At 38.9% G+C, this 143,051-nt stretch overlaps 9 protein-coding genes, 1 long non-coding RNA gene and 1 pseudogene across 18 annotated transcripts; 7 read left to right on the top strand and 4 right to left on the bottom strand.

Moving 5' to 3' along the window:
• Positions 1–3,756: 3,756 nt before the first annotated feature.
• Positions 3,757–6,872, bottom strand: LOC122974366 (E3 ubiquitin-protein ligase TRIM39-like). Its single transcript, XM_044342345.1, has 2 exons — positions 6,863–6,872; positions 3,757–5,993 (listed from the first exon to the last, which is right to left on the bottom strand). Exon 2 carries the CDS (start codon positions 5,989–5,991, stop codon positions 4,303–4,305), a length of 1,689 nt encoding a protein of 562 aa, XP_044198280.1. The 5' UTR covers positions 5,992–5,993; positions 6,863–6,872; the 3' UTR covers positions 3,757–4,302.
• Positions 6,873–11,881: 5,009 nt separating this feature from the next.
• LOC122974889 lies at positions 11,882–15,644 on the top strand. The gene is made up of 2 exons (XM_044342950.1): positions 11,882–12,082; positions 14,256–15,644. The coding sequence occupies exons 1-2, from the start codon at positions 12,028–12,030 to the stop codon at positions 14,996–14,998; spliced, it is 798 nt and encodes a 265-aa protein (XP_044198885.1). The 5' UTR covers positions 11,882–12,027; the 3' UTR covers positions 14,999–15,644.
• Positions 15,645–17,335: 1,691 nt separating this feature from the next.
• LOC122974792 (dynein regulatory complex subunit 4-like) lies at positions 17,336–24,268 on the top strand. Its single transcript, XM_044342744.1, has 11 exons — positions 17,336–17,493; positions 17,627–17,716; positions 18,937–19,134; positions 20,411–20,617; positions 20,726–20,780; positions 21,766–21,971; positions 22,305–22,472; positions 23,173–23,259; positions 23,348–23,554; positions 23,870–23,935; positions 24,015–24,268. Exons 1-11 carry the CDS (start codon positions 17,491–17,493, stop codon positions 24,144–24,146), a joined length of 1,419 nt encoding a protein of 472 aa, XP_044198679.1. The 5' UTR covers positions 17,336–17,490; the 3' UTR covers positions 24,147–24,268.
• A 9,858-nt stretch (positions 24,269–34,126) lies between these two features.
• On the top strand, positions 34,127–36,742 carry LOC122974874 (annotated as a pseudogene).
• Positions 36,743–40,371: 3,629 nt separating this feature from the next.
• On the top strand, positions 40,372–67,945 carry LOC122974272 (complement C3-like). 2 transcript variants are annotated; one of them, XM_044342300.1, is made up of 42 exons: positions 40,372–43,221; positions 44,060–44,255; positions 44,456–44,618; positions 45,182–45,276; positions 45,655–45,743; positions 46,580–46,662; positions 46,752–46,839; positions 47,009–47,111; positions 47,452–47,572; positions 47,864–47,979; positions 48,385–48,531; positions 49,227–49,326; positions 49,448–49,536; positions 49,698–49,889; positions 50,037–50,192; positions 50,487–50,616; positions 51,234–51,296; positions 51,395–51,515; positions 51,634–51,722; positions 51,887–52,026; positions 52,873–53,085; positions 53,342–53,393; positions 53,517–53,606; positions 53,782–53,988; positions 54,205–54,280; positions 54,424–54,583; positions 54,748–54,843; positions 56,663–56,813; positions 57,729–57,814; positions 58,230–58,307; positions 58,450–58,605; positions 58,729–58,791; positions 58,923–59,004; positions 59,140–59,188; positions 64,367–64,457; positions 64,590–64,679; positions 64,777–64,879; positions 65,074–65,163; positions 66,112–66,201; positions 66,292–66,375; positions 67,287–67,431; positions 67,679–67,945. In XM_044342300.1, exons 1-42 carry the CDS (start codon positions 43,145–43,147, stop codon positions 67,818–67,820), a joined length of 4,752 nt encoding a protein of 1,583 aa, XP_044198235.1. In that variant the 5' UTR covers positions 40,372–43,144; the 3' UTR covers positions 67,821–67,945. The 2 variants fall into 2 exon arrangements, with proteins under 2 accessions (XP_044198235.1, XP_044198232.1); XM_044342297.1 differs by having other exon boundaries at positions 58,450–58,791.
• On the bottom strand, positions 62,873–64,314 carry LOC122974999. The gene is made up of 2 exons (XR_006400532.1): positions 63,872–64,314; positions 62,873–63,238 (listed from the first exon to the last, which is right to left on the bottom strand). It is a non-coding gene; the product is annotated as an uncharacterized LOC122974999 (long non-coding RNA).
• A 4,678-nt stretch (positions 67,946–72,623) lies between the features above and the next one.
• On the top strand, positions 72,624–75,814 carry LOC122974391 (E3 ubiquitin-protein ligase TRIM39-like). 2 transcript variants are annotated; one of them, XM_044342425.1, is made up of 2 exons: positions 72,624–72,882; positions 73,762–75,814. In XM_044342425.1, exon 2 carries the CDS (start codon positions 73,764–73,766, stop codon positions 75,408–75,410), a length of 1,647 nt encoding a protein of 548 aa, XP_044198360.1. In that variant the 5' UTR covers positions 72,624–72,882; positions 73,762–73,763; the 3' UTR covers positions 75,411–75,814. The 2 variants fall into 2 exon arrangements, with proteins under 2 accessions (XP_044198360.1, XP_044198356.1); XM_044342421.1 differs by having other exon boundaries at positions 72,625–72,882; positions 73,755–75,814.
• Positions 75,815–83,945: 8,131 nt separating this feature from the next.
• On the bottom strand, positions 83,946–85,305 carry LOC122976679 (kinesin-like protein KIF16B). Its single transcript, XM_044345303.1, has 2 exons — positions 85,201–85,305; positions 83,946–85,070 (listed from the first exon to the last, which is right to left on the bottom strand). Exons 1-2 carry the CDS (start codon positions 85,303–85,305, stop codon positions 84,909–84,911), a joined length of 267 nt encoding a protein of 88 aa, XP_044201238.1. The 3' UTR covers positions 83,946–84,908.
• Positions 85,306–87,476: 2,171 nt separating this feature from the next.
• On the top strand, positions 87,477–89,718 carry LOC122974434 (E3 ubiquitin-protein ligase TRIM21-like). Its single transcript, XM_044342469.1, has one exon. It carries the CDS (start codon positions 87,477–87,479, stop codon positions 89,121–89,123), a length of 1,647 nt encoding a protein of 548 aa, XP_044198404.1. The 3' UTR covers positions 89,124–89,718.
• Positions 89,719–96,889: 7,171 nt separating this feature from the next.
• On the bottom strand, positions 96,890–129,253 carry kif16ba (kinesin family member 16Ba). 7 transcript variants are annotated; one of them, XM_044342282.1, is made up of 28 exons: positions 128,743–129,243; positions 125,370–125,439; positions 125,147–125,260; positions 121,888–122,004; positions 121,002–121,099; positions 118,328–118,437; positions 117,595–117,737; positions 116,034–116,202; positions 114,539–114,670; positions 114,253–114,428; positions 113,329–113,394; positions 112,829–112,888; positions 112,374–112,493; positions 111,761–111,812; positions 110,709–110,846; positions 110,256–110,338; positions 109,360–109,448; positions 108,207–108,239; positions 107,763–107,816; positions 105,904–107,253; positions 105,605–105,760; positions 105,359–105,464; positions 104,036–104,083; positions 103,645–103,692; positions 99,645–99,767; positions 99,443–99,532; positions 98,466–98,549; positions 96,890–98,338 (listed from the first exon to the last, which is right to left on the bottom strand). In XM_044342282.1, exons 1-28 carry the CDS (start codon positions 128,787–128,789, stop codon positions 98,177–98,179), a joined length of 4,038 nt encoding a protein of 1,345 aa, XP_044198217.1. In that variant the 5' UTR covers positions 128,790–129,243; the 3' UTR covers positions 96,890–98,176. The 7 variants fall into 7 exon arrangements, with proteins under 7 accessions (XP_044198217.1, XP_044198222.1, XP_044198226.1 ...); XM_044342287.1 differs by lacking the exon at positions 104,036–104,083 and having other exon boundaries at positions 128,743–129,242; XM_044342291.1 differs by lacking the exons at positions 104,036–104,083; positions 108,207–108,239 and having other exon boundaries at positions 128,743–129,242.
• A 1,013-nt stretch (positions 129,254–130,266) lies between these two features.
• On the top strand, positions 130,267–141,481 carry snrpb2 (small nuclear ribonucleoprotein polypeptide B2). The gene is made up of 7 exons (XM_044342996.1): positions 130,267–130,371; positions 132,102–132,173; positions 132,932–133,104; positions 133,220–133,354; positions 138,691–138,726; positions 140,266–140,354; positions 141,043–141,481. The coding sequence occupies exons 2-7, from the start codon at positions 132,110–132,112 to the stop codon at positions 141,200–141,202; spliced, it is 657 nt and encodes a 218-aa protein (XP_044198931.1). The 5' UTR covers positions 130,267–130,371; positions 132,102–132,109; the 3' UTR covers positions 141,203–141,481.
• The last annotated feature ends 1,570 nt before the right edge of the window (positions 141,482–143,051 follow it).

Raw genomic sequence — 143,051 nt, 5'->3', positions numbered from 1 at the left:
ACTGTCGCTGTTTTCTTGCAAGGTTACAAAATTCAGCCCCTTTATCTGTTGCACTTGGTAGTCTGATAGATAGATCACTGGTGTAGATACTATAGATACAAACAGTCTCAACTCTATTAAGATCTAAATACTGAAACCTGTACTCATTATTAAAGAAATGAATACAAAAAACAAAAAGCTCTAAATACTGTACAGTTGCACTGTTGGTACTTCTTTTGATCCTGGAGTCTGTTTCTTTCCACTGGCCATCAATATTTCTATCAATTATTTTGATTATCCTAGTGAGGGTTCAGGGTGAAACCATTACACCATTGTCAAATTAAAAGCAAAATTATTTGCATTCATGAGAAGACCATGAGATAAAATGTAGAGTCAGTGGTTACAGGGCTGAGTATGTATATTAGGGGTGTGCCCGAACACAAATACATTATTCGGCAAAGCACAAATAGTGGGTTTTATACGAATATTTGTTTCATACAAATATTTAAAAAATGTATTTGTTTTTGGGAAGAAAAAAAATACATGTCAAATACCAGTTTGCAGGTCGGTTACATCGTTATCTCAGTATCTCTCCTCTGCTCTGCTGTTGCATCTATCAGGGGTAAGTCCGAAGGGACTCTCCATAACCTGTTGCTCCCCTTTTCCTTTCCACAAAGTTAGGTTGTAAAAAATAGGCAATGAATGAAAAGTGCAAAGCAAGAATCGCTTTTGAAGTTCCTCTACATGTTACATGGTGTGCTGTCTCTGTGTTATGGATGTATAAATAGGTAGAGGTCTGCCTGCAATGAGTCAATGAGTAAAGTTTTAACTCAGTAGTCAGCTCAGTAATCTATGATCTGGGAGACTCCAGGTCAAGACCCAGTGTGCGGCCCTCCAACGTAAGATAGTTTAAACTCTAAAATTAAAAGCGTTATAAAAACAAAAACAGGATTTTTAAGCCTCTTTCCACTTTTATTCAAATACAAATAATTTTGCTGCCTCAACAAATACAGATACAAATACAAATACTGGACTCTCTGCACATCCCTAATATATATATATATATATATATATATATAGGGAATTAGAATTTAAAGGCCAGGGCAACACCTTGAACTGTTTGTCATGTTCCTCAAACCATGCCAGAACAATTTCGGCAGTGTAATGGTGGCCATTTTGGGACATTTTAGACAAGGCTTGTCAGGCAATCAATCAGTCTAAATCAGTCTATAATAGACCTTGTTCACAGCAGATATTTTGACTTATATATAGCAGGAATTGAACATATATATATATATAGGTGGAACTGATAACATTAATGATATCACAGTTCCATTAAGGTATCCAAGTAAGCTGTACTGGTGAAACATCATGAACTATACTATTGTAGTGCATTACAAAACTACATGGGATTCAGTCATAATCAGTGTTGTTAATTGCATCTGTGCTTTATCTGTCTTAACATGTCAAAATGTCTGCTGTAAAAAAGGTCAATTTTCCAGGCTGCAGGTACAGTAGGTGAACGTGCACAGAGGTCATTCAGTGTTACGTTGTATGTAGTCACAAAGGAAATTACCTCTGGTCCTCGGTTGGGGGCCCAGGGCTTAAGCCTGTTCATTACTATCAATATTTTATTCTCAAGACTTATATTTCTAAAAAGAGGACCACAAAATGTGAGTTAACTATTTTTCACCTGTGCAGGCTATTTGTTTCAGGGATTTTCAAGGAATCAGCTTCTGTCTAGAAACAAGACGGAGTATGACAGATCATTGCACTGAAGATGAGACATGGCTCCAGAATTTTCTTGAAACAAGTTGATTTAGATGGAGGAAATGGTGTCTCTCAGTAATAATGTTTCCTTGGTCAACATGAGTGGTTATCCTGTACATGACAGACAGTGTGTTCACTCGCATGTATCAACAGTGTTTGCTGCGTGGCAACAGTACAGTAACTTTGGGCTCATTGTTCCTTTGTGTTGTGCTCCATCTAGTGGTCGTTCTGTGTCATAAACAGTCAGTGGCCCACAGAGAAGCTTGTTGTTGTTACCGCAGTGCAACAGGAAGTGATGTAAAGGTGGTCAGACATGCAGAAGGCTGTTAGGTCTCTATGACAGACAGCTTTTCACTCCGTTGTACCCCAACTGAACATATAGTTTTCTGTTTTAAATAAGGAGATTGTTATGTTAAGGTATTAGAGATGTGACATGAAGACCTGGAGGGAGGAGCAGCCTGGTGTTTTAGCTACTCTTGTCTGTCATGTGACCTTCATCATATTTATCTCAGTTGTTTCTCCCAAACACAGTGTCTGAACCATGTTGGCCTGCCAAAGTGCATGATGGGAATGATTTAGGCCTTGTGTTTATGGAGAAACATTTTCGAAGAAGAAGAACTGCAGGGTGACCAAATCAAAATGACGCATATACAGAATATTGAGATATATGGGACAGGTCGCAACTGTTAAATGTTTAATGAAACAGAATAAAAATGTAGTAGTCATGATCTTAGGTGACATTAAGCACTGATGGATGTTTTAGTTGAAATACTGGTTACTGTACAGTTGGCATAAAGTTTAGCAATGTGCAACAATAAAAACATATGGATAATTTGCTTCTCTAGAAAACAAACCTCTCAATAGATTGTAGGTCAATTAAGTAAAAAAAAAAAAATCTGTGCAGAGAGAAAATGTTGAAACATGATGATACAAAGCTGCATATGTAGACTAATAAGTGTGTGGTAAAGAAAGCAGAAAAACATTTGTGATTGTTAATGAACTGTAACAGAAACACAAACACAGCTTCTCTGTAAACCAGCTTTTATTTTTTGTGTTTGGTGTTCAACAAGTCACTGCTTACTCAGGCCATGTTTTTAAAGCTTTACATTAAAACTACAGACATAGTTTAGTTTACAGGTTTTTACAATCACATATTTACAGATTTCTTGAAATCATAATCAATCTATTCAATATTCAAAGAAACAAATTGGCCAAAGTGGACAGAAACTAAACAAACGTAAGACAAAATAATATCGTGTCAGATCGATGGATGACAGTTGAAGAAAACACCAGATCAAAAAAACTGCTCTTTGATGATAAAAAGTCAGGAGTCAGAGGTCCAAGCAGCCAAGTGTTCTTTAATGCCGGTAAAAAAGGAGAGCAATTAGTGCATACAAGATGAACCAGGTTGCTCTGAAGGTTCTTGCCTTCAAGGCGTAGTTTTTATATCCTTGGGTCGGCATAGGTCACACCTATTGTCCATCCTCTTTTATCTTTGGCCAATTACACCATTATATTTTATCTTTGTCGCTCGTTGTTGGTCAAAACTCTCCAAGATAGGTTTTGAGCTGATGTGGATATGTACTGGCATATTCAGTTCTATCTAGTTATGTCCATTTTTTTAATATAATTATTGGGGATCATTTTCTCTCTCCACTCCTGGCCTTTATTTTTTTATAAGTTATTCTTGCCACTTTACACCCTTATTTCTTGATCTTCTCCAAAGTGTATTTTTAAAAAAGGTGAAGACTTTAATGCAGACCCAAGCAAAGTGTAATACAATCACACTCATATTTATCTAGTGTATGATTATGATTCTTTTACTGTGCTTCTATACTTTCATCGTGACTAAATGTGATTTATGAGATTACAGATACATCATCAATAAGATTTTAACACGCTATTTCTTATAAGGTTTATGAATCACCCTGCATAGTTTAATATTGTCTGTTAGCACACCATGACTTTCAATGAAAATACACCACAATAAGAAAATCCTTTATACACATATTCTATTAATCAACTGTAGAGCTGCAACTAATGATTATTTTCATTAACAATTAACCTTGTTTTAACCTGTTTTTGAATCATTATTTACTCTATAAAATGTCAGAAAATAGTGAAAATATTCATCACAGTTTCTAAGAGTTCAAGATGTCTTTGAATGTTTTGTCTGACCAACAGTCCAAAACCCAAAAATATTCCAGTTACCATCATATAGAGCAGAGAGTAGCAGCAAAACCTCACATTTAAAAAGATGGAGCCTGAGAATGTTTGTCTGACAAATAATTTAAATAATTATCAATCAATCAATTCATTTCTGTTGTTCTGTCATTAAGTGTTTCAGCACTTATTACAGCCTGTAACATACTGACACATATTCTGTGGAGTCATGGTCTCGGCCGAACTCTACAATGAAGCTTTATGACACTGTGAAATATTCACACTTTGTTTTCTGTGGTTTCACTTCAAACTGAAAGTTTTGGGGTTTTTTTGGAAACTTTGTGTTTTTGACTAGAAATGAAACTAAAGTTCTGTGGATTTGATCAGATCTTAAAATAGAGATTTAAATTTAAATAGAAATCCTAGTTTGTGTTTTCTCTTAGTTCCCTTAGTACAGATGATCAGAGGGGCAAAGTTTTTACCACCAAAATTAGGAGAGGGACTGAAGAATGGGTAGAGTTTCTCAGTGAAGGAGCAGCCAGTGAAGGAGTAGATAAGAGCTGCAGCATCTACGTCATAAAAGGAGACCAGACCCTCCTTATAATCCACAAACACCCCCACCTCCTGAGGCTGAGACTTCAGAGAGAGACTGACTGAAGGACCAGCACAAGCTTTGTGCTCATTTCCATTTCTCATCACTATAGTCCAGTAACCATCCTCAGGACTCAGTGTGATTTTTCCCTTCCTGTTGATGGACTCTCTGGCCACTCCTAAAGCCCAGTCAGTCTTCCCTTTAACCTGAACCTCAAAGTAAAATCTGCCTGAAGTGAAACTCTGCTTTCCTAAAACACAGGGACTTGGAGAAAATCTCTCTGGGTTGTCTGGGAGATTCTTCTTCACATCACGATGATTTACTTGTTTTCCATCATCAGACAGGATGAGTTTAGGATGTGCTGTATCAGGATCAAGAGTCACATCCACTGCATACCGCTGGACCCTCTTCAGCTCGACCTCAGCGAGCAGCTTCTTCGTCTCTTTACTGAGCGTCTTCTCCAGCTGAGTCACAGCTCTCACCACAGTCCCCTCATATGATGGTGGACGGACGCTGACCTCTGTCCAGTCTTTGGTGGGTGGAGCAGCTTTCAGGGACGGGAAGTTTTGGAGGAGGTGGAGGTGGTCTTCAGAGCGTGAGAGCTGCTTCACCTCAGAGCTTCTCTTCTTCAGCTCAGAGATTTCCTGTTCCAGCTCTTTGATGAAGTCTTCAGCCTGTTTCTCTGTCGTTCTTTGCTTATCTTCAGTCGTCTCAATGAGCTCATTCAGGCTTCTGTCAACAGACTCCTTCAGAGCGGTGAAGACCTGAACACCTTCTGCTTTCTCTCTGTTTGCATCTTTCTTACTGAGGTTGACTGAGTGTTTGATCTTTCGAATCTTCATTCGTCTCTTCTGGATCATCTGCTGAATTTCAGCCTCTGTCTTCCCCAGCTCTGCCTTCTTTCCTTCATATTCTTCTTCCAGAGGAACAACATCATGTGTCTTGTGGTCTAAAACAGAGCAGAGCACGCAGACACATGTCTGGTCGGTCTTACAGAACAGCTCCAGAGGTTTATCGTGCTTCATACACATCCTGTCTTCCAGGTTCTCCACAGGGTCCATCAGCTGATGTCTTTTCAGACGTGAAGCTGTCAGATGAGGCTCCAGGTGAGTCTCACAGTAGGAGGTCAGACACACCAGACAGGACTTCAGGGCCTTCAGTTTGGTTCCAGTACAGACGTCACAGGGAACTTCTCCTGGTTTGGCAGCTTGTTGCTCTGAGCTGCTGCTGCTGGCTTTCTGTTGAGCTTCCTGTCTGAACTGAGAAACCATCTCAGAGAATAAAGTATTCACCTTCAACTTAGGTCTTGTGTAGAAAACCTCTTTACACATGGGACACAGGTACTGGTCATTACTGTTCCAGTGTTCAGTGATGCAGTTTTTGCAGAAGTTGTGTCCACATGGTGTGGTGACTGGATCAGTCAACACATCCAGACAGATGGAGCACAGAAACTGATCTTCAGATCGCAGACAGCTGGCAGCAGACATATCTACACTGAGAAACAAAAGACACAATTTATTCAAAATAAATTTAAATTATTTGTTCAAAAAGAAATAAAGATAATTATTGTTGTATTAAGTATAACATGTGATATTAGGTGAAGTAATATTGAATTATATTTTCCCTGTTATTGATCGGGATGGGAACACGTGAACGGAGTCGTGAGCAACTGTGATCATTGAAGTTGTGCTGGCAGCTCAAACAGTTATCCACAAGGCTGCATGGTGAGTTTAAAGTTGTTGTTTACTTTGATGACGTGTTTTATGTGAGCTGGTTTACACAAACACAGTAAGAGACAGTCATCTGCAGCTCTTTATCTAACAGCTCATTGTGGCTGTTTCTGCTTGTACTATTCTTCCATACAATCTTTAAAATGAACCACTGACAACATAACACAGAATATGTCCATATCTTGTTGTGTAGACCAACTGTTATTGAAGAATAGCACTGCTAACAAAACTCTGCTAACTTGGTGACAAACACCTTCCAGCCAGCTGCTTCACAATAAAAGCTGCTGCTTGTTGGTAGAAAGCTTTTAATGTGAAACAGCTACACGAAATAGAATGCAGTGTGTCTGTAGGAAGTGATCAGTAAATAGTAATAAGACCAGGAAGGTTGGAGTGAAGCTGAACTCCAAACCACAGAGATTCAGTTACAAGTTACAAAAGTCCTGAGAACTGACACAGAGAGACTGTTTAAAAAACAATTAAAGTTGTTTCACTGAATCTGTGTAAAAACATCTTTAGTTATATTGTCACTAATTTCACAAGTGTCAGTATGAAATGAAAAGAGTGGAACTTCCTGTCTGCTGTGTTAAAGCTGGTTGTTGAAACATTAAATATGATCAGTTGTACTCACCAGTGTTTGGCAGAGACTCTGCTGTGTTGTTGAGAAAGACTTGATGAACTCAGTTTAATTTTTATTTGGACAGAAGTGGAGAGACTCGACTGCAGCTCTGCTGTCACTCTGACAAACTTATAGTTTTATTTCCGCAGAGTGACGTTGCAGCTCTCATCCTTCCGGTGTTGTTTGTTTCCTCCTTCTGACTTACATGATTATTGTGAAATATCATGCAGCAAAGATGAGACTGTAAATAACAGGCAGCCAGTTTTTATTGCTGAAGTTTTCATGTGACTATTAAGTTCTTTTTCTCTTAATCTTGAACTGAGTTCAACAAATGTCGTCTGGTCAACGTTGATGTTAAATCAACAGTTATTTCAAAAACACATTTTTTAACTTCTACTAACAGTTTCCAGTTTACTTCACAAAAAGAGATGAAAGACAGTTGACAACAAATAAAGGATGATTTTATTTTATTTCATACAGATATGATTTCTATATTTTGCTTCATGTTCTACCTTATTTGTTCCTTTGCTGTAAAGCCGATTAGTTGAGACTGTTTTGTGGTGAACCACCACAGTCCTGACAGGGATAAATGTAGAATCTATCATCTCTGTACTGAGTGATGCTTCACACTGCCAGCACTGTCCTTTGGGAGTTTGGGAGTTGTAGTGTGAACCCTGTTAGCCACAGAGCTAACGTCATGTCAGCAGCTCTGCTGTCAATCTGAGGTTTGGAACATTTAAAGAATTAAAAAGTGTTTGTTAGCAGGAGTTGGATGGTTTGAATCCTCAACCTGTTTTAGTAAATCTTGATGACTGTAATGATCTTCCCTGTTTAAGAAACTTTTATTGCAGTAACAGAAACCTTTTATTAGATAAGACTTTATTATTCATTGGTGGTAAATTCAAGTTACAGCAAGAAAATAGATGAAGTCCTATTTTAATTAAATAAACAAGACTGAAATAAGAAATTAAATTATTTAAATTATTCATTAAAATAATCTACATGCAATATATATTATAATACCTTAAACTGTGTAAGTGAACGTGCAAATATTTAAGTGAGAAGGATCCTGTAGTGTATAGATATATACAGCTGTATGCAAAAGTTTGGGCACCTTTAGTCAAATAACATATTTTAGTGATTTTCTTTAATTGAAAAGACGTAAACACAGTGTCTCTAGGATATGGAAAAAACAATATTTCCAGCAGACAAAGGTCAAGTTTACTCAACAGTTTTTAAAGGAGTTTTAAAAGTAGGAGAAGATTCTGTTTTATAAAGGATTACAAGTAAATATCAGCTAATAACTCAAAGCATATAAATTCTGATTGGACTGTCTTGAATGTTAATGGTGAGGGGTGTAACTTAAAGGACGGTTCACAATCTTTCAAGTCTATCTTACAACAGCAGTCAGGTGTCCATATGAACAGTGAAAGAGGTTTTCTTCGCTGTAATCATTCCTCCTGTTCATATTGGATATTAAAAGATCCTTCAAATGTGTTTTCAATGGAAGTGATGGAGGCCAAAATCCACAGTGTGTCCACACAGTCATTTAAAAGTCTCTGTGAAGCTTATATTCAGCTTCAGCAGTCTGAGTTAGTCATATCAAGTGGATATCTGACACATTTACAGTCTTTTTAGCATCAAATTCCCTCTTTGTGTTTCCTCGGACAGTGTTTCCCTGTTGAGCTGCAGGTGGAAGTATAGTAACAAAAAGAGGAACTTTGGCACTAAAAAGACTGTAACGTTGAAAGATATCTACTTGATTTGACTCATTTGGACGCTGAAGCTTCATATTAGCTTCAGATAAACCTTTACATACATTTTTGCACAGAAGGAGGACTGTGGATTTTGTCCTCCATCACTTCCATTGTAAGGTCATTATGAAGGGATCTTCTAATGGTCAGTATGAACAGGAGGAATGATTACAGCAAGAAAAACAGCTTTAATGTTCATTTGGGTTCCTGACTGTTGGTTTAAGACACTTGAAAAATATTGAACCCATCCTTTAAAAACTACAGAGGTCTGCTGTTTTATGAAATTATTGAGCCTTTAAATAAATAAATAAATATAAATATATATATACAGTCTTTTCATGGTGTTCATTGAAATGCATTTATATAAACTTGGTTTATTCCTTATCTTGGTGGGACAGTTGCCACTTCAGGCTTTATTTCAACACTTCTGTTTTCTAGCTCCTCATTTTTTCCGTTGTTGGCAGAGTTTCTTGTATCAAACCAGATCTGGTGCTTGTTGTTCATTATCACCCACACTGACACATCAGTCCAGCCTAAAATAGACGAATCTCTGTCCGTGTTTGGAGTCCTTTGTTTTCACTTCCTCTTTCTTAGGCACAGGCTGCAGTCCTTTACATGCAGACAAGGTTTCAGAACAGTGTGGACATCGTTGTCATTAGTGTGAGGGGAAAAGTGTTGACTGATTGTAAAAGCAACTTATTTCACAAAAATGAACATGTTATTTTACATATTTCCCAAAATGTTGAAGAGTTCCTTTAACTACTGCAGACTAAAGAGGGTGAAGTGCTTTCCATGTTTTGCTCAGTATAAAAGTGTCTGGTTGTTATATTATTGATCTTTCCCAGGTGCCATCGTGGCCCAAGAGTCTGCATTAGGCTGTAACTTTTCATTAGAGCTACATTTCAGTGGGCAACACTTTTAAACTGCAGAAGAACTTTCCTGTTACTGTCAGGACTCGATAGCACGTTCTGCAGGAGTTTGGTGTTATTGTTTTGTTAAACTATTTTTTTTTCAATTCAATTCAGTTTTATTTATACAGCTCAAGAAAGAAACCTCAAGCCGATTGTCTGGAAAAGCCTCATGACTCACAGGTGAGACAGATGTTCTGTTGCAACAAACTGAGAGTTGACTAGTTATGTGCAAACATGTGTTCATCAACGTCCTCTGAGCGGCTCTTATTTATTTAATTTTTTTCTCAATTTTTGCTGACAAGCATTAACTGTTGTAGTGTTTTTGCACTGCATTTCCCAGAGTTCACTTGTCTTTTAAACAGTCTGGGTAGGATTAATGTGTTGTTCCTTGAATTTTCTATTCAAAATGTTTGAGTTTCTGTTGATATTTTTACAGTTGCTTATACTAAATGCTCTTTTTGTTTGTTCCAAATAACCCAGGAACAGTAAAGAACTATCTAGTCAGCTTTTATCCATCAGATTCAGGAGTAGAGGTGACATTATTATATGTGTAACTGTTGTGAATTAATCCTTTAAGATGTTTTTTGTCTTCTTGATTAACCCTAACATAAATGTCTTTGATGGTGGGAGGAAACACAGGGAGATCATGCAAACTCCACACAGGAAGGACCTGGGACGGCGGCTGGAGAAAAATAAGGACATCATGACAGCTCCTCAAAGGTTGTTCCTGTGTTAGATTGGATGGGCCAGAAGGATGATTTGTGAAACTCTTGCAAGATTTGAACCCTAACCTTAACCTTCACCTCACTCAACCCAGTCACCAGAAGAAAACGTTGGCATTGAACGTTTCTGCAAACCACAGAAACGTTGAATATATAAGTTTCAACACGTGAACTACGTATCATATTAACATTTCCATCCGTTGAATAATGATGTTTTAAGGTGTGACAACGCTGTGGTTAAGGTCTGGTTAGGTTTAGGCACAAAGACCACTTGGTTAGGGTTAGGGAAAGATCATGGTTTAAAAAATAAAATAAAAATGGCCGATGTCAGTTTTCTCGCCAGAAAAACGGCTGCAAAAGTCCTGACGTCTCGCTAAAAACACCCGCTTTTGTCGGTTGAAACGGGAAGTGGACATCGGTTTCGGTTCCGAGGTGGTCTCGAACCATGTTCTCTGCTGATTTACAACTTGCTGCCAACAATAAACTTACTAACCGTCCACCTGCCCCTCCTCCTCCTATATAGGAAAGATCAGCTCATATAGATCACATGTGAACTGTGTCCCTTTAGAATTGTTGAGATGATACGTATTTTGGAAATGTTGATATAATGCGTTTTGTTGAAATGTTAATATGCTACGTATTTCATGTGTTGAAACGTAGATACAATGCCAACGTTTTATTCTGGCAAACAGGCTGCCTCACCCTAACCCTAACCACACTCGCAAGAGTTTGCCTCCGGCCCATCCAATCTAGCATTTACTCTCCCCAAAAGTGAAGCCAAAACATCTGGATTGCCCCCTGGTGGCCGGCTGCAGTATAATCATAAGTCCCGCCCCCTCCATGTTAGCAGATGGGACATGAGCCAAACTAAAAAATCAAAGTGCACGTCAAGTAAATTTTTCCCAAAGATGGTTTCTGTCATTTTAGGTAGCTCTTATCACGCTAATGTTTGTCGAAGTATTCATTTTTCTGATAAGTTTGCTTTTAATTAGTTATTTGATGATATAAAAAGGGGGTGTGACGTCATGATTGACAGCTGTGACAGCCACTCTCAAACGTTTTCTCAAGCGTTTGCCGTGGGCCGTCATTATCCCATCGTCCAACTCTACTGTGCAGACTCTGGCTCCAAATGACGTTACACAAGCAAGATGGCCGCTCCCGGAAAGGAGATATTTTGGCTTCATTTTTTCGTAGCGACAGGAAGCGGAGACGTGTCGTCCATATTTATACACAGTCAATGTGATAAACTATAAACTAAATCCTAATATTCCCAGTGGATGGAATATTAATTTACTTTTCTTTTGCAGATTTTCTGGAAATTTAGTTAAAATTTGCACCATAAATTTGGACCCAACTTGACCTTGTATGGTAGCTTCATCCCAAACCATCTGTTCCACAGTTAAAAAGTGCAAAAGAAATGGAGAAACTGGTCCAATCCATGCGAGCTATTGACTAAAACTTGACATGTAAATTAGCACAGATTTCAGCAGTAGAGAAAACCCCAAAGCTTTTTGTTGCCTGTTTAAAATCCCCCTGAGATGACAGATAAAAATGTTCAGTGAATGCCAGACTAAACAAAAAAAAACCAAAGCCTTCTTTTAAAATACATTTATTTGTAAAATATAAGTAATTGGATGTATGCACAGTAATATGTAGACACCAAAAGCCATTGGCACAAGTTTCATTTCTGCCAGTCACATTTATTAGTCACAAGTTCCTCTAAGATAAAAACAGTGTGTGTGTGTGTTTCATCCTGCATACATACATAACGAGGTTCACAGGTTGCAGAGATGTTTCTTTACCTCTACTGTGTCCTTGCTGGATTCCTCTGTCACAGCTTTTCTGGTAAGAAAATCTAGTTTGTTAGCCTTTTATTGACATCACATTTATAGAGCTTTGGTTTTTGCTTTAGGCCATTCATTTACCTTTTAATTATCTAGTCAGGTACATAAATCTTTTTATTATAAAGACATTTTTCTGATTACTTATCATATGTGTTTGGACATTTTTTGTCTTATTCGACGGTTCATAGTAGAGAAGCAGACAGGAAACAAAGGGAAGAGAGATGGCTATGTTTTGCAACAAACATTACCAGGCTGAGTCAAACCAGGGACGTTGCTGCTATGTAGAAATAGCTGCAACCATTGGGCTACTACAGCGTCTCTAGTTCTCTGATTATTTCCATAAACATATAAAAAAGACAAACAAAAATAATATGTGAGTAATAAAAGAGATTGATGTAGAAGTCCTTTTAAACCCATAACATCTACAATTGCTCAAATATTGACAATAATTTTCATAAGTAGAGGCTCCGTATATATGTTGATGTATTCAAAAAATTATTCTTCTGACAAAAGTCTGAATTAAGTCTGATCCACTACTTTGTATAATAGGTGTTTGTCGACAACATACTGTGATAAGTGGGTGTCTATATCTGTTGCCAAAGAGTTCATGTTCTGTAAATATAGAGACAGTTTCGCTTCATCCATTCAAGACTACTGCACTTTTTAAAATGACTAAATTTGAAGGAGTCATTTACATTAATATAATTACTTAATAGGCTCTCTGAACTCTGACCTGGAAGTTAAGGTATAATACTATAGCCCCCTTTCTTAGCAACTGTGTCCGAAAGACTGAGAGAAAAGCATAACAAATCAAATTGTCTAATATAATGAATACATGTAAATGTTTGATTTGTTGTTTATATAAGATGTGAGTATCATGTATGTTGAACAATTTACAAAAAATATGAGACCTGCTTATGTTTTTCTGCTTATTTCTGGGTGCTAAAAGGCAGTTGCTCAGATTTGTTGTTGTGGTTCTGTATGGCAGTTACTTTTTACCAAGTTGGTAAACAGCCCCTACCTTCATCATGCTATCTGTGCTATTCTGAGTATTTCATTGAGTGACTGACTGATTGGTTGATTGGTTGATTGATTGATTGATTGAGTGACACCACTCTCTGTCCTAAGTTAGCATAGAGCTATTTCTGAACAACAGTTTATCCATTCTTTCAGAACTTCTCAACAGCTTGCTAGTTTCCCCTACTTTACGTTAGCTAAATGGCTCACTGACCGGGCAATTTTAAGAATGCCTCCTCTAAGGGTACAAAGAAAACTACGTAATTCAAACAGGATTATAGACTTTTGAATTCAAAATTGGTTTAATTAATTGAACGTTTGAATAATTTTCAATAATATATGTGGCTGGAAGCGTGGAAACAGCTAGCCTGACTCTCTCTAAGGTTCAAAAATATGTCCACCATCAACTTTAAAGCTAATTAACAGCTTGTATCTTATTTGCTTGTTTGTGAACATAATTCAAAAATATCAGTTTGTGTTTTTTGGGGGCAACTTGTGTCACTGTTTCATGTTGAATCACAGCACTTTACAATTTTCATCTATTTTACGGTAGCAAAGAGAACAATAGCATGATACCAATATCGAATACTACAAATGCTAGACTGAAGATTTTGAATTTATTACAGTTTGAACATTACATTTTTTCCAGTCCCTCAGTTCAGCCTCTGTCTGAAACAGGCCGTTTTAGCTCCTGTCTCTTTAAGGCCCCGCCTCTTGATGAGCCCACTCTGTTCTGATTGGTCAGCTTCAGGAAGCTTCCTCTAGCTAGCTAGCTCCGGAGGCTACGTAAACAAACTATAGTAACAAGATTTCACTGCTTTTTCTCCTTCTTTACTCCAAATGTCAACTTCTCAAATCCATCTGTACATGTTGCATGTTGTGAAAAAAGACAAGTCGCAACTGAAGTGTTCAGAGCAGGTTGAAGCCCTGACTTTTGACTTGCAGGCAGCATTTCTGCATACCTCAAGTTTTGGAACTTTGAGCATGTTTAACATACACCATCATAACAGGATATAAACAACAGAAAACCAGCATAATAAAAGCATAATATGCTAGGTGCTAGTATGAAAGTAAAGAACATATAACATATAGATAATTGGGAGAAAAGTTGACCAAAAGCTAAATGTGTTACTAATTTCTGCCTTTTTACTTTACAGCGACTCCTGTGGAACGGTTTGTGCTGCAGAACACAACGGCTACACTGCCCTGTCCTCATCCTGAGGGAGATGTGACATGGAGCCGCTACATAAATGGCAAGAAGGTGACCCTTGTCACAATCAAAAATGGCCGAGAGATCATCACAGACAAACGTTATGGCTCCCTTGCAGATCATTCGCTGGTTATAACTAACGTCAAAAGCTACGATTCTGCAATGTATTACTGTAATCGCAAAGAGATATATCTGCACGTGATCACAGATTCCAACATGGTGGTTCCCAATGCTCAGCCGGAAGGTGGAAATGTACCAGTCACACCAATAAATGACATACAGGGTTTTGGTCTTGCACCAGACCAGAGGGGAAAAGCTGCAGACACAGAATCCTCAGACATTTGGAAAGTACCTGTTGGTGCAGTCATAGGTGCTGCACTGATGCTTCTGGCCATGTTAACCCTGAGATTCTGCACAAAAAAGAGAGCAGAGAGAAGCACCAACTTGGACAAAACTGTCACCGAGGTGATTTATGAGGAGATCGAAAACGACAACATGCAGCCAAGGAGGGAATCTGATGTTGAATATCCGCACTACTGGACAAGCATCATTGAAACTCCAAGCACCTCCACAACACCGACTGATAATCTGTACACGGCTGTTAACAAGCTGAAAACTAACGGATGCGGTGATGAGTGTGTGTATTCTCTTGCCCAATATCCAGTGCAGAAAGGAAGTTCTCAGTATTAGTGCTGACTGTCCCTGTTCTCTTGCAACATTACGAAATTCAGCCCCTTTATCTGTAACACTTGGTAGACTGATAGATAAAAATAGACCCTGTTTACACTCCAAGTGCTGAGCTGTACAAATTCCCTTTTTTAGGTTTTTTCTTCTTTATTGCTCATTTTGGTTGTTTTTTTCATCAAAGGTCACGAGTGTAGATACTGCAGATACAAATAGTCTCAACTCCACTAAGATCTAAATACTGTACTACTACGATCCTGGACTCTGTTTCCTTCCATTGGCTCTGTTGTGCATTTTATTTTTGATGATTAACATTTTTTATGCCAATAACAACAATATTAAACATATATTTTGTGTTGAGGCAAAGTGGCTTTACTAGCATCAAGCTGTCTCCAATTATCCACATTAACAATTATCACGCTAACAACAAAAAGAAACAGAAACGTGTGCCACCAGTGTTACGCCATGCATGAACTTATTAATATTAATTATCTGCCTACAGGTGTTTCTCTTAAAGTGGCGGTACCTGGTTTCCAGAGTGAATTAGATGCACGATATGTCATTTCTGCCGCTAATCAAAGCAACAACAAAAGACAGAGTTTGATGACGTCGTGAAGTAGCATGGGATCATGGGAGTTGTTGTCTTCATTGTTGATTGTTCAGGATGTTTTTACCGGGAGCCGAATTATCTGCAGAGGTCTCCTCCTCTCCAGAACATACAGACCTGGTGATTAAAACCGGTAAAAACACTGAATAAAGCAGTTTCACGTTAGAAATTAGTGTTTCCCTGCCGGGCGGGCACAGGACATCTGGTAGGGGCTGTTAGCTGAGCTGCTTCTAACGTTTGCTTGTTTCTCTGATAACTTGAGACATGTGATGACTAAATTCCTTCATCCGGTTAATAGTTAAAAACAACCAAGATCTGAAAAGTGAATCCTAAAAATGTGGCTTAAGACTGGATAAAAAGTCAATTTATGACAGTGTCTGGTGGACAGTCACAATGCTGACGCAAAGAAGGTATGACGCCATTGACAGGCGACCAAATGAAACAGACCATTACCTTGATTAAAATGATTGTGACAACAAAAATCAGTTTTTGTCAGGATGTGATATATTGAGTCCAGTATTCCTAAAATGGATCATGTTTTGGAAAGTTATACTGAAGCAGTTGAAAAAAAGAAAATGTAAGTTTGTGGTAAAAGGTACATTTTATGTGTGTAGTAAAACATCAGTGTTGTTTTTGTTTTTATCAGATTAGTTTTGTTGATTTTATTAGATCTGCTTTAAATGTTAAGGTTTTTTCATCATGGGTCTCATTTTCATTTTGTGTTATTGTGACAATTCTCCCTTAAATGTAGAGTTTTAGGAGGGTAGTTCTCAGTAAATTCATTCATTCATTTATCGTAACTGTGAGGTTTATTCAATGTCTTTGCTGTTAGAGAATTTATGACCGATGATGATTACCAACAAAATTGTCGGTCCAATCACAGTGTAAATATGGATCCAGACAAGATTGTACTGCTCTACATGTGTTTTGATCTACACAAATAAAAGTACTATATGTGTGCAATGAAATGTGTGACTTTTTCATGATATAGCCTCTACTTTGTTTTTTGTACACTTTGTGTCCGTGATATCATAGACACAAAATGGATTTCTCTCTTATGAAAAATGGTTTTAAATATCAAGTTAATAAAGTTACTGCACTTGACATCACAAAACAAGAAAGCTGCTGGGTAGAAAATGTGACATTTATGTGATTTTAAAAAGTTGAATTAGATAATATAATACAAACAATATTTTTTTAAATTTATATTTGTGTGTAACAATATTTTCTTTACTGGTTTTTCCCCAGTTCATAGTTGTCCCCCTGGCTGTGTTGAGCTTTTGTTATGTTTAGTTTCATATAAATATCACTTTACCAATGAATAATGCACTAATTTGAAGTACTTTTTAAATATCTTAATTGATTTTAAAACTTGATTAGATATAGTATTTAATTATTTATTTATGTATTTAAAAAAAATAATCTGTCTGTCAACTATTTTCTCGATTTGTTGTTTGGTCTATAAAATGTCGATTAATGTTTCCTAAAGTCCGAGATGACGTCTTCAAATGTCTTGTTTTGTCCACAACCCAAAGATATTCAGTTTAGAGACTGAAGAAACCAGAAAATATTCACATTTGCTGGAACCAGATAATTTGGACTTTTTTTCTTAGAAAACGACTCGTATATTAATGAATAATGGAGATTCATTTAATGTGAGTAATAATTTAATTTACTGTGTCAATGTCAATGATGCAAAATTTCATTCAATAAAGATTCACTTGAAGAAAAAAAAACTGTCAGGCGTCACGTGATCGTGTTGCCATGACAGCGCCTCTTGTTTACATTAGCCATGTAGCAGTGGATCTGTGTGTAGCCAGATTAGCTAAAAGTTTTACATTCACAGCTCATCGTCGCTACAGACGTGTTTGAATCCCCGCAGTGTTTCACGATGGTGAGTAAACTGTAGTTTTAATCATAATAACGGTGCACGGTGCTGTTAGCATGTGGTAGCTTAGCATCAGAGAGACACCAGCTGACGGTAAAACTGTTAAAATCTTCTAAATGTTTATTTCCTTTCTGTCCAGCCTCCGAAGACTAAAAGCAAGAAGGCTGTGAAGGGGAAGTCCTCCGCGGTGGTGGACGGTCTTTCAACGGATGAGATGTCAAAGGATCAGGTCAGAGCTGCTGGAGGATAACAGCTAACAGCTAGCAGCTAACAGCTAGCAGCTAACAGCTAGCAGCTAACAGCTAGCAGCTAACAGCTAGCCTCAGTTAGCCTCAAAACAATCACACTGTTCAATGAGCTACGACGCAGAAGTTAAGGGGAAAGATAGCATTAATATAAAATAAATAAAGATGTAAAAAAAAATGTTAGGCATCGTAGCAGAAAGCCTTAACGCTGTTTAAGCCCACTTTCACATTTGTGAAACCTTTATTTTGCCTATGAAAACAGCAAAAAAGGGCGATTTCACTGCTTTTTCCCTTTCTGTGGGAGTCAGTCAGTCCTCCCTGTCTCACCTGCAGCAGTGAGACCACATCACCCTGCTGGTGTACTGGCCTCCCTCCACTGGTTACCAGAGAACTGATTTTAAGATAACATCTACATCTCTTTCAAGTATATTTTATTATATATAGTCAACATAAAATCACAAATATGGTGCCATTACTCACACTCCTCCACACAGCCCCCTTCCCACTACAAAACACAAAAAGGTGCAGATATACGTACACACATCCAAACCCTTTATACATACACACGCAATAAATACAATAAATACCATAAATAAGATTGAGTAGGAGCCTACATTTAGAAACATTAACTACCTCCCAAAAAACCAAAAGAACCCTAAATTTATATAGCAAGTTTATCTTTTACAACATGCCTTATCCTTTCAGTGTGTAGTATGTCAGTATGTTCATTCATCTGATTAACACACATCTACATCTCTGATCTCCTCAGTCCATATTCCACATCCAGACCCCTCAGATCCTCTAAATCAGTCACTTCTCTCTGTTTAACGTCAAAATCAAAAGGTGACTGAGCTTTTTCCATCATCGCTGCTCCTAGACTGGAGCAGTTTGTCAGAACAGTCACCGTCAGATCCTCCTTTATAGAATCACCTTTGAGTCTGTCTCATTTTTAACAGCATGATGAAATTGTTAACTTTGTCTATTACAGTTACTTATCAATTTATTTAGTTCTGTTTTAATTATTTAACTGTATTTTACATTTTCCTGTAAAGCTCTTTGGTCACATCCTGTTGTTTTTAAATGTGCTCTATAAATACATTTTGACTGGACTTGTTCAGTAGATAAAATGCAGAAATAAAGTGTGACTGATTCCTCGGCTCAGCTGAGCTGCACGCCGCTGACGTTACGTGTCTGTGACCCGCAGCTGGAGGAGCACATCGTGCGTCTGAGGGAGGAGCTGGACAGGGAGCGCGAGGAGAGGAGCTACTTCCAGCTGGAGAGGGACAAGATCCAGGCATTCTGGGAAATCTCCAAGAGGAACCTGGAGGAGACGAAGGCCGAGCTGAGGAACAGACGCAGGGAGAGAGAGGAGGCCGAGGAGCGCCACCGAGTGGAGATCACTGTGAGCTACACACACACACACACACACTTCAGAGGTTTATTCATTTTAGAAAGCCACAAATTATCCGTTGACAAATTTATTCATTTGTATTATTTTTTTTAATTATAATCGTTTTGTCAATAAAATGTCAATATTGAAAAATTATAATAATTTCTCACAGCCCAAATGCTACTAATGTCTTGTTTTTGTCTGACCAACAGTCCAAAACCCAAAGAAAGACATTCAGTTCACTATCATGTATCACGTGTGACAAAAGATTCAAACATTTGAGAAGCTGCAACCAACAAACCACAAAGACTGAAATGATTTTTGATCATCAAAATAGTTGCCGATTCATTTTCTGTCGATGGACTAATTGATTTATCGACTGATCGTTTCAGTTCTAACCAAAAATGATACACTATAAAAATCCTAAAAAGTAAAAAAATTGTACATCTTCAATCAACAGACGGTTTTGTTACCATGGAGACATGTGTTAACCTGTGGGTCCGGTGGCTATCTTTAGTGTCTAACTTGCATCAGAGTACCTGGAGATTTCTCTTTTGTTGTCACTTTTCACAGTTTTGAAGCTGAATTTTTTCGGTTCTGACACAAAGATACAAACAAAGTTACCACAAAGTTATTTTTAGAGGGACGGGTCAATGATCCGGAGGAGCAACAAGCGAACAAAACTAAAAGATTAAGCAGTGAAAGTGGAAAAAAAGTGACAACAAAAGAGAAATCCTGAATAGTGAAAGAAAAGTGAACAATATTGAAGAACTTTTGTATAGTTTTATTGAAGTTTTTTTTTTTTTTTTGGCTTCAAATTATTTTTATTCACTTTCTTTTTTTTTGTTTGTTTCAGTTATTATGAAACAAATCTAATCCCATAATTTCAGGCCTCTGAAAATATTTCAAATGAAAAATCAGCTCAAGACCGAAAACAGACACTGATTTGTTTTAAGAGGTCAGAAGCTGAAAAGGAGGCAAATATTGTCATTCAAAGCTGGATGATTTGGTTAAAATTAATATATTATTCTCATTAATATCAACACATTTTATTTATCTTAAGGATTTTAATATATTTATTGCATGCAATATGCTGTAATCCTTGTAATCAATATATGAAACTGTTCAACTTTTGTTAAATAACATCACAGAATTCTTCATGTGTTCAGTTCAGTTTCTTAGTTTTGTTGTCGTTAAGTTAGAAAAGGTTCAATCACGTCCTCGTTGTATAATTTCCACCTGAAGTTGAATGAATTTCTAATCACAACATTTGATGGTCGGAGTTCAGGTGTACAAGCAGAAGCTGAAGCACGTCCTGTCCGAACACCACGACATCGTCTCCGAGCTGAAGATGAACGGCGTCGCCTCGACCGCGCTGACCCGCAACCGGCAAACCCAGTCGGAGCTCAAGCTGCGCAGAGACGTTCACGGCCTGCAGGCGGACGTCAGGGAGAAGGAGCGCCACAACGAAAACTGCGTCAAGGAGCTCGAGCTGGTGAGTTTTGTTTGTTTGTGTGTTTCGTTTTTTTACACTTTTGTTTCTGCAGTTTTTCTCCTGTTTTATTTCTGTAGCAGAAACGTTTCATCATCTGATTCTCAACAGAAACATCAGGTGGAGTTAATGGAGCTGACAAACGACTACGACACGAGAGTCAGAGGTGAATAAACCAGATTTACATTTCTGAGTTGAATTACTCTAAACCAGAAGAAGTACTCAGATCCTTTACTGCAGTAAAAGTTCTAATACAGCAATATAAAAATACTCCATTACAAGTAAAAGTCCTGCATGACAATCCTACTAAAGTAAAAGTACATAAGTATTATGAGCTTGATGTAGTTAAAGTATTGCAGTAAAAGTACATAAGTATTATGAGCTTGATGTAGTTAAAGTATTGCAGTAAAAGTAGTGGTTTGGTCCCTCTGACTGATATATTATTATATATGACATCATTAGATTATTAATAGTGAAGCATCAGTGTTAGAGCAGCATGTTACTGTTGTAGCTGCTGGAGGTGGAGCTAGTTTACACTACTTTATATACAGTTAGCTAGTTTAGTCCAGTGGTTCCCAACCTAGGGGTCGGGCCCCTCCAAAGGGTCAGCAGATAAATCTGAGGGGTGGTGAGATGATTAATGGGAGAGGAAAGAAGAAAAAACAAAGTTCTGATACACAAATCTGTTTTCAGTTTTTGGACTTTTTCTCTAATCTTTGATTTTTGCTGAAATATTGGATCATTTGAACATTTATTGAAATGAAAGCATGTAAGAAGTTTAGAGGGAAAAATCACTATTTGGTGGAGCTGTTAACAACTCATAGACATGTGAAATGTGACCCCGACTACACACTGCTTTTTGTAAGACGTCAAAAGACAAAAAGGTTGGAAACCACTGGTTTCATCTTTAACAATGTGTTGTATTTTAAAAGCTTGTTATATTATCCATTGTGTCAAATCTTCATCTGAAAAGTAACTAAAGCTGTCAAATAAATGTAGTGGAGTAGAAAGTACAATATTTCCCTCTGAAATGTAGAAAGTAGCATCACATGGAAATACTCAAGTAAAGTACAAGTACCTCAAAACTGTACTTGAGTAAATGTACTTAGTTACTTTCCATAAACATGTTCCACCTGTTCTTATTCAAATAGAAATCGAGATCAAATATCACAAGAAAATGCAGACGATGGCCGAGGCGGAGAACAAAAAGAGACGAGCTGAGGTCGTCGAGATCGAGGAGCAAATGAGAGAACGCATCGTGACTCTGATGGAGGACCACGACAAGAAGTACAGGAGCGCTGAGGAGTATTACTCTTCTCTTCAAAACAAACTGCTGGTAGACCAGAAGGAGCTGAGGGTGAGAGACGTTACAGACTCAGCGCAGGCTGCGTAATCTTTAGCCTCCGTCTGACTGTTTCTTGCTGAAATGCACCTTGGGAGTCGTAGTTTTTACGTACACAGGCTTCGACTTTTGATCAAAGAATCAGATATTTTCCAACAAGTCTCAAAGTTCCTCCAGAGACACAGAAGACATTATACATTATATTTCCATGATGAATAAAAAGACTTTGTCAAATTGGTGGCGTGTCCCTTTAAATCCCACTGAAAGTATTGGAGATGCTCATTAAAACTGAAAGATTTCCCAGCAGGCTCTCGTCTGACGTGTTCTGGGTGTTCTGTCGTTTGGCAGGAGGAATTCGCAGAGGTGAAGCAGCAGCAGGTGCAAACGGACAGACAGCTGTCGGCAGCTCGGCGGGAGAACAAACGTCTGCAAGAGTGTCTGCGGGAAGCCGAGCAGAAGCTGCCGAAGCTCCGCAAACAGCTGGAGGAACACAACCAGGCCAGAACCGAGCGAGCGGTGAGTCCACTGCACAGCTGCTGCTTCTCTGTACAAGATCACAGGTTCAGCCGTTTATTTCAGAAGCAGAAACAGGTTCACTGCTGATGTTGTGGTGCAGATCAATCAAAAAATAGAAGGTAAGAGAAAACACAAGTGCCACAAACGACAGGTGATGAATATAAATAACGTTTAACAATAAAAACAAGTAAAAATATTCTCAGTGAAAAGAGCTGTTATACAATTTTACCACAAATTTGTGTTTTCTTTTCTGTTGTGAAGTAATTAAGTGTGACAGCTGAAAGTTGATCTAGTGAACGTTTATAAAGGACAGTTTAGATAAATATATTAAAACTTAAAATTTTTTTTTAAAAAAAATCAGGTCCCACACACTGTCAATACATGCACATCTGTGTGTTTCAGTCAATATCTCAATATAACTTCATATTTTTTGGAATTGACCAAAATGTATCTGTTGTGTCAAAAACTGTTAAATACTCGCTCAGATTTGTGCTGTTCTTTACCTCGTTAATCAGTTTTTACCAGTTTTTTATTGTATTTTATTTAGACAAAGTTCTCATGTATCTGCTTGTGTTTTAACAACATTTGTGAACTTTGACTTTTTTTGGTTAATTGACAAAACAAACATCTTCATTTCTCAAAGTCAGGCGTTGTAAAAGATGTGGTTTCAGTATTGACAGCTGCTGCTGTGTCTTGACAGATAAGCAGAGCTCGTATGAGGGTTGTGGAGCAGGAGCTGAGAGATCTGTCCATTCAGCACGAGCTGCTGCTTCAGGCTTTCGAAAAGGTAACTAGAGTCTCTCCTCGGTGCGTACAGCTGTCGGAGCAGAACGCCGTCTGCCGTGCTGTTGATGTGAATGTTTTTTTTCCGGCAGGTTCAGCGGGAGCGTGACGAGCTGCTGCAGAAGCAGACGCAGCTCATTCTGGACGTTCAGCAGAAGAGCGGGCTGAAGGAGCTGCTGCTGGAGAGGAAGCTGGCCGCTCTGACAGAAACTCTGGAGAAGAAGGAGGCTCAGCTCTACGCCGCGCTCTCTGCCTCCAACGTCGACCAAACAGCCGGCAGCGCCGCAATCAAACTGGAGGTACGATTTTATATTCATGTTTCCATCAGAGTCCAACAGTTTAAAGAACCAAACAGTCAACCACCAGCCTCTTAGTTTCAAGGACTCTGAGCTTTTCTCCAACGCAACATCAGGACAAAATCATCACATGTACACAACAAATATTACAATCTTTATTGATCACATTGCTGCTCCAGAGGATGAACTTTCCTCTAGTGTCATTTTTAACCACAATACTTCCACATTTCTAAAGAAGTGTTGAGACTAAATGTAAGGCCGATTTTCTCTACTCGTGTTCGAAATGAACAAATCTCTGAAAATGTTTTTAATTTGTAGGAAATACTGGAGTCAAAAAGAGTCGCCATCAAGGCCTTACAGGACGACTTGGCCCGAGACAGTCAGGTCAGTCATCATTCACTCAGAGTGTTTTCATGTGTTTGTGTTTCAGTTTTATATGTTGGGTTAAACGTGTGATCTACAGGAGTACGACAACCTGCTGCACACCTGTAAGGAGAGGCTGAAGGATCTTGGCGTCCCGCTGTATGACTTCCCCTTCAGTCCTGCAGAGCAGATCCTGAACGGACAGAAACCTGCAGGATCCTCCAAACACTGAACTCATACTCACCTGGATACCTGGATACCTCTCTACCTCCATCTCATTTGATTTCTGATTGTTTGTAAAGAAAAGTTGCATCATGCTGCTAAACAACAATAAACAATATCTTTGTCATACTACTTCTGAACGAGGCATTCACATGACATTTGTTACTTCTTCAGGACTGCGAATTGAGTCATACTGACCGACTTACAATGGAAGTGATGGAGGACAAAATCCACAGTCCTTCTGTGTAAAAATGTATTTCAAAGTTTATCTGAAGCTAATATGAAGCTTCAGCGTCCAAATGAGTCAAATCAAGTAGATATCTTTCAACGTTACAGTCTTTTTAGTGCCAAAGTCCCTCTTTTTGTTACTATACTTCCACCTGCAGCTCAACAGGGAAACACTGTCTGAGGAAACACAAAGAGGGAATTTCATGCTAAAAAGACTGTAAATGTGTCAGATATCCACTTGATATGACTAACTCAGACTGCTGAAGACTCATATAAGCTTCACAGAGACTTTTAAATGACTGTGTGGACACACTGTGGATTTTGGCCTCCATCACTTCCATTGAAAGCACATTTGAAGGATCTTTTAATATCCAGTATAAACAGGAGGAATGATTACAGCGAGGAAAACCTCTTTCACTGCTCATATGGACACATGACTGTTGACACACTGGAAAGATTGTGAATCTGTCCTTTAAGTTACCAGTCACCATTAAAATTTAGGAAAGCAGAATCTGCCTTACTCTGTCCAAAACACTTATGACAAAAATAAATTACGTTGTGAAAAACCTCAAACTTTCAACACACTAATTAAGCAAAGCAACAACTTTTCATGTCTAACTCCTCCACCTGTCAGGTACATTAAGGTAAGGAAAGTTTATTTGTATATCACATTTCAACAACAATGCAATTCAAAGTGCTTTACATAGAGTGATAAAGGAAATAGAAGCAAGACAAGGCAATATGAAAAAAACATTTGAATACAATAAAAAAGTTAAATTTGGAAATAAAAAGCTGAAATAGAATATGACATAAAACAGGAGAATAAAAGTTACAGTACAGTGTAAGATAGTAACTTTCAAATTTGGTTTAATAAAAGGGAAACAGAAGAGTCTTCAGCTGTAATCTGCAAAAGGGTACCACATTTGCTCCATGATATTTCACAATAATCCTGTAAATCAGAAGGAGGAAACAAACTCACAGTCAGAGCTGCAGTAAGAGGAGGAGAAACACCAGAAGGATGAGAGCTGCAACGTCACTCTGCAGAAATGAAACTATAAGTTTGTCAGAGCGACAGCAGAGCTGCAGTCGAGTCTCTCCACTTCTGTCCAAATAAAAATTACACTGAGTTCATCAAGTCTTTCTCAACAACACAGCAGAGTCTCTGCCAAACACTGGTGAGTACAACTGATCATATTTAATGTTTCAACAACCAGCTTCAACACAGCAGACAGGAAGTTCCACTCTTTTCATTTCATACTGACACTTGTGAAATTAGTGACAATATAACTAAAGATGTTTTTACACAGATTCAGTGAAACAACTTTAATTGTTTTTTAAACAGTCTCTCTGTGTCAGTTCTCAGGACTTTTGTAACTTGTAACTGAATCTCTGTGGTTTGGAGTTCAGCTTCACTCCAACCTTCCTGGTCTTATTACTATTTACTGATCACTTCCTACAGACACACTGCATTCTATTTCCTGTAGCTGTTTCACATTAAAAGCTTTCTACCAACAAGCAGCAGCTTTTATTGTGAAGCAGCTGCAGGTAATAAAAGGTGTTTGTCATCAAGTTAGCAGAGCTTTGTTAGCAGTGCTATTCTTCTACAGTTTGCATCGCTGATGGAATATTTTCATGTATACGTGTTCAGGCCGGGAGTCTTATCAAACATGTAAAGTTTGATGCAAACTGGAGCATTTACAATAAAGTTATAGCAACTTCAACTGTCATGGCGAAACATTAAATCTCAACTGTGTGAGGATGAAAATTTTCTGCAGGGTGAGACATGTCTGCCTTGCTCACACCTGTGTCAAAAAAGTTTTGGGCCCATTCACTTGAATTTCAATTAGTAAATTGAAAGCTCTTGATGAGTTTGTGTGTAAAACAAATTAATTTTCTAATTGTCATCAACTCTATTTTTAGAAAAGTAAAAAAAGTTTATCACTAAACTGTCACTCTCACTCCATTTTTTCCCTTCCCCTCATAGGTCATCCCCACTTCTGAATTATAAATATAAGACCTATAATTATTGTAAAATAAATGATAATAACACCAAACTTCATACAAAGTTTGTATATAATGTACTGTATGTATATAGACCTTTCTGCTGTATCCTACAAAAATGAGCTGCATTCAACCCCCACACCAGTGGCAGCTGGTGACTCAACAGAACAGGAGGGAAACCAACATGGAATCTTACAACAAACCTCATCAAACTATATCATTGTTCCCCACCTGATGAAATCGGAGGGGTGGGGGGCAATTTTATATGCCAGTAAAACAATTTGCTTTTAAAAACAAAAACCCCTGACTGGTGTAACGGCTGCTTCTTTAAAGACATTTAGCATATACATATTGTTTCTAAACAAAGAAGAGTTCATTTTAGCCATGGACTGGTTCAGATGTGTGATTTTACCAACAAAATGAAATTCTAATTTATAGTATTGTTCTATTGTGACAACAGATTTATGTTCTTATCAAAAGCAGACAAGATATCACGTAATTTGCATGTGTTTCCCATGTATTTTCTTAGTATACAGAAATATATTAAGTACCACAAAGCTTATAATGTGATACAGGAACAGATCAGTGCTGAATACTAGAAAGACTGAACACTAAAAACATTCACAGATCTAAAAGTGTAGGTTCACATCAGAAAGTATTAATGCATGTATCAAATACATGACTTATACACTCTTCTCTATGTGCATGACATACAAAATATAGTCTACAAAGCTGACATGTTAATACTAGGGGTGCAACGGATCACAAAACTCACGGTTCGGATCATATTACGAATTTGAGTCACGGATCGGATGATTTTTAGGATCAGCAAAAAAAGGGGAGACAAATAAAACTTTGTTTTCTATTTATTCTGTAACACACTTACAGCACGAAACACCAATGAACTTTTGCCCATGGTCTTAAATGAAAACATTCAAGACAAACAACATTTAAGATGTCCAATGTTTAAATAAAATAAAATATATGAAATATTGAATGCTCAATTATTGCAATATGAGGCATTATACCTTCCTCTTTAAACACAGTAGTGAATGAAACAGCTTCTGTCCACATCATCAAAACTTGATGATAACTTAGAAACATGAACACACATCTTGTCCTGCAGCTTGTTGAACAAGCCACCAAACCACCGCTAACGTCAGTTAGCAGCTAGATGCTAATTAGCTGCTCAGCTGCAGCTCATCAAACAGCGTGTAAACATACCTACAGATGTCACTTTGGACCCATTAGATGCTGGTTCGATCGTTACCCTTCAAAATCCCTGTTAGTGACATGCTGTCTGCCCATGACCTGTACCTACAGCAGTTGGTTTACTTTGTCTTAAATGAGACATTAAATTTTGCAATTAATCTGCAGTTCATATTCCTGCTGAACCATGGGAGGCGATCCGTACGGGTCACGGATCAACTACAAGCAGTTACACCACTAGTTAACACTTGTTATTCTAGTTACTTTAAGCTTATTACTCAATATACGGCTCAGCTTAAAAATGAACTAAAGAAACTGTCAGAAGCAAGCAGCCAGACCTCCTGCACACTAATCATATGACATCAACAGGTGACTGAACAACCACTCAATTAAAAACGGGATCAATTCCACATGAATGAGTGAGTCCAGACAGCTCACTGTAACTTCAACAAGCAAACTACCCACAACACATTATATATATATATCTCTGCTGCATTCTTGTTAAGGAGATAAATTCACACTACAGCCACACAGAGAGACATTTAACCATCAGAGATGAAATTAGCGACCAAAGAGACAGAGAGAGAGAAGCTGTAACTTGTCTGACTCACGTTATCTGATGTCTTCTTCTTTCTATCATGGAGATGAAGTATTCATGTCACAACATCCATTTGTTGCTGTTGGTCATCTTGTTTGTTAGTTAACAGAACTTTATGGCTGCTGCTTAACCAATCTATTATCATTAGCAACAATGACAAACAAGCTAACTCTCCTGGTAGTTTTTCCGGTTGCTTCTCTCTACAGCCGCTCCCTGGCAGTGTCCTGCTGCTGCTGCGCTGCACAGTCCAGATTGTTTTTCCCATTAGCTTAACAACAGTCCTTAATAGTCCTTCCGTGGATGTATAAAGAGTCCTTCAGGCTGCTGCAACAAGCTAACTGTTGCTCAGGCCCTTATTACTTTACCTAATATCACGTTATACTTAATACAACAGTAATTAGGGCCTGAGCCCAAAGGGCGAAGACCCTATTGTTTTTCGTGTGTTTGTTTCTTTATTATTATTCTTTATTAATACGCCACTTTAACTCTAAATTTGACCCCCTAAACATGCTCAAAAACTCACCAAATTTGGCACGCACATCAGGTCTGGTGAAAAATTTGATAAAATGTAAAAATTAACCCCCGAAGTGCCAAAATGTGCTCGAGAGCGCCACCTATGTATCTAAAACGGCCGCCACGGCCCGTAGGAATGTCGTAGAGAGATTGAACCAAAACTCAATTATTCGTCTCATCAAGACCTACAAATCATACACTGACAGCCCTGACCTAAATCCAACAGGAAGTCCGCAATCTCAATTTCAAAGTATGATTTTTGGCCAATTTTGGACCTTGAATAAACACTATCCCCTCCTAGGGCGTTAATGGTATCGGCTTCAAACTTTAATACATAACTTCACACTGTGTTGAGCAAAAGTTATTAAAAACTTTGTAATAACTCGAACAGTTTAGATTTAGTAAGCCCTGAAAGTTGGAGTGCGACATTACACCTTACAATGTAAACCAATGGGGAGGCAATCTCTGGGCATGGACTTTGTGCCAAACTGGGGCATCTGGCGTCTAAACTATAAGTCCGACCACTTTCAAACCTGTATCAATGGATTCGCGACGAAAATTCCTACAAAAAATGTGATTTTTATGTAGGATTTGGCCAAAGTTATGGGATTTATGAGGATATTTCACAAGAAGATCACTTTGAAATCCTTCCTTCCAACTGAGAGGGAGAGAGAGAATGGGAGGGGGGGGATGGGTAAAGTAAACATCTACTGCCTGTGACAGAAGCCCTTAGACTGTGCCACACTCCACTTACTTAGTGTTTCTACACATCTGACAGCAGTGTTCAATCCTTACTTTTTTTCAAGGAGTACATGTGCTCCTAAATGAAAGAAATTAGGAGCATACATACAACTTTAGGAGCACACTGAAAAATGTTCAAGTAACAGTTTCGTACAGAAAACAATTCATTACATACATATTTACAATTTATCACATACATATTTAAACTGTGTGTGTGTGTGTGTGTGTGTGTGTGTGTGTGTGTGTGTGTATGTAAATCACAATTTGCTGATTTTAAGGGTTCCTTGATTATGGCAAAAATTATAATCACGATCATTTTTGTTCAATATTGAGATCATGATTATTTAACATGATTACTTTTTGACTGTCATCTTCTCCAATTGCTGTTGTTCATACATGCAGATATTTTTTCTAACTTGGCTGAGGGGACTATTACACATGTGATCATATATTGCACTAATGATCAAGAAAGACTATAGCTGATATGAGGGAAAAACTCAGGAAGAGGGTGGCAGTAATGCACCTAATATGCTGGTTGCCAACTGTTGTTAAAAACCAAAAAGGGGAGGGTAAAATATTTTTCCTCACAGAGTGGTACATCCTGTCAGCCGAGGGATTTCCTATCTGTGCAGCTGAACACAGTAGTTCTCTACGGACTGTTTTACCGTGATGGTCACAGTGTTTTTTCCGCAGGTTTCACTTCACTCAGCTGGCCGACAGACCCGCTGATTCTCTCCTCTTTAACCTAAATAACAAATCGGGACTTGGTGCTCCGTTTGGATCTAAACAGAGAGCCGGGGTTAGCTGAGAGGCTAGCAGAGGCTAACTGGTTGTGCTTCTTTCGGTTATGCTGCAGTTAACGCTCCGCTGCTGCCTGTTTGCTGCCTGTTAGTTGTGTTCACCACGCTAGACTATTTTGTGTTTGTCCCGCTCGGGACTACTGCTGTGTTTGTGCTGCCGTGAGTGAGAAAGTAAACTGATTTGTCGATCTGAAACCAGACAACGTGCGTTACAGACTGCCGTCCGTACGTGCGCTCTCTGTGGAAAAAGAACCGCTTCTCTCTCTCTCACAATCGCTTTCCCTCCTCCCTCTCTTGTGACTAACACCACACTCGCGCGCACAGATACACGCACCGACATCGTTTTGCACATCTGATGGTCAGATAACGTCGGACAAAAGTGTCCAACCCTGTGCAAAGCTGTTTGTGTTTTGTTTGGTAGAATTAGATTTTAGAATAGCTATTTATTGAATGAAGCATTTGTTAACTTTGTTAATTTTGTTAAGTTTAATAAACACTGTTATATCTTTAAAGAGAAGTTCTTTTGTCATTATTGGTAACATATTGTGAAAAGTGGCTGATTGAAGGAGTCAGAGCTTGAATTCAACCGTTCTTTGTTCACCCTTGAATGTTTATCTCTCAGATATTAACATTCTAGGTGAACTCCCATTTATGAGATTACCTTGTTCGGTTATTAGTCCCGGTTTCCGGGTGGTGCTCCGTATTTGCTAGTTCATATTAATAATTCTATTAATTGTTATAATTAATCATTATTGATAATTGATAATTATAGCAAATACTCAACTGTGTTCCTCACAGATCCTACAGTTGGTGCCTGAATTATTGATTAAGGTTAACAATATTTTGATTTCATAATCCATAATTGTCTGTGAACAGAGGGGTGGGCTCACAGAGAGACACTGGTTAGTATTGTGTGTCAAAAGACACTCACAATGATCATCTCCAAATGTTTTCTTGGTTCCCAGAAGCTTAGGTGACTGCGCCGCGGCCCCCTGTGCGCAAGGGTGCGAAGGCCCGTTCAACGCTGCTTGCAGCTTTAATTATCCTTAATCCTTTTTGAAAAAGTAATGGAAATTTAATTTTAAACAAAATGTGTCCTTTTTCACACTACATATGTAGATATGTCTGCTGCCAGCTGTCTGCGATCTGAAGATCAGTTTCTGTGCTCCATCTGTCTGGATGTGTTCACTGATCCAGTCACCACACCATGTGGACACTACTCTCTCTCTCCCTCTCAGTTGGAGAGGAAAACTTCAGAGCAGTCTTCTTGTGAAATCTCCTCATAAATCCCATTACTTTGGCCAAATCTTACATTAAAAATCATATTTTTTGGGCCTGAGCCCCAAAGGGGCAAAGATCCTCTTGTGTTTGTTCTGTTTGTTTCTTTCTTCTTTCTTCTTCATTACTACACTTAAACCCTAAATCTGACCCCCTAAACATGCTCAAAAACTCACCAAATTTGGCATGCACATCTGGTCTGGTGAAAAATTTGATAAAATGTAAAAAATAACCCCCAAGTGCCAAAATGTGCTCTCTAGCGCCACCTATGTCACTAATATGGCCGCCACAGCCCATAGGAATGTCGTAGAGAGATCGAACCAAAACTCAATTATTCATCTCATCAAGACCTACAAATCATACACTGACAGCCCTGACCTAAATCCAACAGGAAGTCCACAATAAGCCCATCAAAGTACGACTTTGCACCAATTTTGGACCCTGAACAAATGCTATCTCCTCCGAGGGTGTTAATGGTATTGGTTTCAAACTTTGATCCATGACTTATGACACTGTGCTGAACAAAAGTTGTTAAAAACTTTGTAATAACTCAAGCGATTTAGATTTTATAAGTCCTGAAAGTTGCAGTGCCATATCACACCATACAATGTAAAATGTAAATCTATGGGCATGGACTTTGTGTCAAACTGAGGCTTCTGATGTCTGAACTATAAGTCTGACCACTTTCAAACCTATATCAATGGATTCGTGATGAAATTTCCTACAAGGAAATTTGATTTTTAATGTAAGATTTGGCCAAAGTCATGGGATTTATGAAGGGATTTCACAAGAAGAGTGACATTCTCCTCTCCACTGAGAGGGAGAGAGAGAGAATAGGAGGGGGGGCATGGGTGTGGGGGTTGAATGAGTATTTTTCTGTGTCCAGCTGCAGTTACTTATTGTCTCTACACACCTGACAGTACACATTTCAATCAAACTTTGACCAGGTCATCAGGGTTAAAAGTCTTTACTTTTCTAAAAATAGATTTGATGAAAATTAGGAAAGTAATTTGTTTTACACAGAAACTCATCAAGAGTTTTCAGTTTACTAATTGAAATTCAAGTGAATGGGCCCAAAACTTGCATAATGTTGATGCCACAGGTGTGAGCAAGACAGACATGTCTCACCCTGCAGAAAATTCTCATCCTCGCACCATTGAGATTTGATGCTTTGCCATGACAGAGGAAGTTGCTATAACTTTATTGTAAATGCTCCAGTCTGCACCAAACTTTACATGTTTGATAAGAGTCCCAGCCTGAACACGTCTACATGACAATATTCCATCAATGATGCAAACTAGCTGAATAGCGCCTCTTACGAAATGTCAGGGAAGCAGCCCCAGCAGCAGGCAAAACAGTGGACAAAGGAAATGATGTTTATCTCCTTCTTGCACTGTCTGAAAACAGCCCGGGTCTGAAGACATCTATATGCCGTGACAGAAGCCCTTCGATTGCACCGCTGCCTGACATGCAAGGAGGCATGAGGGCCCGTTCAATGCTGCTTGCAGCTTTGATTAGGGCCTGAGCACCGAAGGTGCAAAGGCACTATTATATTTTGTGTTTGTTTCTTTCTTTCTTATTATTCCGCCACTTCGGACCTAAATTTGACCCCCTAAACATGCTCAAAAACTCACCAAATTTGGCACGCAAATCAGGTCTGGTAAAAAATTTGATAAAAGCTCTCTAGCGCTACCTATGTAACTAAAATGACTGCCATGACCCGTCGTAGAGAGATCTAACGAAAACTGACTTATTCGTCTTATCAAGATCTACACTGACACCCCTGACCTAAATCCAACAGGAAGTCCGCAATTAGCCTGTAAATATAAGGCTTTGCCTCAATTTTGGCCCCCGAACAAACGCTATCTCCTCCAAGAGCGTTAATGGTATTGATTTCAAACTTTGATACATGGCTTGTGACACTGTGCTGAAAAAAACTGTTAAAAACTTGAACGGTTTGGATTTTATATAAGCCCCGAAAGTTGCAGTACCACATCACCCTTACAATGTAAAGCAATGGAGAGGCATGACCTTTGTGTCAAACAGAGGCTTCTGACATCTAAACTATAAGTCTGACCACTTTCAAACCTGTATCAGTGGATTCGCAACCAAATTTCCTACAAAAAAATATGATCTTTAGCACAGTGTCATAAGTCATGTATCAAAGTTTGAAATCGATACCATTAACGCCCTCGGAGGAGATAGCGTTTGTTCGGGGGCCAAAATTGAGGCAAAGTCTTATATTGACAGGCTAATTGCGGACTTCCTGTTGGATTTAGGTCAGGGGTGTCAGCATATGATTTGTTGGTCTTGCCAAATTTGGTGAGTTTTTGAGCATGTTTAGGGGGTCAAATTTAGGTCTGAAGTGGCGGAATAATAAGAAAGAAACAAACAAACACAAAATATAATAGTGCCTTTGCACCTTCGGTGCTCAGGCCCTAATCAAAGCTAATTACTTTACCTAATATCACGTTATACTTAATACAACAGTAATTATCCTTAATCCTTTTTGAAAAAGTAATGGAAATTTAATTTTAAACAAAATGTGTCCTTTTTCACACTACATATGTAGATGTGTCTGCTGCCAGCTGTCTGCGATCTGAAGATCAGTTTCTGTGCTCCATCTGTCTGGATGTGTTCACTGATCCAGTCACCACACCATGTGGACACAACTTCTGCAAAAACTGCATCACTGAACACTGGAACAGTAATGTCCAGTACCTGTGTCCCATGTGTAATAAGGTTTTCTACACAAAACCTGAGCTTCACATCAACACATTGCTCACTGAGATGGTTTCTCGGTTCAGACAGGAAGCTCAACAAAAAGCCAGCAGCAGCAGCTCAGAGCAACAAGCTGCCAAACCAGGAGAAGTTCCCTGTGACGTCTGTACTGGAACCAAACTGAAGGCCCTGAAGTCCTGTCTGGTGTGTCTGACCTCCTACTGTGAGACTCACCTGGAGCCTCATCTGACAGCTTCATGTCTGAAAAGACATCAGCTGATGGACCCTGTGGAGAACCTGGAAGACAGGATGTGTATGAAGCACAATAAACCTCTGGAGCTGTTCTGTAAGACTGACCAGACATGTGTCTGTGTTCTCTGCTCCGTTTTAGACCACAAGACACATGAGTTTGTTCCTCTGAAAGAAGAATATGAAGGAAAGAAGGCAGAGCTGGGGAAGACAGAGGCTGAAATTCAGCAGATGATCCAGAAGAGACGACTGAATATTCCAGAGATCAAACATGCAGTTGACCTCAGTAAGGAAGATGCAGACAGAGAGAAAGCAGAAGGTGTTCAGGTCTTCACCGCTCTGATGGAGTCTGTTGAGAGAAGCCTGAATGAGCTCATTGAGATGATTGAAGAGAAGCAAAGAACGACAGAGAAACAGGCTGAAGACTTCATCAAAGAGCTGGAACAGGAAATCTCTGAGCTGATGAAGAGAAGCTCTGAGGTGAAGCAGCTCTCACGCTCTGAAGACCACCTCCACCTCCTCCAAAACTTCCCGTCCCTGAAAGCTGCTCCACCCACCAAAGACTGGACAGAAGTCAGCGTCCGTCCACCATCATGTGAGGGGACTGTGGTGAGAGCTGTGGCTCAGCTGGAGGAGACGCTCAGTAAAGAGATGAAGAAGCTGCTCGCTGAGGTCGAGCTGAAGAGGGTCCAGCAGTATGAAATGGATGTGACTCTTGATCCTGATACAGCACATCCTGATCTCATCCTGTCTGATGATGAGAAACAAGTAAATGATAGTGATGTGAGGAAGAATCTGCCAAACAACTCAGAGAGATTTACTCGTTATGTAAATGTTTTAGGAAAGCAGAGTTTCTCTTCAGGCAGATTTTACTTTGAGAATCAGGTTAAAATGAAGACTGAATGGGCTTTAGGAGTGGCCAGAGAGTCGATCAACAGAAAGGGACAAATCACAGCTAGACCTCAGGATGGTTACTGGACTATATGTTTGATAAATGGAAATGAGTACAAAGCTTTTTGCTGGCCCTTCAGTCCGTCTCTCTCTGAAGTCTCAGCCTCAGAAGGTGGGGGTGTTTGTGGATTATGAGGAGGGTCTGGTCTCCTTTTATGACGTAGATGCTGCAGTTCTTATCTACGCCTTTACTGGCTGCTCCTTCACTGAGAAACTCTACCCATTCTTCTGTCCCTGTCCTAATGATGGTGGTAAAAACTCCGCCCCTCTGATCATCTGTCCTGTCAATCAAACTGAGTAGAGTAATCACCTGTTTTATGTCATAAATGTGTCTTTGTTTTTGAAGAGAGTAAATATACAAACACATTCTTGTTTATTATGAGAAAAAACACAAACTAGGATTTCTATCTAAAATTAAATCTCTATTTAAACATCTGATCAAATCCACAGAACTTTAGTTTCATTTCTAGTGAAAAACACAGTTTCCAAGAAAACAAAACTTTCAGTTTGAAGTGAAACCACAGAAAACAAAGTGTGAATATTTCAGTGTCATAAAGCTTCATTGTAGAGTTCGGCCGAGACCATGACTCCACAGAATATGTGTCAATATTTTACAGGCTGTAATAAGTGCTGAAACACTTAATGACAATGGAACAACAAGAGATTAATTGATTGATTGATAATCGTTTAAATTATTTGTCAGACAAACATTCTCAGGCTCCATCTTTTTAAATGTGAGGTTTTGCTGCTACTCTCTGCTCTATATGATGGTAACTGGAATATTTTTGGGTTTTGGACTGTTGGTCAGACAAAACATTCAAAGACACCTTGAGCTCTTAGAAACTGTGATGAATATTTTCACTATTTTCTGACATTTTATAGATTAAATAATGATTCTAAATCAGGTTTAAACAAGTTTAATTGTTAATGAAAATAATCATTAGTTGCAGCTCTGCAGTTGATTAATAGAATATATGTATAATGTATATAATGGATCTTCTTATTTTAAGGTTTGTTTAGTTTCTGTCCACTTTGGCCAATTTGTTTGAATACTGATTTGATTGATATTTTTCTGCTTTCTTTACCAAAAACTTATTAGTCTACATATGCAGCTTTGTATCATCATGTTTCAATATTTTCTCTCTGCACTGATAATTGTTTTTTTACTTGTTTGACCTACAATCTATTGAGAGGTTTGTTTTCTACTGAGGTAAATTATCCAAATGTTTTTTATTGTTGCACATTGTTAAACTTTATGTCAATTGTACAATAACCAATATTTAAATTAAAAACATCCATCAGTGCTTTATATCACCTTAAAATGTGGTTCATTTCATTTCATTAAATATTTTTAACCGTTGCGACCAACGACTACATGACAATATTCCATCAGTGATGCAAACTGGCTGAATAGCGCCCCTTACGAAATTTCAGCGAAGCAGCCCCAGCAGTAGGCAAAACAGTGAACAGAGGAAGTGATGTTTATCTCCTTCTTGCACTGTTTGAAAACAGCCCGGATCTGAAGATATCTACATGCCCCTGACAGAGGACCTTCGATTGCGTCGTGGTGCAACATGCATGGAGGCGTGAGGGCCCGTTCATCGCTGCTTGCAGCTTTAATTTTTCTTTCTTTTTCTCTCTTGCCTCCTTCTCCACCGCCCACTGACACCTGTAGGCACTCAACTAATTGCGGCCCGGTGTTGGGATTAAATCACTGCACTGTCATTCCCTTGCTGTCTTTGTGTGACGAGCTGCTGGCTGAACTAGGGCCATCAGTGTTTGCAGCGGGGCTGTGCTGGACTTGGCCTCCCTCCGGTGTCTGTAAGTGGAGCCTGCCTTTTGGCCTGCTGGAAGCTCACAGCGTGGGCAATTTATCTCTGCTGTCAGTGTGTTTGGGCTGCGGCAGTCACAGAAACTCTCCTCCTGGTACCTGGGAGGCTGCACCTCTGCTTGCTGGCTGCATCCCGCGGCATCCTGCTGCCCTCCAGCCTGGGCTGCTGTCCTGGTGTTGCTGCTGTTCTCCTCCATTTCGCTGCTGTTACAACGCAATCTCCGCTGCTGCTACGCAGTAACCTGGTCTACTTCATTTATGATGTATTGACTGCTGGTGTTATAGCAACCCTGAGCCTTAGGAGTGTATAGTTTGTTGTTTTATTAATTTGGTCAAGCTTTTTGTTCATTTTCTTTAACTTTTCCTTATGTTTAATTTATTTTCTCTTTTTTTTCTTTTGCTTATCTTATTTCTTGTGCTTTAGTTTAATTTGTTAAATTGTACTGACTTCTTTTTTTTCTAAATTCAATTTTGTTTTCAATTTGACTTTGACTTAGTTTTTTTTTTTTTTTGCAACCTGGTGCACGGTTGGTCGGCTCATGTTATATGTTCCCCCTCCTTATGTGCCTGCATTAATTCTCTGCCTCTGCCTGTAGGAGCTGTGGGCCTAGGTCGGGCGATGAGATCTTTTCCCCCTGGTGGTGGTGCACGGTACAGAGTGGTTTGGGTTTTTGAGAACACATGTGGGTGTTTTATTTATTTGCTTTCTCCCCTTCTCTCGTCCAGTTTCCCCTGTGATTGAGACCCCCCCTTGCTCCTGGTAGTATCAGGCAATTAACGCTAGTAGGCCATTGGGATTGTGCAATAATTTTTACTATAATACATTTTGATATTTGACGCTCCCACCCAGGTCCTTCACATAGAAATCAGTCCAAAGGTTGTTACAGACAACCGAGGAGGTCGGGGAAGGTCTTGTTTTTTAAATTACATTACTACCCTCTCATTCATTGACAATAAAAAAGGATAATTCATAATTCTACATATAAAACCTTTAACGTCTGAGAATCAAATTCCAGACTCATAAATCTTGTAGACTAGGCCTACTGATTTTCCCAAGTTTGTCAGAACTTTTTCCTCATCTTTGTTGACCAGGCCTATAAAACAGGACCAAACAGATGATGTGCCGGTTGGTTTTAGCTCTTTGTTCTCCTTTTCCCTTTCCTTTAACTTGTTTTTCATGTATATTCTGTTCACTTGACAGTTTACATTCTCCTCTTACAGTGAAACGCAGTTTTAATATATTTTGTTGTCACTCTGAAATTAAGCACCAAAAATAATAACGTGCCTAAAACTGCTTAAAATACTAGATATTAAAATAAACTTAATCTCTACCTGTGTGTACATTCAGTGTGTTTGATCATGTGTGGGTCATATTGCTTCAGCAGCAAACATTTGTACTATGAGTGTTGAAATTTTCCAAACAAGAAAGATAAAAAAAGCAAAGACTTAATATATACAGTATACATTAAAACACATTAATTGCCTTTTTTTTTTAAAAAATCACACAGGACTATATCCTGAAAAATAGTATTATTTTTTAAATAACTGACAACAGACATTTCTTTGATGCCTGAGTCATTTTAGTGATGTACCATTTTTTAAAGTGATATAAATCTCCTCTCAAAATGTTAATTTTCCAAACAAAAGTAAAATCCACACACTGTTTAATACTTTCATTATAATATATTTTATTACTGCTATGATTGCATCTGTCATGCATCTTATGATGCAAATGCAAACCTCCTCAAACAGATAGGTTTCCTGAGAAAACTAGAACTTCACATCCACTGGGTCTTTAGTTAGCTGGATGTTTTTTTTTAAATGTTTAGCTGTGTGTGTCTTGGATGGCAGACTGAAGTTGTGAATCCTGATGGCACTCCCACAGAAGGTGTTGAAGTGGTGGTGAATGCGGACAAGGTGCTGGTCATTACTGCATCCAATGGCATGGCAAGGCTTACCATCAATACAGAAGAAAACTCTGAACCACTGACAATCACTGTAACTTTTGAGAACAGGTAGAACTGCATTTACTTAATTATATTTTGTGTTAAAGCCATGCTTAGCAAATGTAGGCAATGGGCCCTATTTTAACGATCTAAAGCACACAGTCTGAAGCGTATGGTGCAAGTGCATTTAGGGTGAGTCCAAATCCACTTTTGCTATTTTAACAGAGGAAAAAATGGTCACAGCGCCAGGCGCATGGTTCAAAGGGGATGTCCATAATCTCCTAATTAATCATGGGTGTGTTTTGGGCGTGACATGCATTAAACCAATGAGAGTGTCATCTCCCATTCCCTTTAAAAGCCAGGTGTGCTTGCAGCTTGGTGGATTACTATTATAATGGCGCATTTGCCAAGTAGTAAGAAAGAACGCTTCTCTGCAGAGGAAACGGATCTGCTCGAGCACACTGCTGCTCCTGGATCCTCCAGTGGCCAGCCCCAGACCACCAGCTCAATGTCCTGTTCATTAATTTGTTGCAAATTTATTTTCATTTGATTTTCGAAAAGGTTTTTTTTTCAGTTACAGCTTTGGTTTCTTAAAAATCATTTTGTTCAGTCATGGAGTAACAGATGAACTCTCCAAGGTGCTGATCCTGCTGCTGGCAGCAGCTAGGAGCTGTGCAGATTTATTTCCTTCTTTGGTATAATCATTGTTTTCACCTCATTTATTTCCTCATGTCCTCATTTATTGATGTAGCAGGAAAGTCGATCTGTGTTTGATCCGTTGTCGTCCGTCTGTCTACATGTATTGCCATGATTTGGTCAAATAATGAGACAATTTTATCTGTCATTACTGTGATTACCTAATTCTGATAAATATTATGACTAACCATTATGACATGTATTTTTTAAAAATATGTTAATGTACACAATAATTATCTTTCACACTGTTATCCTTTTATTTGTCATCTTTTGAATGTCTGTGTGCTGCTGCGCATCCGTGTGCGTGTAACAAGCAGAGTGTATGCGTGTTGTGTACTTGTCTATGTAGGCGCACATTACTGTCCTAATAATGTGCCCTTAAAATAACAGTGAAACACTGTGCCATTGACTTTAGACCAGGTTTTTGTTGGTCAAAAGCACAATTGCTCTCTGCTGCCTCAAGATAGCAATGCGCCAACAATGCGCCTGACCACACCTCATTTTAAGACCAACATGCCCATGGGTGCTCAGACGGGCACAAGTGCCATTGCTATTTAAACAACATGGGCGCTGGACGGGAAAATGACAACTGTGTCAGTCTTAAACTAGCAAAGACACTTGCATTGCGCTTGGTGCCGCTTTGTGCCGGGTGTAAGATAGGGCCCAATGAGTGTAAGATAGGGCCCACTCAGCATGTCGGGCCCAAGTTGGGTCTCTCAGAGTATGGCACTGTGAAGACACGATGAGACACTGTTAAGCTTGATACAGTATGGGGTTTCACAGTGTTACAAGCAAACATATTTCACTAAAACACACCCAGTGCAACTTGGGACGTCGCTAAGTCGTTGTCAGGCCAACAAGACCGTATTTTTCATGAAATCAATCTTTAATTTCCGGACTGTTGTGGAGATATTGAGCGATGGCCCGTTCTGCCTTCTGACTCTTAGTCTTTAACCTCAACAGATCAGCCTACAATATGAAAAATTAGTCCAATTGGTTCACTAGTTTCTAAACAAGGAACTGCACTTTACCCGTGTCAGTTCAGGTCACATTGCATGGAACTTCAGGTCACCATCAGCACACTCTGGTTTGAATGTCTGATTATGCCATTGAATCTACTCACTTACCTATCTACCTGCAACCTTGGTAACCATGGCAATGCTGATTCACCCTTTATCAGAGAGGCTTTCACTTCCCCAAACAACACAGACAGTTACTCCGAGTCTCAAGGAGAGGAGAGAACGTTTACTTCTACTTAAGAATTGTAGTGAGTCCTCAAGGCCTAGGCTAGACCCAAAGTAACCCAACACGTACAACCGATAGCTCAAAAGAGGATGGATGCAAATAATGCTAGATGGAATACTCATTGAATTATTTCTTTCTCACAGGATATTATGACTTTTCAGTAGAGTTGTTAAGGCCACATTCTTCAGTCAGTACTGACACTGGATCTCTATTTTAGACAGGAATAGTGTTTTTCTTATTCTACAGGTAATGACAAAGACTTCCTGAAACTTTCAGAAGCCGATCCACTCTGTGGTTGGGGGATTGTTCATCTTTGAAGACATATATCAGTCCATTTTTCCATTTTGTCTTGTTTTCAAGGTGCGTTTGACTGAGGCAGATCATATGTGCAGTGCAACTTCTAAGCATGGGAAGTATTGTTAATGAAATTTTCACAGTAACACAGAAAAATGAGACAGGACCTGAATGACAATCTCTCCTTCCTGGAGAGAATTCAACTGGAAGTGATTTGAGTCTTCTGTACTACAGCTCAAACTACTAACTATGCTAATCAAACTGTCTGCTGGAGGTCCTGCACAGGCGCTGTGGCAAATCACTTCCACATTTTCTGGAACTGCCTCACTGTGGTGCCATTTTGGAGAAGTGTCCACAACGTTCTGGAGGCAGTTTTTCAGATGAAAATTAATTTAGATTTTAAATAATGTACCTTGGTGATCGAGAAGAGTTTTCCTGTGCAAAGTGAGATAAATACCTGTTGAAAATGCTGCAATCTAATTAGTGCAATCTAATGTAATTCAATACAACAGCTTTGCCATAAATTCTACTTTTATGAGGCTTATACATTTTCAGTTTTTGTTGACATTGTATTATATTGAAAAGTGTTCCTAATATTTTGCCCCTCTCATGTATGTAATTGGAGTGGACGAAATATAATGCAGTCCAGTACACCAGCACCACCACCCACTGCAACCTCAATACTAAACATGAACACTTTTTGCTGCTATGTTCTATTTTTGTTGTTGTTGTTCTTTAAAAAGATGTTAATAAAAAAAAAAGTCTCAAATCCAATTTCCTGACAAAATATGTTTTGTTACAATCAATAGAGATGAAAGAGTTGTAATATATAAAATTCATGGATAAAATACCTGAGAGATATGTCTGTTTTTGACAAGTCCAGAAAATTAAATACCTGACAACATGAAGAGTACAAGTCAACATGACGGAAAAACCCAGAATTTACATAAAGCAATCCTGCTCATAAATTTACCACATTGCCCTCGTTGGCTTTATACAACCAACCAAATTAAAGGGGTAGATGTCTTTGTATAAACAGGCAAAATCTCTGATGGTTGACATATTTGTATATACAACATGCAAATCATTAAGTCCACTGAGAGATAGTATTATCTGAATTATTGAAAAATATATAATCATATAATTCAAGAAAGAAATAAACATTAAAATGATAGATCATAATTATTGAATCAGATTGTCATTGGAGAAAATTCCTTGGTGTTGCAACTCAAAAAAACCTGCCAAATAGACTTTTACCTCAACAGTTGTCTGTGTGTTTGTGCATGTTCAAAATTTTTATGTGGAAATATATTTATTCAGCAGGCTGAGAATAACCATAGGGGACTCAAATTTTACAAGCAAGAAAAAAACAAGGGAATCATATTAGAAAATGTACATCAGAAATGTGAAATTGCTGTTTTTATTTAATTCTGCAAAGAACTGTTTAATCAACAGTGTTTAGAAGTTAGTCAAGTATGTAAACCCTCATTGATTTTTTCTGTTTACCCTTCAATGTTTATCAGAACTGAGCAGTTTCTCAACTGTTGCTGGGAAATCATGTGTGTGTTGTGTTTACACATGTGTACAGAAACCTTTGAGAGGGGGACGGATGAGACGGTAGTGAGGACAGGTAGAGGTGTGAGAGGATAGAAGGAGAGTGCTGCAGAGCTAGAGTCTTCATTGACAGCAGATCAGGATCGGAGGAGGATGTGTAGAACTGCACTGTGGCTGCTGGCCTCTCTGGCCTTTGCCTCCCTGGCTTCTCTGGCTGATGGAGCTCCATTGTAAGTAGACCTAGCTTGCCTTCATACACTCTTCATGAGATTTAATTAACACAGACAAAACAAAAATACAAAATATGCAGTTTGTTTGCTCAGCTTCCTGATATTCAAATTGTTGTGGTGAAACTGTAAGGAGCACAACAACAAGATCAGTGGTTCTCTACATTTATAATTTATTTAAAAAGTGTATGGATATAAAGGACTTATTGCGCGTGTATCAGTTTAACATAGTGCTAATTTCACTTGTGTCTTACAAAATGGTCAGTGGACCAGTTTACAGTTTCATAAGTCAAGGTAATGTGGTCTTTCAAATGATGCCAGCAAGTTGGCCCACATTTGTTCTGAGTTTGCACAGTGATGCAGTACACCACACACAGCAAACAGTTTTACTGATCCAGTGCTGGATTTTAGTTAAGATAATAAATAGATTACTCTTTGTGTGTGAAGTTTATGCTAGATCAGATGATCCTCAGGCTGCAAAGCAGTGGTTCAAAATTAAACCTGAGGGGTCATAAGACAATTAAAGAAATAAGGAAGGAAAAATATGGAAACAATGTGAAATTCTGGACATTTCTATCTCTTTAAGTCTGTAAAAGTCCTTTAAATGAAACAAATATTGTAAGAAAATGTCCACACTAAGGCATTAACATGTGTCACAGGGTTACAGCAGTAAATCTTGTGTTTAAATAGTGACAAACCTCATTGTCATTAGCATGTATGTGGGGGTTATAGTGCCTTACAATAAAAAAGACCATGTTTGTCAGTAAGTCAGTGCATCCTGAGCAGCAGTCTGATTCAGTGCAGTGATACTGTCTCTCTCTCTGTCCCCACTGCTCTGCAGACGAGTGATGGCTGCCCCCAACTTGTTGCGGGTAGGAACAGCAGAAAACATCTTTGTGGAGTGTCAAGATTGCACCGGAGGTGACATCAGGGTCGAAATCAAAGTGTTGAGCCATCCAACCAAAACCAAAATGCTGGCAATCACATCTGTGACCCTTAATGGAGCAAACAGCTTCCAGAGCTTCGGACAAATTACGGTAAAATAAATACTGTGTGTACTGTATACTGTATGTTACTCTTACACAATACTTGACTTTTTGTATTTTGCCTGCATTCATCACCTAATTTGTAGAAATCATTTTCTCTATCAAGACCACAAACAATAGATTTAGCATTTATAAATGCTCATGACATATCGATTCTGCTCCTCATGTAATGTTTATGTCTCTGGTTTCAGATCCCTGCTGGGGAATTCAGTAAGGATCCTAACATGAAGCAGTATGTGTACCTGCAAGCTCAGTTCCCTGACTATCTGCTGGAGAAAGTCGTCTTAGTCTCCTTCCAGTCTGGCTACATCTTCATCCAGACCGACAAGACCCTCTACACCCCCGACAGCGAAGGTAAGTTCGCATCATTGCTGAGAAATACGTCTACCCCTGTGAAAATATCTGTAGGTATGCTAAGGTATCTCCCTAGAAAATATATCACCCAATCTATGTCAGATGGTAGAATGTATTAAGCTGTTGCAAAATTGAACAATAAACATTATGAACTACTTCTTTAGTGTTCATAAAGGATATTTTGAAAGCATTTTTTACTGGTGTTGATAATGTACAATATCAATTTCAAAATTGAAGGATAGACTACGTAAGATGAACTATAATTTTTAAAGTCTTTAAAGCAAGAGATAAATACATTTTAACAATGAGAAAAGAAAAAGAAAAAATATTTAATAAATAGAGAATACAAACACCTGCTAGAAAGGAAATGCTCCCCCTAATATTCCCCTCCTAAAAATCCCAATCATCTCTGAGAGCATCACAGTTTGACCAGCACATCTTTCATTTTTCAAGAGTGACTGCATGAAAAAACTACAGTAAAATGAACTCTTCTTTTCACATAAGTGGAATAATAAAGTGAAAACTTAAAATAGATACACCATGACCTCTTCTCTGTCTCTCAGTTTATTACAGGATGTTTGCAGTGACGCCCAGTATGAAGCCAGTAGAGAGAGATACAGCAACCCAAGTTGATACTTACATTGTCATTGAGACTGTGGTAATGATTCAACATTATATTGTAATGAGCTGTCACTGTTCAACTGTAGGTGAGATCATTTCTCACTTTCCACTTTTTCTCCCTGCATGCTTCTTAAATACCTGAATGACCTTTGTATTCCTTTGTTTCATCTCTTCCGACACACGTCCCACCCATAAAAATAAATGTCTCCCTCTAGTGGTTGTGTTGCAGCCTCTCCCTGAGAGGTAGACAAAAAAAAAAATTAAGAAATGTTTAAGACAGTGTCCAAGGACTGATCAGATTTATGGACAGTAAACAAAGGACTTGTTGAAAATATAGAATGATTTCAATAAATGTATAAACTGACAAGGCTCATTTTTAATCTTTTAATGATTGTTCAATGTTGCATATTTTTAGAGCCCTGAAGGCTTCATTAGACCATTTGATCCAGTTTCTCTGGAATCAGGCATCCACTCTGGAAAGTTCAGACTGGGTGAAATTGTCAGGTGTGTATTTTATTTTACTTTAATTGCATTACGGTACATTCTGTTGTGGTTGGCAGGTGTTAGTGGGGAATTTAACATTTTTAACATGTAACAATTTGGACTGGAAACCGGGTGAAACAGCTAGTCTGGTTTGCATTAAGTCTGAAAGTAAAAAGTTAGCAATTGACAGGCAACCAGCGCAGACTCCAGGAAGTTATTGCGTGGAGGCAAGAAATGCTCTGGCCCAATGGTCAACCCCCCAGGTAAATTATTGTTTTCAGACTTAGGTTATTGTACAAACAAAACACATGAGATATAACATGTTAATTAGTGAGATAGTGAACATGTGAATTTTGTTATCTATGGACTGTGCCAGGCTAGTTGTTTCCCCTTGTTTCCAGTCTTTTAAGCTAAGCTAACTGCTGGCTATAACTTTATATTTAGTGTACAGATATGAGAGTGGTAAAGTATCAATTTTCTCATGTAACTCTCCACCAGAAGGCAATTTTGTTTGTTTCCCAAAATTATTCCTTTTAATTGTATGGTAATTTATCATATCCAGCCTATTTCAATCTGAATATTTATTGTAAATGAATCATAGTACAGTTAATCCTATTAAATAATCAGTCTAAACAGGGGTAAAACAAAGATACCTTTCTAACAATTGTGTAGTTTGTCGGCCAACCTGAATGTAGGACACTAAAAGTGTGTTGCAGCAGCTCATTTGTTCATATCTAAACTTGTATAAGACATAAATAACTTGAATCTGAGGTTTGGACTACTACTACTAATATTTTAATCTTTTGCTTGATTATTGAAGTATTTGTCCATGTGTGTGTGTGTGTGTGTGTGTTAAGTCCCGGACTGTGGAAGGTGGTTACCAGGTTCCGGAGCAACCCACAGCAGAGCTTCTCTACACAGTTTGAGGTCAAAGAATACAGTGAGTCCCTCTTTACTTGAACTGTCATTTAAAAACCTATACAACTTACACTTGATTAGACATCCAATAAAATGTTTTCAATTTTTCAGTGCTGCCCAGTTTTGAGGTTAAACTGATGCCTCTTACGGCTTTCTTCTATGCGGACAGCAAAGACTTCACCGTTGACATTAAAGCTACGTAAGTGCAGGTTCTTGTTTTGTGGATTTGGAGAATGAGTTTGATTGGTAGATTGGATTAGAGGAGAAAGTAAAAGGTGTTTTGACTAATCTCTTTGTAATAGTTCCTATTCTAACTCTCTCCTGTTTTATTTGATTGATTAAAATGTGTCCTTCTCTTGTGGTTTTAGGTATCTGTTTGGTAAAGAGGTGGACGGGACAGCCTACGTAGTGTTTGGGGTTGTGCAGGAGGGTCAAAAGAACAGCTTTCCCAGCTCTCTTCAGAGAGTGCCGGTGAGTGCATACTAACACTTTTGCTGCATCTCTATCTGTCGTACTCTGTGTGTCTAATCTCTCATATGCACAAGCACATCTGGCCAAACCCAAATCTGGCCTTTACCAGTGCTACAAAATCTGCAAGACTGCATAACATGAAAAATATCTGGGATTTTACTGTTGTCCATATGTCAGTTATAATTGTTATATTCAGAGAGAGGTATTCATGTTCAGAATTAAGCCAGATTAACATAAGAATTTACACACCCAACTAGATTCCTATCAATTGTACACTGATATTACACTGTATACTTGTACACTGTATTTCAAGATGCATTTCTGTATTATGTCACATTAGGTCGAGAATGGTCTTGGACAGGTTAAATTGAGGAGAGAGCACATCACACAGACCTTCCCAAACATCAATGAGCTGGTGGGGAAGTCCATATATGTAGCTGTCAGCGTGCTGACAGATAGCGGTAAGAAAGAGAGACTGTGTTTCTGCCTGTTCAGTACGTTTGATCATGTGAGAATCATATGACTTAGCAGCACAACAGGGCTCAAATTAACCATCAGTAACGTCTAAAAATTTCCAACACAAGAAAGACAAAGAAAGAAAAGAAAAATGCCATATCGAGATAAATAAATAAATTTAATGGATTTACATTGTTTCTGTATCGATTAATCATGAATGAAGCAAAAATGTGTAAAAATACTTGAGTAATCAGTTTTTTTTGTGCACATGCATATATTTCTGCATAATCTCACAGGTAGTGAAATGGTGGAGGCAGAGTTGAGAGGCATCCAGATTGTCACATCACCTTACACCATCCACTTCAAGAAAACACCCAAATATTTCAAACCAGGAATGTCCTTTGATGTGACGGTAAATAATTCTATGAATAAACCCTTTCCAGAAAATATTTCACTGCTGAAATACAGTCACTGTTTGAGCCCAACTTTCATACCATCATTATTGTTTTCTTTCTTATTTTTTGTTTCAAAAGCCACACGCTGTTTAATGCTCCCTAAATGTCCATAAAACTGTAACTGATTAGTGCAATGCTTCAATTTGTCTGGATCATTATGATGCAAAACAGATCTTTACACAGTAGAAATTCACAAATAAATGCACAGGGTCACTATATATATTAAGTCATAATATTTAGTGCCCAGCTTATGCAGTTTGCAGCCAAAGTAATCTAATAGCATTACATTACCATTAATAATGTCTTTTTAGAGATATTTAGATCTTTTCTGATTGTTCAGCTGTTTGTGTCTTGGATGGCAGATTGAAGTTCTGAATCCTGATGAGACTCCAGCACAACATGTTGTTGTGGTAGTCGATCCAGGCCAGGTGCAGGGCATCACTGCATCCAATGGCATGGTCAAGCTTTTCGTCAATACAGATGTACAGGCCCCAAGACTGACGATCACTGTAAGTCTCCAAAATGTTTTGAAAGTCTTTACAGCCAGGTTTGGCAAACAGAAGCTTAAATCTACAACTTTTAAGCTAAAAGGAGAATGAGTATTAGGTTCACATTCATCAGGTGGGCAGAAATGTAACTCCAAATAAAGGCTAATGTGGTTCTGTGTCTGCTGGATATGAAAGTTGATCAATATTATCATCATTATCATCATTATAAATTTATAAGCCAGTAATACCGCATGTGGAGGCTGTGTATGTTGATGTTTTTCTGCCCCCTGGTGGCAAAACTCAATGGGGAGATGACTGACAAAAAGCCAGGCACAGGTTTATCTGTGAAGTTAGTGCTGTTGATAATACCAGTTGAGTTGTAGCGTCAGTTGATGCTGGATGTCAGTTTAAAGTGCCTTAACTCAGGAGAGAAAAAGGAACACTTTTTTATTTAAAACAATTAAGTGGCAAGATTTAAAACAGCCCTCAAATAGGACAAAGCCGTAATATTTGCAAGCTCAAAAACTTTGAATTTGGCAGCGATAACCGGCCTTTATTATACAGTGTCACTCTATTATCTGTAGGTCCTTTTCTGTTCTGTCAACTGATGTTCATCTATGGGTACAAATCTTTTTGCTATTTCTTTAATTGTTTTCATGTGCATATATTTATTTAACTGTGTGTGTACACTTACTTATGTGCGTGTCCAAACGCAGGCAAAGACCAGCGATCCTCGCATTTCACCTGAAAGGCAAGCATCAGCCACCATGGTAGCTCTCCCATATACTACCAAAAACAATAACTACATCCACATAGGTAAGAAGCATCCTGAAACAACATGAGGTTTTAAAAAAAGATGTGGATGGCAGCGGCAGTGCTGCCAAGTGCCAAGATCTCTTCCGTGTCTAGTAATAATCACAAAATGTAATTTTTGTAGGGGTGGATACAGCTGAGATGGAATTAGGGGACAACTTGAAAATCAACCTCATCCTCAACAGGCACCAAACTCAAGACATCACATACCTGGTGAGAAATGTTTCATACCTGTGTGTGTGTGTGTGTGTGTGTGTGTGTGTGTGTGTGTGTGTATGTGTGTTTGTGCACACACTTGAATGTTTGTGTCCTGCAATCTGCCAATATGTACACACATGTTGGCTGAGTGCTGATGTTCAAATCTGTGCCCTCAGATCCTGAACAGAGGTCAGCTGGTGAAACATGGCCGTCACCAGTTAAAAGGACAATTACTGATTCCCTTGTCATTGCCCATCACCAAAGAGATGCTGCCATCATTCCGCATCATAGCCTACTACCATACAGTTGACAATGAAGTGGTATCAGACTCTGTTTGGGTGGATGTCAAGGACTCCTGCATGGGCTCGGTGAGGCACACAACATTGAAGTAGTTAAACTAATGAAAAATCCACCCACACTCAAGCTGATTTAAGTTCTAGGATATATTTTAATGTAACTGCTTTAACAAGTACAAATCTGCATGTTTCCTTCATTGTCCTTTCCTTCACATCTAGCTGAAGCTGGAATCATCAAGACCTGCTCCATCCTATGAGCCTCGCAGGATGTTTGGTCTAAAGGTCACAGGAGACCCAGGAGCCATAGTGGGACTGGTGGCAGTTGACAAAGGCGTCTATGCCCTAAACAACAAGCACCGCCTCACCCAGAAAAAGGCAATTTCTTTATTCTATCTGTATTTTCCAAACTATTTGAAAGAGGATTCATTGCAAAATCTCGGTTTAAGACATAAATAACATACACACGTTCCCTTTTCAGTATTTCTAAAGTACAGATAAATACTCTCTCTAAAAATAGATACAGAGTATACAGGTGTGTTAGTCTGTGCTTTCAAATAATATCCAGTAGGATATTTTCATGCAGCAGATTTTTGGCATGCAATTTGTCATGTGAGTTTACTGATATGTCTGTTTAATTTAACCCTTGTATGTTTGTATTTTACTGCTCAGGTGTGGGACCAAATAGAGAAGTACGACACAGGCTGCACACCAGGTGGAGGGAAGGACAGCATGAGTGTGTTCTACGATGCTGGGCTGTTATTCGAGTCCAGCACTGCTTCTGGGACCCCCTATAGACAAGGTGATACTACTTAATATGTAGTGTCATTGTTTTCCCTCCTCCTCCTTATCTCATTCATCCATTCCCAACCAAACCCAGCTTGGGTGTGGTCAGAAATGCGCACCTTTAGCCACACCCAGCAGTTATATCACTGGGTCATTGAGTATACCTGTGCATCACTGCAGGAAGAGAAGAAGTTAAACCACCAGAGGTCAGCAAAGACACGATTTTCAGGGAGTTTTAAGTTGCTCTTTACATGGTTTGTTCACCCAAATTACATGATATTTCCCTTTTGTGGTATTTGATTGATTTCACTTTATTGTTGAAATCAAGAAGTTAAACCACTGGAGGTCAGCTAAGATAAGGTATCTTGCCATGCAGATAGTTTCAGGGACTCTGAAGTAAGTTTTTTTTTAATGTAATTTTTTAATGCTCTCCGCACAACTAACAAAATTTGAAAAAAAATAAGCAACAGATATCATAAGCTCCAAAACTACCTGCCAAATACTACTAGGGTAAGTGAGAAAATATGTTTTATGTAATTTGGGTGAACCGCAGTTTTTGGGACATTTCCATGTTGACTTCAACAGTCAGCCACTGATCATCATTTAAAGATTTAGTCTGTGTTGCATTTCCAGAATTGAAATGTCCGACCCCCAGCAGGAGGAGACGTGCCACTACAGCCGTTGCATCCAGCTTAAGTAAGAACCACAGCTGAAACGACCCAATAACCACCAAGCTAGAAAACAATCACTGTCTCCCAGTTACAAATAGTAACCTTTTTAAATGTATTCATCAGGTATGGAAGATGACAACAGTTACACGGACATCAATGAGATTATTGCTCGCACCAAATTCCCTGAAAGTTGGCTGTGGTTAGATATCACACTGCCTGCTTGCCCTCCACAAGAACCTAATTGGTGAGTCAACTGACATCTATAAACACATACAAATATACTGATAACTAATTTCGTGACACCACTTGAATTTAAAATGACCTTTTACCTGTCAACCTGATAACACTTTTCTATGTTTCAGTGACAAAACAGTCTATCACAAACATATCCCTTTGGGAGACTCAATCACAACCTGGGAATTGACTGGCATTAGTCTGTCAAGAACCAAAGGTGAGGATTCAGTGACTAAAATCTGTCTTGTGCTTTAATTGTGCCTCTTTAACCTTAAAGCCAAAAGCCCTCTATTGTACTGTCTCTCCATCCCTCACACTTGTTTTTCTTCTTCTGTCATCCCTTGTTTTGTTGTGTTTCTTTTAATCCCTCCCATCTTTAAGGAATCTGTGTTGGCGATCCGTTAGAGGTAATTGTCCGGAAGGATTTCTTCATTGATCTCAGGCTGCCTTACTCTGCTGTCCGTGGAGAGCAGGTAGAAGTTCAGGCAATTCTCCACAACTACAGCCCAGACTATCTCACAGTAAGTCTATGTTTCTCTGCTCTGGTGTTTAAGGACATTCAGGAAGCTGATGAAATCATATTATTTTTCTGGAGAGTTTGCAAACAGAAGGGCAAAAACAAAAGTAAATATTGGACTGACATTCAACATGTGGCAAAAAAAGAGAGATAATAAATGAAAGTAAAGCAAAAAGCAATCCTTTCTCCAGTCTGTGATAACTGTGATGTCTCACTGCAATATCTGCTGTGTGCCTTTCCATTCTTAAGATCAAATTGATCTTTTAGGAAACAGTTTAAAGCATGACATTTTCTTCAAATGGGGTCTTCATCGTTAACTGACTTAAACTAATACTGATCATTATTATTATCAATAATCATGCAAATCCCTATTTAAAGGTGCAGTGTGTAGAATTTAGTGGTAAGTAGCAGAACAGGCTTAGCAGAAATGGAATATATCTACATAGGGAGCAGGTCTGACATTTTTTTTCTGCAGTAGCCCAGAATAGACAAACCAAACACTGGCTCTAGAGAGGGCCTTTTGCGTTTTTCGTGAGTTTCGTGTCCACCATAGGTGTTCCTACACACTTGGAGCGGGAGGGGTATTCAACTAGTTGTGATCTACAACCTCACCACTAGATGACACTAAATCCTACACACTGGTCCTTTAAGAAAAAAATAATGTTGTTATTCTGTAGATAAGGAAACACAAATTTGGCTGAAATTGTTGAAAGTGATAAGAAATTATGTGTAGATGCTCAGAAGAATCAACATACAGTATTTCAGAATCTTCTACTCAGGGAGGGGATCCTCATCTTCAATCAACTGCACATACCTCAGTTTCTTTCTCCATCTTTGTCTTGTTTTCAAGGTGCGTGTGGATCTGATTGAGGCAGAGCATGTGTGCAGTTCAGCCTCTAAGCGTGGAAAGTATCGTCAGGAAGTTAAAGTTGAGCCCAAAACGACACGATCTGTACCCTTTATCATTATTCCCATGAAGGAGGGACAATACCCAATTGAGGTCAAAGCAGCTGTTAAAGACTTTCCTCTCAGTGATGGAATCTGGAAGATGCTGCGGGTGGTGGTAAGAGGCTTTCAACCAGTTGCAATCAGTTTGTACAGTTGCCCTATTTAGCCACTCGATTGACTTTGATGCATGTCTAGAAGACTCTTGTTTTCTGTATATCAGTCTTTTTAAATGCAACTGAAAATAAGAAAAACAGACTAAGAAAGATAGAGCAATATTTGAACAGGGAAGCCACGTTGTATTTTCCTACACACCAGCCTATAAAGATTACTCAACAATATTTTCTCTGATGTTTGTCCTGTTGTTTCTCCAGCCTGAAGGCGTACTGGTTAAATCTAAAGAAAGCATAACTCTGGACCCTAAAGGTTTGTGTGATGAGTTTACTCATTAAATGGCTGCAGTATAGGGGCAACAAAATAATTTAGTAATATCATGTTTTCTTCACTTGGTAATTAATCCTCCAACTTGACCATGGTGTGTCCCTTTAGATGGTAAACAAGAAGTAATTATCAACAGTAGAATTCCTAAGAAGGATGTGGTTCCAGACACACCTACTAGAACACAGATCTCTGTGACAGGTGAGATATAATGTTGTATGGGCAAACAAAAAACTGCACTGGTGTAAACTGTTACTGTTGTTGCTTCTCATGGGCAATGACTTCACTGGTTGTGTGGGACCTTTACATGTTTGTTTGGTTGTTTCTCCCAGTCAGTCTATAATGTTATGGTTTCTGTGTGTCTGTGTGCATGCAGGGAGAGAGCAAGTAAGTCAACTGGTGGAGAACGCCATTAGTGGGACGTCAATGGGTAGTCTGATTGTCCGGCCCTCAGGCAGTGGAGAGGACAACATGATCTACATGACCCTGCCTGTCATTGCAACCACATATTTGGATAAAACCAACCAGTGGGAGACTGTGGGCTTTCAGAAACGTGGCGAAGCTCTGCAACACATCCAAGCCGGTAGGCACACATCGATACAACAATTAGCACAAAAACCTCTATCTGTTGGATTTCTACACTACTGACTGGCAGAAATGATATCAATAAATTGCAGAAAAAAAACATGACCTTATACACTTTAAACGAGGATCACAAGACTTCTCAAATTGTCATCCATTGGATAAGATTAATTGAATGGCAGTCAGTGAAAAGGTTGTGGGTTTTGTTTGTGTGCAGGCTACCAGAACGAGCTTAATTACCGTAAGTCGGATGGTTCTTTTGCTGCTTGGGCCAATCAACAAAGTAGCACGTGGTGAGGCATCAAAACATTCATAAACACATATGTAAATGCTTGCTCATCCTACTTAACTGAGATTCCAACTTTGTGAGGATGGGTGTATTTCATGTGAAAATAAATTTAACTAAACTTTTACACCCTCTCCTCTCCTCTCTAAGGCTGACAGCATATGTTACCAAGGTTTTTACCATGGCCAACGATCTGGTGGCAATGGAAAAAGATAAGATCTGTGATGCTGTCAAGTTTCTAATTCTCAACACACAACAACCTGATGGCGTGTTTAGAGAAGTTGGAAAAGTGTACCATGGAGAGATGATTGTGCGTGCAATGATTTCAGTTACATCAGTCTTTAATTGATGCTAAAAATAGCTAACTGAGACAAAAACAATCACATCACTATGATCTTACAGTATATGCACAAAGAGATGTTCATGCTGTTGATATTGATGATGGTTCTGACAACTGTGTGTCTGTGTGTGTAGGGTGATGTGCGTGGCACAGATTCAGATGCCTCCATGACGGCCTTCTGCCTCATTGCTATGCAGGAGTCACGCACACTGTGTGCTGCCACAGTGAATGTGAGTACCTCACGTGCAAACATCTTTTTCCCTCACCAGTTTTATTTTTTCATTCACTGACTACAAATTAATGATGAGCGAAAGCAAGCTTTCTGCAGTCACCAAACCACCATTAAACAATTGGCCGCTAGCTAAACCCTGTTCCCCTAGTTACTGTTGCTAAGCCTGTCAAGCTTTCCATTCTTGCATGGCACATATGTGGTTTACAATACTCAGTGTAGCACAAATTTTAATCATGTTTCCAGAAAATTGGCTAAAGAAGATGAGAATGCATGCCTTAATGCATGTTTCCGTCAACTACTGTTGACTTCAAATGTTAGGAATCGGGCACATCAAGATACAAAGTTACTGGTGCTAATTCCCCAGTTTGATGCTATGAAACCATTGCAGAAGATGAGGGTGCAACAAGCTGATGTAACTGAAAGAACGCTAGTCAAACCTCAAACAATGGAAAACCATGTGGAAATGTGATGGAAATATGGCATTTATATTTGTCACATGCATTAATCTGGGGAACGGTATAGTCCCCTCATCTGTCTACATGGTATTTGTTGTCTCTTCAATGAAGCAGAAGCTTAAATGACATTTAAGTCACATGCTTCAGGTTGCTATTGTACTTTGTTGCATCTTGATTTTATCAATATATCATCTTTTCCACCTCAGCCAAATGTAAAAACTCTTTCAAAATTTCAGGGTTTTTTATGCACACATTGAAAATGTACAACAGGTGGATAATGCACTTAATGGTAACAGTGACAGATTGAAAATTTGCAGAAAGTTTTAAATATGAGACAGAAGTAGATAAAAGCAGGCAAAAGCATTTCTAGCCAGTGACCATCAGTTTTGCAAGCTAGCAAATTTATCAGCTGTGGCAAAGTAGATAATTAATCTCACATTTGCTGTAGAGCTAGTTAGTCCTAGTTTTATAAAGTTGCTTTCAAACGAACAACATTGATAGTCTGTGTTTTGAATCGGCAGGGCAGAATGCAGGCACAATGGCTCCCAGCTGCCTCCGATCCTTCCAACCTGTAGGCTACACCACAGGCTGCTAATATCAACCAAGTGTATAAGTGTACCATTCAGGAAACTCTGATGCCAGTAAAATCAACTCCTGTATTGTTTCCCAATGCTCTTCCCTAACTATGGTTTCTGTGGTTGCTATGGTCACACGGCAAGCCATGGCAGCAAGTTGGAAAAGCTGAACCATAATGAACTCTGTAGAAGAATAGGTACTCTAATAGAATAGGTACCCAGCAGTTAAAAAGTAACTACAGTTTAAGTTCTTTATAAGTACTTTAATTGTTGCCCCCTTATTCCATAGCGTGACATCTTGTTCCCCTGTACCTACGTATATGTATCGGTATGCACTGTACTGGTACACCATTAGTACAAAAGATTTCACTGTAACTACAGAGTAATTAAGCTGTACGTTGTGGGCTGTAATCTAAAGCGTCACCAAAGTGTAGATAGTACTGCAGACAGACATGCAAACAATTGCAGCTTACAATAGAGCAGATAAACACACACTCCTCATTCTTTTTCTCTTGTGTTTATGCATAACATCATTACCCCACACCCCAACAGTAACCAACTCAGTAACTCAGTAACTAGGCTCAGTATGGCTGTATGGCAGTAAGGCAAAGAAGATGGTAAGAGAGGGAACAATCCAGTCTTGTCCCAGGTTCAATTACTGCTCTAACATACAGAGTGGATATTGAAAATGAATTAGTTGCTTTAAAGCCTTTTGTGTTCATTTTTCCTGTCTGCCTGTTCTCCCATTCTCTTCTTCCTCCTTCCCTCATCTTCTTCTACTGTCCAGAGTCTGCCAGGCAGTATAGACAGAGCTGTTGCCTACCTGGAAAAGCTTCTGCCTAGCCTCACCAACCCATATGCTGTTGCCATGACATCATATGCCCTGGCCAATGAAGGCAAACTGAACCGGCAGATCCTCTACAACTTTGTTTCTCCAGGTGTTGTCACACAACAATTATTGTAGTATCTCACTTACATAGATTGTCCACCAGAACAAATGTTATTTAAGTTAAAGTACAGAAGTATTATCAGCTAAATACACTTCAAGTAAAAGTAAAAGTATTCATAATGCAGACTGGCTTCTTTTAGAGTGTTATATTTTATTGGTAGCCTATATTATACTGTTTGTTTTTATCACTAACAAATACATGTAAGAACATTTTAATGTTGTAGTTTATCTCATCATAGGTTAATACTCTGCATCATATTATATAAGTGTCATCATAAAATCATATGTTTCTTTATTATAATAATATTAGTAATAAACTTTATTTACATAGCACCTTTCACACAAAGTACATAACAAATTTTAAACAGAAAAGAGCAGACAATTTAAACAACAGTTAGAATATTAAAATATAATATTTTATGTAAAATCTTAATCTAAAAGCAACCAGTAACTATTAGAGGCAAAGAATTGTAGTGAAGTAAAAATAATAATAATAATTCAATAATAAAAACAACAACATTAAGTAGAAATACAAAGTAGCATAAAATGGAAATATTCAAGTAAAGTACAAGTACCTCAAATGTGTATTTATGGACAGTACTTGAGTAAATGCACTTAGTTACAATCTGCCACTGCTCAGTATGAATATAAGAATTTTGAAGTTTTAATCGATCTTTATCAGAAATGTTTGGTTATGTTAGGTGTTAATATTAAAAGACAAATATCTGATAATTTAACTTTCAAATATCAATGTCAGTACTGGCCTCATCAGTCAGACTTTTTATTTAATTTTTCACAGATTAGGTTAGATATTTTAAGATTAGGGATTGGAGATTTAATAGTTGATTAAGCTTTTCACAGGTAAAGCACAGCAATAAAAAATATTTGTCTGTGTCTCCTTCAGAGTTATCCCACTGGCCTGTACCTAAGGGACAGGTGTACACCCTTGAAACCACAGCTTATGCTCTTCTGGCTTTGGTCAAGGTCGAGGTGAGTACGTCCCAATTATGTGTGTTTCACCAGCACGTCATGTTGCAGAAAACACACAAGAGAGTCATCATTCTTATTAGCTCACTTAAAAGGCAGATGGTTGGTGAAGAGAGGCGTTTCCCTGACTGGAAACCAAAGTCAGTGAAATTTGTCTCTCAGTAATGTCAAATGTAAAAATAAAGGAGACATTATGCTTTATTGTGATTGATTGATTCTATCGGACAAGTTTCATGTCTCAACAAGATGACTGTGTCATAATAATAATAGGAAAAACTGATTCGGTAATCTAACAATCTATGGTTCACTTTAGAAACTGACAGGAAATAATTTAACCATAACAGAATTAAGATTAAAAAATCAAATACACAGTCAATCGCACAGATTTCGACCCTTTTCTTGCCTTCTGTTAATAAAGGCCTTTGAGGATGCCAGACCTGTTGTGAGATGGTTCAACAAACAGCAGAAAGTGGACGGAGGCTATGGATCAACTCAGGTAGCACAGACCTCTCTGTCAACCTTGATACTGTATATTCATATACCACTATTTGTGCATCAACTGCACTTTTTTTTCAGGTCAAATGGGCTCAAGTTTCTTTCCCCCAACCACCCCCACCTCACACTCTTTTTCCCTCCAGGCTACCATGATAGTGTATCAGGCTGTAGCTGAGTACTGGGCAAATGCTGAAGAACCAGAGTATGATCTGAATGTGGACATCCTATTGCCAGGCATGTCATTCCCTGACAAGTTCAACTTCAACAAGGACAACTACCATATCACCAGAACATCTACAGTGAGACACACACACATCATGCACAAACACACATATCATACCATCATGCATTCTGCTTTCTGTGTGTATTTCCCCGCTGACCCGTGTGTGTGTGTGTTTGTGTGCATAATTAAATCCCAACAGTTCCATAATATAAACCAGGATGTGAAAGTGACTGCAGAGGGCACCGGAGAAGCAACGCTGACAGTAAGTAAAAGATAATATTTTTGTTCTGATCATCTGTTGTGTATTGATGTGTCCCTTTGGAATTCCAGATTATTTAATTTCATTTATCACAATGAATGCAATATTAAAATGCACTTTTGTCTATGTGACAGATGGTGTCACTGTATTACGCTCTACCTAAAGAGAAGGAGAGTGACTGTCAACAGTTTAACCTGTCTGTGCAGCTCCTCCCAGGTAATTTGATGCCCTCTGTCTCATCCACTGTATATATTAGTCTTTATTTGTTGCTTTTTATGTTCTTTAAGTATCTTTCTTTAATGAGAAAAACTATTTAAAATACTAATGCTCATCTACTGTTTGCTCCTCCAGATAGAATGGAAGATGATGAGAAGATATACAAGCTGAAAATAGAAGTTTTGTGAGTACAATCAAGACGTAACACTGACTTGTGTTTCAGTAACATGGCTTTATACAGATAATTTTCTAGCCAGCTATGGTCCTTCAATATTTCACTTCTTCCCTGCTCTGTTTCTATTTCTCTCCTCTCAGTTTTACCATAATTTTAATTGCCTGCTATCAAGGGCCATTTCTAGCATTTTGGATCATATTTCATCGCTGCATCATATCGATGGCAGAAGAGCAAATCTTCCTATCTGAAAAATGCACTTTTTTGAGAAAACTTGTTTAACCCTCCTGTTGTCTTCGGGTCAAATTTGACCCGTTTTCAAATGTTTTTATATCAGAAATATGAATTTCTTTCATCTAATCGCCTGAAAATGACATGGATGGTTCCATAACACACACTTTGCAAGTAAAAGTAATGATCACCATTTTCATTGAATTTTGGGTGTTTTTGGGGACTTTTGTCCTCCCGGGTCAATTTTGACTCCGGAGGACAAAAGTTACATTGTTGACGGGAAGACAACAGGAGGGTTAAAAAAAACTTGTTGTTTTCTTGCAGAATGCTATTTGTTAAGGATATGTGGTATTGTTTACTGTATTGTTTACTGTATGTTTGTATAGTTATTACAGTATTGTTAACATATAATATAGTAATATAGTACAAAAACAGTGTATTATGTGTTGGGTGTCCTTAACAAATAACATTCTGCGAAAAAAAACAACACGTTTTTTTTTAGTTTTCTCAAAAACGTGCATTTTTCAGATAGGAGGTTTTGCTCTTCAGCCATCAATATTCCATATGCATATAAATGGGACCAAATGCTGCTGTTTACACATAAAAAAACTTATTTTAATTTAAGGGACTTAGCTTAGCATTGTTAACATCATCATCATCTTCAAAACTAGATGTTTTAGCAGCAAAGTCATCAATGATGTCATCATAGGACAGCTGCTGGCCAATCTCATAACTGATACAGACTATGGCAAAACCACTAAGGACGCTTGGTTATGTAACCCCTGCGACACCTAATGACCACAGGGTAGTTAAATGATATTGGACCAGTGTCTAAGTTCGTAGGGAGGGGTTGAAGATAGGTAAAGGACATTACTTACATTAAAACTTTTCTTTTGTAAGAAAATAAGATGATACAGTGAAAAACATAAAAAAAACATTTTTAACAAAAGAAAAACTTTTTTTTTTTACCTTCTTCAGGTACAATGAACTAGTTTCACAGCAGGCCTTGACAACTGCTTGTTCTTTAGTTGTGTTAAAGTAATCTTGCCTGGATTCCAAAGTTGGTAAGAGTAAACCCTCGGCCTGTGTTACGCCCCTGAAACGGGGAGAAATAATCACAAGAGTGATACGGTAATGTTTCTTCAGTGAGAGCGTTTACCCGAATGAATAATTGAACATATACACAATCTACAAATAAACATAGGCTACCCTGCTTAACAGGCTGGTTACAGTAGCATACATACCCTGTTCAAGTTACACAAATATACAGTATTTCTTTGAGACATAATTCCTATTCTCTCTACTGTTACTGGTAAATAATATACTGCTGTAACTCAGTAACCTCTCATAACCTTATAAAAGTTACTAAATAGACAATATAGAAAAACTGTGTAAAATACATCTGCATATGTAGACAACTGGATTCACAAAATGGTGGAAGCAATTGGCATAGTTACGGGTTGAACTCTGCTAACAAGCGGGAGCTAGCTCGCCAGACACTTTACCATACTCGGCAAACTTTACTTTAACTCACTTGAAATGTTACACATACATTCACTTGACACTCAAACATATTAGAAAATTTATTACAACCACCTTAATAGTGTCAAATGCCGACAACATACCTGAAACGGGGAGAAATAATCACAAGAGTGATACGGTAATGTTTCTTCAGTGAGAGCGTTTACTCAAATGAAGAAAACACCGCGAGTTCCCCTGGATACGTGGGTGGAGACAAAAGCAATCAATCTCACGCTAGTAGATTAAGACTACTTTGCGGATCACTGATAATACCATTATAGCTGAACCTCTGACAATAAAGGATGAAATGAACAATGAATTAATTAAAGACCTTTTAAAATTTTAACCTCTTTTGACATAATGAATTCCTACTTTTTTTTTAACCCATTTTAAACACATCTTATGAATTGTTTCTCATGACTATGATCTTTTTAACCTTATCACAGCATTTTAAGTGTACTGTCCTTTTTAAGCTTGTATGGCCCTTTTAGTGTATCATTCTTTTAACTTATCACACCTGCAGAACTGACTTCTGTAACCCTCTAAGTGGAGGTTGATCAATGATGCTCAACAGACTTAGAAAGACCTCCTAAGAGACTATTTCTGACTGAACATCCTGAAATTATTGCCCGAACTAAAAGCATAAAACTGACCCTAAGGTCACTTGGACCACAGAAAAAAACAAAAAGCCCTACCTTAAATGGGACACAGACCCTTTTATCTACACAATCCCAAGGTTACAAATCTCAAGAGGAACATTCCTTTGCAACACTGCAAAATGAACTCTTGTTATATTCCAAACCTTAATAACTGTGAAATTAGCCGTTTAATCAGTATATGGGCCCTGTCAAATTGTTTAGCTTAAAAATTCATAAAGAATGATGTAACTTTGATAAGTGCTATGTTATATTGGTGAGATGTTGAAGAAGTTGGTCATCTTACATTTTATCATATTGTCATCTTTTTGATAAGTTTAGAAATATAGGTTTGAATAATCTCACTTGTTGGTGTTTATATAGTCTATGCAATATTACTTGAAAATGACCTAACTTTAATCATATATTGATTAGCACATTAGCTAGGAAGTCACCTTGAATGCTTTGTTACAGAAGTAATGAAATAACTATGTTGAATGTATATTTGTTTCTCACCTCACAGAATTGCTGCTTTAACTCTTTTATTCATTATATTACAGCAGGATCGTTATTAATCAGAAAATATTATGAAATACTTGAACGTTATGAAAAGAATGTGTTTACAACTTTAATGTGAAATACTTGGTCATAGTGACTTGAAGTGTGATTTTTGCGTGTTAAAACACAGAATTAGACTTTTTCCAAAAGTTCACTTATTTCTGAAGATGCAGGTCCTGAGAACAAAGAAATTGAATATTCATCAGTAATTCAGCTTAGTTCAGTTTAAAAAACATTCAAAACTACTCCACTCTTGTCGAAACTTATAAAATAGCCTCACAGAGATTTTTCTTTGAGCTGGCCTCCTCCTCATGAGTAAGAAACTACCCCTTTAAGACTTCTCTTTCCTTTTTCTAAGTAAGCGCATATTTTAAACCTTTTTAAAACATGTTCAGTTATCGATCTTTTTAAGATTAAACCTTGCATTTTCATATTTTTCATAGTCTTTTATTTGAAGTGTCTTTCAAGCCAGAGTAAACACAAAGCGTAATCAGGAAAGTTTATTCTGCATTTAACCAAAAGATCACAAGAAACTCAAGCCTGAATCCCCACTGACACGTTTTACAAGAAGCCAGCAAAAGCCCAAATGGACCTCTGCACATCTGTGACCCAAAGCCAAATGATCATTCTGGGCTGAGACATCTCATCACAGCCTCACTTGCTTAGCAACTCACTGCTCAAAGTACTAATACTCCTACAAACCCATATTTCAGCAGATAAATATACTATTAAAACCAATAACAGACATAACTTAAAGCAATTCAACTTTAATAACCAATTTTAATAAACCATGTACAGTAGACGTCTTTAGTTCCTCTGAAGCAATGTCCCTTATGGTGTAACAAAGTTCAGTTCTTTGTTATGTTCAAGTTTTATCAGTCCTTAGTTGTAGTCAGTCTATTCAGTGTTTAGGTCAGTTTATAGTTCTGGGTGCACCCGGTAATAAAAGCAAAGGGATCGCAGTCCCACCACACCACCACATAAGGGGATGAAGGAAAGGTGTCTTCCTCCGGGTTGATGAAGTACAAATAGTGGCTTGCCATCTTCTTCATCAAGGAGCAAATTCAGAATCCAAGGTCCAAGGCACGGTATCTTGAGGGAGTATCAATAACCTAGCCTGTATGACAACAGGGCAATTACTCTCGGTCATGTCTCCATTATCTGTGGCTATGATAAATCGACACATCATTAAACTCTCAATATCCCACTACAACATAATAACAATCAGTTCAATAGTTTTAACTGTACAATATCTTCTTTTATGAACCGTGTTTCTCCTCTTTTTAACATCGGTCATGAATTATGATCACACATTTTAACCATTTTAACATTTTAGAAATAACATTTCACATGAATTTATTCTTTTGTTAACCATGGACTGACACACCTTATGTTTTTATGATAGAAGTAACATTTAGCTAAGTGCTTTCACTTCTATGTTGTATCCTTATGCACAAATAAAATTGTTTATCACACTAGCAGTATGAAACTAGAATTGTTATTCTGTTATGCACATTAACACCATTATGACACAGTGGAAAAGTACTTGGTGAGCAACATTTTACATCTCAGGTTTTTCACACCACAGAAATTTCCCTTTAACTTAAGGTCGACACTAATATCTCACAACAGTAAAATGTAATAGATGTTGCATTGCACATACACACTCTCCCTGCAGAACCACATGTTGACTGTCTCTTACCAGCTACAGGAGTTAGCTACACTAGCTTAGCAGAAAAAATTAACTCACCAAGACGTTACAAAAGAATAGTTAACCTACGGCACGCAGGTCCCTGGATTGTTCACTCTGTCACTTCACTTGTCTGCTGTCCTCAAGACACACATTACACATTTATTAACTTTTTACACTTTTTAATATCCAAAGAATTTCTCACTCACTGCACACTCTTCTCTACGTCTGCTCTCATCAACATTTTAGCGCATAGTGTGGATAGACAGTTAACATATTATTTCCACCAACAGGAACTTTCAATACGCCACCTAACCAATGATTAACTAAAGTAAATAAAATCCATCTGACAAGTAAATGAGTTAACCTAAAATATAGGATAAAAGTGCTATATAAAATATAGCCATGTAGCCATTTAAGGGAGCCCACTGTCTGTGAAAAAAAACACAGCTCATGGGGGCCTTGTAAGGATATTTAATAAAGCTTCACTTTTCTCACTTCATTCATCTGTTTTATTCTGTTTTTTTAAATACTCTGTCCATTTTCTGTGTGCAGGTTTAAGGACGAGGAGCGCGATGCAACCATGTCAATCTTGGATATTGGCTTGCTAACAGGCTTCACCGCTAACACAAACGACCTTGACTTAGTAAGAGTCTTTACAGATATGCACATACCTGTATAGAGTTCAAAAGTCAGTATTTAGGGTTAGGAAAACAAGATGTGTTTTATGGTCTAGGAAGTTGTCTAATCATGTTTGTGTGTATGTTTGTGTGTGTAGTTGTCCAGAGGACCTGCCCGCATCATTGCAAAATATGAGATGAACAAAGTCCTGTCAGAAAGAGGCTCACTCATTATCTACCTGGACAAGGCAAGGCATCAGTATTACCTCCTTCTACCCCTTTTCTCTCTGCCTTGTTCTTTCTCTATTTATATCTGTCTCACCTTTGTCTTACATCTCTCCACAGGTTTCTCACCAACATCCAGAGGAGATCACTTTTAGGATCCATCAGAAGCTGAAAGTGGGCATCTTACAACCAGCTGCTGTGTCTGTCTATGAATACTATGAACGTGAGTCTCAAAGACACTTATACTGTATGCTGCCTCTATGAGCTTCATTTTTCTTTGCTGCTGATAAAAATTCAGAGTAATTAACAGGATGGATAAGCAGAAATTATTAGATTTTCAAAGTATTTTATGATTATTTTGTGATGTACAGCAATGGGCAGAAAACATTTTTTAAATATCTTTCTTTCTCATTGCAGAGACACGTTGTGTGAAATTCTACCATCCGGAGAGAAGAGCTGGACAGCTTCTGAGGCTCTGCACAAATAATGTATGCATATGTGCTGAAGGTAAGCAGGATGAAGTCTCACGGATGAAAAAATCTGTCTACAGCAAGCATACCTAAGCAAACCATACACCAAAAATTCTTCTAAAAGAAGCACATAAACACAACACGAACAATGTGCTTCAAAGAGGTAAAGCATATTTTGATCAGTGGTTTGGGGGGGTGATCATTCTGCTTTGTCTGTAAACTGCAGCGATTTAGAATTAATATTTGCTAATAAGCACTAAAACACAAAGTATAGCTGAGATTGCTGGGGATCACCAAACTGATTACAATACATTCTGAGGGCAACATTAATGTCTGTGCCAAATTTCATGGCAATCCATTCAATAGTTGGAATATTTCAGTCTGAACCAAAGAAGTGGACCAACTGACAGACATTGCTAATATGGCTAAAAAGAATGGTCAAACCTTGCTGACATGTTTTCACAAGCTGAGTAGTGCACCTCAGATGTGTAAATATGCATAAAATCAGTAAAGTACCCTTTAAGATCTGGCAAAGGAGATGGTCCCGGAATTTGGTTTACTGTAAATCACCTGAAGGTAACATACAATACTGTACAAAAGTTTTAGGCTCCATGGGGACCATCTGTTGCAGGACTCCTTGTTCTTTTCACTGAAGATAGCTCTTTGTGACTCTGGCTGTATGTTTGGAGTCATTGTCATGCTGCAGGTTGAATTTGGGACCATTCATTTGCCTCCCAGATGGTAATATGTGATGGATAAGAATTTAAACATATTAAGTGCCTGAAACCTTTGCACATTACTGTAGTTATCAGCAAGCACCTGCTGGATCCTATAGGATCAGAGCAGTGCTCAAAGCTTACAAAATTAAGTTGTGACTTTGATTACAGCTGTACTCACCCATCAACTTATTCACAGATATGCACATGTGCTTATTTAATCAGGTCATAAGTTGTGTATTTGTTTTGTGCCCATTGTCTGTGTCCAGAGAACTGCAGTATGCAGAAGAAGGGTAAAATCAACAACAATCAGCGCACAGCTAAGCTATGTGAGAGGACACCGACCGCAATTGATTTTGGTAAGAGAATGTAAATGGACTGCATTTGTGTTAGTGGGAGATCGAGGAAGTAAGTATGTGAGCTAACATCTGCAACTTGTCTGTCCTCAGTTTACAAAGTGAGAGTGGAAAACTTTGAGGACGTTGGGTCCACCGACATTTATACAATGCAGATACTGCAAGTCATCAAGGAAGGTGGGTATTTATCTGCTTTGAACCTTCAAAACGAAACAAAAGTGCCTTAAAATTGAAGGTGACAATTTTTTGCCACTACTACTACTACTATTTGAAATTTGGGGAGAGTTTGACATTTTGGGAAATATTTGGGAAATTGCTTTCTTACCAAGAGTGAGATTAGATGATTGTATCAATTGTATCACTCTCAGGAAGCTACAGCCAGCAGCTGGATAGTTTAGCTTGCATTGGCAGGTAACTAGTGGAGACTGCAGGAAGTTACTGGTCCTGGTCAAGAAATACTCTGGTACACCCCCATGGTTCATACCCAGCATTGTATGACATTGTATTTGTCTGCCACAATGGCGCCCACTAAAGAGTACACGCCTGCAAGATGATACATCAGTGTTGTGGTTGTTTGGCAGAAACTGTCATAAATTGACTTTTATTCAGTATTTAGTCACATTTTTACAATAAACTTTGTAGATTCCGGCCATTATGAACTATATCTTTCAACCAGATTAAGTATTTTAGTCATTGGATGTCTGGGTTTTAAGGTATCAGAGACAAAAGCTGAGCAAATGTTAGCTGCAGCTCGGCTGACGTCCTGTGCCCGCCGAACAGCGTCGTAGAAATAAAGATTTATTTTACGTGAAACTGCTTTATTCCATGTTTTTGCCTGTTTTAATCCCCATGTACATTTGTTTTGGAGAGGAGGAGACCTCTGTGGATAATTCAGCTCCTGGTAGAAACATGCTGAACGATGAACACTGGAGTAATCCGAACTGTTTTTAACAAAAGCTGGTTGTTTAACAATGAAAACAGCAACTCCCACAATCCCACGACGTCATCAAACTCTGTCTGTTATTATTATTTTGATTGAGTTGTTTGTTAAAAGATCTTCTTTCTCTTCTCCTACATTGTAATTACAGGACTTTATGATGTGATTCCTGAGGGTTCCCAGCGCACATTCCTCAGTTATCCACACTGCAGAGAGGCTTTAAATCTGGGAATTGGCAAAACCTTCCTTATCATGGGCATATCCGAAGATATTCACAGAGATGAGGAGAGGCAATCGTAAGTTTGTTCTTTGTGTGTGTGCACCCTCCTCATAGCATCATCTCAGTTTCAACATTTTTACTACACAAAATCAGGTTTGCCTGTCATGTGCAGCTTAGTTTGTTGCTATATTACCTGTTATGGAAGGGAGGGAGTCATGCTTTTTCATCTGTTTATATTTCAATCCAAAAAGTTAAATCTAGATTACTACAGGTAGCTGACCACATGAACATACAATATGTTTTTTTAACTTTGCTCTCCTCAGGTATCAGTATGTGCTTAGTGAGAGAACCTGGATCGAGTACTGGCCTATGGACACAGAGTGTCAGACTGCAGAATACAGAACAACCTGTTGGGACATTGAGGAGTTGGTCAAGACGTACCAAGACTTTGGATGTCAATCGTAGTGAAATTCAAGGAAATAAAATGTTTTTTTGAAATTAGCTGTTTTGTCTAAAACTTAAACTGCTACAAGATATAAGTGATGTAAAAGTTAAAATGTTACACTGTTGATTAAAATGTAATGGTCTTATTCCCATCGTCTGTGTTTTATATAGATGTAGAAAATTACAGTAGTGATTACTGTCAGGTTACTGTATAATAACCTTTGGTAAGTTCAACTGGAAGTTTAATTAATTCTGACTTTTTTTCATGTCATAACATAAAAAATGGCCCATCCCACATGGGATCACATGACACACGATAATACAGCATATAAATAACTTTCAGCATTTGACATTCATGTTCCAAAGAAAAACAAATCATTACTGCAAACGACATACTGTATGTAGTCTGACAAACAGAAACGGAAAAGAGTGGAAAAAGCTTCCCAAACAGGTCAGTGAAAATACTCAGAAAACAGTACAGGAGAAAAAAAGTGAGAGAACTGGATATGCTCAGCATGTGCACGAATACATAAAGAACAGAAAAGGCATGAATCAGCAGAAGCTCTGGATTGCAACGCCTTTCAAGCTTGGTGTTCTTCCTCAGGCAGCATCGAGAGGTTTATGCTTACATTTCTCTAGAAATAGAGAAAAAGCAGGAAAATGCTGTATATCATACAAAACAATAATGGGATGTTCACATTATTGATACAGAGAAGACAATATATGTAGGGGATGGAACATGCCAAAAACCTTGCTATACCCATGCTTCTTAAACCTCTGAACCATGTATTTGGTGATAAACTCAGCTAGGCTGGAACATGATCACCTCAGGCTTAAGAATTGTCCCACTGGTAGATTGTCTTTGAGACTTTTAGGATGGTATGAAGAGCCCAGTAGAAGAGCAATCCAGAGTGTCTGCTGATCTGAGCCTTTTCTGTGTTCTTAATATCAGTGCACATATTGAGCCGATTAAATTCTCTCACTTTTTTTGTATTTCACAGCTACCTGCCCTTTTTTTGTGTATGTAGTATGGAGAAAAACATGTTTTACACAGAAAACAATGTAAAAGATACCTATATTTGATCATGATGAGCTCAGTGGAGTGATATGTAGGACGTTTAACAATGTAGAGTGAAGCAAATTTCAAATCTGTTCTGATTCAGAATATTTGACAGCTCGTATAGATCAATTAATGATAGCTGCAGTAGTAATAAAGGGGGCGTTTTAAGCTATTGAAAGACCACTGGCAAAAAGAAAACTCTAAATGCATCACATGCGTTAAAGGAGACATATCATGTGATTTTCTGTTATTTTTATACTGTTATGATGTCGGATGTCTAAGTTAAACATGATCAAAGTTCCAAAACATGAGGTGAACATATGTAAGAATGATCCCTGAAAGTCAAAAACTAGAGTTTCAGCCTGTTTGCAAAGTTACAGTGACTTACCCATCAAACTGATATTACATTGTTCACACACGGTCACAAATGGCCGTCTGTTCTGTGTTGAGGTTGTTGTTGTTGTTCAACAGGCTGTTCACATTGTCCGCTTGCATACTTTGGATCAGGTTCAGAAAATCCTCCATGAGGAAGCATAGAATTAGCGAATTGAAAAGCGTCCCTGGTGTTCCCTTCCTTCTGTGCCAGTTGGTCTTGTTCCTTTGTGACAGCGTTCCAGCATTTTTCCTTATGCGAGTTTCTTAGAGCCTGATAGTTACCTGACCTGTTTTTGCCTTTTTGCCTGATTTGGACACTGTTGCTTCGCTGACTGATCACCTGTGTACCGACCTCCTGATTAAAAGGACTGATTTTGACCTGATACTGAGTCTGTGTCTGCATTTGAGTCCAAGCCTGTGGTTCTGAATTGACAAAGATATTCCAGTACCAGTCCCAGACTAAAAATATAGACTTGGAAATGTGCATAATATGTCCCCTTTAAAGAGGCGTAGTGATAGATTTCTTTGTCTATTTCTGAATGTTTATGGCCATTTTCCATCTTCCCAATGGTTCTTCCAGCCAAGCAGAAACATTCTTACCCATTTATGCATGATGTGTTTGTGAGTACAACAGTAATGCTCCTTCATGACATCTGTTATATAGTTAATTATGTTCTCTATATACAGTATTTTAATTACAGGAAGTTGTGATGTGTGTCCATGAGATAAATTGCGGACATTCCTCAGTTATACACACTGCTGGGTGCCTTTACAACTGACCACAGGCAAAACCTACCTTATCATTGGCTCATTCATAGATATTCAAAGACAGAGAGTTTGTGTGTTCTGTGTATTCCACTTGTAATATTATCACCATCAAAACATTTTAACAGTTGCTATCACAGCTTCTGTGCTCCAGAGTCCCATCTGACAGCGAACACAAAAGATATTCCAATTGAAATAAATTAGTTTGAAAGTCGTGTTGAGTGTCCCGAAAAAAAATGGATAATTCATGTCCATGTACCCAAATCTATAGATTAAATGACTATTTCACAAAGTGGCGTGAGACTGGGTTGGCATACAGTATTCTGTACTTGAGTAAATCAGGTATGCCTACATTGTAAGTCTTATTTGGTACTGCAGTCATTTAGGGAAATTATCAAATTATCTAAACAACACAAAGGCAATGACCAGGACAAAGTGGAAGGTGCAGCAGCACTATGCACAAAAGAAGTGGAGTAGAATAAAGATAAAGAAGGCTGTGTGTTAGTTAATAAATAAACTTTATCACTTTTTAAATAGGAAGCTGCAGACTATCACACATATCTGTCCTGCTGCCTACAGATAGATGCAGGAATTTTATTAACTGATGGGGGTTTTCATACAATATGTAGCAGCGTCTATTTTGATGTATTGATCAGTGCAGACTGCTGTACTGACCTTTCTGCAATAATCATATCAAACATTTATTTTTGATGCCAATTTAAATGCATCTACAAGTCAATGCCTTTAAATTTATTTACACTGTTAAGCGTCATGCCATAATGGCTGTCCATTTCCTCCAAGTAATTATTTGGCCCTTTTTGACAGCATCGCCAGATTGTCTGCAGAGTGACTGTGCAGCTGGTTCTCACCTGTTCTCAGTGCAATATCTGAGAACAGGTGAGAACCTGTATGCAGACCCAGTTTCTACCAAAATACCAACAACTTGCAACAACTGACTCATTTGAATTAAACTTGCACCTGTCGTGCCTCTCCTCCCATCTCTGTGTTATGTGTGCTGTGCTGGGCATGAAAATACCAGACAAAAGGTAAATTTTAAGATTACGCACAAAAATAAAACTCTAAATATACAGGATTTTTTATGAAGGAGGAAGATACACTTGTACTTGCTTTTACATTTCTGATCATTTCAGAAATATTTATTATTTTATTATTTTTATTATCTATGATAATTATGAATTATTACTAATAACCAAAAGCACTCCTGCCCGTCCCAACTTTGTTGACACTTAACTCAAAACAAATGTCAACCTCACAGTTTCAGTCTGATTCATCATCTGGAAACCATGTCTGTTTGTGCCAAATTTTGTGGAAATCAGCCTCTGTTTTTGTTTGTTAACATTACAAGATGTGTTACAGAGCCAGGCTAAATTACCTCAGAACCAGAGTTCAGAGTTGCAGTAACATTCGGTGACTGTTTGCTGTTATGACTGAGGACTTTGGAGTTCATCTCAGTAACCTTGAAATAAACTGGAACAGTAGTGAGGAGAAACAAAGGTCCAAGAGGAGGGAGGTAAATATAAAAGGAGGGTGCCGGAGAGCAGGAGTCTGCAATAACAAGTGATATGGGATGAGGTGGGAGGATGTGTAAGACTCTGCTCTGGCTGTTGGCCTACTGGCTTTTTTCTCCAGGACTTCCCTGGCTGGTGGATCTCCACTGTAAGTAGACCCAGCTTTCCATCACACCTTCTGCCTTGAATGTCTGTTCTAAGAGGCAGAGGTAAAATGGGATGTTGGGCATTAACCTGTGTAATACTACACCACCCTGGGGGTTTTACCCAAGGACAAATGTTACCTCAGACCAGTACCAATAACCCAAGAGGCAATCAGGTTCATTATACTAAGAAGCAGGAGACATGGTTCCATTCATCAATAATTCTTTATTTAACAATAGCAAAAATGAGGAAATTAGCCATTAAACATACTATCCACACATGTATTAAAAAGGGGCAGGGGAATTATTCATTAATGATATGGACGCTATAAAGCCTCTTTCACTGTTCATAAGGACACCTGACTGCTGGTTTAAGACACACTTGAAAATTAGTGAACCCGTCCTTTAAGTTACACCCCTCACCATAAATATTTAGGACAGTCCGATCAGAATGTATATCAGTGTTTCCTCTAGGTTGAGTCTGAGCTAACCCCTTCACTTTTCCAGCTGTTGGGGAAACAACACATGTGACTTTTCTTGGTCTTGACAAGCTGCAGCATTTATTAACTGACACACTGTAGTCTGTTCTGTACATTTACTGTCAGATTGATAACTTACTGATAACCTTTTTCACTGCTTCCCTCGTATTCACCGTCACTTTTCTAACCACTCACTCACTTATGTGCCCTTCCTGAAAAGGAGTTACACTACCTGCAGTTTCCCAGGCAACAACACAGACGTTGACTTACGTTTCGAAACAGCGCTGCTCAGAGACTCCCAAACGCTGTTGATTTCCAAATGAATGGATATTTGGCATTTAAATTATTTTTTGACCTGGCAGTGTTTCTCGTTGTACTATAATAGGGGAAACACTGTAAATACTAAGCTGATATTTACCTGAAATCCTTTATAAAGCAGAATCTGCTCCCCACCTGTTATTTACAGTACCAATTTTGCTCCATGATATTTCATAATAATCCTGTAAATCAGAAGGAGGAAACAAACTCACAATCAGAGCTGCAGTAAGAGGAGGAGCAACACTGGAGAGACATGACAGACAGGTTCACTGACATTCTCCACAAATCAAACTAAAGGTTTGTCAGAGCGACAGCAGAGCTGCAGTCGAGTCTCTCCACTTCTGTCCAAATAAAAATTAAACTGAGTTCATCAAGTCTTTCTCAACAACACAGCGGAGTCTCTGCCAAACACTGGTGAGTACAACTGATCATATTTAATGTTTCAACAACCAGCTTTAACACAGCAGACAGGAAGTTCCACTCTTTTCATTTCATACTGACACTTGTGAAATTAGTGACAATATAACTAAAGATGTTTTTACACAGATTCAGTGAAACAACTTTAATTGTTTTTTAAACAGTCTCTCTGTGTCAGTTCTCAGGACTTTTGTAACTTGTAACTGAATCTCTGTGGTTTGGAGTTCAGCTTCACTCCAACCTTCCTGGTCTTATTACTATTTACTGATCACTTCCTACAGACACACTGCATTCTATTTCCTGTAGCTGTTTCACATTAAAAGCTTTCTACCAACAAGCAGCAGCTTTTATTGTGAAGCATCTGGAGGTAATAAAAGGTGTTTGTCACCAAGTTAGCAGAGCTTTGTTAGCAGTGCTATTCTTCAATAACAGTTGGTCTACACAACAAGATATGGACATATTCTGTGTTATGTTGTCAGTGGTTCATTTTAAAGATTGTATGGAAGAATAGTACAAGCAGAAACAGCCACAATGAGCTGTTAGATAAAAAGCTGCAGATGACAGTCTCTTACTGTGTTTGTGTAAACCAGCTCACATAAAACACGTCATCAAAGTAAACAACAACTTTAAACTCACCATGCAGCCTTGTGGATAACTGTTTGAGCTGCCAGCACGACTTCAATGATCACGGTTGCTCACGACTCCGTTCACGTGTTCCCATCCCGATCAATAACAGGAAAATATAATTCAAAATTACTTTACCTAATATCACGTTACACTTAATACAACAGTAATTATCTTTATTTCTTTTTGAACAAATAATGGAAATTTAATTTAAACAAATTGTGTCTTTTGTTTTTCACACTCAGTGTGTAGATATGTCTGCTGCCAGCTGTCTGCGATCTGAAGATCAGTTTCTGTGCTCCATCTGTCTGTATGTGTTCACTGATCCAGTCACCACATCATGTGGACACAACTTCTGCAAAAACTGCATCACTGAACACTGGAACAGTAATGTCCAGTACCTGTGTCCAATGTGTAAAGAGGTTTTCTACACAAGACCTAAGTTGAAGGTGAATACTTTCATCTCTGAGATGGTTTCTCAGTTCAGACAGGAAGCTCAACAGAAAGCCAGCAGCAGCAGCTCAGAGCAACAAGCTGCCAAATCAGGAGAAGTTCCCTGTGACGTCTGTACTGGAACCAAACTGAAGGCCCTGAAGTCCTGTCTGGTGTGTCTGACCTCCTACTGTGAGACTCACCTGGAGCCTCATCTGACAGTTTCAGGCCTGAAAAGACATCAGCTGATGGACCCTGTGGAGAACCTGGAAGACAGGATGTGTATGAAGCACGATAAACCTCTGGAGCTGTTCTGTAAGACCGACCAGACATGTGTCTGCATGCTCTGCCCTATTTTAGACCACAAGACACATGAGTTTGTTCCTCTGAAAGAAGAATATGAAGGAAAGAAGGCAGAGCTGGGGAAGACAGAGGCTGAAATTCAGCAGATGATCCAGAAGAGACGACTGAAGATTCAAGAGATCAAACACTCAGTTGACCTCAGTAAGGAAGATGCAGACAGAGAGAAAGCAGAAGGTGTTCAGGTCTTCATCACTCTGATGGAGTCTGTTGAGAGAAGCCTGAATGAGCTCATTGAGATGATTGAAGAGAAGCAAAGAACGACAGAGAAACAGGCTGAAGACTTCATCAAAGAGCTGGAACAGGAAATCTCTGAGCTGATGAAGAGAAGATCTGAGGTGAAGCAGCTCTCACGCTCTGAAGACCACCTCCACCTCCTCCAAAACTTCCCATCCCTGAAAGCTGCTCCACCCACCAAAGACTGGACAGAGGTCAGCGTCTGTCCACCATCATATGAGGGGACTGTGGTGAGAGCTGTGGCTCAGCTGGAGGAGACGCTCAGTAAAGAGATGAAGAAGCTGCTCGGTGAGGCTGAGCTGAAAAGGGTCCAGCAGTATGCAGTGGATGTGACTCTTGATCCTGATACAGCACATCCTAAAGTCATCCTGTCTGATGATGAGAAACAAGTAAATCATGGTGATGTGATGAATAATCTCCCAGACAACCCAGAGAGATTTTCTCCTTGTATTAGTGTTTTAGGAAAGCAGAGTTTCTCTTCAGGCAGATTTTACTTTGAGGTTCAGGTTAAAGGGAAGACTGATTGGGCTTTAGGAGTGGCCAGAGAGTCCATCAACAGGAAGGGACAAATCACACTGACACCTCAGGATGGTTACTGGTGTATATGTTTGAGAAATGGAAATGAGTACAGTGCTCGTAATGACCCTCCAGTCGTTCTCTCTCTGCAGTCTCAGCCTCAGAAGGTGGGGGTGTTTGTGGATTATGAGGAGGGTCTGGTCTCCTTTTATGACGTAGATGCTGCAGCTCTTATCTACTCCTTTACTGGCTGCTCCTTCACTGAGAAACTCTACCCATACTTCTGTCCCTGTCATAATGATGGTAGTAAAAACTCCGCCCCTCTGATCATCTGCCCTGTCAATCAAACTGAGTAGAGTAATCACCTGTTTTATGTCATAAATGTGTCTTTGTTTTTGAAGAGAGTAAATATACAAACACATTCTTGTTTATTATGAGAAAAAACACAAACTAGGATTTCTATCTAAAATTAAATCTCTATTTAAACATCTGATCAAATCCACAGAACTTTAGTTTCATTTCTAGTCAAAAACAAAAAACAAAACTTTCAGTTTGAAGTGAAACCACAGAAAACAAAGTGTGAATATTTCACAGTGTCATAAAGCTTCATTGTAGAGTTCGGCCGAGACCATGACTCCACAGAATATGTGTCAGTATTTTACAGGCTGTAATAAGTGCTGAAACACTTAATGACAACAGAACAACAAGAAATGAATTGATTGATTGATAATCATTTAAATTATTTGTCAGACAAACATTCTCAGGCTCCATCTTTTTAAATGTGAGGACAAATGCCAAGCAAAGGCCATATCTACAGTTTAGGTAGATCAAAGCCCTCCTGGATTAAGCAGACATCAGGACAGGATTGGCAAGGGACTGCTAACGACTCTGAAGAGTCAGGTTTGGGGATACACAGGCACCGCCAAAGATAAGACTTTGGAGGCCTACTGTGTCTGGTATTTGCAATTCTAGGAATTACCTCCAGCCTGCATGGAATCTCATAAGAAAAAGTGGAATAAAAATGTTCAACAAAATGTCCAACAACACCGTTGTTGGGACTAAGGATGGACCTGCCGTGTTGAAATGTGTGTGTCTGAACACATTGTTGCACAGCAACTCCCCCTCTCATCCTGGGACACTCCCCACAGATGATCACAACTCCCCCTCTTTCTGATTGTTTCTCTTTTTCCCCTTTTGTCCCAAATCAAGAGACTATTGCCAGATATACCTGCATGCTTTTAAAAAGGCTACAATGCCATTGCCTTAATTCTTTCCTTATTGTTTGAATGTGTATATCTGTGTCTATAACTATGTTAGAAATTTACAATAATTAGTAGTTATTAGTATTATTAACATAGTTCTCTCAGTTGTATGTGTATTAAAATCTGGTAAATAATATCTCAATAACCACTAGAGATAAACATGTGCTGTTTGGTAGCATTGTAATCTCCTAAGCATAAGAACATTAGATTTTTAGTCATGGTAGTTGTTTGGTAAAAAGTTACAGTTTTTGAGAAGTTGTTTTAAAGTAAGACACATTATCTGACCTCCAGTGGATGCCATGTCCTCAGAGGGGGGGGTCAAACAAAGATACCACCCCTGGGGGTCAGCAGTCCTCTGATTGGTCAGATGCTTCTTTGAAGTCCCTTACCTTACTGTACCTATAAAAGACCATCACTGGAATGCAATAGTTGGATTCTTTTTGTTACCGGTATGAAGTCCCATTCTCTCTCTCTGTTGAGACCAACTTCAGCTGACAATTCTTCATCTCCACTCTATGCAGCAGCAACACCTTCTCATCCATCCTAATGGCATCATCTCACTCAGCAGCTACCAGCCCACGGACACGCAAGTAGCGCACTTCTGCTCTGCTAACCGAGTGAATTCAAAAAGCTTAATCTGCTTAGAATTGAATTTTAAATTTGCCACCCCAGTTTACCAGCTGCTTCCAGTGATGGTCACTAGTCAGTCTGTGTTTGTTCATCTGTTGCACCCCCTTTTCTGACAAACTCTGGTTCTGCATTCATTGATTCAGTGTAGCGTCATTGTTTTTTTAGTGAGTGTTGTTTTGTGTTATTGTTAGGTTAGTCTTTTACTAATAAATGTTTTGTGTATAAGTTCATTGCCTTTGTTTTCTTTAACTTACTTTCAGTCACTTTACATATCCAATCCCTTTTCTGAGTGGAAGTTAATCCCTTTCCAAAACTGATTTATGTGTCAAAGTTTCTATTGACTGATCACCAAGAGAAACTATTTATTAGTGTTATTGTGCCGATTATGAACTTATATCACTGGACGAATAATTGAAGAAATTCTGCATAGTAAAATTCCCTAAATTGAGCTAAAATTACCCTACAACTGTTGGTCAGACAAAACATTCAAAGACACCTTGAGCTCTTAGAAATTGTGATGAATATTTTCACTATTTTCTGACATTTTATAGAGTAAATAATGATTCAAAAACAGGTTAAAACAAGGTTAATTGTTAATGAAAATAATCATTAGTTGAAGCTCTACAGTTGATTAATAAAATATATGTATGATATGTAATAAGGATTTTCTTATCTTGTCTGAGGTTTATTTAGTTTCTGTCCACTTTGGCCAATTTGTTTCTTTGAATACTGGTGATATTGATTATGATTCAAAGAAATCTAAATATGTGATTGTAAAAACCTGTAAACTAAACTATGTCTGTAGTTTTAATGTAAAGCTTTAAAAACATGGCCTGAGTAAGCAGTGACTTGTTGAACACCAAACACAAAAAATAGAACCTGGTTTACAGAGAAGCTGTGTTTGTGTTTCTGTTACAGTTCATTAACAATCACAAATGTTTTTCTGCTTTCTTTACCAAACACTTATTAGTCTACATATGCAGCTTTGTATCATCATGTTTCAACATTTTCTCTCTGCACTGATTATTGTTTTTTACTTAATTGACCTACAATCTATTGAGAGGTTTGTTTTCTACTGAAGTAAATTATCCAAATGTTTTTTATTGTTGCACATTGTTAAATTGTACAGTAACCAATATTTCAATTAAAACATGTATCAGTGCTTTATGTCACCTAGATATATGGTTCCTACATTTTTATTCTGCTTTATTAAATATTTTTAACCATTGTGCCCTGTTCCACAAAAAATAACAAAAAACCAGAACAAAAAACATTAATTAAAATAAAATAAAATAATTTTATGAAATAACGGGATTTTTTTGTGATATAGATAACAGATAAAGTGATGTATTGTTATTACAAGAAAAGTTTCTTGTGAAAAGTGAATAATCTGGTATCTACAGTAGAAATAACTAAAAAAATATCTCAGAATAACATGAAAACATCTTGTTATAATTTGAAAAGGATCTCATTAAAAAAAAAGAAAAGTTTCTAGTCATAACAGAAAACTGAACAAATATTTTATTGTCATGACGGCAGCAATACGCTGCTGTAATAATATACATGTAAAGGTTTTTGTTTTTAAAAGCACATTGTTTTATTGGCATATAAAATTGCCCCCCACCCCTCCGATTTCATCAGGTGGGGGACAATGATATAGTTTGATGTGGTATGTTGGTTTTCCTCCTGTCCTCTCCAATTTTTTGAGTTTATAGGTCTTATATTTATAATTCAGTAGTGGGGATGACCTATGAGGGGAAGGGAAAAAATTGAGTGAGGGTGACAGTTTAGTGATAAAGTGCTGTAGAAAAATACCATCAAAACTAAAATTTGTAGCTCTGTACTGCAGTTTTTCCTTTATTAGGGCCCGAGCACCTAGCGGTTCGCTCACACTCTCCATTCAAATATATGAGTATTTATCTGTGTCCAGCTGCAGTTACTTATTCTCTACACACCTGACAGTACACATGTCAATCAAACTTTGACCAGGTCATGTGGGTCAAAAGTTTTTCTTTTTCTAAAAATAGAGTTGATGAAAATTAGAAAATTAATTTGTTTTACACACAAACTCATCAAGAGTTTTCAATTTACTAATTGAAATTCAAGTGAATGGGCCCAAAACTTGTCTCATGTCTCATCCTGCAGAAAATTCTCATCCTCACACCGTTGAGATTTAATGTTTCGCCATGACAAAGGAAGTTGCTATAACTTTATTGTAAATGCTCCAGTCTGCACCAAACTTTACATGTTTGATAAGAGTCCCGGCCTGAACACGTCTACATGACAATATTCCATCAGTGATGCAAACTGGCTGAATAGCGCCCACTACGAAATTTCAGGGAAGCAACCCCAGCAGCAGGCAAAACAGTGGACAAAGGAAGTGATGTTTATCTCCTTCTTGCACTGTCTGAAAACAGCCGGGTCTGAAGACATCTACATGCCCGTCACAGAAGCCCTTCGATTGTGTTGCGGCCTGACGTGCGTGGAGGCGCGAGGGCCCGTTCAACGCTGCTTGCAGCTTTAATTAAGACTGAGCTCTGCTGTCTATGTCCTGCTGAGACGGTATTTAAAGTATTTAAAATATGATTGTGATAAGGTTTGCAAACTAACTAGTAGTTTTGTTTTAACTATCTATCACGTAGAAATCGTTAGCCGCTAATGTGGCTAAAGTTAGCAAAAAACACACTGTTCTAGAGTGACATGTTTTAACAACTTAAATGGATCGCGATTTAATTTGGTTCAAACATTTATCTGTGATGAATCATAACGACTTTAGTGATCCCCTGAATCCCCTGACTTGTTAAGGGTCAACATAACATACAGTTCGCATGCTGACAGCATGTCAACCATTCTTTAACAAGCAGGTCAGTATAATACATTAATGTTAGTAGTATTGTTGCTACAGCCTCCATTGTTTTCAAAGTTAACATGACTGTAGCCCTTTTTATTTCTATACTTCCACCTGCAGCTCAACAGGGAAACACAAAGAGGGAATTTGATGCTAAAAAGACTGTAAATGTGTCAGATATCCACTTGATGTGACTAACTCAGACTGCTGAAGACTCATAGAAGCTTCACAGAGACTTTTAAATGACTGTGTGGACACACTGTGGATTTTGGCCTCCATCACTTCCATTGAAAGCACATTTGAAGGATCTTTTAATATCCAGTATAAACAGGAGGAATGATTACAGCGAGGAAAACCTCTTTCACTGTTCATAAGGACACCTGACTGCTGTTTTAAGACACACTTGAAAAATTGGGAACCGTCCTGTCAACTTTTCAGATTTACTTGGTCCTCAGGAGTGTTTCCTACAGGCAGATTGCCAGTTAAATCAGGCGTATTTGAGGAAAATTTGATTAATAAACAAGGTTAACAAGTCTTAACTAAATTACCATTGCAACTTATCCCTACAGACTAACTTGGTCCTGATCATGTTAGTTTTCAGGCTTAAAGATCCTGGTCTTGTTTATTTTTGTGCTTTGTGGCCACAAACAATCATTTTTGTCTTTATGATGTCTATTTTCTTAATTGTGAATTGATGTGTCTCTGAGTCAGTTTTTGAAGCAGACTTGACTCAGTTTGCTCACATTAGCTTTATGTTGCTTTATGAAACAGATGAATCCTGGTTCAGTTTGTTCGGCTCATTCATGACAGACTTTTCTTAGCTTCATTATGAATCCTCTGAATCCAGATCCTAAAACTTGGGCTGCAACTGTTGATTTCCATTAATAATTACCGATTGATTGTTTAGTTGTTTTTTTTAGCTTAGCTGCTTACATTTACTCATTTTTATTTTGTGAGAACCCTAAATCAATAATTTTCTTGGCATGAAAAAAAAATCACCTGTCAGTTTGTTCATCTCATATACTGACTAATCATAGCAGCTCTACACTTTATAAATATTGATTTTCCACTTTTTTAAGATGTTTTATATCTTTATTGGAAAGCACTTCCTCTACGGACATTTCAGTTGAAATAAAACTACTTTTTAGTTTGTTTGGTTTTCATTTTAACTGGCATTTCTGTTGTATTTTGTGTTGTTTCTCAATTAGGATTTTGAAGTTAAATTTGTTCCTTTAAAGTTCCCGCCACTAAAAATCATGTTCTTCTTGTTCCTTCAGTTGGATGTTGTTCTTCTTCTCTGTGCAGAATGATGTATGTGCAGAGTTTGTTTTCATTCATCTACTGAAGGAGGAAAGTTTCTCTCAACTCACCTTAAATCTCACTTTAATACGTGAACCTACGAGCAGGATTTGTGACATCACAACTAGTTTGGAGTCAGTCGTGGTCCAGTATTACACTTACACAAGGAGGAAACATCTAGTGTCCAGCTGGAAAACTTTAGAGATGAAATATATTACAAATTCAGAGAATCTGGATTTTTAATGAGGGTGAGAAGTCTTCTAAATATGTAACTGAATTTTTTGTTGAAAAACAAACACAAATTATTATTTAAAGCTGATTATTTTATGTCTTAAAACATGTCTGGAGGTGACCTCTAAAGAAAAGAAAACACTTTACTTATCAAAAGTCAAAAATCATACTACTTTATTTATTACTTTTTAGATTAAAGCTAACTTTTAGGTCCTCTTTATTAATGATTGGTGTCACTTTGAGTTTTTGGACTCCGCTGAGGTAGAATCAGGAAAAAGGAAATTAAATTTCTGTGGTGCAAAAATACAAAGTACATTTTGTTCAGTGAGTTAGTGAAAAGAAAACAGTCCACACAGTGTACATGTACTGGTACATTCCCTTTACTGACATTCAATGCCAATAGTTTACATTGCATACAAGCACGTCGTATAGAAAACTATGCACATGAACATTTACATTCTATATATACACAGACACACAGTATGGCTTATGAAAAAAAGCATTAAGTGGATGGCTGTTTCTGTTCAGGCAAAAAATTCAAATGAAACTAGTGTTTCCTGTTCATGCAGCTGTTTGATCACAGCTGCTGAAACACAACAGCGAGACTCTGCTGTGAATGTGGAAGACTTCGGGATCGAGGACAGACGCCGTTTTCCTCTCTGTGAAAGATTCTAGTCTTTGGAAAAATAAAAAAAATCAGCTCTGAGAGACATTATCAGTTAAATGTCAATAAGTTTCTCAGCTGTTTTAAGTCTTTCAAACTACCAGTTTCACAAAATATTGACTCTACTGAAGGAAAAACACCTGATGACAGAATATGATGAGTTATCCAAAAAAATCTGATGACTTAAAGACTTGGAGAACCAGTGACAGTTTACTTTAACCACCACTATTTAGCATTTATAGCCACCGTATAACCATTTAATAAAGCTTTATAACACACTATAAATGTAGCTTATTAAAGCAGCTATAATTGATATTTTCTGTAATATCTGAGCTGTCAGTGTGTAAAACAGGGGAATAACAAGAATGGATATATGAGACAATATCATACAGCCACTATAATAAAGGCTTTATCATTTTTATACTTCATGGACAATGATTGTTTACATGAACATCAGGAGCAGCTGTTTCTGTCAGATTGTTTTGTTTATTTGTTTGTCTACATAATACATTATGGTGTGTTATAAATAATTTAATACATGTTTAAATACTGCTTATAATTGCTAAATAAGGTGGGTTTCAGTAAAGTGTCACCAATTAGTCCTAAAAGAGGAATTCTCAGAGAAACATGGCGATGATGACACCAAAAGATAATATGATAACTGCCTTCTGTTTCTGCATTTCTGTGCTCTTATTATTTATTTTACAGGTTCATGTTGTGATTTATTGCTTTGTGGCTTTCTCATGTCTGTCCAACAACTCCACGATCTTTGTTGATGTCCTGAAAAATGTTAACGAACCTCACTGCCAACATATCTTGTCAACATTTTATCACTTCAGTCTAGTAAAATTTAAATAATCCTGCTGTTGAAAACCAAATATTCCTGCAATATGTTTGTAAAATAAATGATTAGCACACAGAAAGGAAACACTGGTGTTGTATCTGCTCACAGACTTTAGCTGTTTGTATATGTGGCCTAATAAACGCATCCTCCCAAAGACTTTATTTTTCAGATGGCACGTTTGCTCTGAAATGTACAAAAAGCTGCTGAATGGTTGTTACCGTGACGACTCGTTCCTGCTGTCGGCGCTCGCCGGCGTCGCCAGCATGTTAGAGATCCATCTGAGATGACAGATCACGTCAGTAGAGAGCAGCCTCTCTGCTCCATGAAACAGCGCAGGGCAAGTGTTGAACTTTGGCAGCGATGTGTTTTAAAGGTTCAAAATTTCATTTTTCTATGAAATTCTATGATTTAGTGTTGGTAAACTTCTTAGTGTTCCTGTGTCTTATTTTCCCAAAGCTGACATCTAAAAATCACAAGTTCAGTTCAGTCGCTTTTCTGTGTTACAGCCCAGACTGTGTAAGTCAGATGTAGTTTTGCAATAAAATGTTTTCTTAGTGCATCTTTGAGTAACAGAGATTCTCCATGTTGTCATTCCAAACATTCATCAGTACGATAGCCTGGTTTTATGGAGTTTTACTGTCTTGTCTGGTTATTTTGAAGGACCTTTGAGACTTGTCTGCTTATAAAGTTACTGGCAAGCTGCTAACAACAGTCTCTCTAACTGCCCTGGAGTCACAGAAAAGACTAGTTTGGATTATTTTTTACTCAAACTGCTCTATTGCTCTGTGATGCTGAGGTTCAGTCACTGTGGGAATCAAGTGTTAAAAAGACCAGCGTGAAGGATTAAGTGGGATCTGGCGGTGAGGTTACAGATGTCAACCAACTGAATACTCTTCCCTTCACCCTCCCCTTCCAAGTGTGTAGGAGAACCTTCGGTGGTCCTCTCTAGAGCCGGTGTTTGGTTTCCAAACATGGCGGTGCAACATAATGGGCTCCGTGGAAGAGGATCCGCTCCACATGTAGATGTAAATGGCTCATTCTAAGGTAAGGTAGTTTCATGGGATTATACACTAATTAAAACATGTATCTTATATAGTATATTATAGTCATGTATATTATATTCCATTTCTGCCAAGTTGGTTCCACTAGATGCCACTAAATCTTACACGCTGGTCCTTTTAACACCTTGATCTGTTCTCTGACATGAAGAAATGAAAGTCCAGGGTCCATCCTGTGATCGAGCTACAGCTGCATCCAATGATTATTTCCATTATTGATGAAGTTGTCTTTGCTTTTTGACTAATCGATTAATTGTTTATTCTAGAAAAATTGTCAGAAAATAGTGAAAAAATGCCCGTTGTAGTTTCCCAGAGTCCAAGGTTGAGTCTTTAAACGTCTTGTTCTATCAGAGCGACAGTCCGAAATCCAAAGATATTTACTTCACAATGATATAAAAGAAAAGAAAACAGAACTTCTTCATATTTAAGAAGCTGAAACAAGGGAATGTTTGACACTCTTTAAACTATTTTCAGGATAAACTGACCTTAAATTTCTGTAGTTTGTTTGATCTCAATGCAATTTAGTAAACCCACTGAGCTGCACAGGGAATCGAACCCACAACCCTGGCAGTGATAGTGTTTGTTTCTAACTAGTGTCGTATAGTGAGGAGGTGCCATAAATATCACAGCTGCATGTGAATATATTTAATATAGCTGTTTATCGGCTGAATGTGTAGCATGCCTTCGTGCCAAACAAACTGAGAAAACTGAAGTATAGAGTTGTACTGTTATAGAAAATGAAAACATTGATTATGATGAAATGAAACTCTTTAAACAGAGTGCTGGATTTCCTACCTCTACGTTCATGATTAAGCTTCCACGTGGACTTAGAGCTGAACAGCACTTTGAGACATTTGTCTCAAGAGAGGAAACTGACCTGCAAGTTTTCCCTCTTCTGACCTACTGAGGTGATTCTCCCAGGATCAGGCCTGAGGAAAAGGCACCAAGCAGCTTTTTGTTTTGGTATCGAGAAAACATCTGTGCTGAACACCGTCCTCTGACGCTACACAGTCAAGAGTCAGCCGGTGCCGTGGCTGCTGTACTCGAAGACACCCTTCTTGAAGAATGGCGAGAACTCACAAATGGCGTGTTTGGACAGGTGGAAACCGCTGTCTGCGTCGACTCTGAGAGGAGAGCAGGACGACGACAGCATCACCCGGAACAAGTTCCTCAGATAACGCTGCAAGAAACAAGTGAACAGCAAAAGTCACTTCCTCAGGTCTCAAAAACACAGTTTCATAAAGTGAACGTGTATTTCTACAATTTGTTGTTATTTGTGCAAATAAAATAAAAATAATAAAATGTCTTGCCTCCAAATGATTCCGCCGTTCAGCAACCATCCGCTCGTCCCTGTTTCCAAACAGTTTCTTCGGAGGAAACTCTAAAGCTGCCAGCTGGAAAGGAGCCCAAGACATCACATTAACTTTAACTATTATTTCACTTTTTGCTTAAGTGAAGTATGCTAATGAGCCAATTTTTGGGTCGTTTAAGGATAAAACCCACAACTAGTCCTCAGTCAAGTTTCTCAACAAACAACATGTTAAAAACTAAAAGAATCTCTTTAAAGTGCAACTTGGAGTATGTGTTTGATTGACAGCAGCTGGCAGGCTACCGATGCTACACCATAGAAAACAGAGACAAAGTAAACAAACTGCTGTAGCTACAAGTCTTGGACAGACAGCGTGTCACTAACAGGGATTTTGCAGGGTAACAACAGGGTTTGGATATGAGCGCTACAAACTAATCATTGATTATATTTCTGAGATATCACTGCCGACGATGGTTTACAGTCCATGTGATGAATTAATGATATGGACGCTATAAAGCGTCTTTCACTGTTCATAAGGACACCTGACTGTTGGTTTAAGACACACTTGAAAAATAGTGAACCCGTCCTTTAAGTTACACCCCTCACCATAAATATTTAGGACAGTCCGATCAGGATTTATATCAGTGTTTCCTCTAGGTTGAGTCTGAGCTAACCCCTTCACTTTTCCAGCTGTTGGGGAAACAACAGACGTGACTTTTCTTGGTCTTGACAAGTTGCAGCATTTATTAACTGACACACTGTAGTCTGTTCTGTACATTTACTGTCAGATTGACAACTTACTGATAACCTTTTTCACTGCTTCCCTCGTATTCACCGTCACTTTTCTAACCACTCACTCACTTATGTGCCCTTCCTGAAAAGGAGTTACGCTTCCTGCAGTTTCCCAGGCAACAACACAGACGTTGACTCACGTTTCGAAACAGCGCTGCTCAGAGACTCCCAAACACTGTTGATTTCCAAATGAATGGATATTTGGCATTTAAAAAAAATATTTTTTGACCTGGCGGTGTTTCTCGTTGTACTATAATAGGGGAAACACTGTAAATACTAAGCTGATATTTACCTGAAATCCTTTATAAAGCAGAATCTGCTTCCCACCTGTTATTTACATTGCCACTTTTGCTCCATGATATTTCACAATAATCCTGTTAATCAGAAGGAGGAAACAAACTCACAGTCAGAGCTGCAGTAAGAGGAGGAGCAACACTGGAAAGAGAAGACAGCTGCAACGTCACTCTGCAGAAATGAAACTAAAAGGTTTGTCAGAGTGACAGCAGAGCTGCAGTCGAGTCTCTCCACTTCTGTCCAAATAAAAATTAAACTGAGTTCATCAAGTCTTTCTCAACAACACAGCAGAGTCTCTGCCAAACACTGGTGAGTACAACTGATCATATTTAATGTTTCAACAACCAGCTTTAACACAGCAGACAGGAAGTTCCACTCTTTTCATTTCATACTGACACTTGTGAAATTAGTGACAATATAACTAAAGATGTTTTTACACAGATTCAGTGAAACAACTTTAATTGTTTTTTAAACAGTCTCTCTGTGTCAGTTCTCAGGACTTTTGTAACTTGTAACTGAATCTCTGTGGTTTGGAGTTCAGCTTCACTCCAACCTTCCTGGTCTTATTACTATTTACTGATCACTTCCTACAGACACACTGCATTCTATTTCCTGTAGCTGTTTCACATTAAAAGCTTTCTACCAACAAGCAGCAGCTTTTATTGTGAAGCAGCTGCAGGTAATAAAAGGTGTTTGTCACCAAGTTAGCAGAGTTTTGTTAGCAGTGCTATTCTTCAATAACAGTTGGTCTACACAACAAGATATGGACATATTCTGTGTTATGTTGTCAGTGGTTCATTTTAAAGATTGTATGGAAGAATAGTACAAGCAGAAACAGCCACAATGAGCTGTTAGATAAAGAGCTGCAGATGACAGTCTCTTACTGTGTTTGTGTAAACCAGCTCACATAAAACACGTCATCAAAGTAAACAACAACTTTAAACTCACCATGCAGCCTTGTGGATAACTGTTTGAGCTGCCAGCATGACTTCAATGATCACGGTTGCTCACGACTCCGTTCACGTGTTCCCATCCCGATCAATAACAGGAAAATATAATTCAATATTACTTCACCTAATATCACATGTTACACTTAATAAACAGTAATTATCTTTATTTCTTTTTGAACAAATAATGGAAATTTAATTTAAACAAATTGTTTCTTTTGTTTTTCACACTCAGTGTGTAGATATGTCTGCTGCCAGCTGTCTGCGATCTGAAGATCAGTTTCTGTGCTCCATCTGTCTGGATGTGTTCACTGATCCAGTCACCACATCATGTGGACACAACTTCTGCAAAAACTGCATCACTGAACACTGGAACAGTAATGACCAGTACCTGTGTCCCATCTGTAAAAAGGTTTTCTACACAAGACCTGAGCTTCACGTCAACACTTTCATCTCTGAGATGGTTTCTCAGTTCAGACAGGAAGCTCAACAGAAAGCCAGCAGCAGCAGCTCAGAGCAACAAGCTGCCAAACCAGGAGAAGTTCCCTGTGATGTCTGTGCTGGAACCAAACTGAAGGCCCTGAAGTCCTGTCTGGTGTGTCTGGCCTCCTACTGTGAGACTCACCTGGAGCCTCATCTGACAGCTTCACGTCTGAAAAGACATCAGCTGATGGACCCTGTGGAGAACCTGGAAGACAGGATGTGTATGAAGCACGATAAACCTCTGGAGCTGTTCTGTAAGACCGACCAGACATGTGTCTGCATGCTCTGCTCTGTTTTAAACCACAAGACACATGAGTTTGTTCCTCTGAAAGAAGAATATGAAGGAAAGAAGGCAGAGCTGGGGAAGACAGAGGCTGAAATTCAGCAGATGATCCAGAAGAGACGACTGAAGATTGAAGAGATGAAACGATCAATCAACTTCAGCAAAGGAAATGCAGACAGAGAGAAAGCAGAAGGTGTTCAGGTCTTCACCGCTCTGATGGAGTTTGTTGAGAGAAGCCTGAATGAGCTCATTGAGACGATTGAAGAGAAGCAAAGAACGACAGAGAAACAGGCTGAAGACTTCATCAAAGAGCTGGAACAGGAAATCTCTGAGCTGAAGAAGAGAAGCTCTGAGGTGAAGCAGCTCTCACGCTCTGAAGACCACCTCCACCTCCTCCAAAACTTCCCGTCCCTGAAAGCTGCTCCACCCACCAAAGACTGGACAGAGGTCAGCGTCCGTCCATCATCATATGAGGGGACTGTGGTGAGAGCTGTGACTCAGCTGGAGGAGACGCTCAGTAAAGAGATGAAGAAGCTGCTCGCTGAGGTCGAGCTGAAGAGGGTCCAGCAGTATGCAGTGGATGTGACTCTTGATCCTGATACAGCAAATCCTCATCTCATTCTGTCTGATGATGGAAAACAAGTAAATCATGGTAATGTAAAGAAGAATCTCCCAGACAACCCAGAGAGATTTACACGTTATGTTGATGTTTTAGGAAAGCAGAGTTTCTCTTCAGGCAGATTTTACTTTGAGGTTCAGGTTAAAGGGAAGACTGACTGGGATTTAGGAGTGGCCAGAGAGTCGATCAACAGGAAGGGAGTAATCAAACTGAGACCTCAGTATGGTTACTGGACTATATGGTTGAGAAATGGAAATGAATACAAAGCTGGTAATGACCCTCCAGTCATTCTCTCTCTGAAGTCTCAGCCTCAGAAGGTGGGGGTGTTTGTGGATTATGAGGAGGGTCTGGTCTCCTTTTATGACGTAGATGCTGCAGCTCTTATCTACTCCTTTACTGGCTGCTCCTTCACTGAGAAACTCTACCCATACTTCTGTCCCTATCCTAATTATGGTGGTAAAAACTCTGCCCCTCTGATCATCTGTCCTGTCAATCAAACTGAGTAGAGTAATCACCTGTTTTATGTCATAAATGTGTCTTTGTTTTTGAAGAGAGTAAATATACAAACACATTCTTGTTTATTATGAGAAAAAACACAAACTAGGATTTCTATCTAAAATTAAATCTCTATTTAAACATCTGATCAAATCCACAGAACTTTAGTTTCATTTCTAGTCAAAAACACAAAGTTTCCAAAAAGACAAAACTTTCAGTTTGAAGTGAAACCACAGAAAACAAAGTGTGAATATTTCACAGTGTCATAAAGCTTCATTGTAGAGTTCGGCTGAGACCATGACTCCACAGAATATGTGTCAATATTTTACAGGTTGTAATAAGTGCTGAAACACTAAATGACAGAACAACAGAAATGAATTGATTGATTGATAATCATTTAAATTATTTGTCAGACAAACATTCTCAGGCTCCATCTTTTTAAATGTGAGGTTTTGCTGCTACTCTCTGCTCTATATGATGGTAACTGGAATATTTTTGGGTTTTGGACTGTTGGTCAGACAAAACATTCAAAGACACCTTGAACTCTTAGAAACTGTGATGAATATTTTCACTATTTTCTGACATTTTATAGAGTAAATAATGATTCAAAAACAGGTTAAAACAAGTTTAATTGTTAATGAAAATAATCATTAGTTGCAGCTCTACAGTTGATTAATAGAATATATGTATAATGTGTATAAAGGATTTTCTTATCTTGTCTGAGGTTTGTTTAGTTTCTGTCCACTTTGGCTGATTTGTTTGTTTGAATATTGAATAGATTGATTATGATTTAAAGAAATCTGTAAATATGTGATTGTAAAAACCTGTAAACTAAACTATGTCTGTAGTTTTAATGTAAAGCTTTAAAAACATGGCCTGAGTAAGCAGTGATTTGTTGAACACCAAACCCAAAAAATAAAAGCTGGTTTACAGAGAAGCTGTGTTTGTGTTTCTGTTACAGTTCATTAACAATCACAAATGTTTTTCTGCTTTCTTTACCAAACACTTATTAGTCTACATATGCAGCTTTGTATCATCATGTTTCAATATTTTCTCTCTGCACTGATTATTGTTTTTTACTTAATTGACCTACAATCTATTGAGGTTTGTTTTCTACTGAAGTAAATTATCCAAATGTTTTTATTGTTGCACATTGTTACACTTCATGTCAACTGTACAGTAACCAATATTTCAATTAAAACATGTATCAGCACTTTATGTCACCTAGAAATATGGTTCCTGCATTTTTAATTCTGCTTTATTAAATATTTTAACCGTTGTGCCCTGTCCCACAAAAATAACAAAAAAGTTTTGTGATATACAGTACAGACCAAAAGTTTGGACACACCTTCTCATTCAAAGAGTTTTCTTTATTTTCATGACTATGAAAATTGTAGATTCACACTGAAGGCATCAAAACTATGAATTAACACGTGGAATTATATACTTAACAAAAAAGTGTGAAACAACTGAAAATATGTATTATATTCTAGTTTCTTCAAAGTAGCCACCTTTTGCTTTGATTACTGCTTCGCACACTCTTGGCATTCTCTTGATGAGCTTCAAGAGGTAGTCACCTGAAATGGTCTTGAAGGAGTTCCCAGAGATGCTTAGCACTTGTTGGCCCTTTTGCCTTCACTCTGCGGTCCAGCTCACCCCAAGCCATCTCCATTGGGTTCAGGTCCAGTGACTGTGGAGGCCAGGTCATCTGGCGCAGCACCCCATCACTCTCCTTCTTGGTCAAATAGCCCTTACAAAGCCTGGAGGTGTGTTTGGGGTCATTGTCCTGTTGAAAAATAAATGATGGTCAAACTAAACGCAAACCGGATGGAATAGCATGCCGCTGCAAGATGCTGTGGTAGCCATGCTGGTTCAGTATGCCTTCAATTTGGAATAAATCCCCAACAGTGTCACCAGCAAAGCACCCCCACACTATCACACCTCCTCCTCCATGCTTCACGGTGGGAACCAGGCATGTAGAGTCCATCTGTTCACCTTTTCTGCGTCACACAAAGACACGGTGGTTGGAACCAAAGATCTCAAATTTGGACTCATCAGACCAAAGCACAGATTTCCACTGGTTTAATGTCCATTCCTTGTGTTCTTTAGCCCAAACAAGTCTCTTCTGCTTGTTGCCTGCCCTTAGCAGTGGTTTCCTAGCAGCTATTCTACCATGAAGGCCTGATTCACACAGTCTCCTCTTAACAGTTGTTCTAGAGATGTGTCTGCTGCTAGAACTCTGTGTGGCATTGACCTGGTCTCTAATCTGAGCTGCTGTTAACCTGTGATGTCTGAGGCTGGTGACTCGGATGAACTTATCCTCCGCAGCAGAGGTGACTCTTGGTCTTCCTTTCCTGGGGCGGTCCTCATGTGAGCCAGTTTCTTTGTAGCGCTTGATGGTTTTTGCGACTGCACTTGGGGACACTTTCAAAGTTTTCCCAATTTTTCGGACTGACTGACCTTCAGTTCTTAAAGTAATGATGGCCACTCGTTTTTCTTTACTTAGCTGCTTTTTTCTTGCCATAATACAAATTCTAACAGTCTATTCAGTAGGACTATCAGCTGTGTATCCACCTGACTTCTGCACAACACAACTGATGGTCCCAACCCCATTTATAAGGTAAGAAATCCCACTTATTAAACCTGACAGGGCACACCTGTGAAGTGAAAACCATTTCAGGTGACTACCTCTTGAAGCTCATCAAGAGAATGCAGAGTGTGTGCAAAGCAGTAATCGGAGCAAAAGGTGGCTACTTTGAAGAAACTAGAATATAAGGCGTATTTTAAGTTGTTTTACACTTTTTTGTTAAATACATATTTCCACATGTGTTAATTCATAGTTTTGATGCCGTCAGTGTGAATCTACAATGTCAATAGTCATGAAAAGAAAGGAAACTCATTGAATGAGAAGGTGTGTCCAAACTTTTGGTCTGTACTGTAGATAGAAGAAAATAAAGTGATGTGTTGTTATTACAAAAGTTTTTTGTGAAAAGTGAATGATCTGGTATCTACAGTAGAAATAACTAGAAAATATCTCAGAATAACATGAAAACATCTTGTTATAATTTGAAAAGGATCTCATTAAAAAACAAGAAGAGTTTCTAGTTAAAACAGAAAACTGAACAAATATTTTATTGTCATGACGGCAGCAATACATATTACAGCAGCGTATTGCTGCCGTCATGACAATAAGCACCTAGCGGTTCGCTCACAATCTCCATTCAAATATATGAGTAAGTCTAAAAATAGATTTGATGAAAATTAGGACATTAATTTGTTTTACACACAAACTCATCAAGAGTTTTCAATTTACTAATTGAAATTCAAGTGAATGGGCCCAAAACTTGCATGATTTCAATGACACAGATGTGAACAAGACAGACATGTCTCACCCTTCAGAAAATTCTCATCCTCACACCGTTGAGATTTGACGCTTCGCCATGACAGAGGAAGTTGCTATAACTTTATTGTAAATGCTCCAGTCTGCACCAAACTTTACATGTTTGATAAGAGTCCCGGCCTGAACACGTCTACATGACAATATTCCATCAGTGATGCAAACTGGCTGAATAGCGCCCCCTACGAAATTTCAGTCAAGCAGCCCCAGCAGCAGGCAAAACAGTGGACAAAGGAAGTGATGTTTATCTCCTTCTTGAAAACAGCCTGGGTCTGACGACATCTACAGTTGTGTGAAAAAGTTTAGGCATACCTCAAGCGACTGTTTGTGGCGTGTGTGCAGAAAAGGCTTCTTCCGCATCGCTCTCCCATACAGCTTCTCCCTGTGCAAAGTGCGCTGAATTGTTGAATGATGCACAGTGACACCATCTGCAGTGTTGTCTTTGACCATTCTCACCATCCTTTGCCTTTGCCTATCTGATATTTTTCTTAGCCTGCCACTTCTGGCCTTAACAAGAACCGTGCCTGTGGTCTTCCATTTCCTCACTATGTTCCTCACAGGGGACACTGGCAGCTGAAATCTCTGAGATAGCTTTTTTTTAGCGTTCCCCTAAACCATAATGTTGACCAATCTTTGTTTTCAGGTCATTTGAGAGTTGTTTTGAGGCCCCCATGTTGCCACCCTTCAGAGGAGAGTCAAAGAGAAGAACAACTTGCAATTGGCCACCTTAAATACCTTTTTTCATGATTTGATGCACGTGGCCATGAAGTTCAAGGCTTAATGATCTCACCAAACCAATTTTGTGTTCCAATTAATCAGTTCTAAGTAGTTACAGGTGTTCAAATCAACACAATGACAAGGGTGCATTTTTGCACAAAATGAATGTGTTTTTTTTGGCCTCCATCACTTACATTGAAAGACACACTGGAAAAACTGTGAAACCAGCCTTTCAACATTTCAAATTTACCTGGTCCTCAGGGGTGTTTCCAGCCAGATTGCTGGTTAAACCAGGTGTATTTGAGGAAATTCTGATAATTACCATTGAAATGAATTACCCCAGACTAACTTGGACCTGGTCAGGTTAGTTTTCAGGCATAAAGATCCTGGTTTTGTTTATTTGTTTTTTGCTTATTTTTGCTGTAATATTTTATTCTCATATTAAATGTTTAATATGTGCTGCTTTGTGGCCACAAACAATCATTTTTGTCTTTATGATGTCTATTTTCTTAATTGTGAATTGATGTGTCTCTGAGTCAGTTTTTGAAGCAGACTTGACTCAGTTTACTCACATTAGCTTTATGTTGCTTTATGAAACAGATGAATCCTGGTTCAGTTTGTTCGGCTCATTCATGACAGACTTTTCTTAGCTTCATTATGAATCCTCTGAATCCAGATCCTAAAACTTGGGCTGCAACTGTTGATTTCCATTAATAATTACCGATTGATTGTTTAGTTTTTTTTTAACTTAGCTGCTCACTTTTACTCATTTTTACCTTGTGAGAACCATAAATCAATAATTGACTTATCATCTCCATAGTTATTGATTGTTTTCTTGCTATAAAAATAATCACCTGTCAGTTTGTTCATCTCATATATCAACTAATCATTGCAGCTCCACACTTCTTAAATCTTGATTTTTCACTTTTTTAAGGGGATGTTTTATACCTTTATTAGAAAGCACTTCCTCTATGGACATTTTTATTTAAATAAAACTTTTTTAGTTTGTTTGGTTTTCATTTTAATTGGCATTTCTGTTGTATTTTCTGTATTTGCTCAATTAGGATTTTGAAGTTAAATTTGTTCCTTTAAAGTTCCCGCCACTAAAAAACATGTTCTTCTTGTTCCTTCAGTTGGATGTTGTTCTTCTTCTCTGTGCAGAATGATGTATGTGCAGAGTTTGTTTTCATTCATCTACTGAAGGAGGAAAGTTTCTCTTAACTCACCTTAAATCTCACTTTAATACGTGAACCTACGAGCAGGATTTGTGACATCACAACTAGTTTGGAGTCAGTCGTGGTCCAGTATTACACTTACACAAGGAGGAAACATCTAGTGTCCAGCTGGAAAACTTTAGAGATGAAATATATTACAAATTCAGAGAATCTGGATTTTTAATGAAGGTGAGAAGTCTTCTAAATATGTAACTGAATTTTTTGTTGAAAAACAAACACAAATTATTATTTAAAGCTGATTATTTTATGTCTTAAAACATGTCTGGAGGTGACCTCTAAAGAAAAGAAAACACTTTACTTATCAAAAGTCAAAAATCATACTACTTTATTTATTACTTTTTAGATTAAAGCTAACTTTTAGGTCCTCTTTATTAATGATTGGTGTCACTTTGACTTTTTGGACTCCGCTGAGGTAGAATCAGGAAAAAGGAAATTAAATTTCTGTGGTGCAAAAATACAAAGTACATTTTGTTCAGTGAGTTAGTGAAAAGAAAACAGTCCACACAGTGTACATGTACTGGTACATTCCCTTTACTGACATTCAATGCCAATAGTTTACATTGCATACAAGCACGTCGTATAGAAAACTATGCACATGAACATTTACATTCTATATATACACAGACACACAGTATGGCTTATGAAAAAAAGCATTAAGTGGATGGCTGTTTCTGTTCAGGCAAAAAATTCAAATGAAACTAGTGTTTCCTGTTCATGCAGCTGTTTGATCACAGCTGCTGAAACACAACAGCGAGACTCTGCTGTGAATGTGGAAGACTTCGGGATCGAGGACAGACGCCGTTTTCCTCTCTGTGAAAGATTCTAGTCTTTGGAAAAATAAAAAAAATCAGCTCTGAGAGACATTATCAGTTAAATGTCAATAAGTTTCTCAGCTGTTTTAAGTCTTTCAAACTACCAGTTTCACAAAATATTGACTCTACTGAAGGAAAAACACCTGATGACAGAATATGATGAGTTATCCAAAAAAATCTGATGACTTAAAGACTTGGAGAACTAGTGACAGTTTACTTTAACCACCACTATTTAGCATTTATAGCCACCGTATAACCATTTAATAAAGCTTTATAACACACTATAAATGTAGCTTATTAAAGCAGCTATGATTGATATTTTCTGTAATATCTGAGCTGTCAGTGTGTAAAACAGGGGAATAACAAGAATGGATATATGAGACAATATCATACAGCCACTATAATAAAGGCTTTATCATTTTTATACTTCATGGACAATGATTGTTTACATGAACATCAGGAGCAGCTGTTTCTGTCAGATTGTTTTGTTTATTTGTTTTTCTACATAATACATTATGGTGTGTTATAAATAATTTAATACATGTTTAAATACTGCTTATAATTGCTAAATAAGGTGGGTTTCAGTAAAGTGTCACCAATTAGTCCTAAAAGAGGAATTCTCAGAGAAACATGGCGATGATGACACCAAAAGATAATATGATAACTGCCTTCTGTTTCTGCATTTCTGTGCTCTTATTATTTATTTTACAGGTTCATGTTGTGATTTATTGCTTTGTGGCTTTCTCATGACTGTCGAACAACTCCACGATCTTTGTTGATGTCCTGAAAAATGTTAACGAACCTCACTGCCAACATATCTTGTCAACATTTTATCACTTCAGTCTAGTAAAATTTAAATAATCCTGCTGTTGAAAACCAAATATTCCTGCAATATGTTTGTAAAATAAATGATTAGCACACAGAAAGGAAACACTGGTGTTGTATCTGCTCACAGACTTTAGCTGTTTGTATATGTGGCCTAATAAACGCATCCTCCCAAAGACTTTATTTTTCAGATGGCACGTTTGCTCTGAAGTGTACAAAAAGCTGCTGAATGGTTGTTACCATGACGACTCGTTCCTGCTGTCGGCGCCCGCCGGCGTCGCCTGCATGTTAGAGATCCATCTGAGATGACAGATCACGTCAGTAGAGAGCAGCCTCTCTGCTCCATGAAACAGTGCAGGACAAGTGTTGAACTTTGGCAGCGATGTGTTTTAAAGGTTCAAAATTTCATTTTTCTATGAAATTCTATGATTTAGTGTTGGTAAACTTCTTAGTGTTCCTGTGTCTTATTTTCCCAAAGCTGACATCTAAAAATCACAAGTTCAGTTCAGTCACTTTTCTGTGTTACAGCCCAGACTGTGTAAGTCAGATGTAGTTTTGCAATAAAATGTTTTCTTAGTGCATCTTTGAGTAACAGAGATTCTCCATGTTGTCATTCCAAACATTCATCAGTACGATAGCCTGGTTTTATGGAGTTTTACTGTCTTGTCTGGTTATTTTGAAGGACCTTTGAGACCTGTCTGCTTATAAAGTTACTGGCAAGCTGCTAACAACAGTCTCTCTAACTGCCCTGGAGTCACAGAAAAGACTAGTTTGGATTATTTTTTACTCAAACTGCTCTATTGCTCTGTGATGCTGAGGTTCAGTCACTGTGGGAATCAAGTGTTAAAAAGACCAGCGTGAAGGATTAAGTGGGATCTGGCGGTGAGGTTACAGATGTCAACCAACTGAATACTCTTCCCTTCACCCTCCCCTTCCAAGTGTGTAGGAGAACCTTCGGTGGTCCTCTCTAGAGCCAGTGTTTGGTTTCCAAACATAGCGGTGCAACATAATGGGCTCCGTGGAAGAGGATCCGCTCCACATGTAGATGTAAATGGCTCATTCTAAGGTAAGGTAGTTTCATGGGATTATACACTAATTAAAACACAGTCATGTATATTATATTCCATTTCTGCCAAGTTGGTTCCACTAGATGCCACTAAATCTTACACGCTGGTCCTTTTAACACCTTGATCTGTTCTCTGACATGAAGAAATGAAAGTCCAGGGTCCATCCTGTGATCGAACTACAGCTGCATCCAATGATTATTTCCATTATTGATGAAGTTGTCTTTGCTTTTTGACTAATCGATTAATCGTTTATTCTAGAAAAATTGTCAGAAAATAGTGAAAAAATGCCCGTCGTAGTTTCCCAGAGTCCAAGGTTGAGTCTTTAAACGTCTTGTTCTATCAGAGCGACAGTCCGAAATCCAAAGATATTTACTTCACAATGATATAAAAGAAAAGAAAACAGAACTTCTTCATATTTAAGAAGCTGAAACAAGGGAATGTTTGACACTCTTTAAACTATTTTCAGGATAAACTGACCTTAAATTTCTGCAGTTTGTTTGATCTCAATGCAATTTAGTAAACCCACTGAGCTGCACAGGGAATCGAACCCACAACCCTGGCAGTGATAGTGTTTGTTGTGTAACTAGTGTCGTATAGTGAGGAGGTGCCATAAATATCACAGCTGCATGTGAATATATTTAATATAGCTGTTTATCGGCTGAATGTGTAGCATGCCTTCGTGCCAAACAAACTGAGAAAACTGAAGTATAGAGTTGTACTGTTATAGAAAATGAAAACATTGATTATGATGAAATGAAACTCTTTAAACAGAGTGCTGGATTTCCTACCTCTACGTTCATGATTAAGCTTCCACGTGGACTTAGAGCTGAACAGCACTTTGAGACATTTGTCTCAAGAGAGGAAACTGACCTGCAAGTTTTCCCTCTTCTGACCTACTGAGGTGATTCTCCCAGGATCAGGCCTGAGGAAAAGGCACCAAGCAGCTTTTTGTTTTGGTATCGAGAAAACATCTGTGCTGAACACCGTCCTCTGACGCTACACAGTCAAGAGTCAGCCGGTGCCGTGGCTGCTGTACTCGAAGACACCCTTCTTGAAGAATGGCGAGAACTCACAAATGGCGTGTTTGGACAGGTGGAAACCGCTGTCTGCGTCGACTCTGAGAGGAGAGCAGGACGACGACAGCATCACCCGGAACAAGTTCCTCAGATAACGCTGCAAGAAACAAGTGAACAGCAAAAGTCACTTCCTCAGGTCTCAAAAACACAGTTTCATAAAGTGAACGTGCATTTCTACGATTTGTTGTTATTTGTGCAAATAAAATAAAAATAAAATGTCTTGCCTCCAAATGATTCCGCCGTTCAGCAACCATCCGCTCGTCCCTGTTTCCAAACAGTTTCTTCGGAGGAAACTCTAAAGCTGCCAGCTGGAAAGGAGCCCAAGACATCACATTAACTTTAACTATTATTTCACTTTTTGCTTAAGTGAAGTATGCTAATGAGCCAATTTTTGGGTCGTTTAAGGATAAAACCCACAACTAGTCCTCAGTCAAGTTTCTCAACAGACAACATGTTAAAAACTAAAAGAATCTCTTTAAAGTGCAACTTGGAGTATGTGTTTGATTGACAGCAGCTGGCAGGCTACCGATGCTACACCATAGAAAACAGAGACAAAGTAAACAAACTGCTGTAGCTACAAGTCTTGGACAGACAGCGTGTCACTAACAGGGATTTTGCGGGGTAACAACCGAACCAGCATCTAACGGGTTCGAAGTGACATTTACAGGTATGTTTACATGCTGTTTAATGTGCTGAAGCTGAGCAGCTAATTAGCTACCTAGCTGCTAAACTGACGTTAGCGGTGCACTTTTCCCTGGTGAATGTTTGGTTGCTTGTTCAACAAGCTGCAAGACAAGACGTGTGTTCATGTTGTTAAGTTAGATAAGAAGGAGACTTTAGAAGGAAAGCTAATGTGGGTTGTTGTTCAGAGACTGTGGCTCTTGTGTTGTGTAGCAGGAGGCTATCAGGCTCAGTGTGACCGTCTGCTCTGAATGTGATTGAACGCCACATTATCACTTTATGCAAGATTTGATGTGCGGTTTGGAAATAAGAACTCCAGCTATGTAGACAGATGACGGAACAATATTTCCTTGAAATAATGTAAAACTAGAGGGCACAATCATGAAATCAAATAAATTAAAACATAATTTTCTCCATTTTGGTTTCTGACTTTCTCAAAGGGGAACACAGGACAAGTGATTTACAGAGCACAAAAAAATGCAGTTCAGATGGACTTTACTCTTGGATCAAAATGTCTCACCTCTGGATATTTCAATTTGAGGCTTTTATGCATTTCCCGGAAGCGGCTGTAACGTCTGAACACTGTCCATGTTTCGTCCATCACAGTGATCTGATAGAGAAGGGATGTAAAGGTCTTTTTTCATTGTAGCTTGACTCCACAGAAGAAATTACTTTTAAGTACCTCAAGAACTCTTCTTAGTTTAGTGCTCAGAAAAACTCACCTTCACCTCGAACTCGAAGTGCTCGTCCTTCCCCTGCCCGCGGAGAACGTAGCGGGGAATGCTAATTTTAACGGGCTCCTGGAGGCTGTCAGAGCTCGTCCCAAGAGGACGAGACACCAAGTGCTACAGAGGAAGCCATCAGGAGAAAGGAAAAAGAGACAGGAAAAGACAAGAAAAAGAGGTGGAGAGTAAAGTGTTGACAAGAAATTATAATAATTGTCATCAATCAATTTCTGAACTTGATTTCTGCAGAAATTGAGAATTATTTACTATGATTAACAAATAAAATGAGACAATAAAATACAAACTTCATTCTTTATTATTCTGTTTATTAACAGTTTCTCACTGTATAAAATTATAAGGCACATTAAATATGAATTCTTCAAGTACACACTAAACATATTTCATGTGAAATCGTTCCACATCATGACAAGTCTTCCCATTTTCTTTAAGTTATCAAATGACAGTAGTTTTTATTAAAGTGTGACTGCAAAATTATGATCTGTGCAATTAAGTGACACATTCTCACTGTTCTCAATATATAAGATCAAAATTCAAACGAGAATAAACAAGAATTGTCAACATGACTAAAATGGTAAATGGAAAAAGATGTGTAACTTTCACAAATACATTCATTTAGCATTTCTTCCATTAATTATGAAAACATATAAATCAGAGAAATTACAAGAGATTATAGTTAACATATGACAACATGGCCAGTGCTTCCTCATCTCAAAAGACAATCTTTAGGATTTTATAGCAAACTGACTAAATCAAACATTTACATTTGAATAACAGATTGAAAAGTTTAAAAAATGTTTAAAAATATTTTCAGACCTTTTTCTTTTAAGTCTCTTTTTTCTTTGGTACGATGATTAATCACCTCTTTTTTCTGTCAAATGGTGATATTAGCTTATTTAACACATCCTTAAAATAAATAAGGTGTCTCCCTGATAATGTATTTTGAAGAAGACAACAGTGAAACACTTTAGGAAGCTGGTAAGTATCATTAGAATGTTAATGAATTCAGGTGATTTCGCCTCTAGGTGTTAAACTCAGGTAGAGAGATGATGAATCACGATCACAGCTTCTGAGGTACAACTGAAACACAACTTCCAGGAATCGCACTGATTACTGTGATCAGAGGCGGGTGGCACTGGGCTGGACTCCACCTTTTCTTTTTGAGTTTGTGGCTTGAGAGTCGTAAAAACAATATCCACCACCAGGCAGTTGTCGATCTGCCTCACTAGCAGGCATCTGATGTCTGAACGCTTGCGCAGTTCGAGTCCCTGAAACTGGGGCTGGACTGGGACCAGGCTGGAGCCCCATGGCACTGGGTGAAAAACAGCATCCTCCCGAAGAAGAGCTACATGAGTGTCTGTCAGGAGGAACTGGAAGATGGCGTCCTGATGTACACGGGTGGAGTTCTTGACCTTGACACTGGTGTAAAGGAGGGGACAGATACCAGCCAGGGAAGGTTTGTTAGGACCATCCATGTTCCCATGGACAATGTAAAGCAGGTCTGCAAGGACTCGCTTGAATCTGGAGGTGATGTGAAGGCCGTTGTCCAGGATGATGTCAGGAACTCTGGCTGTCCAATCAAGAGAGAGGACCATGAGGTCATCACTGAGCAATGGGTGCCCTTCAGTCCCTTCAGAGAACTTTTCAGGAGCGAGAGCCTTCAGTAAAGCCTTGCAGAGCTCCTGGGTAAGCTCTTTGCTGTGGGTGAAGACTGCCAAGACGGTGTCTTCAGTGCAGCCAATTAGGCGGACGTGCTGCCCTGCCAAGCTAATCTGCACCTTCTTGATCTCCGGGAGATTAAAACGGTGAAAAATAGCTAAGGTGTCCTCAGAATCTGTTCCAGCTGAGACTACTATTATCTCCTTTTCTGACAAAAGCAAGCACCCGGGTTTTGGGATGGGTTGCTTAATGTTAGCAGTTTTGAGCCAGAAGATACTAAGTAGTTTTCCAACTTGCGTTTGAGGATCCAGAGATTCCAACTTTTCTAGCATCTTCTGTGATGAAAATGACTGTAGCTGAGACAAAGCTGGTGGCAGCTGTACCAGCCTTTGATGAAACACCTCAGGGCTTGTGTGTTTAAGAGAGGACACAGAGCCCTCAGGCCATCTGGTGACACCTGGGATCACAGACATGTCGCAATTCTGAGGAGGACTAAGGGTGCAATCCTTCACCAAATTCACCAAGCTGACTTTGTTTTCTGCAACGACGCAGGGTTCTGGCTCTGGTTTAAGCTGCATTCTATGAAACAGTGGCAGCTCTTTGGACATCATAGTCACATACTGAGACAGAACAACCTTCATTTCATCCACTCGAACATTTTGAATGATGTCCCGTGTGTCCTGTAGCCTTCTACCCGCATCTTTGTAAGCTTCAGAAAGCTTTCCAGCAAAGTACCCAAAAACATTGCTCCTGTTGGCTTCAACTTTATCAGCTCCTGTCTCTTGTTTAAGCTGACCATTTACTGATTCATTTGACTTCAGTTTAAAATTGATGTGACTTTTGACAGAGGTCTTTGTTGTTTCATCACGGGAAAGCTCTGCCTCCGCCACTATCCCAGGGTCACATTTTTGGTGTTGGACCTTTTCCTTGGAGCAAGAATAAGAGGATCCACTCACAAACAACTCTTTCCCTTTATTTTCAACCTTTTTATCATCAGGAACACACCAGGCAGAATTGTTTCTTCTTTCGTCAGTGATATTCTCGTTTTCATCAAAATTGTTGCTTTTTGAAAAGGCGGAGCCACACTCTTTGAGTCCAATGTCACAATGATCAACTTCAGAAACAGCTTGGCCCACTACTCCCGGATGCGCATTCACTTCTCTTCGCCACCAATTATTTCTGTCACCTTCTTTGTAAAGCACTTCCTCTTTTTCAGTCAAGACTTCAGCGGTGGATACCACTTTTTCTCCTTCATGAATCTTTAAGAGGTATTTCTCTGGTTCTTCTGACGTGTTTTCCTGGACGTTAGAAGGAGAGTTTGCCTCAAACTCCGGGGCATGCAGGAAGTTAGGCCACACCCCGCAGGCTCTCTGTGTGCACAAGGGGGGAGTCTATGACTACATCATCAAGAAGGACGCGAAGGCTCTTTGAATTATACTGAAGTCCTTAATCCACCCCAATGAGAATTACATTTCTTCCATCACCAGGTGCCCAGGTGAGATGTAAGTGATTAAAAATTAAACAGTGTGAAGAGGTTTCACATGCAAATTAGGTGCAAAACTACTCACAACTTCTTTAAAAAAACATTTAAATCCAATCAACCATGGAAAAAATAGCATTTGCAAACTATTCTCATGATAATCTTGGTGACAAGATGGATGGCATTTACAGAACTCCTTATTTTGGTTCTGTCCCAAACTCCACCCATCTTGCACCTTATTAGAAAAAAGAAAAAAGTATCTGCAAATAGTATTTTACCCATGTTTGATTCCATGTTGTTTGAAATACGGGACTGTGAGTTGAAATATTACATTTTTGATCATTTTAAGTTGTTTTTTTTCATCTCTTTCCATGCATCAGTTTGCTATCATCCTATGGAAGAGAATGAGCATCCTTTCCTTGCTTCTTTCCAAAATGCAAAATGCAAGATTACACCTGACTGTAACATCCGGAGTTGCATAACTTTTAAGACTTGCAGAACTTTTAAATTTGCCATTTCTGCCCAAATAAAACTGGAGTGACTGATTTTGGTGATTTTTCGTCAAATTATAAAACAAAATCAGTACATTCCAGTGTTTTGCAACTCTGAAGAAAAAAAGGAAGGAAAACCCATTCACCATTTCCTTGAAAACACATTTAATTTCTGGAATTATGAGGAATCATGTTTTGATTTTTCTGATGTTATTTTTTAACCATGCACATGAGTAATAGGCACATTTTTACAATAATCCACTTCCATTCTAAATTTGTAGCAGGGTTACAGATCTTTAATGAATGATCATTTAATTGTAATAATCCCAAAACAAGATCCTGGTCTTACCTCATATTTAAACCTCCTTGGATTAATGTTTTGCAGCTTTTCATCATCCTGAAAACAGTAAAACTAAACATCAGTGGGTGATCTCAGTTTTTTAAATTTAAACCAAATATTCTTAATCTGTAAAATAACAAGCAGATATTTTTATTAACAATCAAAAGTTGTAAATTATACTTCATGATGGCAGGGAAAAAAAGCGACAAATAAGACAAAATCGGGACAAATAAGGAAAACCAGGTGCATAAAAACCCAATTAAAAGAATTACTAGCCAAACTGATCAGGAAAAGTGTGATTGATTGTGTCGCTCCATAACCAGAACTGGGAGAATCATGCAGATTAGAGGGCAGGGAAAGTCTCATTGTGACATACAGAGCATGTGGATCCTGGTCTTACCTCATCTGTTAATCTAACAGAGCTACAGTCGCTAACTTCCTCCTCCTCCTGCAGGGTTAAAGAGCTAAATATCAGTTCTACACAGAGAGGGATGTATTTACTCACAATCTGTTACTGGACCTGGTGGATTCATTTATTCACTCTGAAAAAACCTGTTTCCATAAATTGTCAAATATGAGCAATGTTCTTCATTTAACTCGAGAGAACCAGGCCTCAGTTTGGACAGATTGCAGTCTTGATTATTTTTTTGAGACCTGGAGCCGGTTGCAGCAGCTGTTCTGAAGCTCTAATTTATCCTCGTTATAACGTCAGTGTTTACCAAGTGCAGATTTATGCATCACTAAATTAAAAGCGGGTGCACAACACAAACTAGTTCTTATGTAAAGATGAGTTGTTTATATATAAAATTTACAGCTATTTACCGGCAGGTGGAACTGTCATGTTAGCTAGCTGAATGAACCAACTGACAAAGCTAATGTTAGCATGCTAATATCTGACACGTTTAGATTGAACAGTAAAGGATAGATATGTTGACAATATTCCATATTACCTCTGACACTTTACATTTCACAGAAAAAAAACACACTAAACTACAAAACGTTATGCCAATAATGTTCAACTAAATGACCAAATAGCATTGGTTAGCTTAGCATAATGAGATATTTCCCTCTCACTTTAAACTGCGTGAATACTACCATACAGATATACACATATTTCTCCAGGTATGCAAGATGAAATAAAACAAAGTCAAACCTACACTCACAAAGGATTGGCAGTTAAGTTTGTTTTATCCTGTGGATCCTAAAACTGTTTGTTTTTGGAAGTTATGTTATAGCTCATGATGCTACAGTCACTTCCTGTTTACATAGGTAGTTGTTTCTTATTGGACAGCGTTACAGATGTTTTCTAGCAACCGATTTACACATTACTTAAGAAATGTCTTAGCTAGTAAACCTAAGATTTAATTGTAGAAGCCAATTTTTTAGATCAACTAGCTAGTAGTTACTAAGAACTTAGGAAGGACTTTATGCACAAACTGACTGATTAATATATGAACAGCTGGTGCAACACAGCCCTGGCTTTTACGCAAGTATTTCAAAAGACATCTCCCAGAGGTTGACAGGTTTATTGATCAATACTTATGACTCAACAATTACTGTGTTAGAACCTGCTGAGCACCACAACTCCACATCATCAAGAGTCAGAGGAGCCTGGCTGTACTGAGTCAATAAAGGTCAGTAAACACAGCTGGTTTGGATGTTAAATCAAATAAATGAGCAGGACATTAAGGAGGTTTGTTTGAAGTGTGCAGACTAGACTTACCCTAAGAGATTCACAGGACAGAGACAGATCCATGTTGCTGCTGCCGTTGAGAAGATTCAGCTTGCGTAACCTTCGCTGCACTTCTTCTTCAATGTACGCATTTATCCTGTTACAAACACCAAAGACACAAAATAATGAGCTGACTAAGACTAAAAAGGTTGATGAAAAGAACCCTCTGAAACTGCTTAGAGTTAATATTGGTGGGAAACTGGTAGCAGCAGTAAAGGTCAAGGTCAGGTGTTGTACCTGTCGTCTGACAGCGGCAGCAGCGTGTTCAGACTCTGGATGTGGCTGACCGGTGAGCTGTGACCCGTCTTGTCGTCGTTGCTGTTGGAGTGAGTCCTGGAGTTTTCTTCCCCTTCATTGATCCTTTGCCTTAACTTCTGGATCTCTCGTTCCACTCTGGAGATGAAAAAAAAAAAACACAAGATTAGGAGCTTTATTGTTGCCGCGGCCCTACGACAAAAAGCGCACAAAGATACAGATATATGGTTTCATTCAAATAAGGATTTCTGTTAACGAGATCTTAAAAAACTCATGCTGACCTCTGCTGGTCCAGGTCGGCGCCCGTCCTCTGGTTCCTGAGGACCGAGCTCTTGTGTCTCTGCTCCTCGGTGTCGGGCTCCAGAGAGACGCTGCGCCTCAGGGCCGAGTGCCTCCTCTCCAGCCGGGCCACCGCCTGCTCCATCGCCTCCCTCTGCTGCTTCTCCTTCGACTCCAGGATCTCCTTCTCCTTCCTCCTCACCTTCTCCTCCTGCCGGGCCACATTGGCCGTGAACTCGTAGGTCTCCTGGAGCTGTTGGAGCTGCTGAGCGCTGTGCCAGTGGAGGTTCAGCTTCTCCTCTTTGTCCTCCAGCTCCTTCTCCACCTGGTACAGAGTGTTGTCCAGTCCCGGCGGACTGTCGCAGTTCCCGTTGCTGCCTCCGCCGCTGCGCTCCAGCATCTCCACGGCTCTCTGCTTCTCCTCGGCCAGCGCTGGGAGGAGGCCGTCAGCCAGGCTGGCCAGCTGCCGCTCCTTAAACTGCAGTCTGTGCTCCGCCTGTTTGACCAGCTGCTCCTCCTGGCAGACCGTTGTAGCGTCCTGCGCCCCCTTCTCCTGCGTCTCTTTCAGCTGCTGTTGGTGCTCTTTGAGGCCGTGGCCGAGGAGCAGCAGAGTAGCTCGCTCGGCAGCTACCTCCTTCTCCAGGCGCTCCCTCTGCTGTTGGAGCCCCTCCTCCAGTTGGCCCAGCTCCTTCACCTGAGCGGCCTTAAAGTCCGTGTAGCGGGTCTGGGCGGATTTCGCCTCCTCGCCGGCTCCCTCCACATCCGGCCGCTGTCCAGCCTCTTTGGCACGCAGGAGCGCCTCTCTGATCTCGGCCAGCGCTCGGCGCTCCTCCTCTAGGCGGCGGGTGTCCTCCCGGGTTAGCAAGGTGGTGGCCGCCTCATGTTTCTCCCTCAGCTGCTCCTCCAGCCTCCCCACCAGGCTCAGCTGTTCCCGCTCCTGCTCCTCCAGCCGCCGCCGCTCCGTCTCCAGACGCACCTTCTGCTCCTCACGCTCCTTCTTCAGCTTCTCCAGCTCGCGGTAGATCTCCGTCTGCTCCGCAGCCTCCTGCTGCCGCCTCAGCTCCTCGTCCTGTTCCTCCTCTGCTTCGCCCTCCTGCTGCTGTTTCTGCTGCGGGAGGTCCATCCCCTGGATGTCAGAGCGTCTCTCCTCCTCAAAGCGCTCCTTCTCGGCCAGGAAGTCGCGCAGGCGGCTCTCGATGTCTTGGCTGCGGCGACGGAGGCTTTCCTCCTGGCGCATGATCCGCTGATGCACCTCCTCAGACTCCTTCCTCTGGCTCTCCACCTCCTGCTGGAGGCGCTCCAGCTCCGCCTTCTCAATCTGCTGCTTCGCCTCCATCTCCTTGATCAGCCTCCTTCAACACACACACACACACACACACACACACACACGTGGGTTAAAACATACTTAATTAGGCAATTTAAGCTCAAGAGGGTTAAATGAGGAGAGTTTACTCATATTTGTTTCCAAATAAAAAAATGTTTATGGGAACAATTGAAAGTTTTGTTCATAGATGTTTCTGTTTTTTATAATTATCTTGGTTTGAACAGCATTTCTCAGAGGAACAGTCTCCTGATTTCAATGTGTCAGATACATATTCAGTCAAACTTTTAATATCTGGTTTTCAGGTTGTGAATATTAATTAGACTGTCACAAAAACCAGTTTCTGCCTTCTCATTATCTGAATATTAAGTGTGCGTCTTTGTAGTTATTTCTAACTTTAGTCACTTAAAAAGTGTTGTCAAACCTAACTAGATTAGAAACAAATCAAATTTAATTAACAGATTCAGATTCTGACACGATACCATTTTATTAATTCCTAACTATAAGTGTGGAATTAAGAGAAGATATCGACTTCTGCACCTTTTCATCTCCAGTTTCTCCAGCTCTTCTCTCTGCTGTCTCTCAAACTCCAACCTGGAAAGTCAAAAACATCCTTTAGTCTCATTAGAAAAAGAACACACACACACACACACACACACACACACACACAAGGATTCAACACTATGACTAGTTAATAAGTGAAAGCAGCAGTCAGACACAGGTTGAAATGACAGGTTTCAAATGAAATGACAGGCGACGTGACAAAAAAAAAAAAAAAAAAGAAGCAATGACAAGCTTTCTACTCTCAGACGTCAAACGGAGACAGAAGCAGCAAGGTGACGTGCAAAATAATAATAATAATAATAATAATAACAACAAAAAACAGACAATGAGGGTTCAGGTTGAGAGACTGGACGGGTCAACACACGTCTTTTTGTGTCAAAAACAAGACAGTTAAGACAGGAAGTGGACAGCTGAGTCTACCTGAGGAAGACGGGGCCCTTCTCAGTGAAGAGACTGTCAACAGGACAGGGTGGACAGTTAATTCCAGCAGGTTTGAACCACAAACTGTGTACAGATGACTGGAAACTACGTGCTTGATATTCGAACAAAAACCGCACTGCTGTTTACAGACAGCGTTCGGCATAAACAACAGTAGAAGAAGAAGAACGAGTTCAAAACAACACCACAGTCGATAAATCTGCTTACAGTGTTAAGATATGAAAAAAAAAACACTAGATTTGATTTTAATTAATATATTTTCGCAGTTACAGTTAGCTAGTTTAGTAAAAGTGGTTCCCAACCTAGGGGTCGGGCCCCTCCAAAGGGTCAGCAGATAAATCTGAGGGGTCGTGAGATGATTAATGGGAGAGGAAAGACCTCTTTTTACCTCTTTGGGCCTCAAACTGTTATTTATTTGAAACCGTGTGAGAAGTTTAGACGGTAAACGTCTCTTTGGTGGATCTGAGGACAACTCAGACACCTGAAACATGATAAAGAGACACGACTACACACTGGTTTTTGTAAGGAGTCAAAGGCCAGAAAGGTTGAGAACCACTGGTTTAATCTTTAACAATGTGTCACATGTGTTTTACTACTACAGCTGTCAAATAAATGTAGTGGAATAAACGTATAAAATAACAAAAAATGGAAATACTCAAGTATAAATACCTCAAAACTGTAGTTTAGAACAGTATTTGGCTACTTTCCATCACTGTGAGAAACTTCTAACTGGACAGAATAACACAAACAATAAAAAGTGTTTCTCCTGCTATAAAGAGGAAAAGATGCAGTTTGTATTATGAGGTCTGTTCTGGATTTATCTCAGTGTAATAAAAACAGGAGAAACAGGAAATTCACTAGTAAAGTTGAAGTTTCTCAACTGTTTACTGGCTGAATCCATGTATCGTCTTCTTCATGCTCTTTGTTATCACCTTGACGTGGGAAATATTTTGTTCTGCTTTATTAAATCTCACCTACAGTACTTAGATTAACTGATCAGATCAGCAGCAGCTGATAAACGAAGGAGGAGTCGTAGAGTCTTGAGGGAGTTTTGATGCAGGAGGGAGATGCACTGCAGGGGACTGAGCTGATCATCACATGCGGTAAGTTTCTCTGTGTGTATCTACAGACTCACCCGGGATTGTAGAGCATCACAGTGGAGAGGTTTTCACAGGATTTGGACAGATCGGTCATGGAGAGGCTGAAGGAGGAGAGCAGGCCACTCTGAGGAGACAAAAACACTGAGAAGGTCATCTGAGAGGACGTCCACACTACGTCTGTCCAGCTTTCTGTCCAGACTAAAACTGAGCTTTTCCAAAACAATGACTCAAGTTGCTCAGTGAGGGTCTGCGGCTGAACGGCAGTAAAGTTAAGAAGGATTTTGTCGTCTTAAATGTCAATATAGCTGCAGAGCTGATGTGTTTATGTTGATTTTGTCAGATGTGCCGCGATTATAAAATAGCGATTTTGTCACCACAGTGCAGCAGCTTGAGAATGACTGCTGGGTTAACATGTTGTGTTTATGAGACACAATGAAATTATTATTTTATACTCCTGTTGTCTGACAACGGAGACAGAAAAATATGTAAATGAGAACAACTATATTGTGAATTTGACTGCAATTTGACAGTGATGACAGAGAGCCAGAGGAGACTGAACGGAGGTTTAACAGACTTAAAGTTGTTGTCATTAAGCTATGTTTATGTTGATTTTGTCAGATATTGTTGTGAGCATAAAATCAGTTAGTTAGTCGGGCTGATTGTCCTAATCTGTACCAGATGTTGGTGTGAATCAATTTTGTTGTTTGCCAACTGAAAAGAGGACCCACTAGATGAGATTTTTCTGTTTTATGTTGTTTAGGTGTTTAACTTTGGGCAGAAGTCTCTACTAAAACGACCTGGAAACACTAGTGTGAACGCAAGATGTTTTTACACAAAAACAGCGATTTAAAAATGAGTGTCGATGTCTGAGAGCAGCTTCAGTCCGATCTTCAGGTCCTGTAAACGATAAGACGTTTGGCTGCAGTCTCACCTTTCGTTTCTCTCTCAGCTTGGCCGCCTCCTTCGGATGGTTGAACCGGAACATGTTGGTTCTGCCGAGCAGAATAACAGCACCTGGACCGCAACGCAACAAACGTGAGCAACACACATGGAAAAATGCAGATGACGTCCCCTTTCCTACTAAAAAGTTCCAGTAACTATGGAACCAGAGGAGCTGTTATCTAAAAATCACACACGGAGGCGGCATTATGTCGGCATAATGACAGATCTTCTTTACTGCTATAATGTGGTATCTCTATATAAAAAAGCCTTGTGTTTGACAAATCAGCGACGGTCAGTCTGCAAACCCCGCCCCTAAAGTTCCAAAACCACCCCGGACCAGACTCTGTTTGGGAACTACATTTAGTCCCAGGTTCCTGTGGTGGAAAAGCCCTAAAAAAAACAAATGACAAGCTGTCAGAGGTGTCAGATTTCCTTTTCTCACCTTGGTTGAGCTGCGACGGCTCCGTCACCTGAACGCCGTTAACTGAACACTGAGCTCCGCCGAGCGGCACCAGAGTCACCGTCCCGTTCTTGTTCTCAAACATACAGTGTTCACTCTCCAGGTCCAGACCGTGCAGGACTGCAGGAGGAAACCGCCCAAAAACAAGATCAAATTCTGCACATTAAATGTTATAATTAACATAATTTATGGAGTTCCTGTATAAAAGAAGATAAAAACTTCTTACAAGAAAGCTGTTTATCAAAGTTACATTTAAGAGAACATTGAAGGTCATGAAGAGATTCTGTTTGTCAGAAACCACAGAAACAATTAAGCTGTTTGTATTTTATTTATGACTCCTTACATAAAACCGACTGGTAAATGAGCCTTGTTTGATACTAAAACTCTGCATTAGATGAACTCATAACACTAACAGTTACATTTTCACACATTCCTACATTTTCCACACTGACAGTATCAGATATTCTCCGCTTTTCACTGAAACTCTTGTTTGAAATATTCAAACCCAAGATGCTGCACCGTTCCATCAAATGGAAATAATCACATTCATCCTGCCAACATTGGTATTGTTGGAAACTTTCGAATCTCCACTAGAATTTAAAGTGAAGCTTTATGGATTTGAATGTTTGTAAAGTTGGAGCCAGTCGGTTCGGGTATCATCGGATAACTCGTAATTCATTTGTAATTCAAAAAATGGTAAATCTGTTATTTGTTTCAAAACAAAAAAACGTTTTTGGTGTCAGAATCAAATAACAAAAAAACTCATCAAACCCGGCCCGTTGTTGGTTTTTACTGATTCGTTTTATCTCTTACTTTGCTTTGCTCCACTCTTACCCCGGCAAAACCAGTACGTTGGCATGGCTACGCGTCAGTGTCGACTTAAAATGATGTTAGATTCAGGCGGATACGTTGGTCTCTTGTGATTGGTTAGGGGAAAATCTAATCCTCCCTCTGATATAAAGGCAAGGATTTATAAAGGTTTCAAATCTTTTTTTCCTACCGTGCAGCCTGATATGACAAATAGATTTACTCACTGATGTCCTGCTCTGTGGACGCGTCCTCTCTGCCCACATATGTCCGTCCCTCCTGAAGGTGGAAGAAGAAAAAACAGAAGTTTAGAAATCACTCGCAAACAGAAAGACACACAAAACACAGGAAACCTCATCCTGCTCAGATATGATCAGTTTAACCCTTTCATGCATGAATTATGATTACCTCAGTCAGGATTTTTATTCCTCTTTAAGCATGAAAACATCAAATCAATACTTGGAAATTTTAACAATTGTATTACTCCTCAGTTGTTACTTGATGTTACAAAGTTTTATTTACCTGCAAGGGTCTATTACAATAGAAGGACTGGCAATATGTTCCTGAGCTGTGGAGCATTTGTGTTGCACTTACAAAGGCTGGCCACTGGATGGCAGCATATGGGACGACACACCAGAGTCCACTGTGTTGGCTGATGTGCAACTAAACCATTAAAACCCCCATGCATATATATAAGAAAACAACTTTTGAATAGCTGTCCACTACGTATGAAAGGGTTAAATATCACTTTCTTACATCCAGAGAGAACACTGATGTTCTCCGGTTTAAATCATATATCAAGTTGGTGAAAGACTCTCTAAGGATGCAGTAAAGTCTGACCTTCAGGTGGTAAAGGATGATGCCGGTGCTGAGGAGGTCGTCGTCGATGCCGATGAGGTGAGGCAGCTCAGAGTCCAACACCACACCGATCCCTTCTTTCCTCAGAGCAAGAGTCTCCTCCTGCAGGCACAAGGTCGCGTTTTTAATTCACCGTACAAGGATTTTATGCAGAGTGACAAAGTTTTAGAACTTTAAAATGCAGCTGTGCTCAAAGGAAAATGATCAGTCAGGTGTTAATCTGCATTTTGCTTCAAAAATAGTAAAAGTTTTCTCATTTAGTCTCCTCTCTTAGCACATAAAAACATTGTGTAAGTGCAGAATACAAACAGTGTTTTACTCTCAGCACCTCCACAGCAGTTGTTAGTTTCTCTTCAGTCGTCTCAGGATCGATCGTGAACAAAACAGCGATGATCATGAAATAAACGCAGAAGATAAAACAAGACATGTGCTTTCACCTTGAGGATGTTCTGAGTCTCGTTCCATTTGTTGGTCCACTCTTTCGTCAGCTCCAGAACCTGCAAACACAAATTAATACGAATCAACAGAAACCATCAGAAACAACTGAATCATAGACATAAAACTCTGCACTTGTTAATCAACACCTGCATCCTTCTGCAGCATTTTCAAATATATAAACACTATTTTCAGCTCACTGAAATATTTGTCTGTCTACTCTGAAATCTACTTTGGCTGTTTTCCTGCAAAAACACTCCTGGCATGATTGAGTTTTTCTAAATCTTCTAAAAAAAAAAACTTGAATTCTTAATATTTGAGATAATAAAAGGCTGATTTAACTGCTGAATATAAGATTCGAGTCTATAAAAACCAGCATGTAAAGACAAAGTCATTACCAGGAAACCATTTAGTTTAATTTACAGAGTTGTAGTTTTCTTCTCAGCCATACAGGTTAAACTGGTGTGAACGTTAACGTGAGAACATCGAACATCAGACTCACTCGGGCTTCGTTCTGGTGCAGTTTCTCCTCCATACTCAGAGCGGTGGGCGAATCCAGCAGAGCAATCTGACAAATAAACACAAACAGTCAACAAACACTTTCATTGGATTGTTTTCTTAGTGACTTTCATCAGTAGCAGCAGCGTCAGTACAGTTACAGTCTAGGTTTAATCGTCTAGTGCAGACATGTATGGAAGTTATAGAGAGGAAAGAACAGCATTATTTTTATATTTGAGAAGTCTTTGTTTAGAGTGTTTTACTTTCTAACTGACTGTTTAGAGTTTTAATATTCAGACTTTGTTCCATCTTCCATTAAGATTTTAAACAGCAGCATTTAAATGCCATGTTGGTTAAACTTTATGCACTTTATAAATCAGGTTTTCTGTTGTACGTGCAAAACAAAAGTTGTTGGTTTTACGTTGAACATGCAATGTTCAAAACTACTGCAATATTATTTTACTGGTTTTATAAGTTGTACTGGATTTTTTTAATCAATTTCGTTGGTGTTATTGTGTGTTTTATTATGTATGAATGATTGTAAGGATGTAAGTATGTCTGCAGATGAATGTTTGAGCTCTTGAAAAAAAAATCCCTTAAGGGACAATATCTTATGTTAGAGATAAAAGAGGAAACCACAATAAAAATATGATAAACAAATAATTAAACTTACATTAAATAAGTAAAATTAATTGAAGTCAGTTTTCTTAGAAACAGGAAGTCCAACTAGTTGTAACGTTTACATTCTTATTTAGGTCCTTCAATTTTTAGACCACCAGGACGCCTTTAAATAATGTTCAGTCAACATTTGAAGGAAGAGAAACAGATTCTGGTGAAGACGCTCCGCTTCCGACACGCGCCCGGTGGAATCCCGGGGTAACTCTACTTCACCATATATGTGTATTTTGTTGTGCCAGCTGCTGTTTACCTGGTTGCCCTGAACCAGCAGAGCTTTCAGTCTGGCGATCTCAGCCCGCAGTTCTCTGATCAGCCTGACGTTGGAGTCCTCGTTGATGTAGGGCTTGTTGATGATGTTCTTGGCTCGGTTGGCGTAGCGCAGAGTGCTGAGCGTCTCGCCGTAGTTCACGTCAGCGGGGGAAACAGCTGCAATGAAAAGAGATTATAAATTAATTACATCCAGTACATATGTTGCTGTTTTTTTTTGTTTTTTTAAATATCTGTAATGATGTTTTGATATTTGCTTTGCTGCTCACTGGCGATCATGATGGTCTTGGAGTTGCCGCCCAGACTGTCCTTCAGCAGCCACGTTAACACTGAGTCTCTGTAGGGAACAAACACTGACTTCTTCTTCAGATTGGTGTTCACCGCGTCCTGCGTCATGTCAGCTGGAAACAGGAAGTAGATCTTTCATTTAGCCGGAATAACTCAATAACTATAAAATCCACTGACATGATTCATGAACACTCAACGACAGAAATGCTCAAATTATCTTCTCTTTACTGGTAGAAAACCAGTTTACTTCCTCTTACACATACATTAAAGGAGACATATTCTGCTTCCTGTGATTTTCTGTTATTTATATCCTATTTATGATGTCGGATATTAAACATGGCCAAAGCTCCGAAACCTGAGTTTAACGTATGTAGAAGTCATAAGTCAGAACTGCAGCCTGCTCCGAACGCTTCGTTTGCAACATTTTTTTCTACCTTGCCGACGAGCTGACGTCAGCTGGTCGCACATGCTCGTAAACAGCCGTCTGTTCTGTAGCCTTGGTTGCTAAGGTGGTTGCTAAGGTGGTTGCTAAGGTGGTTGCTAAGGTGTTTCCGGATGTTTCAGATGTGATTCAGCTCCAACATGATGTACGGATGGATTTGAGAAGTTGACATTTGTGAGTAAAGAAGGAGAAAAAGTGAAATCCTACTACTATAGTTTGTTTACAAGGCTTCCTGAAGCTGACCAATCAGAACAGAGTGGGCTCATCAGGAGGCGGGGCCTTAAAGAAACAGGAGCTAAAACGGCCTGTTTCAGACAGAGGCTGAACTGAGGGGCTGCATAAAGGACCAGTAGAAGATAAATAAGGAGTTTTTAACTGGAAATCATGCAAAGATATTCCAGTAGAGCCCCAGAATATAAATATAGAGCTGGAAATGTGCAGAATATGTCACTTTTAAAGTGGTTGCTTTACCTACATTGTGTTCATTATTTTCATTCATATTATTATTATTTAGTTTTGAGTTAAATAAAACTTAAACCGCATTTATTTTACAACTGCAACAATAAGACAGTCAATCAATTAGTTGGTCGACAGAAAATTAATGTGCAACTATTTTTATAATCGCCTTTTTTTTTTTAGCAAAAATTCCAAAAACGTCCTGGTTTCAGCTTCTCTTTGTCCAACATGATGTTAATCTGATTTCTATGGGTTTTGGACTGTTGGTCAAACAAAACAAAACAAAACATATGAAGACGTCAGTTTGACTCCGATATTATAACAGGTACCACTGACAGCTTCACATTTAGCTTCATTTAGGGATCATGTACAGTATGAATAATGAGCTGCCTCCCCACCTTGGTTCTCAAAGTGAGGTCCGGGGCCCCACAGAGGCCCTGAGTTTCAGTTTTTGTTTCCAGGAGGTTTCAGACACATGAGGTCTTTAATTTCATCACAACATAATGTAGACGTCTGAAGCTTCTCATCACGTTTCCTTCACATTACAGTTAATCCATGTGTGTTTGTTTGTTTCTGACCTAGAGCGGAGATGACGTTGCCCAGGGTGACCAGTGACTTGTTGATGTTGCCTCCTTCTTTCAGTCGGACGCCGGTCGCTCCGGTGGCGTCGGCTCGCTCGCTGCCGGCCAGATCAACCAGGTGGATCTTACTGACCGTCTCACTGGGCATCTCTGCATCGAACTTAGCCTGACAGAGAGTGTAAATATCATCATTTATATAAATATTTACTGTCAATTTCTTCATGTGGATCCTGTTTATGTTCATATTAGGATTCATGATACATCAACTACAGCAACACAGAATCGTTACTTCCTCACTGGTAAAAATCAACAACTAAACACTGCAGGACGTTCAGGTGGCAGCTGCCTGCACTGACAGGAACAGCGGTCGAGGAGAAGCCGGGATGTATTGATCTGTGGAGTAAATACGATAAAAGGGCTGCGTCGATGCCGGGAAACACGACACCAGCATATCACACGCATCAACCCGTGATGATACAAGTCGAGATGCTGTCAGTGTGTCGGCTTACAAAGAAAACAAAGAAAACAAAGACTGCTGTTGTTTCGATGCCACCAGTGTTTTGCCTTCATCTAATCTTTAGAAACAGTCGTAACATTTCCAATTTTAAACAAATATTCAGGCAGATATCAAACATTTTCAGCCAAAACTGAAGAGACAATAGTTCCTGTAAGTGTAGTTAACTACAATAGACTATCTGTCTCTTCTTCTATGGTGTTCATGACAGTTTTTACTCACTATTTCTGACCTAGAGCGGAGATTTCATGTTCCTTTGCCAGCTCACCATTGTCAAATGAATTTACTGTAATGTTAAAACCTGCACTACAGTTGTTAATATTGTTGTTCTTGTTAGAGGATTGATTAGCAAGAAGAACATTTTATAAATTGCCAATATGCTGTCATGTGATGACACCACTCAGAGTATAAATATTATTTTGTTTCCATCCAAATGTACCTCAAATTTTAGCCAAATATCCAGAAAAATCAGCAAAAGAAAATGTGAATTAATGTGTTTCCATCCACTGCTGATGTGTGAATAATCAGCAGATAAACAGCAGGTGGCGATAATTCTCCAGTCAGTGCTGTTAAATCGTCGCAGAAGAAGAGGAAACAACGAGAAGACGTCATTAAAAGAGCGACAGTCAAAGCTCAAATGATGGAAAACATGATGGAAATATGACATTTCTGTTAGTTTCATGTGTTCATTTGAGGAAGGTTACAGCCTCCTCATCATCGCTCCACACAGATCTGATGTTTTCAGCTCTTCAGTGACGTTTGAGTCACATGACTCATGATGTCATCATTTATTCACTCAATTGTTTACATTTGATTTTTAACCACACAGCTACTGTTACACCTTAGACAAGTGTAAGAAAATTTTTGCAATATTTCACCTGTTTTTTTTATTTTAATTTTCGCCGTTTCCAGCGTTCGGAGCTCGAGCTTTAACATTTGAGTGTTTGATACTCGGGGGTTGACGTCAAGGTGCCTCCACAGACCAAAACAAACCGTCTCTGCAGAAATCTACTAAACTTCTGAAGCCAGTAAGTTACCGCAGACCTGTGTGAAGTTGATGGTGAAGATGGCGTGCGAACGGCTGCTGACGTCGTTCATGCCGGTGCTGGCGGTGGTGCGGTTGATGTTTCCGGCCTCCATCAGCTCCTCTACGTCACTGTAGTTCTGCACCAGGTGTTTGGACAGATCTGAGATCAGGAGGGAAGGAAGACAGGAAGCCAACACGTGAAACATTTTATCTGGGGACATTCTTGTCTATTGATTAAAGGCCAAATCACCACATTATACAATTACATACATACGATTTTAAGATGAAATATTTTAATCTGCTGTAAACACAACGCTGCTTGCAGCTTTAATTTTATATATTGATTCATCCACAGCTTATTTTCTTTAATTAATCATTTAATCTATAAAACGCCTGCTATAATTTCTCAGAGCTTTAGATTCCTTAACTTTCAGATCTTAACATTTAAGAAGCTGCAAACAAATGTTGAAATTTGTTTGCAGCTTCTCATGTTGACATTTTCCTTTGAAACAAATGACTAAAGCAATTATTTTATTATCAAAATAGTTGCCAATTAATTTTCTGCCAATCAACTAATCGATTAATTGACTAATCATTGCAGCTCCAGAAACCAGGCGACATGAAAAGCTGGACTTTATACAAAATAACACCTGAACCAACTCCAGAAGACTAAAAAAAATATTAAAATAAGGAAAAAAAATGTTGAAAATAAAACAAAACTCCGGCACCGTTTTGTCTGGATGTTCTCACCTTCAACATACGGTCCGTCTTTCGGATGCTCCCTGACTCTCAGGTTGTAGGTCTGAGTGGATTTCCTCCTCAGCAGGTCCCTCACCCTCTCGTTGTAGATCTCCAGGTAGCTGAAAAACCAGCAGAAAACATGTCATTAATCCCAACTTTACTGCTCAGAATCTGGTGTTTGTCCTTCTACAAGAACGAGTTTTTATCTGCCGTTAGTCAAAAATGCTTTTCGACGCATTTCTTCATAAATATATTTCCTTCTGATGTTAAGTCAAAGCTGCTTTCTGTCACTGAACGGAGGATTAAACAGTTAAAATGGTGGAACTATCACTATATTTTTATAATTCTTATTTCTATTTTATTTTTATTTCTTTTGTACATTAGTCTGAAATTATTTTAGTTTCAAGTTGTTTTCCAATTTATGTTCAAAGTTCAACGTATCTTTATTGACCCTTACAGGGAAACTGGTTTGCAGCCAGGACACCAACAACACCAACAAACACCAGGACGTAGCGGGCAGAGTGATTTAAAGAAGCTCATTCGGCATCAAGGTCAAAGTGCACAAGTCAAGTAAGCAGTCTGTGCAAATAAACAACCTCCAGACAACAATAAAATACCATCTAACAAGGGACAAACCTGAGATCCTTTAGTCCTCATAATGAGAACCCTCGACAGACGACCTGAGGGCTGCAGATCTCGGTCCTCCAGAAGGGAAGCAGCGTTTCTGATCACTTGCCTGTTATAGAGGTCGCTAAGCTGGACTTGACTCCTCCCTGAACTCTTATTAGCCGCTTCGATGAGGCTAACGAGCCTGTTTTTATTGGCCAACAAGCAACAATTCAGAACATTTAAACTAATTCAATAAATCTTCCATAAAAGAGAGTGATCATCTCAGAGGAGACATTAAAACAACATTTTCCTCTGGAAGAAAAGTCGTTGGACCTTTTTTGTCATGGAAGAAACATAAATCTACAGTCGTAAAGCTTTGAATTTTACTCACCTGTATGAAAGATGTTACTTTATACAAATAAAGTTTGATTGACAGGGTGTTAAAAAAGTTAACATGTACGACCAAGATTATATTCGATCCAAAATCTTACATCACCTGTGCTTCTGTTTGGGGTCAGTAGAGTCTGATGAGTTTTATTTTATTCTTCCACTGCAGACTAACTGGTCTGCTGAACTGTCCGCTTCAAACTGTAAATGGCGGCGGAGCAGCGAGGGTGTAATTATCAGAGTGAACTGAATCATTTATTTTGACGTGACTGGCCGGCTTCTTCGGTGATCCTGATTGGTTCAGCCCCCCTGGTCCAGCGCTCCCATCCAGACAAGTTCAACTGGTTAATTGAATCTATTAATGTGTGGCCAGCTTGTTAGTCGACGTGGCTGTGATTTGATGTGAGCAGCTCGCCACTGTGTGTCCTGAGCTGCCTTTATTAGACTCTGTACAGGCTGGAGTTCAGTGTTAACTGATAACTCGCACACTGAGCATTTTCTTTGTTTAGACCAAGCAGCAACCTCCGGGGCTATGAAACGAAGCCAAGGTGGAAGTGCCAAAAACTGCGGTTCCTTGAACGGCCACTTGAGGCTCCAAAAGTGAGTCAATCCCATAGACTGTATAAAAATATGGACGTAGTTACCGTGACGTCACCCGTTGGTTTCTGAAGAGCGGTTTTGAAGCTCAAAGCGAGCCGCTCCAGCCGTCGCCATCTTAGCAGTACGTGACGCTGCCTAACTCTCAGCCAATCAAAAATGGGCAAAGAGGCGGGCCGAATGGCTGAAACAAGCCACCTAGCGGCTGGCGGACCTGTCACTCAAAGCAGCATGGGGGTCTATGGGGATTGACTCACTTTTGGAGCCTCAAGTGGCCGTTCAAGGAACCGCAGTTTTTGGCACTTCCGCATTGGCTTCATTTTTCAGCCCCAGAGGTTGCTGCTCGATCAATCCCCATAGACACCCATAGACCCCCATAGACCCCCATAGACCCCCACAGACCTCCATAGACCCCCATGTTAAAATGCCCAACTTTACAGCAGAAATAAACATGTTTACAGCCTGGTACAAACAACGGTTTCGGTCTCTGTAGCTAATTTCCTCTTTCATGACAACTGTACGGGGGGTGAATTTTTTTATAACTCACCCGTTTAAATTTTATTAAGCCGTAAAGTTCTGCATAATGAAGGACATGGCTGCTTTGAGTGACAGGTCCGCCAGCCGCTAGGTGGCTTGTTTCAGCCATTCGGCCCGCCTCTTTGCCCATTTTTGATTGGCTGGGAGTTAGGCAGCGTCACGCACTGCCAAGATGGCGACGGCCGGAGCGGCTCACTTTGAGCTTCAAAACCGCTCTTCAGAAACCAACGAGTGACGTCACGGTAACTACGTCCATATTTTTATACAGTCTATAGTTTAGACACACTAGGCGCAGGGCTGCTGAGAGTTAGATAGTGAGGTTTCATTTCTTTTGGTTTCTGTTGGATAAAGATAGTTGCAGCTCATTTGGTTTGAGCAGCAGTGTAATCTGCCTCTTGTGTTTTTGTATTTAACAGTCCTAGTTCCTTGTTGATAAATGTTGTTTATTTTTAACCAACTAAATCTGGTTTTATGTTGCTTCCCTTCCTCCCCCCCGACCAGCCGGGTTGTATCACTTCTCCTCTACATATAAAGTAAAAACATCTGGACTCACCTGACTTCTGTGCGAAAGGAAGCTTCATCCCATCGAGTCGCATCTGCGATCCGGCTGAACAAACCTTCGCAGATCCTCGGGATCAGACCTGCATCTCCCTGAAACAACAAAACAAACATTAAGTTAGACTTCAGCGTGATTCAACTGATTCTATTTACTCTGCATTCACAGCCGACTGAAGATAAGATTGAACGTATGAATGAAAGCTCACGCGGCTCCGCCTGCAGTCGGACTCGTCTCTGTTACCAGATTCAACACTAAACTCCAGATTAACAACAGACAGATCGTGACCTTTGACCCTGCAGCTACAGCTACAGACACTCAGGAGTTTGGGAGGAATTTGGTGAAGGTGGAGGTTACTTTCTATGAATAAAAAGATATGCATGATGGGTGTTTAATGGACAGATTCCAGTGTTTTTAAAGTTAATTTTTCCAAATTTGACGACTTTTAAAGATAATAATAAATAAATGAAGTATGTACAGAATAGAGAAGGCTTTGAAACACCATTTAGACTGTTAATATCTTAAGATTTTACATTATTTTTATATTTATATTATAACTGTGTGTTTCACTGCTGCACGACTAATAAAGTAACGGATTTATTGAATAAGAAAGTTGAAGAATGACGACTTATCGCCTTTAACCGAGTGATTAAAATCCAAATAATCAAAACAATTAGAGAAATAGTGAAAAAGTTCTTTGCTGTCTGACTCATTATCTTTAAACTGGCAACACTCATCATTTAAATCAATCGACCTCGTCCGGATCCTTCGCTGATGACCTCACCGCAGACGGATCGATGGGTCACATCTGTGAAATCTCACCGTGACGTCTCTCTGGACGAGACTGTCAGTCAGGAATGTGAAAAGTTAAAACATGTCTCACTGGATTTCCCATCATGGTGTAGGACTTCCCCGAGCCGGTCTGACCGTAGGCAAACACGCAGGCGTTGTAGCCCTCAAACGCCGCCTTCAGCACGTCGCTGCCCAAATCTTTGAAAACCTGCAAATGAAAAACGAGAGAATAAGAAACTTTTAATAATCAAACTAAGACAGATGAACACTCAGCGAGCATGTTGGAGGCTCTGTGAAGTCCTGAAGGCCAAACATCCTCTTCTGGAGATGCTCTAAAGCACTTCTAGGTGATGTAGACGCAACTATTAAAGGCATTATGGGATGTATGATGTTACTAGGCAACATTACGGAGGCAGCGCAAAGAAGAGATCGATATCATAAGAAATTGGTGTAAAGTTGATCCTCCAGAGAAACTGTCCAGAAGATCTATTCAAGGTTAAAGGTGACTCTGCTGAGAGTTGGGGTTCTGACCCCCAGCAGGGGGCTTCACGAGGCCTTCTTGATTTTAAGGAGTGTAAGAAACTTATTCTCAGCATTTCAGTAATTTCTGTGAATAAAAACAAATAAATAATACTGTTATTTTTACAGTTTATGTTGTTTTTTTATGATATAAACTTAAAAAAAAAGCTCACGAGGATAAAGGCACGGTGTTTTAATTTGTTTGTTCCCCTTTTATATTTTATCTGGTGTTTTATTTATTTGATTGTATTTGATTTTATTTCTTTGACTGTGACCAAAGAGCTAATAGAACAACAGCCAAACATCAGGGAGAAGAAAACACTCTTTAACACCAGTAAGTATGTATGTTAGTTAAAAACTTTTAAAAAATATATATGATACAGACAGAGAATTGTACAAAAAGTTCCTAAAAATATGAGGAAAACTCATCTCTGATGCACTGAAATAATCACAGGAAATAATCTGCTCAAAATTCATCCAAATTGCTCATTTTACACAAACTTCCTGCAATTATAGTGTCATTATTTGGCTTCATTGTCCAGTTTATCAGCTGTTCTGTGCTGTTGTTAGTTTACTGAATGATAGAATAAAAGGTTTCATAAGGGAAACATTTCACTGAGTAAAGCTGCCGTTATGACTTTAACTCAGATTCAAGTGAAGGTGCTTTAATGCTTCTGTTGACATGTGAACCGACGGGTGAGATTGCGAAATCCGGAGACTCGACGGCCGCATGACTCAGTATTGACGCTGCTGTAATGTGATACGTCAACAATCATGTTTGAGTCCTGAGTAAACACTCGAGTCTATCAGCAACAAGCGGCTCTGACCGAGAACAAGAGTTTGACAAATCCTGCGACCTCTGACCCCGAATACAAACTGATTATTACTAGAACCAGAGCAGATTTACAGACCACATTAACCCTTTAATATCCAGCTTCTTACTCAGTTTTTACTCTATTTGATTATTCACTCAGGTCTGGAGCTGCAATGATTAGTCAGGTGATCGATTGAAAATTAATTAGCAACTATTTTGATAACTGAATAAACATTTTAGTAATTTAAGCTTTAATTTAAGCAAAAATAGCAAATATTTGCTGGTTTCAGCTCCTCAAATGTGAAAATTTGATGCCTTTAGATTTATTCATATTACCTCATTTATTCAACAAATAATACAAAATACAAAGATATTCAACTTCGTTTTCATAGAGGACGAAGAAAACGAGCAAATATTCCAGCAATAACCAGCATTTTTCATTTAATAAATGACTTTTATTGACAATTAAATGATTTTTAAAATTGCCAAATAATTTTCTGTTGATTCAGTCATTGATTGACTCAGTTTCTAATTTAGTTTTTAGACAATTTCAAAACTAAATTTAAAGGATGAATGACAATAAAGCTGCAACATGTAGTTGATGAAAAGAAAATTAATCAGCAAATAATTGGTTTTTTTGTCATACATGATAGTAAACTGAATATTCTTGTTTTTTGGATCGTTGGTCGGACAAAACAAGACATTTGAAGACGTCACCTCATTTTTTACTAATTTTTAAATTTTAAAAGAAAAAACAATTAACCAGTTAATCCAGAAAATACTCATTAGTTACAGATTTCTGGCAGCAGCAACCTCAAATGAAGTTAAAGTCAAACTTTTTGACTCTTTAGGAACATTTTTGTGAATGAAACTCGCCTTACATGGACATTTTAGGGGCATCAATGATGCTAATGATGGAATATTCAGCTCCTCATCATCAGGATGAAACCAGAGATTTACAGCAGGTTTGTCCACTTAATGCTACAGTCAGAGTTACTGTAATTACAACTGTACAACTGACAGCATTCACGTCAACATCAGAGTCATAATTACAGCTGGCTCACCGATATATCTGAGCTAGCAGCTAAAAACACAGAAGTGCCTGAAAACCAAACAAACATGGACGCCTCACGTCAGCTACGGTCCATCGTTCAATGTAAATAAACCCAACATTTGTTATTTATTTGTTACATTTGTCATACAACCTTCCTGAGTTTTCAGAGCTCACAAGTCCTTTATGTGGGTAGGGTTGGGTTGGGTTGGGTTGGGTTGGGTAGGGTTGGGTAGGGTAGGGTAGGGTAGGGTTGGGTTGGGTTGGGTTGGGTAATGTTGGGTAGGGTTGGGTAGGGTAGGGTAGGGTAGGGTAGGGTAGGGTTGTGTAGGGTTGGGTAGGGTTGGGTAGGGTTGGGTAGGGTAGGGTAGGGTAGGGTAGGGTTGGGTAGGGTAGGGTAGGGTTGGGTAGGGTAGGGTTGTGTAGGGTTGGGTAGGGTTGGGTAGGGTAGGGTAGGGTAGGGTAGGGTTGTGTAGGGTAGGGTAGGGTAGGGTAGGGTAGGATAGGGTAGGGTTGTGTAGGGTTGGGTAGGGTAGGGTAGGGTTGTGTAGGGTAGGGTAGGGTAGGGTAGGGTAGGGTAGGGTAGGGTTGTGTAGGGTAGGGTAGGGTAGGGTAGGGTAGGGTAGGGTTGTGTAGGGTAGGGTTGGGTAGGGTAGGGTAGGGTAGGGTAGGGTAGGGTAGGGTAGGGTTGTGTAGGGTAGGGTAGGGTAGGGTAGGGTAGGGTAGGGTTGGGTAGGGTTGGGTTGGGTTGGGTTGGGTAGGGTTGGGTAGGGTAGGGTAGGGTAGGGTAGGGTAGGGTAGGGTAGGGTAGGGTTAGAATCTCTCTGATCTTTCCTCTACATCTGAGAAAGTATGAAAGCAGCATAAGAGAGTTTGTTCAATTAGACTCGAAACACTCAAAAGAAAAAACCTGACAGAAGAAAGATCAGAGAGACTGAGGAGAGGAACGTCTTGAGGCTCGTTTACCTTCTCCTGAGAGACGAAGCTGGAGCTCTTACAGTCCGAAGAGTCGTAGGAAAAGTCGTACGTGAAGGTCTTCGTTCGATCTCTCATCGAATCCCCTGCGATGCCGTCAGGGATCTTTAGAAATCAGAAGACAAAAACACAATGACGCAAGTTCAACTTCAAGGTGTTGAGGTCATTTTTTAAGCTGAATAAAACTCATCAGAGCGGGAAATAAGAACTTTACCTTCAGGTTGGTGATGGAGGTTTTGGTTCCTTCCATCTTGATGATGCATTTTGCAGTCAAGTCTTTCTCTCTGTAGAAGAAGAAAACACATTTTAATTAAAGACATCTTTCTAATTAACAGTTAAAAAACTGTATTTCTGCTAAGTGTTTGACAGTTAAGTCAATCTTATTTTATTTTTTTCCCAGAAAATGATCCCGTCATCAGTAAAGAAAGTAAAGAAAATGATCAAGTTCAAAGTACAAAAAAGGGGTTTACACACCAAAATCAGTTTAATTATTCAGTTTATTTTGTTTTCTTAATCAAATTTGAGCACAAGGGGAAAAATTTCACAGACTTTTCGGCTTCTTCAGTGTAAAATCGACTTATCAGCCAACAAAACAAGACGTGGTTTAGTAATCGGACTGGAAACTGAGACACATTAACCTTTTGAACCTCAGGATTTGTTTGCTCAGTTCTCACAGCAGAGTCTCTACATGTATTACATGTCATGTATTTACACAACAGGTTAGACTACTCAGAGATCATCAATTGATGTGTCAAAAAAACGTTTTACTGATTTTTAAATAGTTTGTCTGTATGAATGTCTGCATGTCAACAACACGTGTGAATATGGATGATAGAGGAGATTCAGTGTTTCAGGACAAATAGAAACATGTTGTTGGGACTTTATGAGTCTTAGTTCTGGCAAATAAAGTCCTGATAATGTAAAATGTAAAATATAATTGTTTTATTATTTTTCTTTATCTCCATTTGTAATAAACATGTTTTGAGTTTTGACACTATGGATTCTAAGCTGATATGTGTTTACATTTTGGCAAACTGCAGGGCTGCGTATCATACACTTAAAGCGATACCAGTACCAATACCAGTACACTTAAAGCGATACCAGTACCAATACCAGTCCACTTAAAGCGATACCAGCACCAATACCAGTCCACTTAAAGCGATACCAGTACCAATACCAGTCCACTTAAAGCGATACCAGTACCAATACCAGTACACTTAAAGTGATACCAGCACCAATACCAGTAAACTTTAAGTCATACCAGTACTCTCGTCTCTCTACGCCGCGGAGACGCCTCACAGATTTACTGTCAACATGTTGTCAGTACGTTAGCTGAAGGCTACATGCTGCATTAGCTACTACCACTTCCTGTTTGCACTGTAACCATAGAAACAGACAACTACCACCTGAAGTACTTTCAAAACAAACAGATTATTCTGCAAAATCACTTTTCATATTTATGTCTGATAAAAACGCAGCCGACATGAGAAGCTGTGTTGTTTGCATAACCTGATGTGTGATTTTCCAAATATCAAATAATAATATAATATCTAATTATAAATATTAGAACAAGGTTTTCTAGTTATTATGATTTAAAAAAAAAAAAAAAGCCTCCAAAATTGTGAATAATAATTTGTAATGTTTACTAAAATTTAATAAGAATTACATGAAACTCTGACTGTTCAGTGATGATTTGTATCTTTTTTCCATTTTGAACGATCTTTATTTTCCACACTGACATAAATAAAATCCACATGACTGAACCTGTTTGTTGAGTCGTTTATTATCTTCCGTATCCACCCAAGTTTGTTCTCTGGCTGAACAACATCCTCCATGTTTCATCATCAGCGGTGTGTTTATGGGACATAAAGGTGTGTGTGTGTGTGTGTGTGTGTGTGTGTGTGTGTGTGTGTGTGTGTGTGTGTGTGTGTGTGTTACTTCAGAGCGGCACAATAACTTCAATAGATTATGTAATAAAGCTGCTTGTTCTCATAATGAGTGTCATATAATGGAGGATCAAGTTAACGCAGACACAAGAACCTGTTCAGGAAATGCGTTAAAGGTCACAACGCATACAATACATTATCAATTTATATATGTCAACTAATTTATTGATTAACTCATTAACGGTTTGGTCTATAAATAAAATAAAAATGGTGAAAAATGTCTAAAATCCCAAGATGACGTCTTCAAATGTCTTGTTTTATCCACAACACAAAGATATTCAGTTTACTGTCATAAAGACTAAAGAAACCAGAAAATATTCACATTTAAGAAGCTGCAATCAGAGAATTTGGACCCAAAGCGATTAACTAATTATCAAAATAGTTTAACTAATCAATTAATCGACTAATCGCTGCAGCTCTACTTCTATCACAACAGTACAAACATACAGAGAAAAGAGAACCAGCTGAACTATAAAAAGAAACTGTTTCACTGTTTTTTAAAAAACAACATGAGGAAGTTTAATGTTTCAGTGCTATAAACAGTTAGTTTCACTCCTGCTGCTGTGAAATAACCTTCACTGGTCACCCAGCTGCACCTGCTCTGCCTCTCTGGAGACAAAACAGCTGGAAACATGTTGTCAGTCATGTTTTAAATCACTGAGTGAATGAATACTTTCTATTTCAAGCCACCAAAACCACAAAAACTGAACAGAAACTCATTTACGATATAAATAACCTTTGAAGCATTGGCGGTTGGTGGAAAAGAAAAGAAAGATTAAAGAAAAGTTCTGAAAAATTAATCCACATGTACGTAGCAGAACTCTTCTTCTTTTCTACCAAGTCTATCATCTCAAGACCCCTCAGATTTATCTTGTGACCCTCACAAACCAGTTCAAACCAGCTCCTCCTCCAGCAGTTACAAGAATAACATGCCGCTTATGCACCGACTCATCAGTAATGTACTTGTGCTAAATGTATTTTATATATCAGTCACAGATAAATCTGATTAATCCTTAATGAAGCTTTCAGACAGCACAGAGCGCGTTAATTAGGTTTTATGTTTTTTTGATTATGGAGAAAAACATTTACAATCACATTATATAATAGTCTTATGTTATATAAAACAGAAAAACAAAGATTTCAAGAAATTATATTAAATGTGAGGAATGCAACAATATTTTTGAAAGGGGATTTTTGAATAAATATGGCTCAAACAAACAGAAGTGTTTTGCAAAAAGTTGAGATATTTCCATTTTTATATGTTCTGGGTCACATTAGGAGAAGTCAGGCTAAATGAAAAAACGTGTTTAAGGTGTTTTTAAAGCTCTCAAATTTAAAAACTGGTCAAATTTGACCCTGAACGGTATGTAAGGGTTAAAGTAAACGTAGCTTTACTTTAATAGGATTTTAAATGCAAGACTTCTACTTGTAATGGAGTATTTTTACATTATGTTATTAATATTTTTTACTCCAGTAAAGGATGTGAATACTTCCTCCACCTCTGTCAGAGACTATTAATGACATTTAACCCCATTTAAACAGACTAGCAGCGGCTACAGTTAGTGTCCCAGAATAAAGACATTACACCTGTCTGAAACATGGTGGTCAGCATTAAACAGTTAGTTATTGTCCTTAACTCACCGCCTGTTCATGGGCCTGAGCCGGACAGCCACCCGGACCGATGCCATCGCACATCCCGCTGTTGTCCGTCCGGTCCGGTCAGTCGCTTTATAGCAGCCAGTTAGCTCCGCCGGCTAACCAGCTAGCATGAGCCGCAACGGCGGGATAAAGAGGGCAAAAGTCGCTCAGATAACCGGCCGACTGCTCACGAAAGGTACAAAGACACAGATAATGAGCGGGAGACGGAGAGGGAGAGGGTTGCCGCCGGGAACAGGTGTTATCGTAGGCCGGTGACACCGTGTCTCTGCCCAGGTGTGGACCGGCTCTCTGTCATGGTCAGCGTTAGAAGACGTTAGCCTGTTAGCTCGTTTTCATAGAGAGGCAAACTAACTGGGAGCATCAGCTGATACAAACATTACATCTGTACGGAGGCCCGGAGGAGACAAAACTCTGTGAGCGACAGTGGAAAAATATGTAAAAAATATTACAACTGTACGGAGGTGCAGAAGAGACAAAACTCTGGACAGGTTGGAGGGAAATTGGGACATGGAAAAACATGGCAAAAACATTATTTGAAATCTTTTTATACATTTTTTTTTAAGTTTAACAAACACAATCTAATTCGTACAGGAATATAATAGGAAATAAATAAATAGCACATATAGATGAAACAATCAGCCATTGCCTGCCAGGGATAAGCAAGCGAATCAGAGTCTCTTATGCATTTTAGTTGTACATATGTACAGTAGTAATAAACTTTATTTATATAGTTTAGCACTTTTCAAAAACATAAAAACACAACAGATCCTAAATCTAAAACAACAATTAGAAAAAATCAATCACTAAAAGCAATAAAAATCTGTTTTAAACTGTGTGGAATGTAACTAATTAGGCCACATTTACACTAGTACTGTGATTAAGTACAGATTTGAGGTACTTGTACTTCTCCACACGATGCTACTTTATACTTTTATTCCACTATAAGTCACTTCAAGCGCAGGGAGCCAGAAGCCTTTTTATGCATTTTCTAAATGTATTTATTTTATTTGATCTTGATTGATATTGATATTACAATCAGCCATTGTCTTCCAGGGATAAGCAAGCAAATCAGAGTCTCTGTAAGAAAGAATGCAAAGGTTTTCAGAATTTGTCTAATTTATGATTGAGATGATGGGTCAGTTGCTATCTATGATATCCACATGTTGACGGTAGGGACATGCAGGATGGACCATCGCAGCAAAATACATTTTTTAGCTATAAAAAAAAAGAATTGCAACAGAGATTGGTCATCCGTGTCAAAAAAGACTTTCCAAAATATGATTTAACAGATAAAACAAAAAAGAAACATTTCTGGATGTGATTTTTATGCATTTTTCAATCATAGAATACGGTAATAATCAACATTATTTATGTAGTTTAGCACTATTAAAAAACATAAAAACACAACAGATGAAACAAAACAAACTGTTTTGCCTTGTGCAGGCTCTGGCCCTAACCAACGACTGTGTGTAGTCTATTATTTAGTTGTTATGTTTCGTTATGCGGCCTGTAGTTCTCCTCCGGACCTGCTGGTGGCGCTGCAGCACAATGCTCCTTAATGCCGCGGCGGTGTGTTTCCTGTTGTATATGAGCGGTGTGAGTGCAGAAGAGGTGAGTTTTGTGTTTAAGTAGCACTTCTTTTACATATAAATCCGTTATTTAACGGGACCACCGGGGCCGGTATTGAACGTTGAAAGCATTAGGTTAATTTAAAACGCCGCGGTGTTTCTCCGCTGATGTAAAAAAGAATAAGTTAGCTTGGTAGCTAACTGCTAAGCTAACGTTTTGAATGAACGTATGATCAGCGTAGGCTAACGTTAGCTTACAGGCAGGAACATGTTTCACCGAAAACATAAAAACACTACTTGAAGACTTTAAGTTGTCTCCAACTATTAACAGCTTTGTGTTATTTGTTGTTAACGTCAGATAGCGATGGTAAAAGTACTCAGATCCTTTACTGAAGTAATACTAATACAGCAATGTAAAACTACTCCATTACAAGTAAAATCCTGCATGACTACAATAAAAGTACATAAGTATTATGAGCTTGATGTAGTTAAAGTATTGCAGTATAAGTACATAAGTATTATGAGCTTGATGTAGTTAAAGTATTGCAGTAAAAGTACATAAGTATTATGAGCTTGATGTAGTTAAAGTATTGCAGTAAAAGTACATAAGTATTATGAGCTTGATGTAGTTAAAGTATTGCAGTAAAAGTAGTGGTTTGGTCCCTCTGACTGATATATTATTATATATGACATCATTAGATTATTAATAGTGAAGCATCAGTGTTAGAGCAGCATGTTACTGTTGTAGCTGCTGGAGGTGGAGCTAGTTTACACTACTTTATATACAGTTAGCTAGTTTAGTCCAGTGGTTCCCAACCTAGGGGTCGGGCCCCTCCAAAGGGTCAGCAGATAAATCTGAGGGGTCATGAGATGATTAATGGGAGAGGAAAGAAGAAAAAACAAAGTTCTGATACACAAATCTGTTTTCAGATTTTGGACTTTTTCTCTAATCTCTGATTTTTGCTGAAATATTGGATCATTTGAACATTTATTGAAATGAAAGCATGTGAGAAGTTTAGAGGGAAAAATCACTATTTGGTGGAGCTGTTAACAACTCATAGACATGTGAAATGTGACCCTGACTACACACTGCTTTTTGTAAGACGTCAAAAGCCAAAAAGGTTGGAAACCACTGGTTTCATCTTTAACAATGTGTTGTATTTTAAAAGCTTGTTATATTATCCATTGTGTCAAATCTTCATCTGAAAAGCAACTAAAGCTGTCAAATAAATGTAGTGGAGTAGAAAGTACAATATTTCCCTCTGAAATGTAGAAAGTAGCATCACATGGAAATACTCAAGTAAAGTACCTGTTCATGTACATTCATGTTTCAAAATCTGTGATTACTATTCATAGTGACTGGTAAACTTAATTAGCCCTGGTTGATTAAAGTCAGCACTGTAATTTACATGAGATAATGGATGAATAAATGAAGCCGTGAATAATGAACCTCAGTAGATACAGACGTTTGGGTGGAGAAGGAGGATCTGGTTTACAACGGGGTTGTGTCACTGATGGAAAGACAGGAGTGACGAGGACGGACAGGATTAGGAATGAATATATTAGAGTAGCAGCTCAGGTTGGACGGGTTGGAGACAAAGAGATAGAGATGCTGGTTATACTGGGAGAAAGATGCTGAAGATGGAGCTGGCAGGCTAAGAGGAAGGCCAAAGAGGAGGTTTACGGACACGTTGAGGGAAGACTTGCAGGTCGTCGGCGTGACGGATGATCCGTTGCGACGACGCCTAACGATGATGTTAAATCTCTCCTCAGACTCCACCATGGATATCCGACCAAACCACACCATCTACATCAACAATATCAATGACAAAGTCAAGAAAGAAGGTGAGTTTATTCACTATTCATGAATAAACAGTTATTCTCATTATTGATTAATCTGTGGATTATTTTTGTGACTAATCAATTATTTGTTTAGTGTATAAAACAGTGACTCCTTGTCTGAACAGCAGTTCAAACCCACAAAAAACATTAAGTTTAGAGTAGAGCTGCAACGATAAGTCGATTAATCAATTAGTTGCCAACTATTTTCTCAATCGATTAATTATTTTTAGTCATTTTTGAGAAAAAAAAAGTCCAAATTCTCTGATTCCAGCTTCTTAAATGTGAATATTTTCTGGTTTCTTTAGTCTTTATGACAGTAAACTGAATATCTTAGACATTTGAGGAAACACTGATCCACATTTTATGGATCAAACAACTAATCGTTTAATTGAAAAGATGGATCAACAGATTAATTGATAAAAAATGATTATTAGTTGCAGCTCTAAATGGAGACTTTGTCTCTAAATGACCTCAATCATATCTTTTTACATGTCTTGTTACTTATTGGAGGACACGTACACAGATACCAGTATATCTGTAATGGGGGGAAAAAAATGATTATTAATAATTATACTGATGTTTTTCAAGTCTGCAACAAATATCAGCCGTCAGACCAAAGTGTTGGACAGATAAACAGACTGTCATCACTGTAATTAATGAAATATTTAGAATATAAAAGTGTCCTGGTGTAATCGTGGCGGTCAGACGTGACGTTAGCGTGTCGGTGTTGAACTCTGTCTTGCTTCTCGTCTCTCCCGCAGAGCTGAAGCGTTCGCTCTACGCTCTCTTCTCTCAGTTCGGCCAGATCGTCGAGATCGTGGCGATGAAGACCATGAAGATGAGGGGCCAGGCCTTTGTCGTCTTCAAAGAGCTCGCCGCCGCCACCAACGCGCTGAGGCAACTGCAAGGCTTCCCCTTCTACAACAAGCCCATGGTAAACGGGGGGGGGGGGGGAAACGAGCCGTCCTCATTGGTCAATCAGCAGTGTAACGAGAGATGACGTCTCCTCTCAGAAGCTTTAATTTAACTGGTGTTGGGTTGTTTTCCAGAGGATACAGTACGCAAAGACCGACTCCGAGGTCATCGCCAAGGTGAAGGGCACGTACGGCGACAAGGAGAAGAAAAAGAAGGAGAAGAAGAAAGCTCAAGAGCCGGCGGCTAACCTGACAAAGAAACCAGCAGCGGTGAGTGACGCGTCTGTCAACAGCATCGAGTTTAGATTCACAACGTTAAAGATTCTGTCAGAACTGACTTTTAATACCAAAATAGGTGCAACAATCACAATGTTTACTGTAAAAAAAAGTCTCAGTTTGCTGCCCAACTGTTCCACGTTATGTACAATAAGCTTCAGGGTATTTAAGTTTGTCAACGTATTATTCTCTCGAGTTGATTAGTTGCCATTGAACGCCATTTTCCACATTGAGATAATTAAAAAGGCATGTCTTGCTAGGGCCTTTAGTTAGGACACAAGGGACACTGTAGTGTGCAACTCCTTTCTGTTACTGTTGCCTGACACAGTACATGCAACAAGTTACAGTACAGGGCTGTTGAAATAAGCAATCAGTGGAGTAATAGTTCTTGTGCAGCCTAATGATGTAAACAGCCAGTCCGTTTATGCGTGCCCTTAAAGACCAACAGATCACATCATGCAGTTTTGCTAACAAGTACATCGGTAGAACATGATCAACCTGAGACTTATAGGAATACAAAAACCCATTGCTGACTCAAAAAAACTGCCCTTCAAACAACCATAAAGCAGGTAGATGTGAGCTCATTAACTAGCGTCTGACAGTTTATTTCTCGATTAATTGATCTATTAAACATCAGAAAACAGTGAAAAGTGTCTCAGTATCTCTGGTCCTGAGTGACCACATGTGATCGGATCTCATTTCCCCGCTCTATATGCAGATAAACACGGACATCATTTCTGTTTTCAAAAGACCAAATTCGTTCGTTATTCGTCCAAAGCTGTGATTAACTTGTTTGATAAAAATGATTCAGGATGTATGCAGCGATCTCCCCGCAGCTGCATGTGCATTTACGCGAAAGATGCAGCAGATTAACTTAATCTCCGACACGCTGACAGAATCTGATGTTAATGAATGTTCTGTGTTCTTCTTCACATCCAACAGATCAGCTGTTAAACACACAGTCCAGGTTCATACAGTCAAACTGTTTGGAGTAAAGCAGCCGTCCTGATAAATCCTGAGTTCATTATGTTTAGCAGCTAGCAAAACTAAACACTGTAGTTATCAACTTGACAGCACAGAGGAAACTATCCAGCAACGTTTAGCTCCTGAAATCTGTTTTTAGACAGACAAGCGAAAAGTTAATGGTTTGTTTTCTATTCTAACTGTGGTTTTGAGGAGGGAAACCGCTTAGAGGAACGAGAAAAACAGGAAGAAACGGGAGGTGGATTATGTTTTTAATTCACATGAAACACAAAATAATTTATTTATCCTGTTATCAGACAAGTTGAACAGCTTCGGACGGAGGGTCCTGTGTCTAGTCTGCTGGAAAATAGAGGACGTCAGTTGAGTAGGTGGTCCTTCAATGTGGCCCAGGATGCATTGCGTTTACACTACTGAAATAATGTGGCCACGTGTGGCCCAGACCACCTCCCAATGTGGTCTGAGTGATCGGATCTCAATCCGTCCTCAATGCATCTTGGGTGCGTTTACACCTGTACTTAGAGACGGATGTTAATACCAGGTGTAAACGGGGCCTCTGAGCACAAGGTGGCGTCATTAAATATCTTATTTCGTCCAATAAATGTTTCACATAACGTCAGACCAAGAAAAGCAGAACATTCTCACATTTAAGAACCTGAAACTGTTAAATCCTTTGAGTTATTGCTTTAAAAAATGACCTAAATGATTACTTGATGATCTAAATAGTTGCAGATTAATTTTCTGATGATCAACTAATTGACTCTTCGTTTGAGCTTTAGTCTCATCTATCAACTTTAAAACATGAAGCCGTTCTAGGAAACTGTCCTCTGCACATCTTAAAACATTCTCATATGTCTGCAAATAACACAAAGAGGAAACATGATATAAGATGGTGATTAAAGAAACATTTATTTTTAATATTTTCCTTCCAGGCAGCCATTTGTTTCTGTTTCATTTCAGCGTTTTATTAAACTTTCACAGTCTCATCACAGTCACAGAGATTAAAAAGCGTCAGATAGAAGCTCATTTCAACACCAAATTCAAAGCAGATTCAGCTTTTTTATGCAAAAACAATGTTTTCTTTCTGATATTTGGAATCATTAACTTTACACATTACTGTCACTTAGCGCTGAGAGTGATGTGTGTAATAAAAGCGGAGAAAACAAGAAAGAGGGGTTTTTGTCGTTTTTATTGGGCTTTGAAAGTAAATATCCCAGCATGCAGCAGGAGGAGGATGTGATTGGTTACATCGTTGCAGAACACATCAGGAGAACATTAGAGAGCAGTCAGACTGAAAACAAAGCTGTGACACAGACTTAAAGACTCTGGAAACGTGGCTTGAAATCATAAAAATTCATATATGATATCAGAGTTGAGTGTCTCATTAAGCATCCGCAAAAATCTGAATGAAAATAAACATTCATAACTATTAGAAAACTGAGCTCAAAAACAGCTCATCTGGCTGCTCAAAGCATTTCTCAGGACTGTGTGGGCTAACTAGCAAAACAGGTGCTAAACAGCCAAATCTGTTTTTCTTTAACTATACCTCCTGGAGTATGATGCTAATCGTTTTAGCATTCTCCATTCATATACATGAAATAGTTAGCATTAGCTTAAACGTTTTGCTATTAACTACCATATCTATCAAATGGACCCTACTTGGTTGAAAGCTTGAATAATCCACTAACTAACAAACTAGGTTAGACCACCTGAAACTGTTTTTATTTATCTATACCTCCTGGAGTATGATGCTAATCGTTTTAGCATTCACCATTCACTTACATGAAACGGTTAGCATTAGCTTTTCTAGTCAAAACTTTTGAGCATATTATCAATTACCCCAGTGGTTTACTAGTTATCTTGACTAATCGGCTAACTAGCAGACTAGAGTAGACCACACATATCTGTTTTTATTGAACTATACCTCCCAGACTACGAAGCTAAGTGTTTTAGCATCTTTCATTCACTTACATGAAACGGTTAGCATTAGCTTTTCTATTCAAAACTTTTGAGCTTATTATCAATTACCCCAGTGATCTACTGGTTATCTTGACTAATCGGCTAACTAGCAAAACAGGTTAGACCACCTGAAACTGTGTTTTTATTTAATTATACCTCCCCGAGTATGATGCTAATCGTTTTAGCGTTCTCCATTCACTTACATTAAACAGTTAGCATTAGCTTTTCTATTCAAAACCTTTGAGCTTATTATCAATTACGCCAGTGGTTTACTAGTTATCTTGACTAATCGGCTAACTAGCAGACTAGAGTAGACCACACATATCTGTTTTTATTGAACTATACCTCCCAGACTACAAAGCTAAGTGTTTTAGCATCTTTCATTCACTTACATGAAACAGTTAGCATTAGCGTTGCTATGCTACACTTTTGAGCTACTTATCCACTCAGTGATTAATACAGATTTGGATGGTGAACCCAAGCCCGCTAGTTAGCTTAACACAGTAACGTTCAAACCATATCAGGCTAATTTGAATTCTCATTCTAGCTAAAAGCAAAGAAAAGTGCACTGCATTGTTTTCTCATGAGTTTGGTCGGATAGCCACGTCAATCTTCTTTGTCTTAAATATGATTGGGCAGGTATTTATTACGTAATAAATTCCCTAGTTTAGCCCCGCCCAACTGCAACCCAGTAACGAGGGAAGGGAGAGAAACTTTCTAAAGAACTCCATAGGCTATGTCAAAGGCTGTGTTCTCATAGTTTTTAGGTGTTTACTATATGCACATTAGATCTCAAATTACATGATTAATAGCCAATCATGGATTTGCCTTTCCAGGGGCTTTAATATGTTCACCATCATTACGTCAAGTCTGAACAGATAAAATGCGTTTCCATGGAGATTAATTGTAATTTCTGACTGTGTTGCTCGTTTCAAGGTTTCAAGTTCTTCATGACGTGTGCAGGTCTGCTGCTGTCTGAAAGCATTAACTGCAAACATCATTTTCACATTAAATCCTCAGCTGATGATCTTCACATAGTGGATGGAGAAAAAGCAACCTTTATGTCAAGTTTAGCAAATTATAATTAACAAATACAATTGATTAAACCTATACGCTTATTAAAACCTATGTACATTATCAAACTTCATTACTACTGTCTACAACAACTTGAACAACAAAAATTAACAAAGCAAATGTCATCAAAGTTAAATATGATACATATCCAGACTCTCAAAGTCCACTTGAGGCTCCTTGTGGACTTGATGAATCCTGGATCTGAACAGCCCCTCACAGACATCAGTATTCAGGCCCGGTCTCTTCTTCATCTGCACGTAGTCTGATGTGTTTCCAGCAGGAAATGTGTCGGCGAAGGACGTGAACATCCGTAGGAGCAGTCAGAGATAAAGCTGCATCTCCTCTGAAATAATTTCCTGATCAGAGGCTGTCAGGAGTGTAACTGAGGTTAAAATGTGTAGTGAGCCAACGAAGGAGAGACAAGGTCTGAATTCAGATGTCTGGACTTCACCGCGGTCGTCCAGCTCCAGTAACTCCAGACCTTCAGTATTATATCATTTACCACAAATCATGAGCACTTTGTATTTCTGCTTGAAAACCAAGTTATAACTTTTCAGATTTGCTCCTTTCTGATTGTTTTAAAGCTATAATATGTAATTATTCCACATTAAAATGTCTAAAAACAACTAGACCTGTGTTATATATGTTGTTGAGTTGTGTACTTACATTATCCCAAATGTTTCCAACAAGTTTCAAACTCAGAGAAATCTGTAATTTAATCAAAGTAACGGACCGTTTCATTTGGTCGCCTGTCGATGGCGTCATACCTCCTCTACCAAAGAGTAAACACGCACAAGATGCATACGGCGGCGCTGTGTTTGTCCGCTACAATGGCGTCTACCAAAGAGTAACTTACACACATACAAGATAATACATCGGCGTTGTAGTTGTTCCACACAAACTGTTATAAATTGACTTTTATTCACTTTTAAGCCACATTTTCATGATAAATTTAGGTTGTTTTTAACTATATCTTTTAGCCGGAAGAAGGATTTTAGTCATTGGACGTCTGGATCTTAAGTTATCAGAGAAATAAACTGGACAAACGTTAGCAGCAGCTCGGCTAACAGCCCCTCCAGGAAGTCCGGTGGTCACCGAACATCGTCGGAGAAATATTGATTTTTTTTTTTTTTTAGACGAAACAGAATAGAAGGTGGAAAAAGGAAGCTCAGACATAAAATATTTACCTGTTCTGTGTTTTTATTAAACTTCTGCTACCAGAGTGGAAGCAAACTGAAAATGTCAGTTTGACATTTTGGTTGTTGTTGTTGTTTTTGATCAAATTTTCATTGTTTCTTTCTTGTTTTTGTTTCCAGGGATCGGCTGCACCTGTGCACTCACCTGCAGTACAGGTAAGACTGCTGATGGTTTAGTTACTGTAGCGTCTCATCTGTTTATTCTCAGGACATTAAAAGTGAATGTAGATGATGGTTTGGCTGTTTGTGTAATGTTTATATACTTAACTACTTTATTGTGCCATGTTGGGAGGAAAAATATAAGTTCAATAAGATGATAAAACATGTAGACAATCAATAAAATATTGCTCTTTAGTGCCATCTAGTGGCAGTGGTATGAAACTGTAACAACGTTGACAAATTGGCATTTTCTCCTCTACTGATAAAGGATCAGTCTGGTGATTTTCTATATTTTTCTTTTTGTCATCAAATCTCATATTTGGATCAAAACCAACAATGAACTGATCTACTAACAAGTCTTGTGTGTGTATCAAAGCCTGATATATCTTATTCCTCCATTGTTTTCCAGAAACTATTATAAACATGTCAGTGAGTCACACCGAACTACTCTCCAGAGACTGAAAACCTGATCACTGTTATTAGTCTTTGGAGCCGTTTCTAAACAAACAGGTTTTCAGTCTCTGGAGAGTAGTTCTGTGTAAGGCTTGAATATGTACTGAGAAACTTACAATGTAGTACAAAGTCCAGAGGTTGTGATATGTAGCACAACAAGCTAGCAAAGCTGTAAACAGAACCACATTCCCATACATGCTCAGTAGCGTCTGCTGTACACAGAACTACTCTCCAGAGACTGAAAACATGATGCTGTTATTAGTCTTTGGAGCTGTTTCTAAACAAACTAATGTGACCAAACTCTTGATAATGAAGGAACATGTGCAGCGGTGTGACTCACTGATGTCTTTTTAATAGTTTTTGGACGACAACGGAGGAATAAGATACATCAGGCTTTGATACACACACAATACTTGTTAGTAGATCAGTTCATTGTTGGTTTGGATCCAAACAGGAGATTTGTTGACAAGAAGAAAAATATAGAAAATCACCAGAATAATCCTTTAAAATAATAACAATAATGGGAAATTATATGAAAATCAAAAAACTATTAAAAACACATCAGTGAGTCTCACCACTGCACTGGGTGACATGTTCCTTCAGAGAGTAGTTCTGTGTAAAGTAGACGCCACTGAGCATGTGCAGGAACGCTGTTCTGTTTAAAGCTTTGTTAGCTTGTTGTGCTACATATCACAAACCTCTGGACTTTGTACTGAAGTTCTTTGAGAAATTTACACCTCCATCTTTTTAAATGCTGCGCTCATGTCCGCTCATGTGTGCAGAGACGACACAGTGTGCAGGAACTTTCCCAGTAAACACACAGAATCGGGTTGTTTCTCGCTCTTTAGCAGCTGGAAGTGGGCAGACGAAGAATCAGCATTTTATTTTGTGCAAAGAGAGAGTAGAAAATACTGAATGCACCTTTACAAATTCATTTTGTTGTTGTTTGCTAGCATTAATAAAGTAAAAATAGAGTTTTACCCTTTAACATCATCTGTTTTTAGTTCCTCTGAGCTTTTATTTCTAACTCATTTGGTGCTTCTGTTAACTGATTATTGATCGTGATCTCTGTTGTCTTCTCAGGTGCCGGATAACCCGCCAAACTACATCCTGTTCCTCAGTAACCTGCCGGAGGAGACCAACGAAATGATGCTCTCCATGCTGTTCAACCAGTGAGTTCTGAGTTCACTGTCAGGACTTTTAAAAGAGTTTTATTTCTTTTACTTTGGTGCCACCGTTATGCACTGCGCTGTGAGAGTGGAAGTGAAGGCGTGTTTGTGTTAATCACGGCGGACAGATCGGGGTCATCTGTGGAGTCGCTCGTCAAACCGGCAGGAAGAGAGTCGTGAAGTGTGAGAGGCTGCTGGTTTCACAAGTGTATTTCCTTCAGAATTTGGACTTTTTTTCTTGAAAACTACTCAAAACTATTAATCAATTACTAAAATAGTTGGTGATTAATTGAAAGAGGACATATTTTTCCCTTTTCCTAGTTTAATACTCTCATTTTCAACAAACATTTGCATATTTTTATTGACAAAAAGCATCTAGTTACAGCTGTACAAGCCATGGATGCAGCTTCTCTGTCTCGCTCAGCCCGCTCAGTGTCCCTCTCCTCTGATTGGCTGACTGATTTCCGAGTGACGCACGACCCAAATATTAAATTTACAATAATTTAAAAACACACAAAACCTGCAAATCTGCACATTTGAGAAGCTGGAACCAGCAAATATTTGGCATTTTTACTTAAAAAATTACTAAAACTATTATTCGATTATCAAAATAGTTGCAGATTAATTCTCTGTTTAGTGACAAATGGATTAATTGATTTATCGTGATGATGTTTTTTTTTGTCCTCGGCAGGTTTCCTGGCTTCAAAGAGGTGCGGCTCGTCCCTGGGAAACACGACATCGCCTTTGTGGAGTTTGAAAGCGACACGCAGGCGGGCGTGGCTAAAGACGCGCTGCAGGGCTTCAGAATCACAGCGACCTGCGCCATGAAGATCACCTACGCCAAGAAGTAGTCCCCTCCCCAGGGGTCTGATCACTGGACACAAAGAGACTCTGAGTGGGGGAGGGGTGTGTGGGGGGGGGTCGCTCCCTGGATTTCCGTTGTGTTCCCAGGTTCTTCTGATTTTTGTAAATCTGCTGAGCATTCTTGATATATTTTTTATTTGGATTTTTTTTGGATAAATTCTGTGATGTCATTCATCAGGTTGAGAGAAAAAAATCTCCTGACCTGCATCTTTTTTTTGTAAAATAAAAAAGAAATAAAAGGTTTTTACATAACTGTTGCCTCTTCAGGAACATGTGATGTGTTTTTAATCAGGCTAAATACCAATTAAACCTCTGATATTAATATTAAGATAATGAAATAATACCACATGTAATAATTAGGGCTGTAGTCTGCTGGTCGACTGATCGATTAGTTGGTCGATATGCTCTCGTCCGACTAAATTCTCATTGGTCGAATAATCTCTGTGTTATTTTCATAAGGAGAAAAGTGCTACATCAACAGCTTTCCAGGATTAATCCAATATTTCCTGCGGCGGGAGGGACAGACTAACAAATTACCTGTGAAAACAACGGGGGTGTATTCAAAACACCCCCGTTGTTTTCACAACTTTGAACTCGCCCAACCTGATGGAGCCTGCTGGGTCTAACTGTACTCAACGGTTACTGAACGTTTACTGAATCTGTGTTTCTCCATAATGACACAACGAGAAGTCCCGCCAGATCAAAAAAAACCCCACAATATTTGAAATCGACAGCGTTTGGGAGTCTCTGAGCAGCGCTGTTCCGGTACGTGAGTCAACCTCTGTCGTTGCCTGGGAAACCACTGGTCGCGTGGCTTCGTTAAGGAGTATGTTTGCGTAGCGAGCGGGAAAGAGCGAGGGACAGAGAAGTGACGGTGGATACGAGCAGAGCAGAGGAAAAGGTTAGTAATAAGTTGTCAATCTGGCAGTAAATGAACAGCACAGACTAAGTGTGTCAGTTAATAAATGCTAAAAAGTCACGCCTGTTGTTTCCCCAAATGCTGGAAAAGTAAAGGAGGTTAGCTCCAAAGTTAGCAACAATGGGTTAGCATAACCTGAAGACACGAAACAGAAATACAGAACAGAGAAATGTGTGGCCAAAGTGACGACCATAATGTTGCTTTTTTATTAGTGATTATTAAGAGTTTTATTTAAAGGATGAGTCTGGTGTTAATCTCTTCTAAATCTCAGGAAAAGTCCAAAACCATGAGTCTCTCAGCTCCAAGCCTGTTAGTTCCTACTGAACACTTAAATCTTTAAAAACAGCTCAGAGATATATAATTTAACTTTTAAAAAGGCTCAGTAATTTCCTAAAACAGTCACTGTAGTTTTTAGCAAACATCCATATGTTTTCTGTTTGACCGGGTGGCATCAGACTGAGTAAAGAAACGCAGACGTCCATCTCCCCGGTAACGTTCCCCTTCCAGCTCCTCCTGGAGGATCTCAAGATGTTCCTAGGCCAGAAGATATATATGTTGTCCCTCCAGCGTGTTCTGGGTCTGCCATGGGGTTTCCTACCTGTTGTATATGCCTGAAACGCCTAACGAGGCATCATAACCAGGTGCCCAAACCACCTCAGTTGGCTCATTTCGATGTGAAGGAGCAGCAGCTGTACTCCAAGCTCCCCCCGGATGTCTGAGCTCCTTATCTCTAAAGCTGAGCCCAGACGTCCTCCAGAGGAAACTCATTTCAGTAGCTTGTATCTTCAATCTCATTGTTTCAGTCGCTACCCAGAGCTCGAGGGTTGGAATGTAAACCGGCTGGTAAATAGTCCAGTACAACGTCTGCATCGCTGCTGATGCTGCACCGATCTGCCTGTCAACCTCACACTAGATAG

Source organism: Thunnus albacares, chromosome 3, assembly GCF_914725855.1.
Source record: "Thunnus albacares chromosome 3, fThuAlb1.1, whole genome shotgun sequence".
NCBI classification, from domain to species: Eukaryota; Metazoa; Chordata; class Actinopteri; order Scombriformes; family Scombridae; genus Thunnus; species Thunnus albacares.
The sequence above is the reverse complement of the archived record's forward strand: the minus strand, read 5'-3'. Positions and strand labels throughout refer to the sequence as shown.

What these genes read in the sequence shown, in the direction of transcription:
- LOC122974366 (XM_044342345.1), bottom strand. Translation starts at nt 5,991, where the DNA reads ATGTCTGCTGCCAGCTGTCTGCGATCTGAAGATCAGTTTCTGTGCTCC.
- LOC122974889 (XM_044342950.1), top strand. Translation starts at nt 12,028, where the DNA reads ATGTTTCTTTACCTCTACTGTGTCCTTGCTGGATTCCTCTGTCACAGC. An exon ending in CCTCTGTCACAGCTTTTCTG is followed by an intron (nt 12,083 to 14,255) that starts GTAAGAAAATCT and finishes TTTACTTTACAG; the next exon opens with CGACTCCTGTGGAACGGTTT.
- LOC122974792 (XM_044342744.1), top strand. An exon ending in GCGTCAAGGAGCTCGAGCTG is followed by an intron (nt 20,618 to 20,725) that starts GTGAGTTTTGTT and finishes GATTCTCAACAG; the next exon opens with AAACATCAGGTGGAGTTAAT. An exon ending in GCGCCGCAATCAAACTGGAG is followed by an intron (nt 23,555 to 23,869) that starts GTACGATTTTAT and finishes TTTAATTTGTAG; the next exon opens with GAAATACTGGAGTCAAAAAG.
- LOC122974272 (XM_044342297.1), top strand. Translation starts at nt 43,145, where the DNA reads ATGTGTAGAACTGCACTGTGGCTGCTGGCCTCTCTGGCCTTTGCCTCC. An exon ending in GTTTGAGGTCAAAGAATACA is followed by an intron (nt 46,663 to 46,751) that starts GTGAGTCCCTCT and finishes TCAATTTTTCAG; the next exon opens with TGCTGCCCAGTTTTGAGGTT. An exon ending in CCTCCACAAGAACCTAATTG is followed by an intron (nt 51,516 to 51,633) that starts GTGAGTCAACTG and finishes TCTATGTTTCAG; the next exon opens with TGACAAAACAGTCTATCACA.
- LOC122974391 (XM_044342425.1), top strand. Translation starts at nt 73,764, where the DNA reads ATGTCTGCTGCCAGCTGTCTGCGATCTGAAGATCAGTTTCTGTGCTCC.
- LOC122976679 (XM_044345303.1), bottom strand. Translation starts at nt 85,305, where the DNA reads ATGTCTTGGGCTCCTTTCCAGCTGGCAGCTTTAGAGTTTCCTCCGAAG. An exon ending in AACGGCGGAATCATTTGGAG is followed by an intron (nt 85,071 to 85,200) that starts GCAAGACATTTT and finishes TGTTTCTTGCAG; the next exon opens with CGTTATCTGAGGAACTTGTT.
- LOC122974434 (XM_044342469.1), top strand. Translation starts at nt 87,477, where the DNA reads ATGTCTGCTGCCAGCTGTCTGCGATCTGAAGATCAGTTTCTGTGCTCC.
- kif16ba (XM_044342251.1), bottom strand. Translation starts at nt 128,789, where the DNA reads ATGGCATCGGTCCGGGTGGCTGTCCGGCTCAGGCCCATGAACAGGCG. An exon ending in GCTTCGTCTCTCAGGAGAAG is followed by an intron (nt 122,005 to 125,146) that starts GTAAACGAGCCT and finishes TTTCATTTGCAG; the next exon opens with GTTTTCAAAGATTTGGGCAG. An exon ending in TCCTTTCGCACAGAAGTCAG is followed by an intron (nt 118,438 to 121,001) that starts GTGAGTCCAGAT and finishes CTGGTTTTTCAG; the next exon opens with CTACCTGGAGATCTACAACG.
- snrpb2 (XM_044342996.1), top strand. Translation starts at nt 132,110, where the DNA reads ATGGATATCCGACCAAACCACACCATCTACATCAACAATATCAATGAC. An exon ending in TGACAAAGTCAAGAAAGAAG is followed by an intron (nt 132,174 to 132,931) that starts GTGAGTTTATTC and finishes TCTCTCCCGCAG; the next exon opens with AGCTGAAGCGTTCGCTCTAC. An exon ending in CCTTCTACAACAAGCCCATG is followed by an intron (nt 133,105 to 133,219) that starts GTAAACGGGGGG and finishes GTTGTTTTCCAG; the next exon opens with AGGATACAGTACGCAAAGAC.